At 41.9% G+C, this 144,179-nt stretch overlaps 1 protein-coding gene across 4 annotated transcripts; it reads right to left on the bottom strand.

Annotated features, from left to right (window-relative positions):
- Window positions 1-25,650: 25,650 nt before the first annotated feature.
- Window positions 25,651-109,708, bottom strand: rerea (arginine-glutamic acid dipeptide (RE) repeats a). Of its 4 annotated transcripts, none has more exons than XM_079478524.1 (22): window positions 109,244-109,708; window positions 90,783-91,254; window positions 80,816-80,886; window positions 59,092-59,197; window positions 57,858-57,954; window positions 56,888-56,992; window positions 52,870-52,918; window positions 51,805-51,929; window positions 51,614-51,713; window positions 48,533-48,631; window positions 42,930-43,010; window positions 34,902-35,064; window positions 34,470-34,562; window positions 32,822-33,021; window positions 32,548-32,709; window positions 32,347-32,460; window positions 30,199-31,574; window positions 29,332-29,548; window positions 28,544-29,246; window positions 28,205-28,342; window positions 27,934-28,114; window positions 25,651-27,822 (listed from the first exon to the last, which is right to left on the bottom strand). In XM_079478524.1, the coding sequence occupies exons 2-22, from the start codon at window positions 91,108-91,110 to the stop codon at window positions 27,789-27,791; spliced, it is 4,542 nt and encodes a 1,513-aa protein (XP_079334650.1). In that variant the 5' UTR covers window positions 91,111-91,254; window positions 109,244-109,708; the 3' UTR covers window positions 25,651-27,788. The 4 variants fall into 4 exon arrangements, with proteins under 4 accessions (XP_079334650.1, XP_079334649.1, XP_079334651.1 ...); XM_079478523.1 differs by having other exon boundaries at window positions 28,205-28,372; XM_079478525.1 differs by lacking the exons at window positions 56,888-56,992; window positions 57,858-57,954; window positions 59,092-59,197; ... (1 more) ...; window positions 90,783-91,254; window positions 109,244-109,708 and adding an exon at window positions 55,432-55,638.
- Between the last annotated feature and the right edge of the window lie 34,471 nt (window positions 109,709-144,179).

Raw genomic sequence — 144,179 nt, forward strand, 5'->3', positions numbered from 1 at the left:
AGAAAACACAGACACACACACGCACATTTATGGTACTTGTTCTATTATCATCTACATGTGTGCTTGTGGTTATGAGGTCTGAACCACCTGCGAAGAATGTTTTTGTTCATTCTGAGCACCATAAAAACGTGTCAAAAGAGCAGAATGCCTTAACATTTTATTTCTGAAAAGTTCGATTTTGTAGTGGCTAGTAGTTTTCATATCTTTTATTACACTATAAAGGATACTTAGCAGCATGTTATATACTGTAAATATGTTTGCTTTGATGTCTTTTCACATTTTTGTGTTTTTTTTTTAGATATGCCAGATAAATTATTATCAAACAAAACAAATTTACCTTTAATGTACTTTGTAACTCCAACCCCCACATGAAAATAGTGATTCTGACCTCAGAGATCTTGACCCTCCCACAGCATACAACAATTCAAATGTCCTTATAAATAATGATTGTAAAAGACACATTTAACACCTCTCTTCTCATCAGAGCATGGCGCATTTGCACTCGTTGAATGTTGCAACTACAGCCGTCATTGAGCAATCGCACTTCTGCATAAAGAGTTGCCCGGGTGATAAGCAGTGGAAAAGTGTGACCCTAGAGAACATGGGGCGTGGAATGCAAAATGTGCTCTGCACCTACACACACTCTGGAGGGAAACCCTGCAGTCTGTGGGTGCGTGTACAGACAGACACACGGACACACACACATATACACAAACAAGCTGCATGCACCATGACTGGGGCTTGTGGGTAACGAAAGTGAGAATGAAGAGGAGTAGAAGCGTAAAAGTGAAATGTCAGGAGTTTAGATATAGCACACGAGGCGGCCGCAGAAGGGCTTGCCTGCGTTGGTGGCGACGTTAAACGCCCCCGCGTATGCTTCGCGCTCTGCTTTGATCATTCAGGAGCCTGTCTGTCCGCCCCACACCTTACTGAGGCCTTCTGCTGAAGCGAGAAGCCTTTTCATCAAACATGCTGAGATCTTCACTGGCGCATGGAAAATCATATTGCAACACCTAGACTGGCACATGGTGGACAGAACGATAAAATTTAAAGGCTAAGAAATGATTCAGTTGCCGCGTAGACAACTGTCAAACTGTATGAGCACTACTAGTTAAAAGAACGATTTTAGTGTTACGTTTTTAGTAGATATTACATTAAACGTTTTAGTCACTTATTAATCCAGCCCCGGTGTTGTTCGGTTACAAACATTCTTCAAAATATCAGTTTTTGCCAGTATAGCCACAACAATTAAAATAAATCAGAAGAAAGCCAAACAGGGCCACATGAAAATGTAAGCTGGTGTTATTGAACAATTTTAAATTTGCGGCTCCAGGCCTCCAAACCTGCAGCCTAAACGACAACCATCTAAAGCCTGGCAGAAGCCCTGCACATCCACGCGGAAAGCTCAGATGCATAACCAGCCCATAACCCAAATATGACACACCAGCCATCAAGTTCACAGCATAAGCTTTGCTGCTGTTTCTCTTGCTTTTCTTCTGTTCCATACACACATCCACACCCACATGCAGAAATGGTAGTAACCCCCCTCAAGCAATGTTCATATCCTGCAGGAGCCCTCGGGTTCTAAACTGTCAATATCGCGTGGTGCGGCGGGCCACCTCGCCACCCCTTATGGGATCGGTTAACCTCCTCAATGGTTGGGACAGCACTGTACCTTCTAGTGAACATGCACATGACCTTCAGCACAATACCAAATGCTCTATGATATATTCAGAGAATACGTGTTAATTTGAAATTGCTGATCACTTTGCCAAATAGGTGACTTGATAAGTCTTGTATCCCGATTTTTTACTTGAGGCATGAAGTCTGGTCCTCACATCAGATTATTTATGTAAACCATCCACAAATCATGAACGTGATGTACCCTTCAATATATAGATTATTAATATTATTGATAAAATGGATTTCAATGGCATTAACTCTTATATAAATCCTTAGTGGAGAGCAAGCATGTGGGAATTTCATAAATGCGTGTGTTTGAGGTGATGGACGTGTGAACGTGTACAGGCACGGCACGCACAGATCCTCTTACTGCAAGACGCTGGCTGTGTATACTTATATCTCTGGTTTCTCCTGCATGCGTATGTGTGCGTGTGATGAACTATATTAAATCCCTCCCGCAGAGGAGGTGTCATGTTGCGGCTGCTGCTTTACGGCTGGTGCCGGAGCGGGCTGGCGGCGAGAAGCGACGGCATTATCTCCATGCTGAGGAATGTCTCGTACCCCACCAAGACCAGCAAACGTCAGGCACAGCAGAATTAGAAAACCCAGCAAGGTGCAGAACCACCTGGAGGCCAATTACGACTCATTACAAGGGGAGGGGGTGAATGGATGGATCAAGCTATGACCCAGGCCGGACTTAAAAATGGGACCCAGTGGGCCATAAGCTCTTATAAGTATCGAGCATGTCCACAACCCACTGCGTCACAGGTATGTACAGGATCTACAGTAAATGTTGGCAGATGAAACTCCTGCAGGTGGGTGACGGAAAACAGCTTGTGATGGCAAGACTGGCACATACGGTTAATTTATGAATGATTAACAGAGACACCTGCCACTACTGAATTATAGATCGGTCTATAAAGTCTAACATATGGGCACGCACTCCCAACGTGTTATTAATGACTGTGCGTAAAAGCTCGTAATTATTCGGTTAAGGTTCACATGCTTCAAAGTTTTTAAAATCATTGTATATGTGTAATATTAACAGAACTACATTAATTCGGACAATTTATAAAAATGTTCAATTGGAATAAATTCCAAATTGCGTTTTTTCAAGGCCCATGATACTGAGAAATATCATCATACAGATGTCTTCTCCATATTTCTAGATATAGGTTATGAGCTTATCTTCTTAATCACATAAACGAAATCCTCTGTAATGAATGATGAAAGAAGAATTGTCATGAAAATATTGGAGCTGCTTAAAGGGACAGTTCACCCCAAAATAAACATTTTATCATCATTAACTCACCCTCAAGTTCAAAATCTCTTTTCTTTTTTGATTAAGACAAAGAAAGATAGACGAGGCTCAACCTAAGCCAGGACTATGCCTTAGTTAGGCTATTTAAGTCACTTTTATAAAATGCCTCATAAAAACATATTGAGACAAAACTGTGGCACTGACACATTTTAAGATATTTGTCTTTTTTTTAAACCGAGGGTTTGTGTTCATCAGAACAAAGACATTTATACAGATTTGGAAGTTGAGGGTGAGAAATGATGACAGAACTTTCATTTTTGGTTGAACTGTTTCCTTTAAATGTGCTTATAGTACAAAGGTATAAATTCATTACTTCAGTTTCCGATGAATGTTCATTAGAAAATGATTGATAAAAACTCAGGCTCAACTATAAGCGCTTAGAAACAATAATGAAACTCAAATGTAAACATTTCTAGTTACAATTGAACAGTGATCCAAAAAACTGATTTTACTAAAATTCCATTTAAAAAAACTTTTACATTTGTTTGAAAAACATTTGTTTACATTTTAAAAGAGCAAAATCTACTTTATATACCTTTATGAATAGTCCTCCTCTCTACTTATATTAGCCCAGGTTGGCAAAACTGCCTCTATAGCATTCCTCTAAATCCTGCTCTTTTGGAGGAGAGATTGTACTTCCAGCTGAGCATGTAGAGAACAGCCTCACCAGGGACCAGTTCAATCTCAGCCTTCCTTCAGAGGATAAGCCTCTTATCAAGCTCGTAAAAGCTGCCGTAAGAACTGTCTCTAATTACTCTATCTTTAATTAAGCAAAACGTCAGCTCGGGCGCCCAGCAGCAGCGGGCCTCTCACAGATACTTCAGAACTGTGAAGTCACCGGATATATGTGAAAGTGTGTTGTTTCTGTATTAATCTGAGGACTTTAAGGTCAGCCTCTAATTCCATGTTACAGACAGGTAAGAGCAGATCTAAGAATACACCCTACGCACATACCACAACAGCAGATCTCAGAGGGAACCCTCCCACGAGCCAAACACAGTCCACACCTACTGCTTTTCCATGCTCTTGCTTACTGATGATAATCAGCTGCAATGGAAAGTGTGTGGGGGGCTTGCAGGAAACCCTTTAACTACTGTGCCAGGTAGTCTAAACCTGAAACAAACATAAAAACACAACTTACTGGATGCTCAGAAAAAAAGAGTTCATGTTCAGAAGATCTTAACTGGTGTCACTTCAGGAAACCAATTTAACATCAGACATTAAAGGTCCAATGTGTCATTTTTTGGAGGATCTATTGACAAAATGTAAATCTAATATAATATACATAACTGTGTCCAGGGGTGTATAAAGAACTTAAAAAATGAAGCGTTACGTTTTTATTACTTTAGAATGAGCTATTTCTATCTACATACACCATGGGTGCTATACGTGAAATTCACCATGTTGTTTCTACAGTAGCCCTAAAGGGACAAACTGCTCTATAGCGCGTGTTTTCGAAATATGTTATCTCATTCGGCAAAGAAGCGAAAACATGATGACATCTATGCCCTGTGCTAGCCGCCGTAGTGCTTGGAAATAGAGGGGAGAGCGGTGGAGTGAGCTGTTGGTTGCAATTCGCAACCTTACCACTAAATGCAACTAAATTTCATACACTGGACCTTTAAGACGAGGGCCCAACACTGTACCAAAATTGTGTAGTGTAGAAAAGTAAACAAGTGTACTTGAAGGGATACTCCACCCAAAAATTTGAATGCGGTCGTCATTTACTCACCCTCAAAATTTTGCTAAATTGTATTGTACATTTCTTTGATCTTTCGAACGCAAAAAAAATATATTTGGATGAATGGTTGCAACTGAGATTTCTGAGGCACCATTGAAAATTTTTACAAATGAACCAGTATTTAATTTAATCTGCCTAATTTGGTAAATCTTCTACCAAATCTTCTAATCTGTTAAATCTTCTACCAAGTAACACATCAATTTAAGGCACGACAACATTTAAAAAACATGCACGGCCTTGGGCGTCAACACCAAAAGATATGTAAATAGTTTTCTCCTTTCTTTTAAAAGTTGACTATTTTCTATCCTAATAAGTCACAAACAGTTAGCTGCATTTTAGTATATGCATTTAGCAATGTTTTTTAATCTTAACACCCCTGTAACCTACTTGTGGGTTGCGACTCACTAGTTCAGAACCACTGCTATAAAGAACATGACAGTTTAGAGCCAAAGACACAGCATTTATCTCATTAACAGAAATCAAAGCAGGCAGGTGGCAGCACGGAACGTTGGTATTTTGGTATGTTTCTGCCGAGGAAACGGGGGGAGCGGACTGCAGAGCCCTGCGGTCACACCACCCCGGTTCTCCCTGAGCCAGCCGGAGGTCGGCCCAGGCATGCATACATTAATGCCCTTCCACACTAATTGCTTCTCACTTAGACAAATCTCTGCAAATCACGGGGCGAGCCGGCAGCCCTGCTGATGCCCCCCGGGAGAGGAGACGGCAGGCAGGCGGGCGGGCAGGCAAGCGGGAGAGAGAAAAAGAGAGAGGGAAGGGGGAGGGAGGGAGGGAAGCGCCGCCAGGAACGTGTGTGGTGTGGGCGCCTATGAAAGGCAAGGGGGTGCTCCCTGGAGGTAGATGGAGAGAAACTGAGAGAATAGATACATACATAGATGGTCTAACACACACATAGTCACACACACACAGAAATTTGCTTGGAGATATTCGTCCAAGCCGGGCAGACCTTGCCAGCCTCAGCCCCCTGACCCCCTGCAAACATTCTTAGATCTCCCCTACCTTCCTCTAGCTACCTATCTCTGTGCTCAAACACCAGCCCGGGGAGGAAAAGATGAAAAAAAAGAAAATCAATAGCACAGATGGATGGCCGGATAACAGGGTCCGGCATGCTCCGGCAGTGAGGCAATCCAGAGGGTGCCCTCACAACTTCCACAAAAGCGAAAAGAAGAACAACACAAAGCCGTTAGAGAGAGACGATCTGCCCTGAGAGCCTAATCACACCCCCACACCTGTGTTTCAGCCCTCATTTATCCAGCCTTCCCACACACCCCCACCAACCAACCAAAACACTCGTTTATTTTGCCTACCTCTGTTCTCTCTTCCTGTCTTCATCAGGCCAACTTCCTCCTTTTTGCAAACCTGAAATACTAGGAAATCTCCAGAATTAACCACTGATATGGACAGCCTCATTAACAATCCCCAACATGATACTGGTATGGTTTTATGGACATACCTCGGTCACTTTCATTGTATGGAAACATTTTTCGTGATCTTTGAAAAAATCTAACAGCATTTAAATTACATGAAAGAATGATCATTTTTGATGAACTATCCCAGCTCATCATTGACATGGCCAGGATATGCACCTGTTGGACACATGATAGGAAACAATTAACTAAAGTTCTTCATCTTGATTTCTTGCATGAACGTGACAATTAACCGTAAGAGCCATAATGACTGCAGTGATGTCTTGCAAATGATCCGCTGTAATCAGTTAAATGAACTCTAACTGTTCTAATCAGAGTGAGACGAGTGCCGAGATCATTTATATGTCACATTGATGAAGAGTTCAAGATGCTGCGTGCGACTCTAGCACCACCTGGTGACAAAATATGGAAACGATTCTATCACAGGCCATGTATGGCAAGCCATTTTGTCATTTAATCCTTGACGTTTACTAGTATCTATTTATATGCTACTAGTACTTATTGTTTAGTTACTAGTAACTATTCCGTTAGATACTAGTACTATTCATTAGATACTAGTGCTTATTTATTAGATACTAGTACTTATTCATTAGATACTAGTGCTTATTCATTAGATACTAGTGCTTATTTATTAGATACTAGTACTTATTCATTAGATACTAGTACTTATTCATTAGATACTAGTACTTATTCATTAGATACTAGTGCTTATTCATTAGATACTAGTGCTTATTTATTAGATACTAGTACTTATTCATTAGATACTAGTACTTATTCATTAGATACTAGTGCTTATTTATTAGATACTAGTACTTATTCATTAGATACTAGTACTTATTCATTAGATACTAGTACTTATTCATTAGATACTAGTGCTTATTCATTAGATACTAGTGCTTATTTATTAGATACTAGTACTTATTCATTAGATACTAGTACTTATTCATTAGATACTAGTGCTTATTTATTAGATACTAGTACTTATTCATTAGATACTAGTACTTATTCATTAGATACTAGTACTTATTCAGTAGATACTAGTACTATTCATCAGATACTAGAACCTAAATATTAGATACTAGTGCTTATTCATTAGATACTAGTACTTATTCATTAGATACTAGTACTTACTCATTAGATACTAGTACCTAAATTTAGATACTAGTACTTATTTAATAGATACTAGTCCTTATTTATTTGATACTAGTACTTATTACATCAGTGACTAGTAATTATTCTATTGTTACTAGTAACACATTTCATATTTTTGCCATTGATTTCTATAGAGGTCTGTCATGTGGATATCAACTATTCAGTTCTGACTAGTGTGTCTTCTGATGTTCACTAGTACCTACTTAATAGTTACTAGTATTTATTCATAAGCTACTGGTACGTATTTATTATGTACAAGTACTTATTTTCAAGATACTAGAACCTGCCAAACAGATACCAATGCTTATTTTTTAGATACTTGCACTTATTCATTGGATAATAGTACCTATTAAATATATACTAGTATTTATTCTATTTATACTAGTATTTATTCATTAGATACTAGTATTTATTTATCAGAAACGTATAAGTGTTTATCAGGATCTAGTATTTATTAGATTTATACTAGTACCTATTCATGAGATACTAGTACTTTTTTCAATTGTGACTAGTAAGACATTTTATTTTACTAATAAGATTTGTGATTGAACTCTACAATGGCTGCTCTGACTAGTCATTACATATGACAGGAAAAAAAAACAATTGTAACCAGTAAGATGAGAAATGTTACTTGTAACAACCGTAAAAGACACTAGTGTCTTAAGTACTAGTACTTAATTAATTACTACTAGTGCCTATCAAATATTTACTAGTATACACTGAATACAAATCCAGTAGTTAATAACAAGTTCTAGCATTAAATGAATACATACTAGTAGTATTAAAAAGATACTAGTCATTTTGTAATAAGTACTAGTCAGAAATTAGTAACTGATATCAAATACAGAATAACTACTAGTAACTATTCATTTAAAGATATCTTCCGCCTCAAAAGGAACTAGTAAGAATGGGTTTGGAGATATCTTAATTCAAATAGATCATTACATAAACATGATTACCTTTCAGCCACCCAATCAGAGTTAACATGCTAATACTGTGCAAAATGACCTTGCCTTGTTAGCTTGTCCAGGTAATTGGTTAGCACGAAAACACAAAGAAGGGTTTGTTTATTATCACTATTTTTGTTTTTTAATGTGGAATATCATGTGATAAGCTTAACTTCGTTAGATGGTAGAGTTATATGGGGTCTTGCACAGCCGCTTTTACACAATCCTGCATGCTGCACAGCTGCTGCAATATTACATTTGCAATGAGCAATAATCATATCACAGTTTTAGTAAAAGTTTAAGCTCATCATGCTGCTTCTGGTCTGCTTCTGGTTTTACTTTATTTATGAATCAGGCTTATATTTTTACTATAAAGTATGTTTAAAACCTAATGCGTGTGTGGCTAGGATCGTGGTGATCTGTCAAACGGGCAGGGTGAGGTACGGAATTAAATTAGTGATGCCGGACAGGTCGGGTGGTCTTTTAATTACTATATAGGTGGGGCGGGTTCGCTTTTATCAAACAGCACCAGTGCAGGACTCTGCTTTTGATTCTATTATTGGCAGTTGATCCAGAAACTATTTAATTAATGCCAACCAGACAAACAACCTTAATACCAAGTGCTGGAATGAATAGCTATATGACAAAATATAGGCTATGTGCCTCTTATTGCTTATTGACGGCGAGATCGAGCTTTCGAAGCAAATGCACGGGGGCAGAACTTGTGGGCCATTTTAAACAATATTTTGTTGCACAGGGCATACCAAGGGTATTAATGATGACAAAACAATAACGTGTCAGTGTTAAAGAAAAACTGACTAAACTCACGGAGTGTAGTTTTTTACTGAAGGACACTGAATTAATTTAAATTACATGCCGTCATTTTACCAGCAGGGGCCACTTTCATCTATATACAGGTGCTGGTCATATAATTAGAATATCATCAAAAAGTTTATTTATTTCACTAATTCCATTCAAAAAGTGAAACTTGTTTATTATATTCATTAATTACACACAGACTGATATATTTCAAATATTTATTTCTTTTAATTTTGATGATTATAACTGACAACTGCAGGTTGTACAGGTGCAAAGTCCTGTTGGAAAATTAAATCTGCATCTCCATAAAGTTGGTCAGCAGCAGGAAGCAGGACGTGCATAAATTTGCTGTACAAATACAGAAGTGCAAAAAACAAGATCCGCAATTTGCACAAGGCTCGTTTAATAGCTGTAACGTTAAATGTTAAAATAGATTTTTCAATGTTGTAAAGTAAAATCCACAAGAAAACAATAAAGAAATGACACTGCCGTAGGCTACATACCTGAGCGAATTCGAGGGACAGTGTAAGCTTCTTCCCTCACCTCCTGCACAGACTGTCTAATAACATCTCTGAGATCTGTCAGACTACTAAAAAGATTGTCCATTGTTTCACCGGAAAGCGTGCCATCGATTCTTCTTAAATTCACTAAACACGAATGAATGGCCCTAAGCTGTGGGCTGCTGAAGTGACCATGTTGAAAAGTTCTTTCAATAAAGCTGCATTTTCTCTGTATTTGCTTGAGAACCTCCATTTTTCACCTTCTTCAATACTCTCCTGCCCGATCTCCCTTATATATTACATGTTATTTGCATACTGATCATAAACGTAAACTAGTATCTATTATGTTAAGGATATCTTTGGTCCACAAAACCACTAGTAACTGAAAGAATAAGTACTAGTATCTAATGAGTAAGTACTAGTATCTATTGAATAAGTACTAGTATCTAATAAATAAGTACTAGTATCTAATAAATAAGTACTAGTATCTACATTTAGGTACTAGTATCTAATGAATAAGCACTAGTATCTACTGAATAAGTACTAGTATCTACATTTAGGTACTAGTATCTAATAAATAAGCACTAGTATCTAATATTTAGGTACTAGTATCTAATGAATAGTACTAGTATCTAACGGAATAGTTACTAGTAACTAAACAATAAGTACTAATAGCCTATAAATAGATACTAGTAAACGTCAAGGATTAAATGACAAAATGGCTTGCCATAGGGCCATGGGTGGTAGTACAAACAAGTCTTAAGAGATTTCCAACGTGCCACGTCATCAGTTTTCTCAAATGAATCTGGACAACACCAAATGTTGGTGCTTCCTGTAGCTCAGTGATAAGAGCATTATGTAAACAACGCCAAGGTTGTGGGTTCGATCTCAGGGGATTGCAGATACCTGTGTGAAATGTATAGGATAATGCAATGTAAGTCACTCTGGATAAAAGCCTCTAAATGTAAATGTATTTTTCGGTTTTCCAAGAAATACTCACGCCACGTTTTGCATTATTTTTCTCTGCACATATAAAATAATCGTATCAATTAGTGCTGTGCTGTACTCCACATGTTAACATTTTGTTCTTGGTAAGAGTAGCAGGAGAAAGGTAAAGGTTTGAGTAAGAGAGTCAGGTCAAAGAGCATGTGAGGACACATTCAGCTGTACAGTTTGCGGTGACGAGAACTTCTGTCTGCTGTGTGGGTGTAACAGGAACAAACTAGCACGCAATGGATTGGATATGTCGTCTTCTTGTGGCTTTACTGGGACATAACACCCCCTCACAAATTAGCAATAATGACTTTATGATTATGATTACAAAATAACTTTTTAGAAAGTGAAAGAAAAGCAAAGAATTGTTTCTTACAATACAAAAAGTTTTGTATAAATCTTGTAAACGGATTACATTTATACCAGGGGTTCTCAACCTTTTCGACGCGAAGGCCACAATTGTATTTGACAATATTCGAACCTCCCCCTCACAACAAATATTTAAAAATATTTACTAAATAAAATACTTTAAAGCTTGACATTAACTGGAAAAACGCTTATTCAGTAATAAAACTGGCTAAATAAGCTTTTGTTTTATTATCTTGAGTGAAGTAAGCCTATGGTTGCAATTCACAACCTCACCGCTACTGCTGCTAAATTTCATACTCTGGACCTTTATAAAGATAAACTTGTGGTCTGTGATTCAAACACCGAATTAGTATGAATGTAGAACTCAGCTGATTACTACGCAAAGTAGTTGTTCAGTTAAATTTATGTGAAGGAAATTTCATGCACTCCAAAATATGGTGTACAATCATGGTTGTGTTTACTTTTAATCATATTTGTTTGTCCTATAATGTGTAACTTCTGCAGCTCCAAGTCACATTTATTCAATAAAAAACATCAATGGCATCGTCATTATGCACAATAATGCAAAATACCAATAAACCAAAACACACACACCATAAAACACTGCCTCTCTTCATACAAGACTTTTGTTTTCAGTTTTATTATAGTTGTATTAATAAATAAATTGATTTGTCTTTACGTTTATTTTTTGTGTTGCTATATAAGTTGAATTTGTTTTGGTTTCAGTTTTAGGAAAATATAATAATTTTGCCTCACACAGAAAGTACAATCAACCAGAACCACACAGCCTATATCTATATGGCCACATATAAATGAAATATCTCTTAATGGTGACCATAAAAACAGAAAACCCAAGTCCCTCTATATACAGGTACTGCCACCACAGCACATCTGGATGAGTGGCTGTAATAGGCACATGGAGATGGGGAGTATTTTTGCACAGCAGGACTCTATTCCTCTCCAGGTTTTGTAAGGAGTCGTGTCATCTAGGGAACCGATGGAGCCCAGGCCTCATTAGGTGCTGAGGAGACCCATCAGGAGCAGTTTTACAGGGCCGGCCCGTACCATTTTCTTGTTACAACCTCATCCTCCCTGAAGCACTCTGCTCACACAGCACAAACCCTCCGATATCAAATCAAATCAGCCAGCCGGGGAAATAACCCAGTAAAAAGACTCACGTCAAAAATATTCATACACTGCCACTGACAGACACACACAAACTGAACATAAATACAATATCTTGTGTGTGTGTTTGTCTGTGAAGAAGTATTTGAGGTGGGCAGCCCGCCTTCTCTTTTGTGTTTTATGGCACGGCTAAGCCAATTGTGTAAAATCATATTGCAATCACATAAACATCTATATATAACTACTAAACAGAACAAAATAATCTATATGTGTAATGAAATGTACAAAAACAGTTCACAGAAGACAAAGCAAACCACAAGCATGTCAAAGTAAATCATCTTTATAGCTACACTCTAGTATTCCGCCCATTCAAAATGGAGGAGACAGTTTCTTAACCTCCCACACAAAGATCGCATCTACATGATGATCGACCACACAGTACACATATCTCAACTCTGTTTGCTCAAGGTCTAGTCAACCAAGAAGCCATTATCAGTGTTTACACAAGCCGCTTTTAACTGACATATTCAGTTATGTGAAGAGCTTCCTCTTCTCCATTTATATAAACTCATCTGTCCATAATACATCACTAGCATCCCTGTTATAAGCTTGAACACAAATGCACAGTAATTTTGTTCGCAACCTTGTTGTTTGGACAGAGATTGATGAAAGGCATTGCAAGACTGAAGGAATATTTAAATATTCAATGAAGCCAAAACAATTGCAGTTTTGGTCATGCTTACTAGCTAATGTAGCCTACAAGGAGGAAACGTCTCGGTTACTTTCGTAACCTCGGTTCCCTGAGAAGCGGGAACGAGACATTGCGGAGACCGCATATGAAACTCCTCCTCTTTTTCACTTTTCCTGAAGTCCTATAGGATAACGCCAGTTAAAAAACTGGCCAATTGTCGCAAGACATGCACAGTATGCAAATACTAACGAATCTAGACAGTATAAATACAGTGCATGAGACGACAATACCTCAGAATCTACGATAGAACGCTTGACCAGAGATAAGCAGCGAACACGGCGTTCTCCGCAATGTCTCGTTCCCGCTTCTCAGGGAACCGAGGTTACGAAAGTAACCGAGACGTTCCCTTTCGAGAGCGGTCACTTCGACATTGCGGAGACCGCATATGGAACGGTAGTACAATCCCGCCGTGAGAGCTAGCAAAAACAGCCCGATAACTGGGATAACAGGTACACAGTATGCGGAGCAGACAAACCAACCATTCGCGAGGTTGCCCCAAGCGTTAACCGCTGATTGGCTGAAACCGGCCTATGAGCTGCTAGATCACTGAGCACGCCAATGAACTGCTAGATTGGTCTTTTGTCGAATTTGCATATCCAAACCCAACGAATGCAGCGGGCTGCGCTGAACAGGGCAGACACCACAGCAGTAGAACCAGCACGGAAACCCGGGCGATATAATAACGAACATAAGTACACCAAGCACAGTGTAAACAGCAATGCGGCAACAACTGTGTAGCACAATACATTACAAGGTAGAAGATAAGCTTAATCAGCACTCACCGAGAGGACTTGAGAAGCCAACGAGGACACATCCAATCTGTAGAACCTGGCGAAAGTATTCTGAGAAGACCAGCCAGCTGCACAGCATATGTCCTGAATAGATGTGCCCCTAGACCAGGCCCACGAAGAGGCGATAGCCCTAGTCGAATGAGCTCTGATACCGAAGGGGCAGTTCTGACCCTGGCTTTCGTACGCCAAGGTAATAGCGTCCACTACCCAGTGAGAGAGCCTCTGTTTTGAGACAGCCCGGCCTTTAGTACCCCCACCAAAACAAATAAAGAGCTGCTCCGACTGCCGAAACCCGGCCGTGCGATCTATGTAAGCCCGCAATACCCTTACCGGGCATACCGCTCTCTGAGCGTCAGCATCCTGTGAGTCTGACGACTCGGAAGACAAGGCGGGCAAGGAAATGACCTGAGCTCTAAAAGGGGTAGACATGGACTTTGGCACATAACCCGATTTTGGCCGGAGAGTGACGCTGCAGTCGCCTGGCCCAAAACGAATGAAATCAGCGCCGACTGAGAGCGCTTGCAAATCCCCTATGCGCTTAGCCGAAGCAAGGGCGAGAAGGAGAACGGTTTTTAGAGTGAGCTCCCTAACCGAAGCCGCGTCCAAAGGCTCAAAGGGGGGAGAAGAGAGAGCCTTCAACACCAGTGCTAAGTCCCAAGGTGGCACCGAAGGGGTTCGCGGGGGGAAAAGTCTCCTCGCTCCTCTGAGGAATCTGACCACCAGCATGTGCCTACCAATCGATTGCCCATCAACCGGGGAACGAAACGAGGCGATGGCCGCTACGTAAACCTTCAGCGTTGACGGGAGGCCGCCGCTGTCCAGCCTGTGCTGCAGGAAAGACAAAATATCAGACACGGGGCAAGACGCCGGGTCGATATTGTTGCTGCTGCACCATTTAGCAAACACCCCCCATTTTAGAGCGTATAAACGTCTGGTAGACGGCGCGCGAGACTCCGAAATAGTATCCAGCACACGCTGAGGGAGTGCAGTTAGAATCCCCGAAGCGGCCAGGCATGAAGGTTCCACAACTCCGGGCTGGGGTGCCAAATCGTGCCGTTCACTTGGGACAACAGGTCTCTCCTGAGGGGAATCCGCCACGGCGGTGCCGTCAACAACTCCCTCAGGTCCGGGAACCATGGTTGATTCGGCCAGAACGGAGCGACGAGAATCACCGACGCCGTCTCCTCTCTGACTTTGCACAGCACTAGGGGTAAAATCTTCACCGGAGGAAACGCGTAAAGCCGAACGGCCGGCCAACGCCCCGTCAGCGCGTCGCTCCCCATAGGGGAGTGGATCAGCGAGAAATACAACGGGCAGTGTGCGTTCTCGCTTGTCGCGAATAGATCCACCTCCGCTTTCCCGAAGCGTTCCCAAATTAACAGGACTGTGTCGGGATGAAGCCTCCATTCCCCGTGCTGAAGACCCTCCCTCGAAAGCATGTCCGCTCCGCGGTTCAGATGACCGGGGATATGCGCTGCTCTGATAGAGAGTATATGCCGATCCGCCCACAGTAGGAGACCCGCCGCCTGTTTGAAAAGAGCTCCGGAACGGATCCCTCCCTGGCGATTTATGTACGAAACCACGGACATGTTGTCGGTGCGAATCAGAACATGTTTCTGCTCCAGCCTCGACTGGAAAGTATGAAGAGCTAGAGACACCGCCTTTAGTTCCAAGCGATTTATGTGCCATTTCCTCAGAGACTGTGACCAAAGGCCGGATGCCGGCATGCCCTCGCACACCGCGCCCCATCCCGAGGACGATGCATCCGTCGTAACGACTGTGCGTCTCGTCACCAGCCCCAGGGGAACTCCCCGACTGAACATGCTCGGGTCGCGCCATGGACTCAGGGCGTCGAGGCAGCGGCGTGTAACCGGGACTCGCGCCTGGCCCGAGGACCATGCTCTCCATGGAACCCGAGCCTTCAGCCAGAACTGAAGCGGTCGCATGTGCAGAAGACCTAGGTGGCAGACCGCCGACGCCGATGCCATGAGACCCAAAAGCCTCTGGAACTCCCTCAGGGGAACAGACCGGCCCAGCCTGAGCAAATGTAGAGCTGAAGAGATGGACTCCGTCCTCTCTAGGGAGAGACGAGCGCGCATCTCCACTGAGTCGAAACATACCCCCAGATACGTTATAGACTGACTCGGCGTGAGTTTGCTCTTCTGCATGTTCACGCGCAGCCCCAGGGATGCCAAGTGACCAAGCAGCATCTGCGTGTGACCGATTAGCGCCTTCCGAGAGTGGGCTAAAATCAGCCAATCGTCCAGATAATTGAGAATGCGCATTCCGCTCGCTCTGAGAGGGGAAAGCGCCGCGTCCACGCACTTCGAGAATGTGCGCGGAGCTAATGCCAGCCCGAATGGGAGGACGGCAAATTGGTACGCTGAATCCTCGAATGCGAATCGCAGGAACCTTCGGTGGCGCTTGTTTATCTGAACATGGAAGTACGCATCCTTCAGATCTATGGAAACAAACCAGTCCCCGGGACGCACTTGTGCCAGGATCTGTTTTAGAGTTGTCATTCTGAACGCTCGCTTGTGAAGCGCTCGGTTGACGGGTCTCAAGTCCAGAATCGGACGCAGACCACCATCTCCCTTGGGCACTACAAAATACCGGCTGTAAAACCCGCTTTCCAGCTCGTTCGGGGGGACACGCTCGATCGCTCCCTTCGCGAGCAGGCTGCGGATTTCCTGCCTTAGCACAGGTGCGTTTTGCGCTGACGTAAGCGACGGGACCACACCGCTGAAGCGGGGAGGTCTGCGCCTGAACTGCAGGGAGTACCCGTGTTCTATCACGTTTAGCAGCCAAAGCGAGATGCCTGGGATGGCTTTCCACGCGTCCAGAAACAGACATAACGGCCGAATCTGATCGGGGGTTACCGTCATCGGACCGTTTAGGGTAGCGCGCTGGCCCAGCGAGGCTAAATGCACTGGCGGGAAAATATCTCGCGCGTGAGACTCCAGCGGTCCCTCGTCCACGGGAGCGTCCGTGGACGAGGGAATGCTGGTTATAGTTGTGACTAGCTGCGGCTTCGCGCTGCACCGTGGCAGGGCAAGGGACGCAGCATTGTGTGTGTGAGGGGGAAAAAAGCTCCTTCTGTGAACAGGTATGTGTTTTTATTGCATTCACACAAACAACACTTACAACATTGCAATAATCGCCCGCAACCGCGGGGGAAAACTGTTGCAAACAGCGGCGCTTTGGGTCCACCGGCACGCTCACAGACTCTCTCCTCCTCTTCCCAGGTCCGTCAGGACGACGGCTTGGCAGCCGATGACGCTCCGCCGTCGTGGCGTGGACCTCTCTTCGGCCCGTACCTCTTCTTTGCTGGGCCCGCCCATTGTTTAGGACGGACGTCCGGTTCGCGACCTCGACTAGCCGGTGCGGGAGCCGCGTGCTGTTTGGCGGGTCTCTGCGAGGAGTGAGGCGCGGATGAAGAGCGGGCTCTCGGAGACGGTTGGTAAGAGCGTCGAGGCAGCACGTGACTCATGGCCTTGGCGCGCTTTTGCGCCTCACCAAAACGCTCTACTACCGACTCCACGACGTCACCAAAGAGGCCGGAGGGAGTGATCGGCGCGTTGAGCAGGGACTTACGATCGGCGTCCTTTAGATCCGCCAGCGTAAGCCACAGATGACGGTGGAGGACGACCATAAACCCCATAGATCTGCCGATAGCCTGGGCGGTGCGTTTCGTAGCCATCAGCGCGAAGTCGGTCGCTGCCCCCAGATCCCGTGTAGCGTCCGTCTCCAGGCTGCCGCTATCCAGCGACTGAAGGATCTTTGCCTGGAACACCTGCAGCACCGCCATAGTGTGCAAGGCGGAGGCGGCCTCGCCAGCGGACGCGTATGCCTTACCAGCGAGATGGGCGGTAAACCTGCACGGCTTCGAGGGCAGGCCTGGGTCCGAGCCCAGCGAGGTGGCGGAAGGGCACAAATGAGCGGCGAGGGTCTCCTCGACGGGTGGCATGCGCACGTAACCGTGGGCCTCGGCCCCGACCACGTGGGCAAACATGGCCGGCGTAGCAGCGTGGACGCGCGCCGACTGAGGTGCTGACCACGTTTTCACCACGTGCTCGTGGACATCTGGGAAGAACGGCGAACTCCTTTTCGACGTGGCCTGGCGGCGACTCGCCTGAAAGTACCAGGAGTCGAGCTTACTCTTCGCCGGCATCTCAGGTGGATCCCAGGTGATGTCGAGCTCGCTTACAGCTTTTTCAAGAACCCTGACGAACTCCTCGTGGAGGTCCGGGGTGCTCTCCGGATCGGGACGATCACGCTCCGATCCTGCCCAGTCCTTGTCCGAAGCTGATATGGACATGGAGTCATCGTCCTCCTCGACGCCGAAGGAAACGGCGTCCGCGATGGAAGGCGGAGGACGAAGGACCTCGTCGACTGGGGAATGAGGTGACGGCAGAGGACGGGGGCCCGGAGCCGGGTCGTCGCCGCCACCTCGTGGAGTGGGTGGACTCACCAGCGGCTCGTTGGCGGCGGTGAGCCTCGACCCTAAGAGTCCACGAGCAATGTTCCTGCGAGTCCTCAAAACACGCGCCGGCAGGTCCGCACAGTGCGCGCAATCGGACTCGCAGAGTGCATCCTCCGCATGGGCAAGGCCCAGGCAGGCAATGCAGTGCTCGTGAGTATCCTGCGGGCCAATGGGGCCCGCGCAGAGACGACAGAAAGAAGCCATCGGATGCGGTGAAGAAGTATCCAGTTGCGTCTTCAACGATGGCAGCGTGAAAAAGAAGATTCTAAGGTATTGTCGTCTCATGCACTGTATTTATACTGTCTAGATTCGTCAGTATTTGCATACTGTGCATGTCTTGCGACAATTGGCCAGTTTTTTAACTGGCGTTATCCTATAGGACTTCAGGAAAAGTGAAAAAGAGGAGGAGTTTCATATGCGGTCTCCGCAATGTCGAAGTGACCGCTCTCGAAAGGGAACGGGCTATAGCTCTTTCACTTGTTTACAAGCTTTCCGTTCATCTAATATTGACACACTGAAAGACTGGCCAGGTGTGAGAGAGCTGGATTAATGCTTGTACAGAACAGTTTACACAAAATCAACGCTGAATAATGAAGATTAAACTCTATTCCACATCCTACAATGGCGCTTTAACTGTATTCAAGCATTAAACTGCAACGAGTGTTGATGTTAGTGGAAAGCAGAAGTTTACTGGTTTGCTCCCGTCATTACTATTGTGCCACTGAGCATATTGCTTAAGAAGAAAGTCATGTTAACATACGCATCCCTACATACGCAGCAACATTTGGCTAAATAGGTAGGCTGCTGCAATCTTACTTGGAAATGCACATTAGAGCCCAAAACGCAATTAAACCATATTACAAATGTATTGCGTCCAAATTAATCCATTTGTCGTGTGTTTTTTTATCCGCTAGAGAGCGCCAACTGTCCACTTTCAACGGAGTCACGTGACGTTGAGACGAATCCTATTTTGGCTAGTCGATGGGAACTGAAACAAGCAAAGATCACGGATTTCGTTTTAGGGTTAGAAATTAAATAAACCGCAGCATTTTCAAGATTGTGTGTCAAGATTTATGTTTTCTGTCAGAGTGGGGGATGTTGTAACATTACTCAGACGCTAAGAGCATTAACGTTAGCCACGATGAGATCAGTGTTTATGTAGCTCAATGGCGGCACCCAGAGGACGCTGAATTGAACAAGGCGTTTCTAGGGTAATAATAACAAACACGTATAAACAATATATCAACATTTGGTTTATTTGCAGTACCACAAACGTTACCTTCAGTATTAATGTCCTCGTTTTATCTGGCCGTGTTTCACCATCCATCTACTGTATACGAATACACTGACATGGGCTGGTGGAGCAGTCATGTTTGAGTTGTGGCTTGAAGGGATACAGCCACGGCCGGAAGTGATGCAAAATCTCGCCATAAAATGACAATAAATCACATTAATGCCTAGCCTACTCCCACCTCAACCCTAAACCTAACCTTACAATGATACAAAAAAATGTATTAACAGTTTCAGCGTGACAAAATGTATGCGAGATTGAAGTGCGCATGCCCAGTGGAGGTAGGGTGGGAATGGTGCGTCCTCGCAGAACTTGTACGTGAACGCGTCTGGATTTAGCACTATTACAATTATTTTCATGTTTAAAGACATTAAAACGTTACCATGGATGTGACTTTAAAGTATTTCTTCACTTTAAAAAGCGGCATTCCTGAAATTATAATAAATCTGAGTTGTCTAAAACGAAGCATCACAAATATAGTTAAGTAATAATTTCATAATATTTCAGTTTAACATTTTATATATGATTATAAAATAGTGATCTCAATAGCATGCAATTCTATTAGCATTTAACTATACAATATTAAACAAATTCTGCAAAATACCATAGCACATAGCTGTATAATTTGAATAAACCCTGTTACTTTCTTGTACGAGTTAAACTGGGCTATAATACAGATTATCCCGATTAGTGATTCTGGTCTTTTTGGTATTTCTCATTTTAAGTCTCTGCTTGGATGGATTTCAAATCTGAATCTGCTCACTCAAATGACATCCTCTACAGGGAGCACAGAGCTTACTGTTCATATCAAAAGCAGACGTCTCCTTTCTGCCATCCTCCCTCAACTCAAAATTTAAGAAAGCTGTTGAGATTTGACTCACACGTCTTCTGGGGTTTGGGGCTGTGTGGCCACGGATCAGCTACTTTTCACGGCCTCTCATCTCAAGGATTAAAAACAGCATCTGATCTCTGCAATGTAGCCATCTGTAATCGTATGATGTAGTTATTAAACTGAAATACTGTGATGCGTTATAAAGCACTTGAAGTAGTAAGTGTCGATAGTTGATTGCACACAATATTTTTTTAAGAGTGTGGAATGAGATTACTTGCCTAAGGCATATCTGAAATGTGCTGGTTAGTTTGATTCTCGGAAAATGAAATGAAGCACTTTTCATTATGTGCACGTCTCAGATGTAGTATGTGAACACAAATATTGTTTAAAAATGTCAGTAAAAATGTATTTGACACAGTCAATCACCAGATACTGCTAGCAACCCTGTCATCCTTAGGAATCTCAGGCTCCCCTCTCCGCTGGTTCCAATCTCACCTCTCCGGCAGATCATTCAAGGTGTCATGGAGGGGCTCGCTGTCCACCATATGATCACTGGGGTCCCTCAGGGATCGGTGTTTGGATCGCTGCTTTTTTCCATCTACATGGGATCCTTAGGACACATCATACGGGCACACGGTTTCTCGTATTACTGTTATGCTGATGACACCCAGATCTACATCTCGTTTCACCCAGACGATGCCACTGTAGCAGCTCGCATAACAGACATCTCAGCTTGGATAAAAGAGCATCACTTGCAGCTGAACCCAGCCAAGACAGAACTACTCGTGTTTCCGGCACACCCCACGGTACAACACGATCTCACCATCCAGCTTGGCAATTCCACTATCACTCCCTCCGAATCAGCTAGGGACCTCGGAGTCATATTTTATGAACAGCTGTCCTTCAATGATCACATTGCAAAGACAACGCGATCATGCCGATATGCCTTATTTAACATTCGCAAGGTTAGACCCTACCTCACTTAGCATGCGGCACAACTCCTTGTCCAGGCCCTGGTAATCTCAAGGTTGGACTACTGCAATGCTCTCCTTGCTGGTCTTCCTGCAAACGCTATCAACCCAGTTCAGCTGGTTCAAAACGGGCTCATGTGACACCCCTTTTCATCTCTCTCCAATGGCTACCGATTGAAGCCCGGATCAGATTCAAGTCACTGATGTTTGCCTACAGGACTATCACTGGATCTGCACCGGCATACTTCCACACACTACTACACTCCTACACCCCATCAAGCACCCTGTGTTCAGCAAACGAGCGGCGCCTTGTAATGCCTTCTCATAAGGGCATTAAATCCCTTTCCCGCTGATTCTCCTTCACAACTCCTTCCTGGTGGAACATTCTTCCCAATGCGGTCCGGTCAACCACATCTCTCAAAACCTTCAAAAAACGACTTAAAACACACCTCTTTGGCGAATAGTTGACAGACAAATGAAGAAAAAAAAGAAAAAAACTAACCCTCTTCTCTCAACAGGTAGTGGTCTAGCTTTTGTTGAAACAAGTAACTTTGTATTAGCACCTATTGTATGACATATCACTTATTGCTCCCCGAACTCTTTGTAAGTTGCTTTGGATAAAAGCGTCTGCTAAATGACTAAATGTAAATGTATATTTGTGAAAAATATATTTTGGGGAATTTTATTTCTGAAATGTTGGTACTAGTTCATTGAATAAAACAAAAGTGATAATTTTACATTAACACATATGTATAAATAGTAAATAAAAAAAAATTAGGTAAATTTTTATTGCTAATTTGATATTGCTAAAGCGCCTTTACAACTCCTTTTTGGATTCAGTCCAAATCATTTTAGATTATTTTAAAACAGCTGGTAACCTGAAACATTCGATTAGATCATCACTGATGGACCAACATGCATCTGTAGCAAGCAACAGGATGCAGTCTTGTTGCCCAAATTCTATATATCAAGACATGTATTCTCCAAGGAAACACTCCTGCATTACAAAATGAAGAAAGTCATCATTTGAAATATAACATGAAATCAAATCAAAAACGCTATAACATTTGGGAAACATATAGGCATATCAGCATTGCCTATAGCTTCTGATAGTTGATACTGTACTTACACCATATGAAGGGTGTATGTTCTTTTGTTACCATCAACGAATCAGTGCTGTCATGACGTCATTTTCTAACAGCTCAAGAGTAATTTGTCACATGGTGTTTACATCTCAATAAAACCTTTATGCAAACCTGAGCGCCCATAAGCAAAGACTGCACAGTTTAAAACACATATATCCAGAGGGTCCCGAGCCAGCCAAGCAACTGCCATAAAGACGAATAGGAATGCTAATGGATTGCTTTTTCCAGACCTCTTTGTCGGACCATTCAGACAAACAGAGCAATGTTGAAAACACTACAGAGACACAGTGTCTGCCACACTCTTTAGGGAAATTAACCTGATGTCTTGCAGTCTTAGCACGATTAACTAATGAAGTATTAAGTGTTTTATTTATAGAACAGTTGTACTGGAGGTAGGATAAAAATCACATTTGATATATGTTCACTGACAGATTATAAATAATGAAGATTATATAAATGCATATATTATGGCCCAACTAACATGACACTTCAACTTTGACTCGAACTAGTAGTTTATGAATCTTGCCTGAGGAATTGCTACTGTTTGGATTATAAGCGTTTATATATTTTGATTCATTGAAATACAATTTTGTGCGATACAAGTTTATTGCTTATATAAACTTAAAAATATTTTTAAGCCAACATTATTCTTGAAAAATAATACACTGGACTGTTTTTCTAAAATACATGGACAAACAAGCTTGGAGCTATGCATTTTAACATCATCCTTCTGATATTTCAGCAGGCCCACTGCATTTACCCCGGCGTGTGAGTTTATCACCTACCGGTCTGCTGTGCTGGAGTCAGGCATAAAGATGGACTCAGAGAAGATTAATTGCACCGTGGAGGTGCGAAGAAAAACAAAGAACACTCTATCTGTGTCTGGGAAATCGGACAGCCCCACAGAGAGGCGAGTGAGCGCATTGGCAAGGCGATCTATCACGGGGTGCTCATTACACACAAGGTCAGGGTGCTCCCTGTTTCTATGGCCCCAGAAAACATCCAGTTGCTGCATGTGGTTACACCTGAAACCTTTCGAACAACCGCAGGGCAACATCATAAAACTATGGATTAAGATCGCATTCCAGCTGTTATGATGTACATCTCATTCAGACACATTCAGATAACCTCAGCAGTAAAGGTCCACAATCTTTCTAGGAATGAGAACTAACACGCAGGTTTTAGAAAGATCAAACCTATATTGAAGGTGCACTCAGTATTTCTCTCTTAAAGGGACAGTTCACCCAAAAAGAAAGATTCTGTTTTCATTTACTCATGTCCAAATCAGTATACATGTCTTTGTTCTGATAAACACAGACAAAGATATTTGTAAGAATGCTTGTCACCCACCATTGACTACCATAGTAGGAAAAATTGCTTTATAAATGTCTTTGTTCTGTTGAAAACAAAAGAAGATATTTTGAAGAATGTAGAAAAGCAAACCACGATGGTAGTCAACGGAGGCCAAGAACTCTTTGAACTGATGACAGAATGTATTTTTATGAACTGTCGCTTTAATAAGAAAGTTTAACACCAAACATTGAAAAGCCTTTTTAAGAGATATGATTAAAAGGATGTTACTTGGTATAATACTGGGATTGACAATTTAAAAAAATGATTACTTAAATAAAAAAGTAACCAAAGATATTGGCATTACCGTGATATTTTTCAAAAGCTAATCATACATTTCTAAAACACATATGATGGTAACGTTTATAACGTACATTTGAGAGACTGTAGGTGGCCCAAGGAAACTTAAGTTATTACCAACACTATCACAAAGCAAATATTTCAGTATCTGGACACCTGCCAGAGGGGATAAGTGTGAAATGGAGATTTCATATATCTCAGAGGATAACAATGTAATCCAGAGAAGAGATTGAGCACATCAGTAAAATAGATGATGGCTAGAATGATGGCACAGGGCTGGCCAAATGTGAATCTAGTCCCGTAGAGCAGATGAGGGAATAGAGATCTGTTATGATCTGTATCTGTTATTATGAATGCAAGAGTGGGATATCATTAAACAGAGGGGAGCAGTCCTGCCGTCCACACAGAGACTTACACAACAGCTGCCTAATAAAACTCACCGACTGCACGCTTGCCTCAACAGAGAGCACCGCGCAACCACATGTGAGAAAAACACAGGCAGAGAGCAGAAATCATTACTGTCTCCGTCTCCTTTTGGATGATGAAGGTCTTCCAAGTGTTCACATCACAGATTCACTTTTCACTTCAGATTTCAAAAAGGACAATATAGTAGTAATGGCAGTGTGCAATGTTTTGAGAACACAATTTCGAGAACACACAATTTTTGAGAACACACATACAATGTATGTTTGCAATTTAAAACAAGGAAGCCCTGTGATGTCTAGTCCTACTATGTAATATATCATGACTAAACACTTACCAAAAGCCTAATTTTACCACAGTTAAGTAAAACATGGACAAACCAAACCATTGGGTTGTTTAAACTCATGGCTGGGTCAAATGTGGATGTTTCTATGTTAATTTAAATAAACTGTTGAGTGTGATTATATTTTTAGTGTGAATATATAAAATGTAAAACATACTTTTGTCCTTTTTGTCCATTATTGGAGATTGACAGGAAAACGATGGCTAGAAAAATGATCGACGCTAATCACTAGGCTATAGGTGCCGACATTGTACATACATTTTTATAAAATATACATATCTATATAGTTCATAACTATGTGTACTGTGTTAAGCAAACGGAGACCTGCTTTAATATTTTCAGTGATGTCAAATTAAAGCAATACACAACTGCAATGAAAATTTACCATTTTGTGCAAGCTTCTAGATAATCCAGACTTGTATGTTAGAGATTATGAGTCAAACTGTGTCTCTTTGCTGTATACAACCACATTTTGTAAATGTATATGCAATAGTCAAAATTTCATCTTTGATTTGGTGAATTACAAGGTAGGGTAAGAAAATGTTTTGTGTTAAGAAATGCTATAAAACATCTATTCACTTTGTGTGGTTTATGAGTCGAGTTAGAGATTAAGACATTATGTATAATATGAGAATTGTTCTTCCATTTAGTTACTTGTGGACTTTCTCTTGGAATTTACTTTGATTCCATTTCTTAGAATGACTTTTGCTTCTAAAATGGACAGCATTATTGCTTAAGAGCTATGTACTGTAAGCTTAACGGTGATGTTGTTGTGAGTATAATTTTACGATTACTCTTGTAAACCTGCTGCATTTATAAGGATGATTTCATTCAACCCAAAGACAAAAAGAAAAGACTTGAAACGGGTTTTTTGTCAGCATGAACATTTACTTTTGCCATGTCAAATAACAAAAAGTGATATTAACTAGAAATCAAGTTTTCATGTGGTGTAACTTAGTTTTATTTTAATTCCACAAAATTTTCAAAAAAATTACAAAATACTCAAATGGGGAGAACACAGGACTTACAATTTGCCTTAATTATCTCTACTTTTTGTTTACACTGTGTCATCCCATGGCGACTACTAATATATACAATAAGCTTCAAGATACCAGTATATATAAATCTTAGCAGTCAGAATGTACATTCTGCTATTGCCGCTTTGAAACAAGAAGCTAAACCATTGACAACACTCAACATCAAAGGTTTAAGACACAAAAGAGGGACGAAAGAAGAGAATGTTTAAAACAAAGAAAAATGCTGTATACACAGAGACAGAAAAAAAGACAACAGTCCAATTACAGAAAGTGATGATCAGTTTGGGCATATACTGTTAAAATATCCTTAGGGTTCAAAAAACAGGACAAAAAATAGAAATGATACTGTGAGCTTTCACTTTACTTTGAACTGTATGCTCAAAAAGGCCCAAATCCCAGCAACAATCTTACTGGAATGAAATGATTTTGTAAAACTGAAATAATATTTATTGTGATAAATCTTAAAAAACTAAAAATACTGCATGTAACAGTCAATGAGTGCTATCTACCAGCCTCAACATGATGGAGAGAAACTAGAGAGGCCTCATGCATCATGGGTAATGCAGTCTTAGGAAGGCAGAGAGAAGCTCAGATAGTTGTCTTCACTACTGTGAACACATGCACGCTCAGGTACAGACTCGAATCCAAGCTCTACATTTCTCAGTCACCATTTTCCCCCAGGCTTCACAGTGAGAATGGTTTGATGAATTTGTACAGTAGATCTGGAAAATGATTGTGTGAGCAGCTTGCAAGAGGAGTTACGGAACACAAAGTGGATATGTGGGGGCATTGCTATCTTTACCAGCACCCTTAAACAACAGTTCAATGTGTAAAGCTAAACAGAAAACAGAAAAAAAGAGCATCAAGATGTCATGTTACTTAAAACAGTACAATCGGTTTTGCTATGTATAATACTACAACCGTGGGAGTAGCTGGATTATGAACTTCACTAATACAACCGTTGCATTTCGCTTTGGTACACAAAAATAAAAATGACACAGACTTTTAAAATGTACTTGCTCATATATAAAAGCCAATTAGAGTTTAAAAACATAAACGTCTTTGAGGTTATTCAGTGCAATACTCTTTTTCCAAATGGTCAAGGCTACACAACTCTCCCCCTTCTCCACTTCAAGTGTTTCGAGTCTTCTGGGTTCAGCCATTAAAGGAAAAATAAGGTCATGAATGTTTGAGTTGCAGACTGTCAATATACAAAAACCAAATCAAACAAAACAAAAACAGGCTTCATTTGAGCATTGACCTTTAGAGGCATCTGGAGTATAATCCGGTACCATTCTCCCAGCATCCCCGGTTTAATGGACTGAACCATCTGACATGGTTACCTGCTCTACTAGTGCCACCTCCTTCCCCTCTGAAACAAGGGATGACACTTCAGGAATTATTATATCGGAGGTCTACCAACTTTGTTAGGAATCCACACTTAATAATAATTATAATAATAATAGTAATAATTATATGTATATATATATTTATATACTATTTACAGACTCGAAAAAACGCCATGCTGCAGCTTCTCTTAACATTATGAAAACTTCCTACAATGTATTAAAATAAACGTTGAATTTAAGATAGCACTTTTCAGATATAATGGCCCAGCTGTTCTGTTCCTTTTTTCCCCGTTTAGCACAGTGACAAAGTATCTGGTATCCTAGCACCTACAGAAACATCAGGGAAGATTCTCAGAGTATGTTCATGCAGGAAAGTCACGATCGGTCCTGTGGACGCTGTTACTACTTGAACAATATACAACCCCCCGCCCCCCGTCTCAAAAACAGTCAATGTCCTAACAAAAACGGTCCGTAATAGTGAAGAAAGCTGACAACAGAAAAAGGTTCCTCGGACAATCCTTGTCGCTCTGTCAAACTTAAAATGTTCCAAGGACATGCGAGTTCCTGTGTATGACTGTTCTTCTATGACCTCCTGTGTCCTGCTGAACTCTGGGAGTCCTCGGCTGATCACAGCTGTTTGTCGCTCTCTTTCTTCAACCGACTGAAACAGAAAAGAAAATAGTTTTTCATGAATGTATTGTAATTGGTGATTGTGTCACAGCATGATCTTTCATTCAAATTGCAATTTTCATATCATGCACTGTACACTGACCTGTAATAGTCCTCCTGTCCTGGCAGAGGTCCCCCGTGCATGTGGTGATGACCGTGTAGCCACTGCTGCTCCATGGCCAATCTCTGTAACTCTGCAGACTGGGCGTGCATGGCCTGCAGCTGGTGTGCTGCTGACATTTGTGGTGGTAGCCCTCCTTGCAGCTCTCTGGGGTATGGAGCACCTAGCAAACACAAAAAAGTTTGGTCTCTTATTGGCTGAACAAAGCACTAGCAAGATTGACATGTTATAAATGTACATGACGCAGTCTTACCGAACACAGGGTGCCGTAGCATCTCGTGTTCATGTGGAGGCTGTCCGAGCAGCGGGTTGGGGATGGCTCCGGGCGGGTACGGGAACCGGGCGAGGTGCGGTCCAGCTGCCAGCTGGTCTAAGGGATGTGGCCCAGAACCTGGAGGGCACACAAGACATTCACCACCACCTACTCCGTGTCAGCAGCTTTTTGTAATGGTTCACAGTCAATATTATATTGAAACACAAATACACATTATTAAGAGAATTGATATTCAAAATGAACATCAAGCTTCATGCATTAAATGTTTTAACAATAATAATCAGCACACAACATAGTACAGAGAGAGGGTTTCCTCACCTTGGTGCAATGGATCCTGTTGGTGCAGATGTAGGTGTGAATGGATGTGCGAGTGCTGATGGTGGTGCGGCGTCACGTTGTACATCTGCAGCCGCTGTATGTGGTCGTTAGCCACAGAAGCCATTCTTTCAACGTGTAGCCTCTCGGCTAGCCTATCAGGGTAGCCCATCTCCGGCCGTAACTGCGGCCCGGACAAAGCCAGACGCTCTCTCTCCAGAGGGTTCAGGCCCGGGTGGAAGGAGGCGAACGGGTGAGGGCCTGCCATATGAGGGATACCAATAGGCCCGTGCCGGGCAAAGTGCTCCATTGGGTTGGCGGAAGGATGCATGCCGTCCATTTCTGGAGGTTTGACCTCAAATCCTGGCTTCATCCTCTCCATCCTCAACTCCCTCTCCCGTAATTCCCTCTCACGCATCTCGCGCTCACGCATGCCGGGATCGTTATACAGGCCTGGCATGTGGTAGGCAAGGAGGGGGTCTGAGGGATTGAGCGAAACGAAGAAGGGATGGTTGCGGTTAGTGGGGGACATGACGTGGGGCCTGGCGTATTCCCGTAGTGTGTGCAGAGCGGGTGTGTCGGGGCCGATGTACGGGGGAACGGTGGCGATGGTGGTGGGAGGTGGATCGAAGGATGTCCGCATGTGAGCCGATCCTGTCATCTGAGGATCTCCCATGCGACCCTCATGAGAAGAACTGGATGCCTTCTGCGTGGACAAAGCAGATGTTAGAATAATGCCAAAACTCACTACAAAACAGAATTATGAACAAAATAACAAAACCAAAACTTACAGCAGATCTCTCTGCTTCCTTTTCTCGCTCCCGCTCTTTCTCTCTTTGCTTCTCCCGTTCTATCTCTTTTTCCTCTCGTGCTTTCTGTTCAGCCTCCCTCTTGGCTTTCTCCAACACCTCCTCTCTTTTCTTTGCCAGTTTCGATGAGGCAAGAGGTGTGAAGTAGAAGTCTGTTCTGGCACATGTGTTGTATCCTCTGTCCAGATGCTTGTTGAATCTGCAAACAAGATGGACAGAGAGATTGTTACTTCACCTATACAGACAGTTTGAGAATAATTTTAACCAGTGGCGCCATAATGGGGTGAGGCTAGGACGATTCTAAGGGCCCACGCACTTTTGAGGGCCCCTTCGGGATCATGCTGATTGGAACCGTAAACTAGGGGGATAAACGCACCCTAGCGGTGCCCCTGAATTTAACATGTCAGAGTCATTTGGCATTTTTAATGTAACACTGCCCAACTTGTGCAGAAATCCTCCCGAAGGCTATTCGAAAGACAATGCAATTACTTGTAACATAAATAACCTCTGGCATGTGCTCTTGTTTATTCTACGGTAAAGCCATACGATCAGTCTTTTTATTCGCCAGTGCCATAATGAGCTGCTCCTTTTGTGCATTAGTGAGCTTATTGCTATTCACTGCAAGCAAGTGTGAGACAAGGCCACAACAGCTGCACAAATACACAATCGGTTTTGATGGGAGGCTTTCGCCGCTAGGATACAGTCATTAATCTATACCCTGCTCTGTATGCTTGTTGACTGCAGAGAGGTTGAGATTACTTTGTATGCCAAGCGAACTCCGTAGTCTCCTTGGCTTCAATAGATTAAAGGCGAACTGCTAAAGAAACAGTGCAGACAAGCATAACATACCGTGCTGACTGGCTGGCGTGACTGGGAGTGTTGACGATGGTGGGCGGAGGTGAAGGACTCCTCTGAGGAGGTGGAGGACTTTCTGGTTCCTCCGTCTCATCTAGAGGCTCCTCTTTAATTTGTACAGGTGGCACAGTGGAGGGTCCCGGGCAGGGCGTGCTGACCGACGCAGGCAGAGGCATGGATATGGAGGATGGTGGTGGCTGTTGCAACGTAGACATTGAGCTCGTCACAGAAGAGGGAACGGTAGAGGGCGATAAGACGGGCGAGCTGCCTGGCATGAAGGGGTGGGGAGGGAAAGGGGGTTGAGATGGCGTTGAGTGAGATGAGGAGGAAGGAAGAGGAGGAGCCGGAGGGGGCACCTGACTTCCCGTAGCCGGCAGGTTTTGGGATTGGGTGAGTACTGGAGGCTGCACTGGAGGTGGCTGTAGTTGCTGGTTTTGCGACATGAGTTGAAGCGGAGGCGGATGGGCGGAGGGTGGGTGGTGCGTGGATAGAGAGCTGAGGGGCTTTAAGGCTGGCGGTGGGGGCAGGTTGGAAGGCATTTGTGGGAACGGAGGGTGGTTTGAATGCTTGTGTGATTGAGGGTTTGGCATCTGTGGGATAGGGGTGGTTGGCGGTGGTTTGATGTGAGGCATCGGCAATGGCGCGGGCGGTAATGGCTGCTCTCTGGGAGGCTGGTTGCCACTCTGTGAGGAGGTCTGAGATTGGGATGGGGGTGTGTGAGGTCGTTGTTGCGTCAAGGGGGAGGCCAATGTCTGACCCGAAAGGGGTGAAGGGGGCACCTGAGACTGACCCATTGGGAATGGCTGAGGGGGTAAAGCGTGAGGATGAGGCATGTGCAATGGCCCTGCCTGCAGAGGGTGCCCCATGGGCGGCATGGGGCCGTGTAGTGGAGGCTGCAGGGAATGAGGCCCTGACTGAGTGGGGGGTGGGGGCTGAGGCATGCCCTGCAGAGGGGAATGGGGCGAGGGTAGCCGCTGCACCCCTGACTGGATGAGGGCGAGTGGACCTGATGGAGGAATCTGCTGAGGTGGCATGGAGGAGGTGGGGGGGATTGAGGGGGATGGCTGTAAAGGGGTGCCTGAGGTGGGTGATGTTGATGCTGCAGCTGATGAAGGTGGGGCAGGGGGTGGAGCTCCTGTTTGACACTGGATGACCGGAGGATGTTGGCCCTGGAGGATCTGCTGCTGTGCAGAGGAGTCTGAGTCGCTTTCGTTATCACGTGGGCTGGGAATGCTAGGGGAGGAGCTACGGTTGTCCTGGTCAATATCCTTAGGATCACTGCTGCCCTCGTCATTCACGCTGCGACCATCAGAGCTCTCCCCTTCGCCTTCTCCTTCACACTCGGAGGGCGAATTTGGCCGACTCAGCTCCTGTGGGATAATGTTTGATATTTAAGAGTTCTTCCGAAAACAAACACACCGCTACACTTCAATTAATTACATTACATTAATAAATGGGACAATCACAACTAGGGTTGGGAACCAAGAACTGGCTCTTATTCAGTTATTTAAAAAGAAACGAAACCATGACCAATTTATACATTTCCGAAAAGGTTCTGGTGCAATGAGTGACCAAGCGCTGTGAGAATGGTCACAAACCAAACAGAAACGCTGCACCGTGTATTATTTGTAAAATAGGGGCTTTATGGAGTGTATGTATACATGATTATAATCATGACAGATCACTTTTTAATATTTCATTAATTTAGGGAAATGAAAGTGTCTTTGCATTCAAGGGACTATTTGGCCGACCAGTGTATTCCTGCTTGAAAAGCATAATGTTACTGTGTATAGTTAGGGTGTAAAAACATCAACTTTGAGGCACATATGATTGATGGACTAGCATTACTCAACATGACTTACTACCTTACAGCAACACTCCATTCAATTCAGATAATATAGTTAAAAAGTAATAACAGTTAATTTAACAGTTAATTGAAATGAAACCAGAACCAGGAATCATTAGGCAAAACTGAAACCGGAATCAGAAAATCTCTTACCATTCCCAACCCTAGTCACAACCAAACAAAACATTTCAAAAACCATATATCAGAATTATAACTGTAAAGGTAGTATAAAATGTAAAACAAAATCTTTCCAAGATGTTACTTGGCAATACATTTTAACACAATCCTCTGCTTACCTGCGTTTTAGATTTCTTTGCGTTTGCCCTCTCCGACTCCTCCGTGTCAGATGCTCCTTTCTCTCTCTGACGTTTGGCACTCTTCATAGGCGATGGCGCCTCTTCCTTTATCTTCTGTTATGAAATAATGTCAAATATAAGTTAGCTTTGATGCTCTAGTCTGTGCACATGTGTTGTGAGGGCTTTTGTAATGACTCATACCTTGCTGGGTTTCTTCATGGAGTCAGTCTTGCTGTCTGTGCTGGAGGTGCTGGCTGCACTAGGTGAGGTACGCCCGCTGGAGCGCAGGTCCTCATTGGTCGGTGAGGCTCTGCCATCAGGGCTGGAGGTTTGCTTCTTGCGGCCACTTCGTAGCGTTGACATCTGAACCAATCGAGACAACATCTGATGTAACAAATGGCTAACGGTGCAAAATTAACTTAGTCTCATTACAAAAACTAAAAAAAGGTTAAAATCGTTGGTGGTTTGGACTTACTGAGCCGCGGTTCCGTCGAGTCCTCATGCTATGCTTCCCACTGAGTCCATCCTCTTCCTCTTTGACGGGTTTAAACATAAACGGTGGCGGGTCTACAGGCTTCTCGATGGGGGGCAGTTCTCCGTACTTCTTAAAATGAATTCTGCAGTCCGTGCACAGCAGGATGTTCTCGCGACCCCCGTGGTGCCAGTCCTTGGAGGCTGTAAACACGATTTAGATTCGGCTGAGTTCAACTTATTAAATGTTGCACTAACACAGCAGTATGTGAACTAGGGTAAGGATATGTTTACAAAAAGAATTAAGCAAACCGACAGCACTACAGCTGAGCATTGTTGAGTGCCTCTACAATAAAGCCTCAAGTGCGTGCAAAGGTTTACTTGGTTTTTATCATATTTGTGAATGTAGCTTGAAACCGATAGCCTGAAGCCTTTCCGCTTTTTGGTTGTCGAAGTATGATGTAGTGCTTGAATAATTTGATTCACCTTGTTGACCGTAGTCCTATGTGCATCTTCAGTGAAAAGGTCATTGTTCCCTACGGACTAGTGTTAATTTTGTCAGCTTTTTTTATTTTAGTCTTAGTTTTAGTCTCACGATAAATATACTTTTTAGTTATTCTCTTATGTAGTCATCCATGTCCTGTTTTTGTTTGGTCAAGTTTAGTCGACTAAATGTCCATGCATTTTCGTCTCGTTTTAGTCAATGCAAACTTAGGTCACATTTTCGTCATGCTGTGTAATGGTTAAAATTATGAAAATAATTACTTTGCTAAAATTTATAATATAAGTGCATAGGATTCATAGACATCCAACCTCTCAGTTAAGTTCTCCTGCAAAATACTAGCGTACGGATTCACAGGTTTCTCGAGGCGGAATATCTTTATTCAGAAACCACAATCGCAAAAAAACAATGTAGTGGAAATCCCTGTTTGGGGGATCTGAACTGATGAAATCTGGCAACTGCAAACATGAACGCTCGCACAGCAGAGGCTCGAACAAAAATCTGTAATATTTATCTTGCATCAGTTTTTGTGCAAGTTTTTATTTTATAACTGCCTTTTAGTCTCATAATTTTTCACACATTTCAATGATATTGTGTGCTGATAGTCTTAGTTGTCATGTTAAGGGCTTACTTTTAGTCTCGTCATCGTCTAGTCTTCGGTGTTGACAAATATTTTCCTTTATTATTTTCGTTAATGAAATTAACACCACTATGGACACCATGTGAGCCGGATGTAACAAGGACTGAGACAAAACGTGGACGCGACCATGCATAGAGACTATTATACTATATCATATGTTTTGATTTGCAGTGTTCATCTGTTATGATATTATTGTATCAGGTTAATATCTAAAGCACAGCAGAAAAACTAATATTTATAATCTAAACAAGCCCTAAGGGTGCATGCTCCCAATTTTATATGTTTGATTATTCTGCATCTTATTCTGGCTGGTAGTCCAAGGAAACCCCTAGAGCCATTTCAGAGGAAAATTTTAAAATATTGGTGTGTCCGATCTAATGTTTAAAATCTCTGAGCTGCCATCAATTCGAAAATTGACTTTTCTTTTTCTTTCAGCTTCAGACTAGAAGAAATCATAATAACACATATATCCTCACAAAAGCTATAGGATGGAATTTTGAAAACACTCACTGGTAGTGAAACAGTGGCGGCAAGCGTAGCCCTTCAGTTCCTGCTCACTGTCCTCGCTGTCAAAGTCATCTTCACTGGCCGAACTCAAGTCCACTGGATAAGAAACATACACTGGTTATTAATGTAACATTATTCATATCTACAGCCTGTTAGACGACTATATCAGTAAGACATAACAGAAGCCTGCTACACTTATTAATACATTATCAGTATTGCTTTGAGGAGACAAGTACAGTACACATAATTAGGTTGATCCCTCCTCTGTTCTGTCTCTTATCGCATATGAGATTTCAGCTGTTTACTTTGAAGAATAACAGAGGGGGATATGTGCTCTGGAAAGCCATATTAGTCCTGGGAGTTTCAGGGAAGTCATGTTTAGCCATGAGAGTGTCTGTTCACTATCTTTAGGAAAAACGGGCAGACTGCACTTACGGAACTCGCTGGAAGGTGGGCGGGAGGGTGTGTTGACGGGGGTGGAGGCAGTTCGGGTCTTGATCCGACGGAAGACAGGCTGTCTGCGGTGCCTGCGGTGGGCTCTGCAGCTCGCAGCCTCTGGGGTTTTCTTCCAATAATAGTAAAAGGTAATCAACTCCCCCTGTGAGATAGGAAACATGAGAACATCTTTTAAGACCAGTCAAACAGTCTTCGGCTAACACAAGTATAAAGCGTTTTGGTGTTTAGTTCAACGAATCGTATCAGTAAATCGGATTAAAGTACATGACAACATTTTGTTTTGATAGTCGTACTAAATAAATACGACTTCAAATGTCAAACTGACAAGTGCAGCTACACTGAACGTTTCTCAGCAGCCGGCTGATGAAACCGGTTTAGTTTTGATGACCGATAGAGATCGAGTGGGGAGGCAGATGACTCAGCGTGGGAGCGCACGGACCCGGACAAAGACTCCATGCCGGGTTTACCAGCAAGCCAGCTTGTTGTGCTGCGGCCGTGTCTGTCCCAGGATTAGGCGGTGAAGCTCTCTGAATGTTGGGATATTAGGATCAGTACATTGGTGGCTGCCTGGGTGGCAGACGCTTGAATGGAAACAAAAGAACATGTCAGGGAGAGCTTTGGCGCTACAAATAGGGAGTGAAATGGCTCCAAGCCCCTGCGCTAGAAGAGTCAATTGAACTTTAATCAAACATTCAGATGGCGCGCTTGCCAGGGAGTACGGCATATCCCGAGCACAAAAGCCAGCCAGGAAATCAATACCCTACTGAAACATTAACACATGCAATCATGGATCAGAAGACGCTTTGCTGAGGCAGCCTGTGCAAATTAACTGTCGCTTTCCGGCCACGCTCAAAATAATACACATGCCTTAAAACTGTTGTCTGGTGGGGAAGCAGTGAACAGGACAGTCATGGGTTTTGTCAGGGTCTGTTACACTTGGGGAAAATGGGGCTCGAGGGTCTTTAATGCGTATTGACTGCTTTCTCTCTTTGCTTCACTTGTTTTTCTTGACATCAATTGGTCATTAAAACGTTGCTCTACCCAGCACATTAACAGCATTACAGCAAACACTAGAAACTATTCTTGGCAGGGACACTTAAACTTTGAATCCTATCAGACAATTCATAGACAATTTTATGACTTGAGAGAATTTTACACTAGATACATTAGTTTTAAATGCATGCATATATGACAGTATATGAAATACTTGAGCTTGAAAGAAAAGGTAGTCAAGCTGGTCTGCTAAGCTAACATGTCTGACATGGATAAACTCAGGAGATAAGTCTGGCACTTACAGCTTCTTAAAGGCTTTGCCTGCCACTTTTCACCAGCCATTTAGGTACAGCATCACTTTGCTTTAGAAGGCATACCAACCTCAATGCTTTACGCTTTAATACTTAAATCCACTGAATAGCTATAAAATATTGTTGGGGATGATATATGCTTGGAGAGATAAAGTGAAAACAGACAAAGCACACATTGCCAAAAAGCACACTTGGGCTGGCGGTAAAGGAGTTGCATAGAATTTACTAAATGCTTCCAGATGCATCCGAGTTGAATTTACTGATCAGCAGCACAACCAGCAGCTTCCACTTTAAGCAGCCCAATGGATGTACGTAGAAAGAATATCAATTATCGCAATTACATCAATTACTTGTGGGTGGTAGAAACGCTTGCCAAATGAGGAAAACAAGGCTGACAAATCACTTACGTTCAACTAAGTTTCCCAGCCACCTCGGTTTATTGGCACGATTTAAAAGCAGCATGTTATCTACTCTTATTTGAAAAAACACATAAGAGTTAATGACTTTCGATAACTATTTAGAATAATAAGCTCCTGTGAGTTATTTACGTGATATGATGAGGGGAATGTGTTACTGTGAAAGGCTGTTGGCCGGTCGTCCAGGGCGCAGGTGCAGGCCAAGGATGGCAGGCGTCATGATGTGAAATTTAATTGAAATGTGCAGATCAAAACTATTCAGCAGGACAGCAGGCTGGCTTTCTTTACAGCCTAATGACTGTTCACCGTATCCCACCCAGCCCTCCTTTACTCATAGTTGCCCCGATGCTTTTTTATTTTCCCTCTCTCCATTTGATGTGAGCTTTGAAGCATGAGACCTCAACTTAATCCTACCGGAGATAAAAAGAAAAGGTCATTTTAGCCCTCCATTTTGCTGGAGCACTTCATAGTTCTTAAACATCCTGGAAGAAAGGCTGGCAAAAATTTCATCCAGGCTCTGTGTAATAACACGGGAAAAGAATTGCAGTGGCCATTCAAAAGTAATTTAGTCCACATGCTATCAAGACAGGTGTCAAGGTTTGGGAAAAGCCGACATCCACAGGCTGACGACAACGCGGTGATGTGAAATGCAATCTGCTGGTGCAGTATGTAGAGTAGGGAACGAGGATCAAAAAAGTGATGAAATGTTTTGAGAGGATCATCTGTGATGATGACAAATTTTCCTCAGGCGATAACTGGGCGAGGGAGAGCTATAGAAAAATCCCCTTTCAGGCTTGGGGAGAGGAGATGGTGGAGGAAATATGATTTGATTAGAAGCATGGAGGGGCTGCGCTAAGTTCTTCATCCCTCACCCGTTCCAGCGCTGCCCATTCTATTTGACGAGACGAGAATGGTTTGTACACGGCAGATAAAAAAAAGCAATATGTTTCAAGGTGCTGCACGTAAACACAGGACAGGCAAGGAAGATGCTATTAGTCTTTTATATAGGGAGATGTCCTACTGTGAAGCAAAATAAAAGATGACATGTGGGGGAGGAAATGTGTCCCATGAGTTCCTGTTTTCTGAGGTCTGTGAAGCTGGATGCACATAGCGAGTCAAATGCTAAGACTGACAGCATGAATAACAAAGCCGGGGTTTGTGTGTCAAGGTAGATTTGTTGCAAGCAAAACAGGATTTTGCTCAAAACCTTCAGGCTTTAAAATGTCAGATTTTCACATTGTATTTTGTAGTACACTAAACGGATGAGTATTTTATTTCCTGTTCCCTTTGTGCTCTAAACTGTAGGACTTTCCGCTAATAAAATATTATTTGTGTTGCAAGCTAGGCATTGTTTCCACCATTTTGTGTGTTACACATGCCCTCTTAGATTTTTGTAGCACATAAAAACACTTAACTAAAACACATACATTTTCACAAATAGCTTGTCCCCCTAGAGCCAGGGTGAATGCATAAAGTACTGCGCGTGTGGAATTTCCTCCATTAGCCCTGAATCTCCAAGCAGAAAAGAAGAGCGTGTGCCAGGGAGCAAGAGATACCGACGACGTAAGCTTGAAATTATGAGACGTTTCAGTTTGCTTCTATCTGCAGTTTATTTCTGGAGGGTGGATTATCTGACAAGGAAGGGGCTTACCTCCTATCGTGGCACAGGAAAACGCTTTAGAATGCCTCAAGAACCCGTCAACAGCAAGAAATGTGGGCGTGTATGTACATGGCTGTGTAATTTCCAGCAGATTTAGCTTCTTATTATTGCGATTAGGATGTCATATCTGGACTTTCTACTTGTGTTTCTCTGTGTAGGACGGGTGCAAGGCCTAAACTCCTATATTTATACACTCATCCACACTCAGGCCTGGACTTGAACAGATGGTTTCTGTTTTTCCTGGCAGATTTGTGACGAAGCCACAAAAGGCCCCTGCTTTGACAGCGAGCCAAACAGTTAAGGCTGTAGCTGGCAAATATAGGGGAAGGATAGCGGCAGAGAATGCAAGGGAGGGCAGCGAGGGGGAGAGAGAGGGAGCGAGACAGAAAATGGAAGATAGAAATGGACGAATCAACCCTGCCTGAAGAAATCTCAAGAGCGTTTGCTTGGTTAAACAATGTTTTTAACACAAGAACATTTGGTCAGAAGGTGCAAACATGCGATGTGCAGCTGTAAACATTAATTAGAGGAGTTGGCTGGTGTGCTTTCATGGGAGCAACGGTTCCTGTGTACTTGCAGGTCGAGAGAAACCATTTTAATTTTGGGGGGAACTATCACATTAAAGTTGCAACTTCTAGAAGAACTGTTACGTACCTATCATACTACAAGCATATGCAATGGTACTATAAATCAAAAATAAAACCATTACAAACAACCAGATTGAAGAGATTTTATTCAATACCTCTATATTATTTAAATTGTCTTTATGATAAATTTTACATCAACTTAAATTCTCATAGACAGTCAAACTAAATGTTGTATTATGCAGTCTAATAAAAGCCATTTAAATCGCATTGAAAGCAGGCGTCTATTACCGTAACCTTGCCCCAAAGCCAACAAAGCCAAGTACCACGCTGCAAAACCTGCCACCATTCAACACAATTGGCCAACCTTGTGGTTAAATCAGGCAAATGGGAGAGAAATATGTGCTATAATGGCCTTGGCTGATAGAGCAGAGTGTAAAAGGATGTTAAATAGACAGCAGATCCCTGCTGCGCCGATGCTTTCTGTGGGAAAAGAAAGAACGAGCCGTGCTCTCGCAGGTCAACAAGGCACAACCAGAGGAATCAGCAGTTGTGTTTCCCTGCTGTAAGCGCTTTTAGCCATTGGAGGCGAACGTATGCCGCAGCGAGGCTTTTTGATGGGGGTCGATCTCTTTAATCCGAAAGATCAAGTTGTACAGCTACAGCTTTGTTCAGACAGCCAGACCCAAAATACAGAGAACACCACGCACGGTCTACACACACACGCAACGTTAATATATTATCGTTTGTGTATTTGCACAGCCTATTGAATGAGTCTTAACCGTAAAAAAAGGCTAAGAATGGGCAACGTTTCCGATGTTTCCATAAACACCATCATTTACCAAAACAAGCAGACCATTTTATCAAGCTTGGACAGCTGCAGGACAGTGAGCATGCCGCCAGTTTTGGCCATTTTAATTAGTGCCCGGCCCCGAATACATCTGATCACACTAGCACTTCTCTAGGGCACTGGCTGCGGGGCTAATGTCTTTGCAATGAATTCAATTTGACATTTATACAGATCGCACCAGGGCAAACATCTGCTACAGGTTTGTGCCGAGAACATTTCTATCATCTTGGCCACCTTAGCTTGAAAATTACAGGGCCCGAAGGCTAGGACTGCTCCATACACAATTGGATCTTCACCTCCCCGCAACACCGGCGATACAGCTGCTTTATGGTAACGGCTGTTTTTCCAGCGTAGCGGAAAATGTCCTCTGTAAATAAGTCCCTGCAGTACAGGCTTCTCTTTAAATATTTTATTTTCCTCTCTGTTGCGTTCTTGCAGGTGCAACTTAATCAAGCTTTGGAGTGGGACCAGCAAGTCTGCGACCCCCTGAAACAGAGGGTCTACCTGGCAAAGAGAAAATCCTTTTTTTACATTTATTTTAAATAAATAAAAAATCATATTTATTTATTTTTTGGGTGATTAGCTATCTGATAAGCAGGATAGTCAGTCGGTCATTATCACAAAATAAACTCTTCAGGATGATAAAAGACCTGATCAACATGTCAGGTTTAAAGGGTTTTTCTAGCTCAAATGTGACGTCGCCAAACAAGATTTCACTACTTTTACAGCCATCTAGAGAGAATCCTTCCAGAACACCACACGGACAGAACCGTGAGGCCATTAAAAGGTATACACCGTTATCTGTGATCTGTAGACCCGTCGCGGCGCCTTTATTTGGGAACTTTCACCGAATGATTCCATGACGCTGTCTTACAAGTGGAGGAAATGGTGGCAGCGAAAAGAGTACAGACAGTAAGACGACACACCCACTTCCCCTGCTTCCTCTTTTATTTGCCTTCATATAAAGCATTCCAGAGAGCTAGTCAGCCCTGGTGTGTTTGCACAGCAGTGGGTTCTTAGCCTTGGCACCGGCTCTTTATGAGAAACTCAGCTAATAAGAGCTGAGGGGAAAAAAATAGGGAGAGGCAGAAAGCTGCACTGTATCACACTCCACAGCTCTGGCCATGAGCCGGAGAGTTTAAAAAACAAACCGGTAACTTAACCCGCCTGACATATCAAAGAGAGCACGACCCTGAATAAACTGCACAGGAAAGCGTTTAGGTTTTCGAGTTAAAATGAAAATGGAATGAAATATAGAAATCTCCTTATTCTCCCGGTTACAAAATCTAGCACTCTAAACAAGAAAGAGCGCAGAAGGCTTGTAGAGAAAATAAATCAAGCTTTCCTTAGGGCATTGATTTGTACGGAGAGCCGGCTTCTTTGCGACTTTAATGTAAGGCAAAGTGGGGCTTTTTAGTTATATGAGAACACTCGCTTTTCATAGTGTATATTAAAATAACCCTTCAATCCGGTCCTTCAGCAAAACTGCCGTGCTTCAGGCATTCCTCTTTCCGTCCAATATTTAGAGGGCAGCCTGTAAACGTACATGAATGAATGTATATTCACTAGTCTAAATAGGCAAAATGGTTATTTAAATGGACTTGCTTATAAATATAAACACATTATTCTAAAATCTCTGCCTAGATTAGTTAACCGGCTATGCCGGATAACACAATACATTTTAGGATGTTACAGAAAAATAATGAAATTTAGTCTTTGACATAATAGAACAACTGTTATTTCTTGAAAGTCTACAAAAAAACTGGACCTTGCAACTGTGAAGAAACAAATGCGTACAGGATTTATCTACAGTAAAAAAAAAATCAAACAAGGCCAAATAAAACCTTTAAGTAACATTTGAAGACTAAATTGAAACGATCTGCTTGTCAAACAGGTATTTGGGTGTGTACACACTACAGAGTTAATGATTATTTGCCCTGAATTCCTCTTTGTTGTTTCATGTACAGGGTCATACAGTACTAATAATTAAAATGTGGTCATTTAAGTTGAAGATGATGGTAGGCAGAATACATGCTGTTCAGCATGACAGTCAAACAAAACTATTAAGTGCTGCTGTAAATTAAGGCTGACGGATCTTACCACGGCTTCTTTAATTTCTTTATTGACTAATCATTGAGTGTGGTCAATACACCATAAAACACACACTTCATAACCTTTTAACCAGAGCTTGTGCTTGAGTTTATCTGACAGAGCACTGAGGACAGCAAGCTAACATCTGACCTTTGACAAAACAATGTTTAAAACCATTACTGGTATGCAAGGCAAAGAAAAACAAAAAATTGTTAAGTGGTTTTGCTTAATTTTCAGCTTTTGTTACAGTGTGGAGGTATTTAAAGCAGACTAGTTCTTTAGCAGTATTAGGCAATAAAAAAACATTACACATTTAAAAGTACTACAGAGGTGAAGAAGCACAAGATGTAAAAAAAGGCAAAAAATACAGTAATATGCTAATTTGAATAGAGAATTCTTATTCCTAAGAAATATCTGAGATTTTTGAGTAATTGTCCTCTATATTCCTGTTGAGCTTATACTTGTGCTCAGCTGTGTGAAAGATGGCTATTTACATTAATAATCAAGTTCTGCAAACTAAATAAAAAGTACAATTAGAATGATATTTTAAAATGCAAACAAGAATTTTAAATGAAATATAATCATTTAAATATAAATGTGCTCAGTAAAAGTGAAACATTTAGCACATCGCAGAAATAACTTTTAAATTGCCTAAAAATGTGCATTTGCATAGGAAATAGGTTAACAGAAATTCAGATATGATTTAAAGCATAAAATATGTTTAGTTACATAAGTTACAAGTTTTTTTTCTAAAACACTACTGTTATGTTTGTTATTCTTGTGCCTAAGCATTTGGTAATCAGGTGTGTAGCTGTATTGCAAAATCTGCATAATGTTATATAAACAGTGATGGCTCTGTTTTGACCAAACACATCATGTCTCAGGGCCCTAATCCAAGCACCTAACATGCTTAGCTAAATCTAATATTCATGCACTCAAGTCCACATGTGAGCTATGGCTTTTAAACCCTTCTATACCTTTCCCCATTTTCAAAACTACTGAAATGCAACTTCAACCTCAATACAGACCACGGTCAAAATAAAAACTCTTAGTTTCCCAGTAAAAACCAACACAAATATTTAAAGCGCAAGAAATGACTTACCGTCTCTTTATTAGGGAGCAATTCTTTCCGAATCCGGAAAAAGTTCTTCCCGTACTGCCTTAAACCCTTTATGAACCGTTTCTGTTGGAAAACAAAACACAAATTAATTTTTTTATCAGACATTAGTCTTTCATGCATACACAGTGTCACAGTGTAAAGTACACATAAAATACAACCACAAGAAAACCATGTTTTGATTTTAATCTGAAAATCTCTGCTCGGGTTGACTACACTCCTAAGCAACAGCACAGCTTTTTACGCTGACAAAATGACAGGAAATGACAACAAATGCAGGAATAGAAGCCCGTCTGATATTTTGGTGAACGTTTTATGACATGCATTTTAGGGTCGTACAACCCTAATAAGTTCAAAGCTAAAACTTCACTAAGTTGCAAAGAATCACAACAATCGCTCTCTAACAACTGCCTCATTCCTGTGCAAAGTACGGAAAATACAAAACCTTTTGCTTGCTTACAGTAATGCAAATAAACAACTTAAGCTAACAATGTTCAAATTAAACAAGTTAATCCATCTGTAAATGATTGCTTTTTTCGAACAAACATGTACAATTATCAAACAAACCCTTCAACGATTAAAAACATGAGAAAATCACTTTAACAACCCAAAGCAAAGAGTTAACTCCTGAAATAAAATGTGTTTACACAGACCGCTGTAATACAAAAGGAGTCTGTGTAGCTCGACTGCTTTTCTCTTCCTTTAAGAGCCACAGAATGTGAGCAATAAAAAGCGGAGGCAGAAACATTCATAACCAGCGAAGCAGACAAGCAGCAGATTTACTTTCTTGTTCCAGCGCGAGCCCCGCTCCACACTCAACGCTCCTCAACAGCAAACTGTTTTAAAACCCAGCAAAAGCCCACGGCACACGATCAAAACCTCAACGTCCACTCGTAGGTTGTACGAAAAAACGAGGTGCAAATCCACAAAGTCTCCAAAGGTACGTCGTGTTTTTTACGAGCAAGAGATAGCTTGTCACTCTCTGCTCCTCCACTACAAAGGGGAAGGCTTTACATGTGATCTTTCTGCTAGAGAGCCTCTGGTCTGCGGTTGGCTTGAAAACCTGGAGTGGAGTTCAGCGCTACATGGCGGAACATCACACATGCATCTGTATGTGTGCGCGAGTGTACCACACGAGCCTGTGCTTCTCATTAGTTCAACATCAATTCCCCTCCCACCTAGGGGCTTTTACAAGGGAACTGCACCATGAATACATTTAATGAAACCGTAAACTGCAAACGTCCACACCAAGGAGACAGCGAGCTGAGGAAAGCAGGGGCGATCTTTGTGGAGCATGATTAAATGACACGAGTCGTCTTGAAAGCCAGGCATGGAGTTCCTCCAGCCAACTTCTCAGATTGATACTGTATGCAACGGTTATGTAACCGGGAACTGTTTACGCATGGCATTTAAAAGAACAATCTTTGATGAGGCAGGCAGCGAGTATTACAAAATCTGTGCCTCAAAGCGCTTCTAAAACTTGTAAGGAGATGTTTGAGCATAATGAAAACCTGAGTTGTGCAAATTGAGACTAGATGCTTTTTAAACATCACTTCCATGAGTCCCGCGTAAATTAAAACATCACATGGGTCAAGATGCTTGAATATAACTGGAAGGCATTGGAAAAACCTACCACAGATGGCACGTTTCATCTGCTTTGATAAAGAGGCGGATGATTAACCAGTAGGTGGTGCAATGTACAAAAAGAGTGTAAGCTGGTCTTTAAATAGACATGTGACCACACTTTTAGTGTTGAATTAGACAAGTCACATGTTCTGAATATTACAAATATTTTACTTAATGTTTTTTTATTGTTGTATTTTGTGCAGTACCTAAAAAGACAAATTGGAAATATATGAAAATAGTCATTAAAAGCATGTATGTTTCCACCAAAGGGCACATGGCATTGTGGGTCAAGGGTGACAACAACCACCAGTCAACAAGACCACACAGAACAAACGACCTCTTACACAGATAATGTGTTAATGAATCTTCAGCCCAATGACCACAGGTCTAAGGTCCACACCCGTGCATATTTTATTTAACACATTAACTTGCGTCGGGGTCATAGCCTGCCTTCATTATCTGAGGTCTGCAAATCCAACCGGCAGGACAAAAATCAATTACACATGCCAGGGCGGCCTGATTATGTCACTCTAATTATGTTTCCGCTACTATAATATTTACAGTGCACGGCGGGCAGGCGGCTTCGTGCATGGCCGTCTGGTTCTCGCTCCGCTCCGCTCCGCTCCGCATGTTGGCTCCACTTTAAGGCTCCATTTCAGCTGCCTGGGCTCACTGCTTTCTCAGCGCGACTAATAAATCATCCACCAATCTGCTGCCTGAATTGCTCTGCCTCGGCTACGATTGCTCCGGCCCTCCGTTGCTAGGCAACAGGGCAGACGAGGGAGGGACGGAAGGGGGGAGAGCGAGGGGCGAGTGGAGGAGGGGTGAGAGGGGGAGGCGAGCGCTACCAAGTCACCAGCCGCCCGCTCTACCGAAACAACAGGCTTCTTTTCTGTCAAAAATTGTTCCAGCACGCTGGTTTTGCTCTCTCTTTCTTTCTCTTGACAGTACGCCATTGTAATCGAGAGAGGGGAGAAGGGAATAAAGCTGAAAAGGCTATTGTGACGTGTGCGGACTTCCTGCTTAAATCATAATTGTTAAAAGCTGTAAAACTGGTTAACATCATTGAAGCATGTACAAACAGATGGTGTCAGGCCACTCCGCACAAAACACACTAAGCGTGTCCAACACAAACGCACACACAGGCATTCAGAGAACTGGCAGTCTTAAAATACCAAGAATGCCTAACATTTAACTCTGGTACAAACACACGGGGGTCTTATGAAATCAGTGTGCTTGGCCTTTTGCCGTGGCCAACCCGCTATGAGCAAAATGGAGGAGAGTATAAAATTACAGTCTGTGATATGTACACAAATATGATTTGACATGAAGGCAACGATTGTGACACACTCGCACACAAAGTAACCACAAAAAGAGATGAGAGCCAGCCCACATCCTGTCCATTTAAGCCTTACATAACATCGAAACCACAACAGAAAAAATAACTATCAAAAGGCAGGACATAAGTCATATTAATATGAGCGCATGCTCAAAAATCTTTCTATATCAGGCCGTCGCCGCCACTTAGACATTTGCTAAGCGCTTCAAGCTATAAATATGCATCGATTCAACGAAACCACAGCTTTTCTTGTGCTCCGAGTAAAACCAAAGGTGACAGGAAATCTCCCACACACCCTTCCTGCCTGCTCGACTCGCACGACTATAAAGTCTTGTTAATCTAGGCACCGATGACTAAACTTTGCGAACAATAAACCTGAAATAGCCCAGCAATGGGGAACATATAACAAGCGAGTTATTTTCAGGGTGGGCTGCCGGTTGCGCCGTCCGCAGGAAAAGAGTCTGGCTCTATACTATGGGAGGTGTTATACATTCTTCTTTGCCCCACCGGCCTTTTTTTCAATGCACTGGGATAAATAGTAAAGAGCGGGAGGTATTTGGCTGAAGATAACTTGCAGGGTTCTTTGCTCGCCACTGGGGGGCCGCAGTCTTGCCAGGTCGCTCAGCTATCAGGAGCTTTACATGTCATTCGTCAACCTGTGACGCACTGAAATACAACACTTATGTTCTCTCTTTCTCTCTTTGGCTATGTCTGAAAACCTTTTGAGTACCCTGCCTAGACAGCATTTTTGGACAATATAAGCTTGCTCAAAGACTGACTGTTAAAGTTAAAAGAATTCTCCATCAAAAATGAGTACTGCATGTCTCAGTCGTCTTTTAAGATTAAAGCATGACACGTATTTATAGGGATAGTTCACCCAAAAATTTAAATTCTGTCATCATTTACTTACCCTCAAGTTGTAAACCTTTATAAATGATTTTGTTCTGCTGGACACAAAGGAAGATATTTGGAAGAATGTTAGCAGTTTTCAGTTCAGGGGTCCCATTGACTACCATAGTTGGAAATTACAATGGCTGTCAAAGGTGCCCCAGAACAGTTTGCTTTCCTAAATTCTTCAAAATATCTTCTTTTGTGTTCAACAGAACAAAAAAATTTACAATCAGTTTGTTTCTATGGAGATAACAATTTTCCATGTATCGTTCTGTGTGTTCAACAGAACAAAGACATTTGTACAAGTTTGGAACTTAAGGGTAAGAAAATAGTGACAGAATATATGCCTTTATTTTACAACATTTACTTAGTTTTACAAACTAAATCACAGACTGAGCTCTAAAACGGGTAAAGAAATAGAATGGCACGCTCGCTCTTTCTGCAGCTCAAACAGCTGCAGGCTACTTGAGGAAAGAGGCACTGAAGAGTGGTGAGCATCCGAGGGAGACGGGTGACAAGTGACCCTGAACTGAGGATGATTCTGTCATTTCTGTGGCAGTGGCTGTCACTTTTATTCACATTTCAAAAAGGAGCGTCGGAAAAAGTGCAGGAATAATGAGGCGGCCGACCTGAGGGCCGAGTGAGCGGTTGGAAGAAAGATAGAAAGCGAGAGATGAAAAATAAATGAGGAGCAGCGGGGCCGGTGTGGGCATCCAAGGTCAGGGGTACATTTACACCTGTCCCTCAAGGCTTCTGGGCTGTGTAAGCACAACTTGAAATCAGATCGTGGGGAGTGGTGTCCTTGATGGTGCTGCGGTGCCCTGGCCGGGTTACAGACGGGGAGGGGCGGCACCTTAAAACTACTTCCTTAGGGGTGCATGCACATCACAGAGAAAAATACAAACAGCGGTGTAATGGAGACCCGTTCTCATTTGGTATCTATTCAGCGTGTCTATTATTCTTTATAGACACTCTTCAATTTTCAATTGTGTTTCTCAGCATGTTACAAAACAACAGTGCACTCGGGTTAAACTCGCCACTGCGAATCAATACTCAATCTAACTGATCTTTAACAGTTTGCTGATACCATTATGACAACCCTTATTTTCACAATTCTGCTGATAGACAATCTGTAGACGATATATATACACCGGCAAACATACCACAGGGACCTACATACCACAGCCTAGAAAATATTTGGGTATCTCCAACTTTTTGAATATTTATGAGTTTTGCAGCAAGCTCTTAAAAGTCAAAATGCAGGTTGAGAAACATAGTTCATTTAAGGACACTGGGCGTGGGCTGTGAAAACATGTAAAAATATCTTGCGCAATTAAATGTTTGCCCAGGGCTTTTAAACTGGACTTCATGGCTTTACATCAATTCCTTTGAAGATTCAAGGTAAGCGTACAAGTCACTTTTCAGGCAGTTATCGACGCTGTAAATCTTTAAAACTATTGTTTGCAACACACAGCTTTCTGCCTCCAAGATGAAATTTTATTCCTAACGCTAGCACAAGCCGACCAAGACTTTGTTTCCCGTCCTTTGCTTGTTCGTTCCGTCTCTACCTCAAAGAGAAGATTTATCCCTGAGGCCATAAACAGGATGCAGCTGCCCGGTTCTGCTGGATGGGTTGGAACTCTAGTGCTTTTTCACTGGACATTAAAGAACCAGAAACGAGAGGGATTATGGGCTCTTTCTTCACAAAGACAAAGTTAACTCCTTCACTCACCACTTCATCTTCTGACCAGCACTTCTCGATGAGCTTTGGCACTGGTTTCTTCACCAGCCGCTGCAAGGCTTTTCCGGCATCATAGCTGCTCTCGTGAAGCTGTGCAAAACAAGAGGGAAAAATTTCATCAAAATCAGTCATGAAATTCATCATCAAAGGACTTCGAAAATGATTTACAAAAAAGGAATCAGTGATATAACTCACCCAAGCAAACTCTTTAGATCAAACAGAGTCTTACAAATTTATATATTTTATATTCAATGCAATGCTATTTTGATCAGCACAAATGTGCAAACAACGTGCCACATTTTGCTATGCTACATCAGTACTGGTTACTATTGAAAAATGTAGTTAAGTTTTATAAAAAAAATCAATGTTGGAAAATAACGGTGGGATGACTTTACAAAGCATTGTGGGCTAATTTTTCCCTAGTGTAAAGACAGCTTGAATATCTCCCCATAAATGTGTCAAATAGGGTGAGTTTGGACAGCTGGGCTGGAAACCTGAAAGCAATTAAGTATTGAGCAGGCAGTGTGAACTGAAATAACCTCAAATGATACCCTGCCAAAAAAACAGCCACGCAAACATCCAGATGAAGACACCAAAACACCAGCTCCTCATCCAGACAAGCTCCTTATTTGACTAGCACTCAACAGTGAGCTATTCTGTCACAAACTAACGTCAATCACCATTCAAAGGCATCACATTTCCCAGATGAGTTTTGTTTATGTAAAAATGTGAATACAGAACTTATTCATTCATCTTTAATATCCACAACATCTGGCTGAAAGTGAAGCATTAAATCATTTTCATTCCACTGGAGACATATCAGGTCTGGTTTCTAATTGGATGCTTAACGCACAACTCAACATCAACAGTCATTGTTAACAGGGCTACAACAAAGCAGCTTGTCAAAGGCAAGCAGGTACCTGACTGAGGCACGAGTCAGTCTAAACACATTGGAATTGCAGATGAGTTGAAAAAGGTCAGGAAACGTTGAACCGCCGATCGCATTAATTCTCGGCATATCCCTTCTCAGAATGGAAATGTCATGTTTACTGCATTTCAGGTTCATTTGTCGAACGTGTTTGCTGATTTTTCTTCCTTTCTATGCTTTTTGTAAGGTTAGCGAAGACAAAGGGAAGAACCTGTTTGATAACTCGCAGGCTGTCTGCCTCTCTAGGGTGGCATTAGCATATCTAGCTGTTCCTCAAACCATTGGTATATTGTACTCTAACTTGACCGCCAGCTTTGCACAACAGCTCAGCTATCAAAGTCTGCCACGGATTAATAAAGCTGTGAATTACACCCCTCGTGTTCAGACATCTCCCACCTCAGACATTACCGAGGAGCTCTTCAACACCAGTTTACAAGCATGTTTTGAGTGTCGTTCATGGAGCCGCAGCCTGTGGTGCACACTGAGAATGTGAAGAACTGGGAGGGTAAAAACGTTATTTTTATCATTGACAATTACCCATGAAGCCTGCCTGGAACATCTTTCTCTGTGTCTCTTTGGCAATACACGCTTAATTGGCCAGGACAAATTGGGTTTTACTAGCAGTACTAAGATGTTGGAGTAGAAGTAAATGTGCCGAAAGTATTGATGTGAGCTAAAATGATAGCTGGTACGGTCACTGACGTATTGTGCACTTGGGGAACACAAGTCACTTTCAATGTCACGAAAGACCATACAGTGAAGACCAAAGAGAAAATAACTAATGGAAGATATTCAAGCCACAAAATCCTCCTTTTAATCTCAGTTTGAACACAGAGTTCTGCTAAACCTATTTCCTCAAGAGCTTCACTGCCCAAAGATTAGTTCTAGAAAATGGCTCTTCCTGAAGCCAGTGGTTTTTCTGTTAAAGTGCTCCGCTGCCTGAGCTCTGCCTGGATCTTTTTATGGCTTGGACATATTCAACGCTTTATGGTTTCTGTAATAGTGACTAATGTGCCTGGTAAAAACGATCTGCGTTTTTACTGAATAACTACAGTTAAACAACAATAAATATTGATAATAGCAAAACAAAAATGCACAAGGACTGAATTATCTCAGTTTATAAAAGGGGCTGATCAGAAATGTCTTCAGCAGCTGCGTTTTATTGTGAGGATTAGAATGAGTCATATGATACTGCTTGAGATGAGACTGCTTCTCCAATTTAACAATGACTTTCTAAAGCTACACTGCTGAGTATTTTTAACTCGTATTCTGATCCTATAGGTAACTGAAGGACATAAAACATGATTTGTACAACTTATAATGGTTTTAACATGTAACAGAGATACAGCTCCTTCTTTAATACTAGATTTAAACAGTGGTGCTCTGTAATAAGCATCATTTGAAAGCTTGTGATGTCATCAGGAAATTTAGCTATAATAACATACATGACAAATGTAACACTTTCAGAATACTTTGATAAAAAAATACTTTCATATTGCTATGTTGATCGAATTTATGGCATTGTCAGTGCACACTGTGAATCAATAATGCTGAGCACTGAGCAGTTTTGTAGCTATTTCAAAGAATCCAATCTGCTTAAAGCAATTACCAATAAATCCCAGTTTGAGACATTGGCAAAGTCAAAAATGTATTATTAAAATAAACAGCTGAAACGCACTGCAAGTAAAGTTATAAGTTTAAAATGTATGTTTTTTCATGGAAGCCAATCACCTTTCTCATAAACAAATCATAGCTGTCCATCCAAAACCTTGGATGTCCAATGTTTTTCAGAAAAAGGAAATACAAATATTTATATAGTGTACTGCGTACATAGTTGTCACAGTGCTTTTTACTTATTATTGGTTTGTTATTATCAAAACCCAGAGACAAACAACTTGTGAATAAAAATCATGATTTTTGGCAACAAAAGAATACTGAAATATGGAGATACAAGGTTTCAGAAGGAGAGCAGCGAAATGTTAGATTAGCTCTTTAAGGAAGCATGTATTTTTCATCTTCGCTATTCTCAGTTCTGTTTATTACCACTACTAATAGTCCTTATTAAAAAAATGAAATACAGCCGCTGGAGTAAAGTTCAGTTGTGGTCTTGTGAGGCATAGTGCAGGCAGTGCTTGTAAACTTACAGTGTTTAATGCGTTAAGTGTAGTGTCGTCCCGCGAGGCGGCGAGGCAACCGTCCTCCGTTGACCCCCCATCACACATCCCCGCAAATGCAGCCATGCTCCTGACAACCAGAAGATTGAGAAAGTTAACACTGGCAACTACACGTAGCGCACAACTTGAATTGTGAGAGACATGATGTATGTGGGGCTTACCTGGCTGCCCGCAGGTACATGAGCAGGTCGCAGTCGTTGACCCCAGGCATCCAAACCAGCTCCTCATTCTCTGTCACTGTTTGACCTCCAGGAGAGGGAAAGGGTTGGAGCTCTGGCAGCTTGGCCTAATTTGGCATAGATGAGAGAGTCAGCTGCTGTCACAACCAAAATAGCACCAGCAGTGAGTGCTAAATATCAATTTTCAAATTCATTTAATCTCTCTGATGTATCAGGGTGAAGGAGGGGTGCGAACAATCATGAGTGATTAATATCCTAAAAGACCTCGCTTGTATAAATGAGGTGGTGACAAAATGTTATTCAGCTTCGCCTAATGTGTACAGGCCACATATTTAAACTCACAGTTAAGATGCTAGGTTAACAAGACGATTTGTGCGATCAAGTCAATCATTCGGACTGAAATGAAAGAGCAAACCACAAGTAATTTTCTAACATATAACTAACTCTCAGTTCTCTAGATCTTCCATCTTGGGTTGGATCAATATCTGTGGTGGCCAGCCTGTAATGCTCGGCTCTGTGGAGCTTTATCACCACAAACTTCATCTAAAGTCATTTTAAGTAACCCTGGGCAGAGGTCCTGCTGCTGGTTCCTCTCCACATGATAACTCTTAACAGATCTTTGGGACGATATACACTATAAATAATCTGACATTAATAGCTGGTGGTGCTTGGTTTTTTCACCATGTGCCATCTTCTTCAGCGACCTTCCTTCAATTTCAGACCACTGTGACCATTCCTTATTCCCATAAAACACTGCTTAATGTGTCTAATAAATCCCACACCCTCAGAGCAGCCAATTTCCAAACACACTATTCCATACGGGCCCTGAAAAATCATTAACCACCAACAATCTGTTGGAATGGACTTAAGGTCCCGGTTTAGGTGGAACGTCCAGCCGACCAAAGTACAGCAGTCATTGCGCTTGTCAATAAACATTTTCCTAATATAAGTTTAAGGTACGCACAACAAGCTTTTAATAAGCATGGTTGTAAACAGCGGGAGAAGGTTTCAGATATCATGGTGAGTATTGGTAGAGTGAAGACATACCTGGTGACTGGGGCCAACTCGAATCTCCCCTTGCGTACTGTTTAATCGCCTGAGAGAGAAAGAAAATACTGAGTCATGTAACTGATGAGCAAGTTTTTCCATCATGAATGGTGTATTGCTGTTTTCTGTTCACGTAAGGAACACCACATGCAACTACGGTTGAATTCCTTGCTTCATACGAGAGATCTGCGGTTACTTTTAGCTAAATCTGTATTAGCATTAAAAGCCCAGATTTTCTATTCTTGCACTACAACATCCCTTTAATTTACAGATTCTACAGTGTCTAAAAACATTAACGCCCTGACCGTGCTTTTAGTGCATTATACATCTCTACCAAAATAATAAAATATTCATTAATGCAAAAGACACATGAAAACTCAATAGAGCCAGCGGAAATGGTGTGAATTTAAACCAACAGATCCGACAGAAGCACAAAAGGTGGGGAGTTGATGTTTCTCATTGTTTCTGTTGAGGTGCACTACAAAAGCCCCCAAAAGGCCAGATGATAAGGGGGGAGAGGAGCTCTGAAATGGCTTCTGCTACAAACCCATGGCAGTAACCATGGCAACTACAATTTAATAATAGTGTTCCGATCTCCAGCTGCAATGGATTAAAGAAAATGACAAGATGTTCCCTTTGAAAAGCCTTCCCCGCTCTGTTTCCATGGCAACAGCGCGATTTTCATATAGCAAGAGAGCAGGGCCCAGAAACTGTCACTATGATTTGCGTCCAGAGCAGCTCTCACTCCACCGCCGGGCTGGCTGCCCAAACCTGGCTGCAAAGTGAGGAGAGGTGAGGGCCTCAAATCACATCCCCCTCTTCTGGGTACATTTCATAAATAACCGCTCTCTCCCTCGTGCACGATCCGCTCAACTCTGACCAAAAAACACAAGATCTGTCAATGGAGGAAATTCCATACTGAAACAAATATGGCAGACAGACCCAGGCTGAAAGAGGCTTTTAATGCAGGCTTTTTAATGGGACCTTCAGGATGAAAGACATCCACGTCAAATAAATAGCCGGGCAAGCAATATTGCATCTTGACTGAAACTGAATCTGCTGTGAGATGATAGTGGAGGGGGAGAAATCTCTCGGCCAGGTTCCTAAACATTCTGCAGGCTCTGCATTTATTTAAAGGGTCTGAATAAGGCAGCACAACACATAAGAGCTGAAGGGAATGATCAGAGGACTGCTGCCACAGCCGGAGTTAAACCGCATACCTGCATCCAGACAAAAACTATTTCACCTACTTCCAGAATATAGAGACAAATATGAAACTATACTTTTCAGATGCATTTAAATAAAACCCTGTAAACTATTACACATTGCTATAATAAAAAACTGAAATAACTAGAACCAGAATAAAAAAAACTGGTTTATTGGTTATTTTCAGAGTAAAACATAACTTCTTATAAAAATCCTTTTTAGGAGAGCATTTTAGACAAGGCGTCTCCCTCATAAGTCTTACCTGTTACATGTTAATTTACATACAATATAAACGTTTTTGACCTACATAAAAATGTTGGATATACATACATACGGTTTGCCCAGATTATGAAGTGACACATTTATCTAAAGCAAAGTATAATTCAGCATTTTATCTCGAGGTGAGTCTGGCTTAACATACAAGTAAAACAGCAACATGTGCAAACATTTATCACACAAGCAACTTTCCTGGCTTGACATCCTTTGAACCACAAGTTCAGAAAATCGCACTGGACGGACAAATAAAAAATATCAGCATGATCCTGAGTTATGATGTGTGTTACAATGTCTAAGATCGCACAAAGATATCCTTGTGGAAATTCGTTGTGGTTCCTAAACACAAAGCCATAAAAACAACATAAAAACCGATATTCTATTATGGTAGGCACAGCATTATGGTAATAAATTGATGCGTACTGACAGAACTTTGGATATAATGAATAGTTTTATTAAAGACTGTGTTAATTACAATAGCACCTCCAGCACATGTCAACATCAACACAACATCCTGCCCCGACCACGCGTACAGCAATCAAGCCTGGCCCCGCCCCACCATCAGTATTATCCAATCACTGCGCTGCTCTTCGACGGTCATAACAGTGGCTAAATACAACGACTGGACTGCCCCAACTTTATTCACACACCCACTAAAATAACCACAACGGATCTCTGCATTCAGTGTCTAAAAGTGCGTCCAAAGGCTTCTCCCTGCGCAATGTCATCACTTTTGCTTACGTCAAACACACAAAAAAACCGTTTAATAAACGAAGTCACGACAGCCTCTCTCGTGTTGATCTGTCTAGACCGTTACAACAAAGTCAAATCACTAGACATAACGGACATGTCGCGCGACTACAGATGTTGTTGTTTCTGCATGAATCCGCGTATTTATACAAGCACACACTGAACCCCGCATTAGCACAGTCGGCTAACGCTACTGACAGCAACACACACACACCGGTCAGCAGTGTCAGCGCGATATAATGCACGGACAGATTTGATACAAACATAAACGCACATCTAACATGTCAGCTCACACGCGACTCGCTCAGTACGAAGACTAGCATGCAAACGTACCTGCGCGGACTGAACAGGTCGTCCATACCTCAGCCAGAGCTGCCGTTTTGTTTTGACAGTATGAGGAATAAAGTCTCTCGCACCTATTTTTGTAGGTACTCAAAATGGAGGCTCGTGCATTCAGACGGGCATATTTTACACTGAGCTTGTGCCGTGACCTCAGCTCTCCCGTACCGACAGACAGCACTGAGCATGTGCCGCGACCTCCGTGAGCGCGCGCGCGCGCAAAGGAATCACAGCCCATTACTCCCACTCTCACACACCGTGCTGCTGCGCACCAAACAAGCGGGAGGAGGGAGTCGAGAGGGCGATAGACTGGGGGACACATGAAGGGGGCTTCCAACCGGCAACCGTGGAGCATTGCTCCCTGTGTATCAGCCACAGCATCTTCCATCCCCCCAAACTCACCCTGTCCTCTCGACAGGCACCTAATGCACATTATTACTGCCGTATCACATGACTGCGGTAATGATTCCTACTGTAATCCTGCTTTTTGTCTGACACCGGGAATACAGGCGGTGATTCTAATACACAAAGGAACAGGAGGTTTTCCTAGTCATTATCATTTTGTACGGACATCTATCCGATGTGTCGCACAACAATACTGGTGCTGATTTTGTTCTCCTCCGATATATAAATAAATGTATTTAATTATAATATAATATGCAAACATTACCGATAGAACCTGATATGAATACACAAACTCCTTTGCACCTGCCTTTGATATTTACAAGGCATGTAGAATCGAACAAATCTATTCCAGTATAACACATTTGAATATTAAAGGCACAACCAAACCTTTGCATATGGTTTGATATATATTTATGTTTGCACTATTTTTTTTAATGCAGAAATTTCTAGGGGTAAATAAGCAACAAATATTGTGCAGAATGAATGCATTGTTAATTTGTATTTAAACATTGTAATGTCAAATAATAGCGCTTTAATATAGTATCGTTTTTTATTTCTTGTGAAATTTAGATGTATCTATACTTTTATCCCTTTCTGAAAATGATTGGGCTTCATTCTGGAAAAACAGTCCATTAACAATAAAAAGATAAACAGAGACGTATAATCTTCCAATAAAATGTCAACAATAAAGCCATCAAATATTCATCTGACATTCTGAACAACAGCTGGATAATTGCTTCACTTAGTAGATTGGTGTCTCTTTATGCTTTACTGTTGATTTTGTATTTACAATGTAACGTCAAAAAAATTGAATAATTTTCCAAAGGCAGGAAGTGGAGTGCTATTGTAAACAAACAAAATCAATATTCAAAGTTCCTTCATCCCCTACTGGACTATTTGAAGTAAATAAAACAAATCCTTCAACTGCAACCCTGAAATGGTTTTCATAAGAGTTCTATTTGTACACTATTTGCAACATGCAGAGATCTTAGAACAGCATTTGCCTGAGGAGAAGGAATTATTATTGATGTCAGCGTCGGCTCACCTGGTTTCTGGGTTATATCCTAAGATGTAGAAGAAAGAGTCGATTCGTGCTTTGAACTCCCTGGCAGCAAATATGTCAGAGAAGTGTGAAATGTTACATTTCCCCCTGCAAAGCAAAATCAAGCAAAGGGTCTCATTTCAAGGTGCAAATGCATTTCCACATGTACTGAAAGCATCTGAAACACCATTATAGTGTTTGTTTCTTTAAAAAACCCTAGTACTGCTATATATTCATAACATTTAATGTCCCTTTCCTTCATTGCGTTAGACAAACAAAATGTGGCGGTTGACATGGGTGCCATCCCTCAACACAAATATTGACATTCTTTTATATTCTCCCCCTTTTCAGCACTTTACACTTCAACATCAGGGCATATAAAAAGAATAGGCATCACTGTTTGTACTTTTCAAGGTGGCTCAATGGTGTCCTAATTAGATGAAAAGAACATGAGGTTTGGAGCAGGCATTACGACATGCTGGAGGAATTCACAGAGTTTATCTAAAGCCCTGTAATAAGTCAAATCAAAGGATTTTCTGTGCAGCAGAAGTTGCAGCTAATTTGCCCTGAAATCAGTGGTTCAGCGATGTGGCTTAGTGTGCTGCCTCCAGATGGTTTCAGTTAAGAGAGAGTGAAGGAAAGGGGGAAAAAAATGCATCACATGGGTAAAGACAGACCTAGCGGATCTGGTTTCTTGACAATAAGCATGCCTGTCCTCTTTTTCCTGAGCCTCATCGCAAAATAACATATGACTGCAGAATCGCTGTAAAATGGAAGCCTGTTCTGAGATGGCCACTTGTGTTGTAAACATCTTAACAGCTATATCCTATAGCGTCTTTAGATCAGGTTTTTTGTACATGACTATAATGTGTATGGGCGGCTATAATTAATAACTGTAAATCAGTACGGGTACATTCATTCATTCCTGATCACAGTTCGATGTAATGCATGTTCAACTTTTTGTGTCCGTTACCTGAGGGCAGCAGCATGATAGGTGTCCACGTAGTCGGAGATAAAGAGCTCTCTGCTCTTAACCACGGGATCCGTAATAACCAGCTCTCGACCAGAGTCTGGAGAGAGAGAGAGAGAAAACAGACACAGAGCATGAGAGGCATCCAGACTCTCCGTAATAAAAATGTGCACACACTATAACTGCAGGCGAGACACAAAAGAAACCAGACAGATGCACACAGTCCTACAAAGCTATGAAACCGCATTACTGCTGAAGTGTCAAATTGTCATCATTTACTCACCATTTTGTCATTTCAAAACTGTATTACTTTCTTCTGCAGAACACAAAAGAAGATATTTTGAAAAATGTTGTTAACTGGACCCCATTCACTTGCATTGGTTTAGTGTCTTTACAATAGAAGTAAATGGTGCCTAGTGGTGTTCGGTTACCAAATTGTTTAACACATCTTATTTTGTGTTCTGTTGAAGAAAGTCATAAAGGTTTGAAATGCCCAGAGGGTGAGTAAATGATGACAGAATCTTCGTTATCACGTTAAAATGGACATCAATTTGGCAAGTTGTGTAATTATCTATATTTTACAGTATACAAGGCAGAAAATGTATTGTTGTGGTATTGATGATTGCATAATGTCACTGGTATTGCAATTTCAGTGTTGCGACAGTCCTGGTTGCATATTGTGGGATCAATTACTTTGACTTATCATACATATTCCTGAAAAATCGACTAAAAGCATTCTTAGATCCCAAAAGATGAGCATCCATCTCTGTCTAAAGCAGGGACATCTTCTGGTCACTGATGCAGCAGGTGGTGGCTGCTCCTCTCCGGCTGGCCGGCAAGTATGCCAGCCTTCTTCAATGCTTTATTAGAGTGCCGTGTAAATCAAAGTGCCAAAGCCTCTGCCCAGAGGAGCCCCTAGCCTGTTATTACTCCCTGATGTGTGTATCAAGCTCAGATTTGCTGCTGATAGTCGGGAGAATGAGTGCTCCGAGGGCACATTACACTGAAAGTTATTTGCACTTCACGGCCCCGCTGTCGCTCTTGAGGGAGCGTTACCAGGGAAACAAGGGCAGAAGGGTTGCATTTTTCCTGAATCCTCATTTACGAGAGATGCCGTTTTCTATGAAACTTTACAAACCAATAACCAGAGGTGGTTACACAAATGATGGGGTGAGAGAGACTCTTAAAAGAAGTTCTTGATGGATTTTCTGCCAGACGCGCACATGAGCTTTCTTACCGTTTTCATTGTTTCGGTCCTGCACCAGGTGCTGGTAAACAGAGTCAGGTACCTCAGACTGACGGTAATACCATTTCACATTCATTAACAGATGGTCCCGTTTACTCTGGAAGAAAAATAAACATTTGATAAAATAAACTGACGTCGTTTGTTTGTTAATAGCATCACAAATTGGCCCCTGGCAAACACGGGGCTGGATTTATAGTTCCACCCGTTCTATGCCAAAAGCCCAGGGTGGAACAAAGTCAATTAAAAGGGGATTGAAAGCATTTCATTCTTTAATGAATTAAACAGCTCGATGATCATGTGTGGGTAGGAGGTGAGTAAACATGGAGTGTGTAAATGTAGGCAGCTAGGTTGTTCTCTTATTGTTTAAAACGCATGATAAGTACAAGTTTTATTAACGCCTTGAAAATAACAGGCCAGCATTGTCTAAACAGCAAATGAAGCTCAGATCTCTTACAGCTGCACTTTGAAATGCCACCCGCTGTCCGATCAGGGGACTGCATGCAGTGCCTAGTCTCTGCAATACCCCAAAATGCCCAGCAAGTGGCAGCACTGAGATGCATCCAGACCTCCCCAAGGCACTTCTAAGAGGGGCAGGGGAGAAGAAAAGGGCAAAATACTGTTTTTTTTATTCCCTGACATGAAATATTTATTATCCCCTCACACAGACCCAACTGGCCATTCAAATGTTTAAAAGGACATTAAAGAAACCACAGTTCAGCAGACGCTGGCGACAAGATCCCCGGAGCTACGGCCAGAAATCACAGTCATCTTTAACATGACTTCAGATTACCACATTGCCCATAACGACTTAGTGTGCCAAAGTGCCAGCCTAGTGCAAAAAACATCCTGGGTGGATCAGAAAGCCAATTGCATGTTTGTATTTGATGCAGAGCTCCGGGTTGTCAAAGACGGGGTGGGCTTGCAGTGAGCTCATTGTTAAACAATTCCAAGACTTCTGCTACCTTCACTGAGGTCAGCGGAAACCACTGGGAGCGTGCGAGCGTACACGTGTGTTGTGCTAGCCTATCCACAAAGGAATTTGCAAACAGGCAGCGGCTTTTCCGTCTTGCCACAAAAGTCAAAGGGGTTCAAATGTTTGGATTTCAAAAAGCGAGAGTGAAAAAGATCTAAACAAAACATGTGCTGCTGTTACGATCTGCATGGATGAAATGCAACCCATTCGAATGAGACTAAAAAGCATCTCTCCACTGGTCTGCCTCTAACTGTGTGTCAACAGAGGTGTTGTCATTGCCCGTTACGCTACAAATGAGAGACAACCTGTGTTCCCTCTAGGCGTTTCAGAGCTTTCACTGTCCTGGTTAAGCTGAATTCACCATTATCTCTGAAGATGGAAAGCAGAACACGAAGGAGTGTATCAGCACTCCCACCTTCATTTAGAGAAATGAACACAAACCCTAAAAAAACACTGATTCCAAGAAAAAGAAAATGATCTAAAGAGCACAGATGTTTTTATAAAGAGGTTAACGTGAAGCAATAATGCATCTAAAGGCTTCACAGACTTACACTATATGAGATATTTGTGACATCCAAGCAGATCCATATTTGCTAAAAACTGCAACGAGTGTATGCGGCATGCAGAATCTTGCGACCTTTCCTTTTACTGCTCTAGAGCTGGAAATGACTCTTTCATTATCAGACCCTAATTATGTTTGCATGTTACACTGAGCAGATCACCACGCAGAATCAAATTATCAAGATAAGCAGTCTGAGGCAGAGAGAGGCAGCCGAGCTGAGGCACAGGCGAGGAGCACATTACAATTACAATGCTGAATTGATTAGTGACATTCCACATATCATTCCCTCCCTCCCCGAGTCTCTCCGCATCCGGCTGATCTCAGCACAGCTCAAACCCACCTATAGATATAGATATAAACATATACGTGTAGTGTGCATATATAACCAAAATTCTGTACGGAGGACGCAATCACAGCCTGAAGAGGGCAGAATAGAGAAGAGAGGGAATCGGTAGAAACACGGGAGAAGAAACAGGGCGAGACGAACACACTGGGCATCACTAATTACAGCGCAGTCAGTGTGCAGGTCCAGTGAGAATGCTAAAAGAGGCTGAAGCTGGACTTTACGAGTCTGGTCGGGACTGCAGTGCCAGAGGGCGAACGGGGAGGGTGGAGTCTCTTCCAGGGGTGTTACACAGCTCCAACAGCTGGGGTTTCTACAGGGAGCCGCCAGGCTAATAATAACCTCATGTGTGGCACACATCACAGAGTAAAGAGTGCGAGGACTATTCATTAGTGATGTGAGAATTAAAGAGGTGCGCACAGAAGCGGACTCTTGAGCCATGCTTGGACGAAGAACCGAGGCGGTAATGAGAGGACAATTACACGAGCTGAATGCTTGCGCACACAGCATTTGAATTAGTCACGGTTTATTACGTGCTATTGCTGAAGGTACCAACATGGAGACCAAACCTCCCACCTCTGAGGCCCGATGCTACATGCTATTGGCTAGTCTCTTTCGGTTTGGCATAATCATTAAATATGGTGACTGTCACAAAAGCTGTTAACAAGAGCAGCATGATGTGGTCACGTGGTTTTCAGGTAAAAAAAGAAACAGTTCTCACATGCTATTCTCATATAACCAACCCACAGCAAAGCAAAACCAGACCCCTCAGCTATTCACCTAGCGCACATTAACAGGAAATGTGTGTTTATTTTTTAATTATTATGTTGTGTTTTCTGTCATGTTGCACCGGAACCTATTGGGTTTCCTATGAAAAGCTCCTCCGAAGCTCAGGGATTGAAGAAAAGCAGAGATTCAGCTTCCTGGAGAAAGTGGCAATGTGGAAGTGGTTTCCTAAACTTGGCAATGGGATGGAATTTAGGCTTCGAATTAAGGCTTGGATTGCAGTTCAGGCATGTGAAAAATCTGACCGGAGTGCTTAAATTCACAGCGAAGCGGTCGGTTTCAATCTCAACAGCCTGGAGGAAATGTCTCATAAGTAAAAAAACACCCACAAATCTCAATTTCTGACAGCAAATATTGCGTCTTACAAAACCAGGACACTTCTAACACTCTCTTTTTTCTCTGTCTAGATGTTTTTGTGTTTGTGACATTGAAGGGACAGAGCTACGAGCTAATCTTCTCTTCAAACATGATATGATTAGTGAGGAGCAGGCAGGCAGGAAGAGCTCACTCTTCTCTTGCATGATGGATGTGCCTGAGACAGTTCCGCCCAATGCTCTCTAGCTCTCTCTTTAACTGCCTCTCAGACACAGACCAGACACTGCCCTCTCCTTACACACACAAGCACTTCCATCTGGACCACGGCTCACATCTGTATGTGCGTGAACGACAAAGAAAAACACATCCCTATAAGCCTTTAAACAGCTCCGTTGAACAAAAACGTCTCGTGTGAGGAAAAACACGTAGCCTTCTGTGTGGGTGTTCTTTTTAAGAAAAAGAAAAGATGTCTTTATGAAGCTAACAAATAAACAGCAGCAGAAGCATGACAGAGGAACATATTAAAGCAATTAGAAAGCACTGCAAATGCTCTTAAGATGTAAGGGTGCACCAGACTGACATCTTTGACCAATTTACATTTACGCATTTAGCAGACGCTTTTAAGCGACTTGCGTTGTATTTTACTATACATTTGTATAGTAAATTAGTGCAAAAAGCAATTTTACTAATGTTTCTCTATAGCAACCACATTTGTAGTAAATAAACATGCCAACTGTAGTATAATCATGTTTTTGATGCAGAATTTCTATAAACTCAAGAATGTGTGCGTCTCATCCAGTTCGCAGTTCAATCCTCCCTCTGGCGTAAGCTTTTTTTTTAAGGAGAGCAATGGCGCTGCCCTGCCACTGTCAGACTGAAACTAATAATGGTAAACAAGTGCTGATGACATGTTTCTCCCCTGCAAAAGCCTGTGTACAGATTACTCCTCCGCCTGTCTACAAGAACAAATGGAGGGAGGGAGGTGGGAGAAGCGGGCGGGAGTCACAGCTGTGATGCCAGCACAGTCAGGACCTTTATGCTGCTAAACACCGGGCGCCTCTCTCTCTCTCCCTCTGCTGTTTAGATATTAAATCTCGACTCACTTTGAACAAAGTCTGCCCATCTGTCAGCCGCTCTCTGTATTGGATTCGATGAGCATTAAGCGGTTCAAAGGGGGAGATTTTTAGTGTAACAAAACCAAGATAAAACTGCACCCCCCATCATGAGAGACAAATCCAAACAAGCAGGCTGCGTTTCAAAACTTTGTGTGCTGCCTACCTACCAGAATTTGAAAGCATCGCTGTGTGTTTCAAAAGCAGATATACATTACGCAGTCATCAAAGATACTAAAGCGTATCAATAATAAGAGCGGAGAGAAATATTGAATATTAATTGACTATTTATTCAACCCGACTGGAATCGTCTGTGTACTATTTTAAGGCTCAGAGTTACCAACTATAATGGGTCACTTGTGGCCGTTTATTTTTAAGCATTTGGCTTTAAAGGCTATGTAAGCAGCAGACATTATGATTTGTAACGGGAGCTTTAAACAACCCTATATATTCTTAGCATTCATTTAGACCTGCAGACGTACATCGCCAGGTGACGCACACCGTGCAAGGTGTACAAATAATGCTACTTGAGATCTCCCTGCTTCTGCCGCCGGATCCACTAGACCTGTAGCTCGAATCGCACTCGAAAACAAAGCACTTTAAAACACTCGACTGGCGGCTGTTCACATAATCTCCGTGTCTATTTCCTCGCCCAGATTCTTGATCTCGCAGGCTATTTCCTGTAGTTGGACGTTGGGGGATATCACATCAGGTGTGTTTGATATGAGGAGGCAGTGGCTGTGATGTGTATCACAGCGTGTGTTGGGTTGCTACACACAGCAGGTGTAACTGCCTCATTTCCCCTCCTCCATTTCCCTCCTTCAGAACCGTTCCCCCCATTGACTAAAATGCTAGGGGCTGGACATGAAGGAAGGGGGTAGACATGCTACATGATTGACAGCAGTCTCCAGGCAAGAATGGGTGGAAGTGTTAGTGTTTAAATGGTTGTTATTGTAACAATTGAGGGAAATAATATTTTGTTGATGCTTGCATAATAAGGAAATAATGTAAAGACAGAAATCTCTTACATGAGCAGAATGATAAAAGTGTAGTCTATAAAAAGCACAAATGGAGTATTTTCCAAGTGCTCTTGCAGTTTCAGAGTAATCCAGACAATAGAAGGAAATAAACAGTTATAAATACAACTTTCAATAACACTGAATTACAAAGCCCCACACAAAAAGCTTTCAAAGCTGGTGTTTACTATACCACTGCTAAATTAAATTAAAGAACAACAAGTAGTTTTAACAGAATCTAAATCGAATGTGATGACATAAACATGGGATACTATGAAATAACACTGAGGCAACAAACAAACAAACATCACAGCCATCCTACAATCCTTTTACTGTAGCTGCTGAATCCACTGCTGACTTAAGATGTTACCCAAGATGAAGGATCGGGTTTAATCTAATCTAAAACCTGCCTGTGCCAACCCTAAATGTCTGCTGACAGTGTAGATTTATAGACTGAGGCACGTCGACTGAGAAAGGAAAATGCCTGTGAGCTCTTGGGACGCCAGATCTGTGTTCCTGACCTCCACGGTCACAGTCACAGTATAGAGTTACTCCATAATTCTACAACTGCCCTGACACAACCTTGTCACACGGCCGGTAAGATAATGTACTACACGAGCACAAGGCTGCTGGAACAGCCTCCCAGAAATGTGAAACATCTCCAAACATTTGAGCACAAAGGCAAAACACATGAGCTGGTGAGCTTATCCAGTCTTGAATCTGTAGAGAGTGCGATGGCGGATCAGTCGCATAAGCACCAGGCTCGGTTTAGCCTTGAGTCGCTGCTCATGTCTCTGCGCTTCCTGAATGAAAGGAGAGAGAGAGACAATGTGCTGCCTTGTTAGTGTGGTCTAATGACTGGGTCGTTTCACTCGCCGGGGAGGGGAGCAGCCATGCATTCATAGATAAACACAGACAGGATCATGGTGAGGTGAAAAGGGCTGATCCACAGGCAATGGTTGCACCGTGGCATTTAATTTTGTTGTATGTTCATTTTGTTAAATAAACAATTCGCTAAATGTTCGCATTTAAACAAACCGTATGGTACATTGACATCTACCGGTTCAGATTGGTATCGGAGTCTAAATTAAAAATATTGGATGTGCATGCGCAGTAACGTTTGGTTGTTGTTAAGATGAAACCGTCGATACTAGATATTTCAATTTCTTGAAGTTTTTCTAACGGTGTCACAATGCATTATGAGATTGCCTTCACCTTTAAAAGAGTCTGAAGCACGCCTATAAAACACTGGATTTGTAGACAGCTCACTACATTTCGGAACAGAGCGCGTGTTTACAAGACTGATGTATAAACTAAACAAGCTGTAGGGCCTTTAAGGTACAATACAGAATACACAGAGAAAAATGGGGTGCGCGCGTGTTTAAATGTGAACCAGGCCTGGTTGGCTGGTTAATTCCAGCATCAAGGCTACGGCATGGGCCGCTGAGTAGTGCCGGGTGTGATGGAGCACAGTAATGGAAGGCAGGAAATGAGAAGTCTTGGTAAAGCCACGGCTAATCGATCAGTGTGCTCGGGCTGGAGCGAGCCAAAGCTGATGCAGGGAAAGCGGCTTGTGGTGGCAGACGCTGCGCAAACCCTTCGTCTTACACAATGGTCTTTGTTCCTGTGTGCTCAAGCTCTAATTGCACTGGTGACTAACTTGAGTCCTGATTATTTGATTGGGCTGATTACAGCGCTCACCTTTCATTGGCTAGTGTACATGTGGCACAGCAGTCTTGGATTTGGTACAGGAACTTTTTTTTAAAAGTAGGTTTAGGTGAGACAGAGATCTGATTTAACAGATCCAAGTCAAATCAACCGAGAAGAAATCAGCAGCTGATGGGAATATTTATGAACGCTAGCTCTGTTCCAGATCCTAGTGAGTTGCCTACATAGGCAGCTTTGTAAGGTATTGCAAGCACACAGCTGGTTATAAAAGTATGTAGAAAACATCCTGGTACATTTTATATAAACTTCTAAGCCAGGCAGCAGATAACAAGGCAGCTTACTAGGTTTTGAAACCGAGTGGTTGTTATATTCAAGACCGAGAAAGAGATAACTAAAAGGCACAGAGGAAGAAACAGACATGCTGTTCCTTATAATGCCACTCTACAGGAAGTGGTAATCACCAAATACATTTGAGTGGACAAAAACAGTAAGTCAAGAAAACAGCTACCCATACGTCTGATACCACACACACACACGACTCTTTCAAACATCAACCTCTGCAAATATTTAGTTTGTAATATCTCCCACATAAAGGAGCCAAAGCATTTGACTGATCCAGATCACGCATACTAAGACGTGGGCAAACATTCAACAATCTACAAGAAACTGGAGTGTGGGGATCTTTGGATGATTCAGAGCGCTTGTGCCTGGGCAGACGGTAAACTAACCGGCCTGTGACATGCCAGCTGGAGCCCCGCCTTCTGGCTCTACTGCGGTTACGGCATCCGTGGCGATTACCAGCGACGCGAGTTCATACAAACACGCACAAGATTATGCAGACTCAACTATACATCTCAAGTCACTATCCTTCCGCAGACCGACAGGCACACACGTACTCTTTCCGTATACGTTTGGATTTTAATGAGCGTGTGTACGCAGCTGAAACAGCCCCCTACGTGGCGGAGGGGGAGAAATAAAGAGGAGCGCCACGGGGAGCTGCTTGTCTGTGTTCCAGACTGTCAATCTGCCAGAGGAGCCGTGCACTACAGGCATGAGGAGAGATCATCTGCCTCCTCCAATCCCTCTCTGTTCTCTTTAATTACACCCGCACAGCACATACAACTATTCACGCGCACCGAATTAACATCGACGGAGAGGAAACGAAGCAGACCTCCTTTTTTGACGCGTGTATGAGAGACGGCTCAGACGGGGAGTTACTGGCCTCAGCTCTGTGTCAAGGAGAAGAGGAGATAAGCATCTCTCTGTGGAGGAGAGGACAGAGGAGAAGAGGAGGAGACTGGCAGCTGGAGTTCAAGGGTCACGGCGAACTCTCTGGCTCTGGTTTCTATCCCAGCATGCCATCTTTCAGCAGTTTTTCAATCCGTACACACATACAACAGCAACCAACTCTGTTCTTTGTTATCCAGTGCCTACACAGTCCTGCCAGATAAGAGCTCAGGTCAATCTAATGAGATTTAATGGGTTGTTACACGCGCACACACACAGGTTAGAGGGAGTCGTACAGTCACATTGAAAATTTCTCGTGCTTAGTTCTACAGAAAAACGAGAGCATGTGTTCGAGGGAGGGCTGCGAAGACATCAGCTATTTGACATGTTTATCAAGTACCATAGTACATTTGGAGTAAACTGATATCTAAATTGTCCGAATGCGGTACTGGCCTCCTCCGCTAAGCTTAACATCGATTCAAGCTGGCACAGAAAGCGCACCAGGCTCGCCACATCACACTAGATTAAAATGAAAACAAGAAACGAAGCGTCTGCATGCATTAATGTCCGCTGGGATGAAGGACGAAGCAAAGTGGGGGTGACAGCTCAATGTGGTCCTCTGCCTATGCGCGTGTGCACGAGAAAGGGGGTGTGGTTATTGATCGCCCCTGGCTCGGAGATGATGCTCGGCATCATTAGTGCAGCGGTCTGTAGATGATCCCTTTTCTTTTTTACACTTTGGTCACCCACTTGCAACGTGACGACCAATCAACATCCAGCTGGCTGACTGACAGCCTTGCACAGCCAGTGATTGAATGGCAGGGAGCGGTGGAGAGGTGATAATCCACTATCAGAGGTGTCTGTGTATGATGACAGAAAAGAACTGTTTGTTTGCAAGCCTGCTGAGAATTACAACCATTTGAACTGCCCCTCCCTGCATTTGTTTTTCTTTCTTGCTGTATTTTTTCGTCTCTCTCTCTCTCTCTCTCTCTCTCGTATTGATTGCACAGCCTCCCCTGATTGCAGCCCTGATGTATTGACCATCCGGCTCTCCGAGATGCAAACAAACACGCATGCATGACACACAAAGTGTGTGTGTTTGTGTGAGTGATAACACGCTGTCAAGACCCACATGCAAATGCTATACATGGAGGGTGTAAAAGCCCACAGCTCCTGCTCTTTTGCACACTGGGGTCCATCGGTCATTGTCAGTCGGCGTGCACATGTCCCCTTGCTTTTCTTATTTTCTTATCTTACTTTTGCAAACAATTTTACACTTCACATACACAAACACTTCTTCTGGCTCAGGAAAAGTGGCACTAAGAAATGTTTTGATCACTGTCATTTGCTTCAGCTCGCAGACTCTTCACAATGGGTTTGATCTAACTGCTCACACTCCACCCTAATGTACCGCCACAGCCATTACCCACAATTCCACCATAGTGCTCGGATGCTCTCTAATTACACCTGCATCTATGTGCAATTTCAACACACACAAAGTTCTCACAATCTCATAATGGTGGTTGACACGCTTTAGTACACTTATTGTGTATTTTCAAAACATGAATATAGAAAACATGATTTTTTGAGAAAATGGGTAGTTGACAAATAAACCATAAATGTCTCCTACAGTGCTACAATTTATAAAACGAACCGATAATATTATTACTTTATATTATTAATATTTGTAGTATAGTATTCATATAATTGTTTTACCATGTCACACCATAGGACACATTTACGGTTTATTTGTTAAGTACTCAAATATACAGCCCGCAGTAAATGCTGTGGACAAATATTTGGCCAGAAAAATAGGCACCATGATCTGACACAATATTTAAACTTATAATTAAATGAAAATAGACTATTTACAAATGTCTTGCCTCATAGTGCCTAATTGTTAAATTGGTCACAAATACCATTTAATATGTATTGAGTTAAAATATAAATAATTTTCTTAAAAATTTAGTTGTTCTTTCAAACCAGAAAAAAGAAAAGTCCCTGTAGGACATCATAACGCCACATGTTTTGCTTCAGATCGCCTTCAACTACTTGAAACATAAAATGCGCCATTAAATACAATGACATGCATGCTTTCCATGCCACAACTTATAAATCAATCACACTGCAAACAGAAGACAACACTGGCCAGGAGTATATCCAACAGTATGACATCATTCTCATGCCTTGTCTACATTTTCATTTTTTTAAATGTCAGCCTCCCACATACGGTAAAGAGCCGCTGTTCTCTAATGGCTGCCGGTGACAGCAGTTTGACAGCTCTGGCACAGATCGGTACGATGTGTCGATGCTCTTCGACTCACTCCTCTCAGTTTTTTTACTCTTCCGTAAACCTTTATGTAAACCCTTACCATCCATTCAACCGTAGTGCTAAGAAAAGAAAGATAGTACAAGAAAAAAGGCCAGGTTGAAGCCATAAACCCTTGATATTATGCCTGCTCTGGCTACCACTTGGCATTTAAATGCCATTTGTGGCAGCAAACAGTTCACACTTAATTACAGCGGGCAGGCAGCTGTAGCGGCCTGCCTTTCCACGCAGAGGCAAGCTGAGCCGCCAGCACCAGCCCTTTCAACTTCCCATGCCGCTAAAAGAGAGCTCACCTTTTAAATACAAAATTGGATCGCTGCTCAGAACATCTCAGCGAGGGTTTCCCGACTTCTGAGATGTTGGCTAGTGCCTCCGTTCTTCAAACACTCCACCATCAGCCTGTCCTGCTGCCCCAGCGGTGGATATAATCAATTGGCCTTTATACAGCACCATGAGATCTGCCTTTGTGTGTATGGGTGGGTGTGTGTGTGGGACACTGAAGCATAGATAGAAGCCTCCTCTGAGCTGTGAACCTGCTTGGATGATGTGCGGTACAGAGACATTACAAAGGTTTCTCTGCCACTATCACTCTGAACTGACCTTGGCACAGTAAAGGAAAAGGCCATATTTTGAGTTAAAATAACAGCAGTTTACAACTGCCTGTGTCATGCGATGAACAAATATCAGCTCCGGACATACACACCAACTCCATCAAACATTATCATAAAACACTTTCCCATTTATAACTACACAATTTTCCCTTATTTCATAAGCTCATTTTATATTTCTTGTATATTTCTTGTTATTTCTTAACTAAATAACACCAATTCATATTTACTGCTTAAAGGGATTATTCTGTCTTCATTTACTCTTTGTTTTTCATTAAATTATTTGTAATCTAATCTGTAATGGACAAGGCATTATTGTATTTTCACAGCCCTAGTAAGAAAACAAGCTGAACTAAAACATTAGCTAAATTCTTGTTTCTCAATAGTGATTTAGTGAGAACAGAATCATCTTATCTGCCTGAATGTGCAAACCATGCCAAAAGAGGCTGGACTCTATCTGTCCCACATCAATCTGTGAGCGAAATCCATCACATCCCAATTTATTACGTTTTATTTGGAAACCACCAAGGTAATGTCACCTGATAAGGGGTTCATGTTTGTTGATAAAAGGCAGCTGCTTAGTAATAATGCCCATCTTATTCAGCCTAACACACACCACTACCCTGACTTCTCCCCCGGTTTTTTTCTCTATATCAAATACTAATCCAGGTCTTATAATGTGCTTGGCATTTCCTAACATGCAGCCAACCTCAGCCGACTCACTCCTAAACCATCAGTCCGAAGCCAACCATATTCTGCTTCAGTATCACGCATCTATGCGCCCGCTTGTTTTTGAGTGGCACTGGAGATGTCGGGGAGCATATGTGTCACAGCAGACAAAAACGCACACAGACGTACTCTGGGTTTAATCTGTCTCAGCTAGCGCAGCACACACCCAGACACAAACTCCATATCACCTTCTAGGCAGGTCTACACATTAAATCGGGCCATTTCATCTTCAGCAGCAGGGAAGAGCGGCATGCATCTCCTCAGCAACACAGATCTGCCCCGGACATGTGTGTCCACTGCATTACAAATGGAGACCATCACCTCATCTTCCAACATGCCCACAGGCAGACATTTATCAACACCACCAGGCAGCGGCAGAGGCTTTCGAAAACAAACGTTGCCAACACGTAAGCGTGCAGAAAATTATCTGGTGTTCTATCTTTCTATCGCATTACTTTTTCTTCAAGCTACAAAGAGCTATTCTGCTACAAATGGCTGAGGCATAACTGCAATCTATAAATGGGATGTTAAGTTCAATAGCCCAAGGTTAGAATTGGAAAGAGCCCGAGCACCTCAATGCCCTCCGCATTATTCTTGTCACATAGTCAGCTCGCAGTATCATAATTTGTTTATGAACATGAAAGAAATGAAAACGAATAAAACATCTATCCTTGACAAAAAAATCCTGGCAACTTTGCAGCCTTGTGCTAGAACTGATTGTGAAATCATTCTACAAATTTGTTTCTACAAATAATTTGCATAAAAAAAGCCCACCAGCCTTTTAAAAGGGTTCATAAAAGTCAATTAAAATGTGTACCTCAAATTACTATTGGATGCTTGCCCTGACATCATCGCTGCAAGGCGCTCACACAACAGGAGAACTTGCAAACAAAAAAATGTGTTGCACGTAAACGCGCTCCAAAATAAGACACCAATATTACCTTTCAGACTAAGTGGAAGCCAAGTAATTCATGTGAGCACATCCCTTACAAACCACAAATGTGTTGGATATACGATGACGAATGCACAGGGGGAAAAAAGAAGAAAGCCCAAGAGGAAGGAACAACCTGAGAGGCGTGAGGATGTAGGGCTATGGAATTTTCTAGCGCCTTATATTTCCTATCCTCCCCAGGCCAGAGGCCCATCCCACTCCCTCTAGTGTTTTATCTTTTATGAGAGCTAATTTGCAACATGTGTTCTTTAATGGAGAGAGCCACCCGATAGAAGCATGTGAACCCGATAGCGCTGTAAATCTGCACTTCCACAGCTTTTTTTATTGGCATGTCACACTTTGGACAAGCTGGAAATTACACCAGGTGAACTGAGAAGCAGCCCTGAGACACTCTAGAATAGCGCCGAAGAAAGGAAGAGAGAAAGAGACAGATGAGAAAGAAATGGTGTAAGGTGCTGCGAGCCGGAGAGAGGGAGAAAAAAGAGAGAGGGAGAGACAGGAGAGAGAAAGGGAGGATCCAATTACAAGCCAGTCAGGCCAAGCACATGTATTTGGAGAACCGGATTGTTGCAATAAATATTGGCCGCGCAAAGACTGTGTAAGGCACTTGGCTATACACAGCAATAACCAAATTTCTGTATTACTTTGGGGCAAATATCAATTACAGTGTTTTAGTTAACAAGAACAGGAAATCCAGCTGGGGAATAAAAACGACACCGGTGTTTGGGTGGGGGTTCGGAAACACAATTTATCCGTGTTAAGAAAAACCCTTTCAATTTCATTCGCCCTATAATCTTTGTGGGTGAAAAAAAAATCAATTCCAAGACATCAAGTCACGTTTTCAATAATAATTAAAATGCTGAGGATTACATCAATGCGCTTGTTGTTTTATTACACTGTGATTGTCAAAGTGTAAACATTCCCTTTGTGTTGGTATCTGAATTTTTTTTCTCTTTGACATCAAAGCGTACAAAAGATAGAGCAGCTTGCCTTTCCTTTTTCCCAGATGAAACAGTCGGGTTGAATGCCAGGACTCAGCGTTCCCGGCTTCAGAAGCTAGTGAAGACATCAGAAGAGGGAATTTGCCTGTGATGTGCCAAAAACCGCCATTGTGTCTCTGAGGCGAATTCCACCGATTCGAAACAAGGAAAGTGAAATTAACATAGACGCTCCTCCGAGACCCAAATGATTTCTAATGCATAAAAATACTTGACAAATACCAACCCCACCACCAGCGCGGTGGTCCGGGAAGGGAAAGCCGTGATAATGAAATGTGTCTAGAAAGGCTCGGTTTAATAATTTAGTCTCGCCGTCAAGGAGCTGCTATTGATTGTGCTTTCAGGTATCTTATGAAAATGTTATCTCCAGCCTAGCATTCTCGCAAGCTCCATCTGGCAATGTAATCACCACCCGTACCCCATTGTTGACCCCACACGCCTCCATTTTGAGTTTACCTCTTGTTCTCCTTTATACCTTTTCCCCTCTGCCACACAGCTGGTTACCATAGTAGCGTTTACTGAAAGCACAGAGCTGTTAAATGGATAAGGGAAAGAGAGGATGAGTGTGTATGTGTGTGAGAGAAAAATAAATAAGGAAAGATAGAAATAAAAGGAGATTGTGAAAAAGAAAAAATACAAAGGTTTGTGATCTTTTTTTGATTGGATGATACTACAATTCGTATTCTTTCTCTGCGTCTTCTGTTAATGGGTTACCGTTGTTACAAAGTATACATGCTTTATACATTTTCTGGTGTGTCTACAATTACCATCTGCATAAACGCACTATTATGGAGATGAACAAGAAAGTGTTTTTTAGAACTGCACCAAAAGACAAAACGACCCAAACAGAGCTTCAATTGGTTTTGGAGAGATGCCCATTTAGAAGTAGCGACAGGCAGGGCTGTGTATTTTGCACAGTGCTAAGTACCTAATGTCATTACCACCAGCAGCATTAATGCTTCCTTTAGTGGCATTTCAAGTGTACTGGAGGGAGGGAGAGAAAACCGGCCCTGCACTTCATTCAAGAACATTAATCAAAACGGCCATTAAGTTGCAGCATTTCACATAAGATTTACTTAGTGTCTCAATGCGTTGGGGATTTACGGTCATGTTTCGCAGAAATAAACTGGAGCGATTAATAATTTGAGAGGAAGAGTAACATCAAAACAATGAAAAGTCAAGTCAGAAAAATAAAAATGGAGGGAGGGGGCATGTAGTGCTCACACAAAAAACGGAATACCATTGGTCTCTCGAATTACTTCAAAAGGCCATTGGGGAAAAGTGCATGTTTTAGCATGTTTAGCCATGCTGCTGAATTTAGAAGTGTGTGTGATGTCATCCTGCTTGCTTGACAAAAAGCAACACAGAATACTGCTGGTTCTCTAGATGATGGCGAAGCCCTCCGCCGGAGGCACGGTTGTAGAAGGATCGAGGAGCCACACATACTAACTGCACAACAAAAACCTGGGGGCCACTTGTGAGCAATGCACTTTTACATATTAATGCATGCAAATTCACCCGCTCGTTTTCATCAGCTGAGCGGGCAGAGGAGTGATGGGGGGTGGGCGGCGAACACATCAAGTGTAACACTAGCATGAGAGAAATAGAGAGAGCGAGAGAGATAGAGAACGCAAAACCACCTATGTCCACGAAGCCCCTCTTAATGACTGCAGGCTCCCTGATGTAAAGATGGCAGCTTCGCTCAATAAATATTAACAAGAGCTGCGGCTGATGGTGCTGCTCACTGATCCATAATTGCATTTCAAAATGCTGGAGCTCAGGAGAGAGGGGGAGAGAGAAGGAGATCCTGTTAAGGGAGAAATACGTCTGCAAAGTTGAGGCTCTTGGACTGATGAGGCTACCTACATATCCCACCCACCCTTGGCCAAATGGGGATTTAATCAGAGCTGCGACGGGCATTTAATATAGACGCTAGCCATTATTACACTTTAATGTTATACAGGCCCTTTAATTTCTTCTCCCGTTTACATGGATGGAGGGGTGACGGATGCATTTGCGCACAACTGTATATCTACATTAGCGGTAATGCTCTTATTTGTGGCCATCGGTGCTGCTGGCTTACGGGTTGGAGAAATACCCACGGGCGCCATTGTGCAGGGCGTACGTGCATCTTTTCGTAAACCCACTTTTAAGATGGTTGACGCGTGCATGTACATATATTTGCATCTTCATGAAGGCGCTTTAATTAAGGCTTTGAATCATTAGCTTTTGAGGGCTCTGAGATAAGCGCGGAACCTATCAGGAGTGAATTACGCAGGGAGAGAATTTGCATCCCACGAACGCAGGATCTAATGCCTTTTATTTAGCTTCAGGAGTGCTGGCACCGGGCTTATCAAACACTTAAACGACACACCCTAATCAACAATATCCGCACTGCCAATAATCAATAGCCTGTGCTAATTGACATTTTAAAGCAGGACCACTAAAGCAAGGGTCAATGCGGGGACAGTTCAAATTGCAGTGTCCTTGCCATCCACTGGGCTATTGTTTCAAGTGAATCCTTAGGGACCTATGTATAGCTCGGCGAGCGAACAGCAGGGGTAAAAACCTGCATCAACAGGCCAAAGCAAAAATATTTAAATAACATTTAGGAAAAATATATAAATAAATTGGAAAATACAATTAAGATTAAAACTAATGAATTAATAAAATGTAATAAAAATAAATAAAATAAAATACATAATTTAAGTAATTGATTCAAATAAAAACAATTAATTGTATCCGCGTAATATATTAATTTAAGTACATTAATTTAAAAAATGACTAATATTAAAGGTCTAGTATGTAAATTTTGGAGTGATATTTTTATAGAAATGCATTATAATATACATAGCTATGTCTTCAGAGGTGTTGTACACAATTAAGTGTTATGTTTTATTACCTTAGTATGAGCAATTTCTATCTACATACACTGCGAGTCCCCTTGCATGTAATTAACCATGTTCTGTCAGCCATCGTAATGTTTCGAAAGGGAGGGGGAGGGGTGGAGTGAGCTGTTTGTTGCAATTCGCAACCTTGCCGCTAGATATTCATGACTGGACCTTTAATAAAAGTTATATTAAAATTACACATGCATAAGTAATGAATGGATTTAACAGTTCATCACAATGGTGAGAAAAATGTATATAAATGTAACTTAGCCGAACATGAAAATTCTGCTTTCGCAGAAGACACATGGCTTTTAAATTAACGAAGGAAGGGGGTCCATCACCCGAGGATAACACACTTTGGGGTCCGTGCCATCTAAAAGGATAAAAACCTGTGGACGTTTGATGCTCAAGACACCTGCAGATGTGCGGCATCCATGCGCATTAGCCGCATCACTCCATGTCAACACTGCCACAACCCAACAGGAACTCCAACCTTAAGACCTTTTTTTAAAAAGCCTGTTTGTGATTTCATGCATTAACAATACTTCACTCCGCCCCGTCGTTGTGCTTCATTGGAAATCACAAGTTCCTTCTCATAATTGTATTGTACATCACACCTAATTAAATGTCCATAAGCACCAATACAGCAAGAAGAGCAGGGCATTTCTGCCCGCGGCCGAGCCCCCAGAGGCGAGCAGCAATCACTCCATTAGAGCCAGCGCTGTGCTGCAGCTGAGCTGGCCAATATCAGCAAATTAGTTTAGCCACGGGGATGGGGGAAGGGTGCCACGGCAACACACCGACAACAAGACTGTCAGTCATCAGGCATATGCAGCCAGCCCAAATTAACAGGAGGAACAAGTGAGAGAGGCAGGCGGAGACAAAGAGGCAGGACATTGAGACCGAGATTGACTCGAGGAGAAAAACCTGTGCTGTTTATGATCGATTTGGTGGTGAATTGTCTTTGTGTCTGAGCAACCCCTCAGAGATCCTTCTCCCTCTCTTTCTCTCTCCCTGCCTCTCTCTTTCTTCCCAATGTCTCAAGGCTCTATTTTCATCCAATCGAGTGTCAACACGACTCTTTTGATTCGCGCACGCTGTTTTGATTCACGCACGCTGAATCACTATATAACACAATACCCGTTTCCCTATTAGCAACAGATACTTAAGTGAACGTGTTGTTCTCATCACGTTAAAACGCTGAACGTGTTACGTGCTGCACTGATGGAATGAGGCTGAAAAATAAACACGCTGAGGTTGTCAGCGTCCTTGAAATCAGTATGCAACGCTAGACTCGAGGAACAAAATGGTGCTGGGTTAACAGCGGTCCATTATCGAACATGAAATGAATGCAACTAGTCATTCTGATCACAGTAATGACTTCGTATATGGTACAAACCTGCAATATCCGTATTTTGACAGCCAAAACTATACATTTGATTATTAAAAATATATTATTGTATCTACCCCAATGAGCATCAAGAGCAGATGCAGGAGTCTTTAAATGCAACTGCAGTGTAATGCATGTATTGCAGAGGCAAAATGATGAAGAACAGTTTTATTTTATTTAACAAAACCAAAATGTACTTGCATTGAGAGCTTGGCGACCGTTACATATTTTATACAAGCTGCTTGATTGAGGTTACAAGCTAGTGCCACCCTAAACAATCCTGATGCATTTCCCCGGCCCCTTGAGTCTCTCCATTATTCTTTCTTTACCAAACTGTTTACACGAGCGGAGAGGAGCTCAGTCATCTGCGTCTTAATCACAGTGTGTGTGCTCAGAAACAAGGGTGGAGGCATCTGTCCTTGTACATCTTTAAACCCTTTTAAGCATCGAGAGGCGAGCAAGATATGAATGTGAGCGCAGTGGAACAAAATGAAAAGGTTGAGTGAAAAGCGCGTCGATTAATGGTGTGATTTTGACTGAGTGAAGGTTGGAAACATTTCTGTGACGGTGTACAGATCTGCTCCACACACACAGGGCACAAAAAGATTCAGAGTAGGCGGAGGGATTGATTGTAGTATGCAGGTTTGGTCTCCGGTGCTAACTGGATTCCCAGGTCATTAGATAAAGTACATGGGGTGACGTTGTTCAACCCTTAAGACTAGAGGAGAACCGTATTAATGAGGTTGTTTTGTCAGAAGCGAGGCAATTTCCACGGATCGTGGCAGAAGAGGGTCACCGGGATCGGCTGCTGAGAGCTAGGCTCACGTGACACAACAGAAGCTCTCCGACGCAAGCTAGCAAAAACACAGCTGAAGCCGAGTGTGCTACAAGTATTTAATACCGCAGGAGAAACCCATCCTCCAGAGAGCCATGATCATCACGCATGTAATGAATTGACTTTATTATGTAGAAGCACTCTGTAAATCTGCTAATGCTGGAACCTGCCGATACCCTCATTTAGTATTATGGCCTCTCCTGTTTTCAGAGATCTCAAATGCTCTATACAAGTGGATGAATTAAATCCTGGGATGAATTAAGGCTGAGAAAGAGAGAGAATGCAGGAGCGGGGATGTCAATGAGGGGGGTGAGGTGGGGTCAGGGCAATCGACCTAAAGGCTTTTCTACCATTTTAGTGGACAGATGCTCGTGTCCCAGTTAAGAACAGAGGGGTGACAAAAGCGGTGAGGGTCTAACTTATTTTCGACTGACATCACATGGGCTATAAAATGAATTTCATCCAAGATTATTTTGGGGAAATAAAAATATCAAGAACACACAACAACAAAAAACGAATTATTTAAAAACAAATAGGTCAAAATAGAAGTACAACACGTGTGAAATTGTATTAAACATTAATTCTACTAAACAAAATGACAAAAATTTGACTCAACAGGCTACATCTGTGTAATAATGGTTTAATATCAACAGTTTTTTTCTTAACACTAACACACACAACCAAAAGCACTTAAAAATAATTAAGTTGAAAATAAAAAGTAAAAAATTGGTGCTGTCTAAAAATAATTAGTTAAAGCATGCAATGTTTTTTATCCAGATTAACGCATTAAAATATTTAATGCAATTAACTCGGCATCCGTTTTTCTGTCGTGCTTTGGCTAGCGTTATATTATATGATCACTCTCTTACTCCTGCAAAGGCTTTTAAACCATTTAAGCAAGATTTTACTTTGATGCGTCCAGTACAGTCAGGCAGCTTCTAGCTGTGCAGTGCAAAAATATCTCTGTCAGACAGCTCTCCAGAATGAAGTTCTTTCGTGCTTTAATCAAATAACGCACAAGATTATGCCTTTAAGCACATTTGTTTGGAAAAAATCACGATTAATTTCCCAAAAATTGTGTTTAATAAAGATTTTTAATCGATTGACAGCACTATTAAAAAACAAGAACCGATGTGCAAAATACTAAACACAACAGTCAACCAAACGACTGATCTAAAAACAGTCCACATCAATAAAACGATAATTATATGCATCAACGATAGACCTTTATAAGTAACGATAGAACGATGCATCCATGCAGCGCAACACACATTCACATCCACTATTTAACGACGTATCTATCTCTTTTACAGATATTGCAGTTATTCATCATCACGAAGGTTTATTATTCGTAATAAACCTTAAGCTGTCTCAGTTATAATAAGACAATTTATTACCAAAACACTTTGCAGTAATACAGTTAAAATTGGGAAAATGTGAATAATACAGTGGTTAATTTCAATCCACCATTTTCAACTGGTCTTAATAAAGGCTATTAAAATGTAATCAATAATTATCAATATCAAACAATATGAAACATTCTATCGTTGATACATTTTCACAAAAAAAAGCCACTTTTAACAACTTATCCTTCAAAAAATAAATAATGCATAAATGACTCCTCTAATCGATCACGCATGCACATTCCTAGCACTTACAGGTCAAACCGTGATCCAATCTATTTTACAAGCAACAACACGGATGATCATTGATTAATGTGATGGATAAAGTAGTTGAAGAGAAAGAAAAAGAAAAGAGTAAGGAGGGCCACTGGCGTCCTCGTCTTCCCTCTTGACATTTACTGCCATCAGACAAAGACCTCATGATCTCCACTTAATCAAGCTAAAGATAATCACAAAACATACTATATGTTATTCTTGGCAAGAGCAGACTTCTGCTGCCCTCAGCACTCTTCCCAGCAATCCGATTACAGGCTGCTCGGATGCCAGGGGTCTGGCACGCACTCTATCTCCCCCATCTTTTTCACTCAGCTCTGCACCCCATCCTCCCCCATTCAGCTCCCCGTGGCTGTCATAGCCTGCCCTGCATCCAACCCCCCACCATCACCACCTTAGCCGTTCAGTGCTATTAACAAAGCCTCCTGGGGCACCTCCACACACTCCACGGGGGAGGCGGACAGGCAAGCTGAGGGACCTCTGGGCTAATTGCCTCCTGCTGTGGGGAAGTAGCCATCAGAACGTTCGTAATGTGCTTATTTGCTTGTGAAGCAACGTTATCTCAACGCTGAGATCGTGAAATCTGGTGTGGACGCTTTTGGCACCTCTTCAGGGAAAGAGGGGGGAAATGATTTAGGAATTTCATTGGCCAAATAAATAAGATTAAATCCAAGAGGGTTTTGCTGTACCATCAACACGTCTTTTAGAGACTAGCTTTTTAAGCAGCTGATTAATAATCTATACAAAAAGTGGCAGAGCGTACTGTGATCCTCGACTAGTTTCTGCCTCGCTCTCGCCTTTTTTAATTGATCAATTATCGGCATGTAAAACCAAGCTGGCGCTATGACGTAAACATGTGCGAGCTAGACGGGGCTTTGTAGAAAATATCTGGTGCTGTGTTTCACACGGCCTAATTAAACTTGTAAATCTCTGTGTTGGAGGCTGGTTTTCCTATTGAGCAAAAAGAGTGAACAACTCCAGGCATTAAAATTAAAATCGCCAACTGTCAGCACATTTCACTTCCAAAAAACCTCAATCACAAACATGGTTAAACAAGCATGAGCTAGAAGGACTACGGTAAAATCTAAAGCACTCAACACCAGTATTACTTCTGAACAAGTGCTGGCGTACAAACCTATAGGGAAATGAATGCAGGCAATTATCCACATCAAACCTCCCGTTTGATCTTGCTTTCGACGTACAGAAAGAAATAACAAATAAAACACAATAGCGTGAGATGAGGGCATGTAGAGAGGGGGCTGTGATCTGGACAGCAGGGAGGAAGGAAAAGCCGACTCGACTCACCAGCTTAAAATCCTGAATGCTACAGATGAAGTAGGGCGTGTTCGGTCGTCGGCTCTCTATGTACACACAATCTGTGAACGAAAATACAGAGAGAGCGTTATCAGAATCATCTGCACAGACCAAATGCAAAAACATGATCTCTATAATATTCATAATCCCAAAATCAAACCTGCATAAAATCCAGTTTTCCTTTGTAAAATAAACGTGGAATGTGAGAAATAGGATTAAAATGCTGTTGGAAGCAGGACAGTCTGCTCTTTCCAGAACAAACATCAAGGGGAATCCGAGAATAAAGGCCAGTAATGTTCCGACCCAATTATCCGATGTAAGGGGTGTTTGTGGAATAAAGAGTCGAGACACAAAAAAACCATGTGGTTGACCATGCAAAATGCATCCACAAACTATGAAATCCAAACAGTGCTTAATTACATAACTTATCCAGTCTGCTGCTCTTAACAGAAGCTGAGTGGAGGGGCTATGTGCTTAAATTGAATGTGACTGGTGGTATGGTCAGGTCATGAACCTTCATCTCCTTAACAAAAACATTCACACTGCACAACCCCAACAAGAGAAAGCAGTTTTAGCTGAGCGACACACACACACACATGCACTCACGCAAACATACTTCCTTCCTCTGCGGTCAATCTGCCAAACATTTGTAGAGTGCGGGGGATGAAAAGATCACCCTCTTGTTTCCACCCGCTTTGCCACAGAGAGACAATCTGAGCCTCTCTTGAAATGGAAAAATACTTCTGTGCCGCGGTGTAGCGACATCAAAATTGTGATTTATGGAAAAAAACTACAACTGTTTGAAAGGGAGGGAGTGTTTGCTAGATAAGAATCTTATTTACACGGAAGAATGAGCCTACAGTTTGAAGACAAGCATACTTTGATAGTTCAAATGTGTTAGGAACACAAAGAGGGCTGTGCTTGGCTGCTTGGATCACCCTCTGTCAGACTCTGAGGTGCCAGCCATTGCTCCATTCAAAACATTCATTACATTACACTGCTATTTCACACTACATATCCATTTAATGTTGGCGCCTGAGTTGGTATTCGTGTTAGCCCGCCTGCTCGAGTTGAGATGTGGGTTGCTGTGGTTTCAAGTTAAGACAACAAAATAGTTGGCCCTATTTACTCTTAATATACTTTCCTGTTCTCACCATTTACAATTCATCACTGTCTTATTCTAGAAGTCAAAATGAAATAACTAGCCGCACCTCTAAAATGAGACTTCTGTTGATGTCACCAAGGCTGCAAATGCTATTGGATAGTGTTAAAGGGACAGTTCACCCAAAAATGAAAATTGTGTCATCGTGTAATCTTGTCATTTCATACTAGTACGACTTTCTTCTGGAGAACACAAAAGGAGATATTTTGAAGAATGTTGGAAACTGAACGATGGCGGTACACATTCACATCTAATGTATGAACACAAAAGCAATGGAAGTCAATAGGTTCCGCCGTTCTTTGGTTGTCAACATTCTTTTGGGTAAACTACCCTATATAACTCTGATATTGTTTTACATTTAAGGTCTGTCTCAATTCTGGTATAATCACCCACTTTCCGCCAATTCCTGAGGGATAAAATCCTGTACTACATTTTTTCATGTTAAATATCCTGTTTCAAACAGCTTCATGCCGTAACATTTTCTGCAAACATTGATTTTGAAACCCCACCTTTATACTTTTGTATTTTCTTCATGGCTCACAGCACAGTTATCTACTGGCTTGCCAAAATGCAAGGAATCTTTTTTCTCTACATTAATCCACCAACCGTGTTAAAACACTATAAGCAGCAATTCTCAAAGGTAAATCCTTTAACACGACGCAAGACGTTAAGAAATATGTCATCGTTCAGATTCATCTTTTGTTCTCTCTCTGCCCCTCCCCTCCTTGTCTGAAGGTGGCGGCACAGGTCAGTCACAGCGCTGATGGATATATTCACTTACATTATCTTGTAAATAAGAAGATGAGTGAGAGCAGAAAAAGACGACAGAGCCCAGACTACCTCACCAACCCATAAAGCCTCAGAAAACCTTGTTCAGACCGGCTATGATAACAAGCATGCGACTCAAAATGGCCCCTTCTGCATTCCTGACACCCCCTCCCACCCCCAACAGTTTACATTGAGCACAGCCTATTAAATATCTTTATTCTGCCTGCTGCATTGAACAGATAAACGCAACGAGATCAATAACACCACCGAGCCAAACAAATAAATAAAAGATGATGTGCACTAACAGAGCTGGAAAGGAATGGCTTTTCTTTTGTTAGTAGTTGCTTTTAGCCACCTCAGCCTACGCCGTGCAAATTCATCCCTGGAATAAGTGTTGAGATAATATTTATATCCATGTGGTTTTAACATCACAAAGACTTTAGCATCTCATGATCTGTGCTTAAAGTGGTCTCACACACACACAGGCGCGATCTGCCGTCCTCGCTGGTGTGCGAAAGTGTGTTTGTGTCACGCTCCAGGAGATGTGTGTTCAGGCTGCTGGGTAACGGTGAGCCTCAACCCCGTCAACAACACACGATTGTTGGTTACTGAATTAGTGAGCCGGTGACAAAATGGAGTCGCCGCTGTGGTTTGTTAATCTACATGTTTTACTGAGCTGTATGGCCTTTGTTTATGAGCCAAGAAGTGTGAATAAATGATGTGCTCAGCATAAGGGCATGGAGATATCTCAGCAGAGTGATTATCTGGTATATGACTCTCAACTTTGGCACTCAGATAAGCCACATTTACTTCCCCCTTTACATTTGATTTTAATTGTGAAACAAATATTTGAATTTCAAACGTCCTTCTACTTCCATGTTGTTGGAAGAATAGACCATTGGAAACAAGAGCACCCGACCACAAACATCACAAGTGGTCCCTTAAGCAATTCAAGTTCATTAAAGGGATAACTCGACAAAAATGAAAATTCATCGTTTACTCGCTCTCATGTCATTTCCAATCTGTATGACTTTCTTTCATGTGCAGAACACAAAAGTAGATATTGTGAAGAATGTTGGTAACTAAACAACATTAGACCCCATTGACTTTCATTGTCTGAACACAAAACCACGAAAACATCTCAAAATATCTTCTTTGGTGTTCGACAGAAGAAAGAGTCATTTACAGGGTAAACAGTGACACGAATCGATCATTTTGGGTGAAGCATCCCTTTAACTAAATGAACAAAACAACATTTGACTGTAACCACTGGGGATGGGTTGGAAGAACAGCAGACACTGTATATAAAAACCGAGCCAGAACCTATTTATTTGCAAAAACAATGCCTAAAAACATACTTGGCTGTTGGTTAACGTGAACCAGTATCCAGCGAGGCCCATGTGGTTTCAGTGTAAAAAGGATAGTCATTTAATATTAAGTTTTTGTTCACGACTGCCAAGGCGATTTTTCACTTTGAAATAACGTTCACAATAAAACCAGGGAACACGATCAAATCCAACCAGCGTTCCCATGTGTTTTTCAAACATTTAATCCGAACGGTACTTTTCTCAACCATCTGTGAAACTCTTTTCCAAACAAAAAGGTCCTCATGAACTAAATTGCGTTTAATATTTACAATAATGACGGCCCTTGCTGGAGAGTTGTGAGACTGTAATTTTCTATGTGCTTTTCGAGAGCGGACCTTTAAGACTCCGATCTGTTCAGCTGCGTTCCAGCCATTTTGTGCTTTTAGAGAAGCCCCTCTCCATCAGAGAATGAGCAAGCAGAGAAAAAGAAAAAAGAGAGAGAGAAAAGAGAAGGGGCGTCTGGGGGAGGGGTGTATGGGATTTGAGGGGCTGAAGTACAGGGATGTGTGCTGTTCTAGGGGCTTTGTGGACTCCCAAAAGCCTCCCAAAGGCCACAGGTCCCAGCTCTCTCCCTTTCTCAATCTCTTTACCTGTCTCTCTCCCTCTCCCTTTTAGTGGCCTGAAGAGAACAGAAGGGTGGGGGCTTTGCAAACACCACAGATCCATTATCGACCACTCCGCTAGAGCAGCCTGGCTTCATCCTTAGATTGAGATTTATTGAGCTGAAGAAATAGTCCATCACACACAGTGAAGCGCACGTGCACTCACACCCATGCTTAAAGAAAATGACAGTACGTTCGAAGTTGATCTGTTTGCAGCTATTATTTCTTAATGTATCGTTCCTGTCACTTAGCAACATGAATATTCATGAGGGAAGAGGGGCAGTGCTTCACCAATCCTCCTCCTCCTCACTGAGGCTTATTGTTCACCAAGCAATTCTTCTCCACAAATGAAGCGTGCCTAATTTATAACACACCTATACCAATGAACCAGACCTGCCCTGCTTTCCCTGTCAACCTAGTTGCCGTTTTAATCCAATTCACCTCAAGGCAGAGGAGCAGGAGTCCTAACCAACACGGAAACCCTGGAGATGGTTCGGTGATGTCAAAGCTAGACGCATTGGGTGCTTGACTACTTAACCATTGTTAAACCGACATCTCAGTGGGCCGTTGTGGTCACGCTCACCTTAATTTTAAAGTGCAGGAGGAATGCAATAATGCGATGACAGGGGGTCCAGGGCAGGCACTGACTGCACATTCCATGTGTCGCATTCACACCCTTCACTTCCTAGACCTCAACCTGCCTCTTGTCTCATCGTGCTGTGAAGTGCTTTGGCGCAGGTGCTTCAGTTGGCACCGGTGCCCCCGTGTTAAGAAGAACAGGTCTGTCCTAACCTTGTTCATCCAATTTACACTGGCACTCATTTCCTTTGCCTTGAGACATGCTCCTTCAAACACACACACACACACACACACTTTCCATATCAACCCTGTCTAGCTTGCAAGTTTTTGGCCCATCTCAGAGCAGGAGATTAATACCTTCGGCCCGAATGATATCAAACCTTGTATGCCGTGCCCTGAGAGAAGCAGGCAGGTAAGCAGACTCCCCCGGGCCGGGAACAGAAGCGGTCTGACGAGTACAGCACACTTAGTGTGTAGCAGCTTTCTAATTTGTAATTGGCAGGTGGTTCGATTTCACAAAGCCTTCTCCAGTCTCCCTGTCATACAATGCTGCACAGAGGGAAATTTCTAAATAGATATGGCTCTTTTATTTCCAGCTATCGACTTGCTACGGATTTCTCAGCCCACTGCATTGTTCTAAAAGGAAAATGTATCTTGGCGACACTTAACCTTTTTTTTGGGGTATAAAAATGTGATGCTGGCAGATCACACAGATTCATGTACATAAACATGTTAAGTTTGTCAACGTGAAACAGCATTTGCCTAATTTACTTATAAAATAAACATTTCATATAAACTTAATTAGAATTCTGGGCAAAAGAAATCTTAAAAAAAGAAAGTTCTCCCAAAAATAAAAATTCTATCATCATATAGGTTTGGAATCACATGAGGGTGTCTAAATGACTTCCTTCTGCAAAACACAATCATATATTTTGAAGAACGCTGGTCACCAAAACAACAATGACTTCAATTGTATAGACAAAAAAACAAAGACATTTCTTTTGTGTTCCACTGAATAAAAAATAACTTTTTTCAGCGATCTACCTGAAGCAAACAACATAATGCTACACAAGTCCTTTAATGGAACCAGTTGATAATGATTTGATTTCAGACAGCAGAGCTTCCTTTTAATCCATAGGAGATGGCGTCCTCGACTGCCGCTCTACCCACTCCTGCTTGTCTTCCTCCATCTCTGGCTCTATCTGTCTAAACCATAAGACAGCTGAAAGTATAGAGGAAGACATGCCTGGAAAAGTTCTCCCTACGCGGGGTGATACCGTGGCTGTCTCTTCAAAAGAGCAACAGGAAGATGAAGACTGCCGCTTGATGACTCACTCAGGTGGTCAAATGCTGTTAGTCTCACCTCGCTGAATAATACATGACTCTGGGCAAAAAGAGAGCCGGCTTTTCTCCATGGACAACAAACGCGGAGGCGCAGAACTTCACTTGACCGACGGACTGAACTCTTTTTGCGAAGGTGGTGTCTGTTCCTTTTCACCCAGCAAAGTGTACTGTGTGTTTAGCTAGTGTTAACCCTAAAAACTGTATCCACTGACTAACATGAAACGCACACTGAGCTAATCCTAATCGTGCAAACTGTGAGCGGACAAAAAGGCGGTTTTGAAATGACATTAGCAGGTTGACGAGGAACTGCAAAGCTCTGAGCGGAGGTGAGGACGACGTGTTGAAGCACACGGTGGAGATTTCAGCCTCGCTGAAAGGACTGTGGGCTTTGGGTGGCTACGTAATTAGATGACAGCTGTCCAGACACCAAGAGGCGGGCGGGAGAAAAAGAGAGAAAAAATACAGAGAGAAAAAAAAAAATACTTTGGGGTTGTAAATGAGGTGGAGGTCTGGTTGTAGAAAATGCCAAACACCTACAGACATATCTAGCCTACATAAGCCCCCAAAGCTGTGCCCCCAACCCCGCACACACAATATTGAAACCTGTTCTTAGGCATTGAAGAGAATACATTTAAAACTAGCATCTTATCTTTTCGGCCATCTTGAATCATTTTCAATGCATTCTGGGATTGCCTTTGCCATGAAGAACACATGTGACACTGCCCTACCATTTATCATTAGGATGGCTGAAAAGGTAGGCAGTTCTATAGGTTTTGGAACACAGCTATAATAATCTCCATAAAGTCCACCCCAACCTCAGCAGAGCTCACGGTGTACATCCACCTCTCTTTACTGTCGGTTTTCTCATCACACTAGTGGAAGTGGCCTTTCCTGCTTGATGAGTTCTCCATTTTAAAAGCGAAACGGCAGCCGAGGAGACAAATTGCCGTCACAGTACAAGGACATTGGTGTGGCTCTGTGTTGCAAAGACGGACTGCGGACCGCCACGGTCCAGGCTTGAGTATTGATCTCATGTGTGTATAATCTCCCGGCTGGATCCATAAGCTGCCTGTGTGTAGCGAATATCCGCAAAGCTACAGGGAGCCTGGACACGAGAACGCCACTCAAAGGCCTGATCGATTCAGCCGCTACACTCTTCTCCTACATCCGAGCAGCCCTGCCTGCAATACAAATACCTCTCTCTCGTCTTCTCTTTTGAGCCCTCTCCTTCCTCCCTCTATCTCAGTCACTCAAGCACACTCGATTTCTCAAACGACACTGCCGTGTATCCTTCCTCGTGAATCTTTTCATTTTTTCTCCAACATCCTAATCAATGCACACTAAGCTTGCTATAAAAACGTCGGTGGACAAAGAGTGCGAGGGGGGAAAGAGGATCTCTATGTCTGCTTTTAATATTACTCCATCTTATCTAGTGTCCGACGTGCGGTTGACTCTCTCCGGCCACAAGGCAATTTGCGTCTTGTTTCAGTTTCTCCCTTTCTCTCTGCTTTGGTCACTCGCTCTCATTTTACACGGCATATTTAATACCCACTCCAAGGGTGGCCAGTTTTACATATTGTGTGTCGCTAGACAAATATAAAAGGATTTAACATTTAGCAGGGCTTAATCCAGCACAAGCTTTGTGTCTACTTAAGCCTCTCGAATCAAATCTGATTGCAATAAGTCTGCAGCAACTGACCGCCAACAGAACGCAGTACTAAATGTGGCCACAAATGCACATTAACATAAAATGCATCTACATGAAGGCGTGCAAAACAAATGATATCCACATCAAAAGACTTTCACATCAAGTGTGCTAGCCATTCTATATAGGATATTAAAGTAATTGCAAGACTTGCTTTACAAAGAAAGGATATGCATCAGTGCTGGGCGGTATACTGGTTCGTACAGAATACCGTACGGTGTGTATTTTGTTAATATACACATTTTTAACATACCATATTACCAGTGTATGTAGCTTAAACAATGTGCGGAACATTCGGTAAACGGACTAATTTGGATGTTCGCATGCATCTCGCACATCAGCAGTAACGTTACATATTCCGTTCATGTCGCAATAGGAGCGTGCACCGCTCAACAGCAGATGAATGTAACATATTAAATTCACTCACGAGCAAACATCTTCAAAAAACGTACGTGTTCCCCTTATACCTGCTCAATATAAGCATATAACACGATGTGTTTCTAGTTTTACCTGTTTCTCTCGTGATGTGATGGATTTCCTCTCACATATCTAATTGAAGCCTTTGTTTTATGATTTAAAAATATGATTTCACGAAGCTATATGACTATGTAAACACAGCAGACATCATATGCATGTTTTAATTGTAAAATTGTTACTATTTTCTATTCAACTATTCAGACAGATGGTATTCATTTTCGGCTGGGTGCATAATATATTGAAGTCGGGAGCACCAGTGCTACCCATAGATATGGTGCTGCCAAGGAAAAAGTTAATTTCTAGCTTTTTTTTCTTTATTTGCTTAAATAATGTATGCAAGTTACCTTTGCATGCTATTCAGTTGTTAAAGAAATCAACATTTTGCTGTTATAATAGGGGCAGGGGATTGTTTACATTGTGTAGTTACAAGTTGTTTGCAAAATTTGCACAATTAAAAGGTTCTGTATTTTGACTGCAACTGTAATGCATCCCGATTCCTTCACTTCATCATGAATGCCACCTTTTTATAAACAGCATCATTTTGTGGAACTTGCTAACCTATATAGCACTAGTGTGGCATGTTAGTTAAATATTCACTCACCCTATGACAGTATAAAAGGGCATTTCAAGTCAATAAACTGCAGTATTTCCTCTCTCAATCGGTTTAAAATGTGGTAAAAAATACCGTCATGTACCGGAACCGGTATAAATCTGGAAAATACAGTTTTATAAATTTCTGGTCATACCACCCAACACTAATGTATCCCATAAAACAAAATATTTTGCAGGATGTTCCTTATTGTGTTTGAATGACAAAGCTAGAAAGCTTCACAGCTGTCTCCTAAAACACATTGACTTCACATCTATACACCTTTATATTCTCCTCACCGACACTGACACACATCGAACAACATGCCTCAGATATGTCCGATTAAATTCTCTCTTATCTTAAAGAGAGCGGGAGCGCTCTCCAAGCCAGAGCAAGGGCGGCTTGGCAGGGTTAGTACAGAGAGAGCTTCAGTTGGAGCAACTGTGTTTTCAAGGACCTTCAGCAGATAATGCCTCCAACTCGATTCCACAGGGGCAACGGCTGGAGGAGGAGGGCAGCAACCATCAGCACATTCTCCTCTCTACCCTTCGAAGCAAACACTAGGAGGAGACTGGAAATAACACATTGACTATAATTTTCACTGTCTTCCCATTAAATAACTAAGCATTGGCAGCAGGCTACTGCTTGACCTTTCTGTTGCTGCTAAATAAATCAAAGATATGGCAGGGAGGATTTAGAACTACATACGCTTGGCAGCTGTGTTACGCAGACGTGCTTTACCCGACGCTGGAGTGTTGACATTTCCCCCTGGTCTCATGTACAACCAATTTCTAAACAGCAGGTGAAAAAGAGGCCATGTTTACAGCGCAGGCAAAGGTTATTGCTCTGGTCTAGGCTCAATCTTAACGCCTAATAAAGACCTAATATAGACCAATTTACTTTTTGTTGCCCTGCACAGCGAAGACCGAGAAGACTGTCATGTGTGTTTTGGCAGGCCAAGGATAAAAATGAAAAATAAGCTTTTGCACGACGATTCCTGTGTCATTTCATCAAGACGCAGTAAATGAACATAGCCAAGCCAAGCATGCGCAGATCCATGCACCCCTGACTGGAGCAGAACACGGAACTACAGACTGAAAGAAGGTCAAAGAAGGTATTATTTGTTCATTTGTTATGGGTGAATTAATTCACACGTTTTTTCATCATAGCTTGTAGAGTGCAGTGTTGACCAAACCTACTTATTTACATTCTGCGCAATACACGGAATTGAAAAATCTCTTACATTTTATTCCGTGGTAACTCCCTTTTCCGTCATTCCGCTCAGCCCTACTTCATGATACATTATGAAGAGCGAGACAAAGCGAATCGTAACACAATTGCAAGAACTTTACAAACGAAACTTACCGCCAGGTCTGTAAACAATGTCATCCTCCGTAATGAAGGAAGTGATCTCCCCGTTCTCCATTCGCTCGTATCGCGACTTCTTTTTAGGCAACTTCTTCTTGCCTTTCTTACTGGCCTCCTCGGCGTTAGCGCCCCCAGGCGTCTCGTTGTCGTCGTCCTCGCTGTGTTCGCTCTCTGCATAGTTCTTAGCCCCACCCTCCAGCGTGCAGCTGCGCCGGGGCCGTGAGCTCTCGCTCTCTCTCATTTTGTCCCGCTTCTCGCGGTCTCTGTCCCGATCACGGTCGCGCTCCCTCTCCCTCTCCTTGTCCTTCTCTTTATCGGCAGTCATGATTCGCCACGTGCCTTCTTCTGTCCTCTCACGGCTGGGCCTCCGTGAAAGGTAGACTGTGAGCCTGGGCTTCAGTCTTCTGAATTTACCAATCAAATCCAGGGAAAATTTGGCCACACCAACAACCCCAGTGTTTCAGGAGAGCTTAAGGGAGAAAAAGGAAACGACAGTGTTAGAGGGGTAAATGTAACAACCTAAACAATGGAGAATATCTGAATATGCAAATACACGATCATACATTTGGGGCGGGGCTAATTGCTGAACAAATGAAAAAATGGGTGTTCTGGTGATGCTTGCGGTGCACATATTACACGTAATCTCTAATGCCATCCTAGAAAGACATGCCAATTTCAGGCCATGAGAGATATTTGAAAGAGGGGCCTGTTGATATACATGCAATCAGTTGAATCAATCACGGCTCTCGAGCAGCGCTGTGACGCCACGCGCCAAAAGGAACATCAATCGGCAGTCTTCTTTGCAGCAGTGGCGCATGTCCTCGGGAGAGCTCTGAGCACAGTTATATCAAAAGAGCACTAACTTCAAGCCGCCCGCTGCTTGGCGATAAAAAGCACCACTATGTTTCCCCACACAGTGACCTAAACAGGATTCCCCACTGCATTATCAAATAGGCTCAGCTGCACGTTTTACAGGGAATTAGGCTTATACTAACCCTCGCACGACTACCCATTTCAAGCGGTCGAGAATTTCTTTCCTGCACAATGCAAGTCTTTTCCTGTGAAGATCCCTCAGGGCTCGAGCGTTTGACAGTTGTGTATGCTGGTCAGGCTAACCACAGCCTGGCCAGAGGCGGCTCTACCTCAGCTAGCGCAACCATCAGCAGTGGAAATCAGAGCAGACAGGCACGGAGAAGCAAACCTGGCAACAAACTCTGTTCTGGATTAAATCTTGTTTTTACAATGCTCACCGCTACCCTCTTAAGTCAACGCTCATGAAAATAAAGATCAATCTTCTAAAGCAAAATAACAAAATGAGGAGTCTAACATGGAAGCGTGAAATGGCTGTGTAACAACAGAGGGCTCTGCACTTGAAAGGTTTCGCACCGCATCCCCCTTTTCAGATAAACCGGAAAGTAAAGATTGCAGCCTCTGGTGCAGCTAAACATGACAATTGTGAGAAAGAGCTACAGTGAGTGAATTTGGAAATGCGGGGAGCCTGCGGGAGGAGAACAGCGGGCTGTTTGTCAGTGGTAAAAGGTGTGTTTATGGAGCAGGTATCAAAATTAAGAGAAATGGCCTGTCGTCTATAAAGGCGATGTCATGGAGCTGCTCTCCTCGCCACGTCATGGCTCGAATAGTTGTCACATGATGAGTTCCGCGCTAAACGCTAAAGGTCTAATCTGTAATATTTTGGAGGGTCTATTGACAGAAATGCAATACAATATCCATAACTATGTCTTCAGAGGCGTTTAAAGTCCTTACATAATAAGACTTTATGCTTTTATTACATTAGAATGAGCTATTTCCATCTACATACGGGTACCCTTACATGGAATTTGTTGTGTTTCTACAGTAGCTTTAAATGGACTAACTGCTCTACAGAGCACGTTGTGAGAATACGCTGTCTTCGGCAAATAAGCGAAAACGTGACTACATCTTAGTCCTGTGTCCGCCACCGTAATGTTTCGAAAGGGAGGGGATTGCCGTTGGTTGCAATTCGCAACCTCACCGCAAGATGCCGCCAAATTTCGTTCACTGGACCGTTAAACGTGCACATTCATAGGCTCTAAAACCATAAGTTGCATCAAGGCCATAGTTGCAAGACAGCATGCCAGCTAACTTTTGAAATTCGCTATTGTGACACGACTAATGCATGGGTGTGATAAATGGCTTGTCTTTGTTTTCATTTGTAAGCTGCTCTGAATAAAAGCATCTGCTAAATTATTTAAATGCTAATGTACACTAGTCTTGAAGAAAATTTGCAAATATAGCAGTAGGGGAAAGTGGGGTGATTGATATTTTACATCACAATAATGTATTAATATACTCACAACATAAAAATGTCATGTAAATTCAGTGTAATGAAAGTGTATTGTCCAATGAGGATGAGAGAAACAATTTATGTAAAGGATTTCAATACGTCACGGTTTCAATAAGTAAACGCCAAAAAGAAAAGCAAAACGTTATATTACACCCCAGGCACCCACAACTTAAGGGTAGTATCATTTGTCAGAACAAAATAAAGCAATACAAATAACTAAATATACAATACAATACCAAAAGTTCATCTGAATCATGCTTTAATCAAACTAATCGGGCGAAATAACTATTAGTTAATGTTCCTTTATATATAAAATAAACAATTCTTTACATACAGTAAAGCAACATAGCTAAACTATCATGACAACCCTACTGCCTACATGAGACAAGCATTCCACAGTCACACGACACACAATAAATAACCTGCTACCGCAGCAAGGTCAGCAATCCACACCTTCCGAAGACACCTGCAAAGAGCGCCTCATTTATACCAACAGGAGAATAACCAGGCAACAGGAACAGACAAACAGCTCCATGTTCTCCACTGCAGGGCGGTTCATAGCACCGACCAGCGAAAATGCAGCAGTTCATGTGGCTTCTGAATAGTGACCGGGACCAATTAAGCAGTGGCAAGTTCTCCTCTCAACAGTACCCACAGATGAATAACACGCTGTGGGGCAGGTGAGGCTTGAAGCCATTACACATCAATCACCAGAGCAGGACCTTTTGAAAGATACCAGCTGTCTTAATGGAAAAGGGAGGGAGAAAAAAGGTAGGGAGGGAGAGAAATCAGCCATTTGTGAAAGCTGGTTTTAAAAAAGAAAGAACCTTCAGGGGTCTCGGCCAACATCACCTATTTTACCATTTCCATTACAGCAATGAAGTCAAGGGGTGTGAGCCAGGAGGTTTTAAATAAAAATACATTTCTCCTTCAGCGGGCGGATAAATTAGACCTCCTCACCCCTCCAACCACAGTTGCTCTCCCACTATTAACACATCACCTCACAATGGGCACGCAGCAGGACTCCATTACAAAACACACTCCTTTTTCAACATTATTCTTTCATGCTCCATGTTTTATTCATCCTAAATCACTCTCCTATAACACCAATAGGACGACGCATTCATCTCTGTGATTTGAGGCGAAAGCCAATGAAAGGACATGCAAACACAAACGCCATTTTAGGAAGCGAAACCGCCAGGTGATTCATTTCTGAGATCGTTTTGGAAACGCTAAGTCAGCGATGAATGAGTAGACAATAGAGCGCTCTTTCTACAGTGGAGAAAAAAAGCACACAGGAAAAAATTAATGTGTGTACATTTTATGGAGATCCCAGATGCGATGAATTCGTTTTCATTATGAAACGGTAGAAATTTGCCTGCTGAGGATTACCGGAGGCTTTCCGAAAGGACGGAAAACTTGTGAAATACGTGTCTTGTATGATTGTTTTCTGCGAGGGAGATTAGCCTCGGAACGTATCAAACAAAACATTATCTGCAATATGAGCAACTCAGAATTTCAGACAAACGTCTGTTTAAATCTTATCCAACAGAGGTACTCTGAAAACCGCTTTGCTGAAATCAATCTATTATGCTACGGCGCAAAGCTCGATAAATAAATAAATTCAATGACAGACTTCTGAAGCAGAGGTCCAACACAACAGAAACAACAAAAAAACACCAGTAGCGGAGAGTAATCAAAACAGATTTCTGCTACAGCTGCTGATGAAAGCAGCGCACAGACTGAGCCAACACTAAATTGTGTCAAATTAGAACTTGGAGCGGTTCAACTGCAAAAGTTGTACATGATGAAACATCACAACTGCGTATAAATCCCTACTGTAAGCAGGGATTCATAACATCATTTGTCCGATCGTACATGTTGATACTGAAAACATTGTATTGAATAAATCACATCCTACTCTAAAGCATAACAGCCACTACTGACTATTTCCAACAATTACCCAATGCTTCACAATAAATAACAACACAGCAACTGTTTTTATCGAGTTCTAAATTGCATTCATACGCTGATGGATCGTTACGCATTACCACCGATGTCTGATCCATTAAGTGAAATAAAGTAAGAAAAAGCGATCAAAAACTTATTCTCAGCAGACTCATTTCTGTCTAGCTCACATTATGCACAGGCTACTATCTGTGCGTACTGTTCTGGTACTGAAGCCTTGCATTAGTAGACGATCATGCCAATATTCCTCACTTCTTTTAAGCTCTTTTAACAATAACATCTGGAGTTACAGATGGTCACAGACAAGTTTGACCATTTAAAACTTTCGTTTTGAAAATGTACTTTGTACATGTATAGCACTAGAAAGCCTAGAACAGATGCATCTGGAAGGATTATTCTGTATAAACAAATTGTATTTGTTCCTTTGGTTTCTGCTTATTTACCTTTTTGACTATTAGAGCCTCAGCAAGTGCAAATCATAAACATTTGTAAAATACTTGAAACCAGTCTCGTTATTCTTTATAAACAAATCTTTAAAAAAAAATATGTAAAAGAGGAGCTAAACCCCAGAGACATCATATGAGAACAATATTGTTTTCATTTATGTGCTGAATAGGTTTCAGATGGAAAACAGAATATACTCTCCTCTGCATATTATACAACAAACATAGCACTTTAATCCATCATCAAATAAATGCACTCACTAAATAAATTCAGCGCACCTCCATAGATTAAGCTTGTAAGTAACCACATTGTAAGTTGTGCAAGCTATCATGGTACCCATACAACATGAACTACAATGCAAATACTATGGTGCGTATGAAGAGTTTGGTACGAAAAGTAGATCACTTTTTTAAAATGTTCAAAAATCATGTTGTTTTATTGTGCATTCCAATTAATATCGATGAAACTGCAGTTGGTTTGTTTTGATTTAAGCCATTATAACAAAATAAATACAGCAAACTAACACAATAAATCAACAAAACATGATTTTGGAAGAAAAAAAACGGTTCTCCTTTTGGAGCCGAACTCTTCATATTAACCATAGTACTAAAACGATTCACTCGACATTTAATGTAATGTGGTGGCAACACTGTGCTTTTAGAGGTATGCAGATGTTGATGCGTTATATACAGAATTCAAGGTTTGAGTCAAGGGGCTAATCTAGCGCCGGTCGAGTCTGTAAACCCGAGGCTGAAGGCTAAGCTCCAAGCAATCCGAGTATACACACAGTAAGTGGCTGTGTATGCGTACGTGTATTCCCACTGCGGTTTTCCCGGAGGGGCCAGCTCCCCATCAGCACTCGTGTCTATTATCTGCATCAGGCCTGAGAGTAACTTCATTTCACACTGGAAGACACAAAAACACTGCAAACCACACTGAGAACACTCAGACTATTTTGTCTGTATTTTGGTGGGGGGGGTGGGCTATTCCAGCACTGTGCTTTTAGGGTTGTGCAGCAAACAAGCACATCCAAATGTAATATCACCAGAGGAATCGTTCGAGTGGGCATGTGATAAAACAAGTGTGGAGAACGCCATCCATGTGTGCTAAACATACCATTTCGGCCACATTTAGAAACTATACAGCGATTGCTGGTGAATATCAAAAGAGCAATGTCTTCTAATGTAATAAAAAAGGAAGTCGGTGAAGGCGTGTATAATAAACTACCGTAAAGAAAAAAGTATTTAAGGAGAAAACGTCATATTAATTGTTGATCCCACATCCTGCAGCAGATGCTCTCATGGCTCGTCCTCCCCAAGCAAACCGGATCAATGACCAAATCAATGGCAGATAAACGCACACGTCACATTCTAAATCCATCCTAGATACAGAGGATATTACGTTACACTTTTCTCACCTCCCCATATCCACAATACAATGAATGTGACGTGAATGCGCCATTTACAAAAGCCTATTCACCGTTTCAATGGGTTGAGATTATGTAGCAGCGCCTGTGCATACCCCCTCAATCAAAATACAATCAACATAATGGCTGATGCAGAGGAAGACTGTTAGCATGGTGACGGCTGAAAAACACAGAATAACAAATAATTTGATAATGTGTGTTAAAGAATACGTAAAGCAGATTTAAGAGTAGCCAGTTGATCAAGAGCACAGGGGCGGCTCAGCTTGAGCTGTTTTCACAGGGAGTTCAGGGAGGTCTCCGTGACTGTCTGTCAGGGCCAGTGCTCCACCAAGGGTGAGGATGGGAGGGGGATGGGGGGGCAGCTCTGCGTCACCCACCTCCCCCCATCATCACATGAAACACAAGGCCTGGAGGAGAGATCTCTGCTCAGGCTCATTGTTCAGGAGCTCATCTTCTCTCTCTGCGATGTTATTCCGCACACGTCTTTGAGAACATAAGGTTAAAGATGATGAGGCTGCAGCGCTGATGCCATTAGGTCAACGCGTCAAATCGCTTTCAGACTAAATTATTTAGTTATCTGGTGGCGCTCTCCACCAGTCTTGGCAAACCGGCGGCAGATGGTCCGGTGAACAAGCAGGGCATTGAAAAACACGCGTAACAACCCCGCCAAATGCACCTCCACCCCAGATACCACAGGACGGTATTACCTCTAATTAGGAGCGGCTTTTGTTTCTGGCTCGGCCACCTCTCCTGCGCGATCTAAAACCGCAAGCCGACTGTCTTTGAGAAGCTCTAGTCTGCTGTGAACAACACCCTTTTTGTTACTCCACCTCTCCATTTAAAGCAACTCGGCTTAAATATAAATATACATTTTAGAGGCCGAAAGCGCTGCAGTGCTATTTCCAACGCAGGCCACACAAAACACGCAGTCGCTGTTTGTTTACTTTTCGGCAAGTCTGGAGCAAACTATGGCACCTACGGTGTTGACTAGTGTCAAATCTCAGTCCTCAACATCTTAAAGCACAGAACCATCAGATTGCATCCCTGAATTACCTCTATACTGGAGTGAAAACATGATTTGAGATTGTTTCCGTGCCTTGGAGCAGGAGGTAGGAGGGGAAGTGACTGAAGTGAAATGAAAACACTGCTGAAACAAGCAGGATCAGAGCTTCTCTCTCTCCTCTCCGGACAGCTCATAAAACATGCATTGACTAGAACTGTTACCATTCTGCCGTTTTACTGCACTGTGCATGCTCTCAGGAAGAGAGCGTGCTTATCAACCCATACACAAACCAGACCCTGTTTTATTTAAAGGCGTACTGTGACGTAAGAGCATCTGTTTAGAAAAAAAGATAAATAAACGGCAGGCACCTAAACAATGGGTTCAGGGTCGTGTTTAAGGCAGTGTACAGTGGCAGCCGGCAGATTAACTCGTAACGCATTCATGTGTGAAATAGAGACTTTATCCTCTCACAGATAGCGTGTGGGGCTTCCAGAAAGCACAGCCACGGTCATTTTTCATCATTTTGTAAAACAACTGTAATATATTAGATTACCGCTCGCAGCCTTTGGTGCGCTCGCACAATGTAGACTCTGAAAATACCCCGGTGTTTTACAACAAAGCACGGTGGGAGGTGGGCGTGGGGGTCTGGCTTCTCATGCAACGTGGCTTTTCTAGCCAAGCGACCACATTTAAAGACAAACCGTTTTACAAAGGCACCGGGTTAAACCGTTTGACTGCGAAAACTTAACCAGCCTGAGAAAATAAAAGCTTTAATTAAGAGTAAATAAAGTAATTTCACATTTAATTTGCATTTCTTTCTAAATCAGGAGAATGAAAATTCCTCCATTTCTCAAGGGAGCTAAATCAGAGATAAATCATCATGCACTGGATTTAAAACAAAACATTTTACCACTGTATTATTTAGCAGCACGTACACCAGCCCAAAGCATTTTCTGCAATGGCAATGGATGAACCTCTAGGGGCAGGTTTGTGTGCATCCAAGTTAGAATAGTTTGGAAATGCATAGGTAAGCTCATAAACACAGCGAGCATGTTCAGCACAGAGCCACATTCATCCAAGTGTATACACATGTGTCAATCTAAATGAGTAGTCCATTGACTGCTGAGCAACTGTATTTTCTCTAAACTGCACACCGTGCAGAGCTAATAAAAAGCTTGGCTGAAATGAAATGTGGCCTGACCTTTTCGGATCTTTCTTTTAGCGGTTACTCTACGTAGATTTCCAGCACCCCTCATGTATCATGCTGTTAAATAGGGCTCTTCTCTCTCGCGCAAACTGTGTCCCCTAAAGAGGGAGCGGGCACATTTCAGATGTGCTAATAGCATGACTGAGAACCCAGCGACTACAGGATAAGCCCACTCTTAATGAAAGACTACAGAGGCTGGGTTGGAACCCAGAAGACTTTGGCTGCAAACCGGAAACCCATTACAAAAACGAGAGGAAATCCCTTTCAAACTGCTTTTGTCGCTTTGCTAATAATTAATAAGTAGCTCCAAAGCCTTACGTGGCAATTTCTGATCGCATTTCGTCCCGTTATCTCTCAAAAACATGATCTGATGAAGATTTACAGTCTTTGTTACTAACAGGAACATCATAATGAGCCACTCGCTCCACAGAGCCACCGAATCTCTAACCCTGCGTGGCAACAGCAGATCAAAAATTCAATAATGAATGTGGATTCGCTGTAATTAATGTTTGTGAGAATCCAAGCGCTCTGAGAAACACACAAACATCAGTGATTCATTTTATGTAGAAATAATCTCCGATCAGCATTACCAAGTGGGTCCAAAAACGAATTAGATTTGAGCTAAGAGCTCCATTGATCAGCTATCATCTAAACTGGCTATGAAAAGGGGCTGGTAATCCAATCCGCCCGTTCGGAAGTGCCGGGGAGAGTTGCGTCTCCACAATGGAAACATTCTGTCCACAATGTAATCCATTGTGTTCATTCAGCTAACAGAGCACACAGCGTTTTGGAACCTGTTCGATTACACTAAAACGGCCCAAATCATCGCGAGTCTAAACAAGGCGAGAGGGAACGTGGGGAGGATCCGTTTTCAGCTTGGCTCAAGAACGAGGCGGGAGAGGCCTGAGGTCCCGAGTCAACGGCTGTGAATAAGAGTGCCACTCCAGGTCCAATGACATCAGACTGACCCGTAGAAATAGTGACGCACATCTGTCAAAACACAGCCGCTCTCCAAAACATTCCACACAATTCTATGCGTCAGCTGAAAACTCACATTATGCTAGATTTATTTAATACGGGCGAATATTTAATGGCCGTCCGCTGTAACTTTTGTGGATCCCTGGTGGCTAGTGCAATGCCTGCAAAACAAAAACCTACATAACGTCAGCTCAGTAAAAACAGATGCCAACAGCCATGTTCATTAGCAACACTATACAAGCCATCGAGAGTGTGAGATTATACATTCACTGCATAATAATACTCAAGACTGTAGCCTTAGACAACTGGATCAATACGAAAAAGAATCAATAAGGAAACGGCTCAAAATAGATTATTTCAATCCAAACAGATATTTAAACAACCTTGCTTCAAGCTTAGGGCAGTTTATATGAAAGCCGTCATTTATACAAGACAACTTTACCTTTTCCGAGAAAGTCAAACATGCACGAGAATCAACAGCACCTACACTAATAACCTTGGGCTGTCTAACCATTCCATGACTTTATGGAACTGTATAGCATATAAATAGCAGATCCATTTCAACCCAGTCTGCCAGGGCTCTATTTCAGCTTCCCCATCATTAAATATTTATCCTTGCAGAGTGGCGGATTGTACAGAGGTGATAAGCATTCAGAAATCCAAATTTTCAACCATCCCCCAGCCCACCCATTTCCCATGTCTGTAACCCTCTATTTTGCCCCAACGTGCAACAGAGAGGTTTATTCGAACGGATTACCTACAAGTGTTCCTTTAATCGGCGCGAGCCAGTGCCCACATTCCCCGAGTAAACGCTTTCTGCTGGTCTTATCAGAGAAATCTTCTTAAATACCAAACGAATGAAATAACCTTTTTTATAAGGAAGACACCCTGCTTTCTAGAGAAAGTCAGACTGGGGGAATTTACAGTATCGAATTCAACATCTTCAAGCCCCTTTGTACCCATAACACGCCAAATTATGATCTAAACAGCCTGGGTTGAAACAAAATAAGAGATCTGCCCTCGCCAAATAAGGAAAAGATCTTCATTGTGAATCGCACATAAATTGAAGTAGGGCCGCTGCTTGTTGCTGCTTGTGTGAGCGTTTGGCTCGAGTTGAATTTGGCATCTTAGAGCGTATAATGATGAAAAGATTTCATGCCTCAGCCTTGTGGGTGGTTGCTGTTGGGTGCGAATGCATCTCCAGCGGACCCCGCGTGCTTCAAAAGCTCCTCGGGCCGACCTACGGTACTTCACAGGTATTCTTGGACGGACAACAAAAACATATTTTTAAAGCTCAATGGGGAACGGCCTGCCAGAGGACTGAAAGCTCAAAGCGAACAGGCTGAATTCCAAAAGGAGTCTCTATATACCGGCTGGGAACTCTCTACAAGACAAGAAAGATCTTATAAACGTTTACTGAATAGCCAAGATATTCAGCGGCAGGCGGCGCTTCCTTCTTCGCAGAACACGAAAACAAAACAGGCCCACTTCATTTAGATTTATTTATACAGAAATGCTTTTGAAAGAAATTACATAAAATGTTTTCCATACAATTTTGGCCGTTCAACGTTCTTTCACGATTAATTGTATCCAGAATAAATGTTCGTGTTTTCATAATATATGTCAGTGTACTGTGAATTTGTCTTTATAATCACATACACGTACATATACATATAAAAATATACATGCAAATATTTCCTAAATATATATATCAACATATACAAATACATCTTTACACATGATTTAAATGATATTTTTCTTAAATGTACACATGTATGTATATGATTTTATAAATCCAATGCACAGTACACAGACATATGTTAACACAAACCCTTATTCTGGATGCAATTAATTGTTTAACAGCCCTACATTACATAAATACAAACACACACCTCACAATTCCCAGAACTGCGCACTATCTAGAAGCACATAATTATCTTTTGTGTGTTAAACAATACAAATAATCATTACAATATTGTTAACTGCTTTGATTGTTCATGTTAATTCAGAGAAACGTCTGTAATTCACTATAGAGCAGTCTGACCTGTGTTTTAAATGAACGGCGAGATCATGATGTGTGTTTAACCGATGCGTCACACAGCTGAGTAACACAAGCCCGACAACGAACCATAACCTGACCCCATGGCAGCCATGTTTCCGCATGACCCTGTGGCATTGGCACGCAATACTTCCTTAGAAAAAATACAGAAGCAAAATGTACAGAAATCTGACAAGGCCACTTTGTCAAACAAACAAACAAACAAGTACATATTTCACCTCACATGAACACAGCCGATTGAGATTTGATAAGAATAAACCAAGAGCTTCCAAATGGATGTCTCCACACATTAGCCCTGACACAAAGTGGTGATGACAAGTGGGAAAGCAAATATTCAATAGCTCTGCGATGCTTAGTGGCGACTGGAGTGGGATTGTGGTGTATTGCAACAATAGAGTATAATTTCCCTCCCGCTCTGATGGAGCCACTTCACTCTGATGAAGAACACGACTATTGAGCTGATTCTATGACCACAGTTTCTGTTTCAACCCCCAGCTTTTCTCTTTGTCCTCTCAATGAAACACCTACCCCCTTCTCAAACGCACAACATGCTTGTCATTTTCAAATGTTGCCATTCAAGACTCATCGATTTATTGTAATCAAACATAATGCAAAAGGCCAAGATAAACACACGGCTCGCTCGACAAGGGTAAATAAACAGCAAAGGTCTTGGTGCGCAAACCTTGCGTTCATTAAAGCGGCGTTAATAGCCGGTTACGGCCACTGGAGCCGTAGCAGCGAAATCAATTACCTCAGCAAGTATCGATATGTCTCGCAGCCTGTTTACAATTTAATCTCTAACTTGTCAGAGCCATTATTTTCCTAATCACAACTCTCGCTCTTCTGCGCCTTTGTCTCTGGCTCATGTTTAAGGGAACAAAAAGGTCACAGGCTCGAGCTCTCCCCAGGGCACAGCCTGCCACCGCTGTAATTATTCCCTAGCAAGAGATGACAAATGAAGTGGATCAAATCAAAGGTGTCAGTAGCTCTTATGACACCGGCCCAGTCGCGCAGGTTAAAACGGAGGTCAAGCTAAAAGGGAAAACTAGTTAATGCCTCCCCCGAATAATTATGTGCGGACCTCTTTAAGTGACTGTTTGGTAGGTGATCATAATTCCAGTCTTCTCGCTCTGCCTCACTACAATAACCTGAAGAAAATCCATACGCAAGCAATCGACTGATGGGGTCATTCAACTGCAATAGATAAAAACAACGCAATGATGTGTTTATTACTCAAAGCGCGTCACAACGGTGCCAAAAAATATCTTGAAGTGACACAGAAAACAGCGCTGACATTAAACCAGTTATAACATCAACAAGGATATCAGCAAACGCGCTGTTTGTCTCCTGGCCAGTAATCATTGAGAAATGGAGGCTGATGTATTATTTACTGGCTAATGTATAATTCAGAGGCAACAGCAGATTTAATGCATAAATAAAGCTGTGATACACTCACATTAAATGTTTACTCACCAAAATAAGATCTGAAAGTACAAGCATGTCAGCACGACGCCTTTGAAAGTTTCAAAACTGTCACACGTTTTCTTTCCATCTTAGCGGCTCGTGCTAAATGTGAAAATGGTTTGCAGGTGGCGAGACCCACAACCCCCTTTGTTCACCTCCGTAAAACATCAGAGATGAGAAACTGCTAGGCAAAGGATCTTAATTAGTAGCATGTTTCTCTTTGTCAAACACAAACACTGTGACATAAGGAAGTTCATGTTCCAGTTAAAAGGTTTCTGTTACTTGACTCTTTCTTTGCTGATCTGTTCACATGAAGATATTTAGCCAAAAACTAAACGTTATTTTGAAAAAACAATCGCACTTTCAAAACACAGCATGTCGAATTTCTGAGGAAAGTTTGCCAAACAAATTATGAATACAAAACAAGCCGAATTAATTCTTGTAAAAAGGTTAATTAGGCAGATTCGGAGAACAATCTTTGACGGCAAACATGTCAGCCACAATTCCCTAAAGGCAGCGCTATTGACCCCGGCGCTGAGGTTGGCCTAGTTAAAGAAAAACGTCTGCTGTGGGGTGACTCTTGTTCAGGTTTGTGATGAAAGACAGACCGTTTTCTCACTGCAATGTGTAAATATAAAATAGCCTGCAGGGAAAGCGAATCAAAAACAAACTTGACCAACACGATAATAATCTTCCTATTAAAGTAAATATTGATCCTTTTTTGCTCTCCCTGTGCAGACTTGAAAAGCATATTCACATGTACATATTTTTGGCATCTGTTTTAGAAGTCATCGAATTGACAAATAACTTGACTTGAAATAAATTAACACAAACTCGCCAGACTTGAAATAAATTGACACCAACGCGCTACAGTTTCTACAAGGACAGTTTCACTGCAGATAACAAGTACCTTTTCTCACGGGCAAAATATTCATAACGTTGCAGAGCAAATTTCCTGCTCATAGATCACCCATGTGGTTTGAACCTAGAACATCTGGGTTACCAGAACAGAGCTTCAATCTCTGCACCGCCACTCCAGACATACAGACTGAGTTTCTACACCGATGGAAGTTCTTGAAGGAAAAGTAAAGAAACTTCCTTGGGCCAAGCAGAGACATCTTAAAGCCATTGTTGTCTTGTCAGGCAGGCACAAAGCTTAGAAATGTTATAAAACTGTCATACTCTACACCGCTGGGACATCGTGGCGTGCCACTAGCCCTGCTCTCACAAGTTCACACCTCAACCACCCTGACAGCTGCATTCAATACAATGTTCCAGCCTTGGACCATTGCAAAGGTATGTGTGAGGTTGAGGGAAGCTGCCCAAAACATTGTCAAACCCATGCAGGGCACAAAGCTTGGGACGACCTAAACTCATACAGTTCTGCTTAGTCAATACTTGTTAAGGAAAACCACTGACACAAAAAAACAGAACGCTAGCCTTGAATAGGATCAGTCAACCGTATATGAGCGCATGACTTCCATCAGATGTTCTTTCATTAAATATGGTTACGCTTATAACCTGCTTTTCACTTCTGAATTCATATTGCTCTAGATGAGGTTATTTTAACAGCCACAAATGTTTCGAGGCACTTACATTTAAATAGCCTGCATTCACCTACTTCATAAACTAATTTTTACATTATTAGGATGAGAAAAGGTCTAATGCCATTTCTTCTGCCAGCCAAGACTGCACAACAGATTTATTTGATAACAGAGATATATCAACTGTGCCATTGTTCAATAACAGCCGGCCTAGTTTGTTCAGAACAATGTGTACAGTGTCACAAAAAGATCACCACCTAAAAAAAAAAATCACCTGCCTGAGAAGAGCCGATCTAGCTAAGTAATCAGTACCTGCCTTAAAATGAACAATTCTTCTGAAAGAAAATAAACACATGCCTCCCTTCTGCATACAGATGACCCATCTTGGGTTATTGCGTCTCTTTAGCTAACAAAGCCTGTTTCCTTTCTGTTTTAGCCCCGTTTGTGTCAATTGACCCTTGTTAACATAACGTAGCGTGACTGTAATGTAGTGATCTTGATGAACGCTTGTCCACCCACCAGTACTAATCACAAATTAGATTCTGCATTTGAGTGTCATATCAATCAGCTTTAAGCTGGATAAAGTTTAAAAAAAACATTACGTTTATAAAGCTTGTTTCTCCATCTGAGTCTCAATGATAAGAACAGAGTAAATACAAGGAGGGGTGTGCAGGCAGAAACGCATAAAGACTCCATCTGACATCCCTAACAGAGCAGGAAAACAGTGGGGCCTGTGGGACCCCAACCTCACTTTATGACCATGTGCTGAATTAACAGGTCCAGATGTCCCCTCTCACTTAACGTGTGCGAGACATCTCGAGCAAGGGCTCAGCTGCTTTAGGGCTTATTAAAAAAATATCAGTTTCAATTATACCCATTAACTTCTCTCACTCCTCGCGTTTATATTTATTTGACATCAACAAGCCTCTTTTCCACAAAGATATATGTTTAACGCATAAATGAGCCGATTCGGTCCTGGAGGTATGCTAACTGCTAAAGGTTGATCGGGTTAAACTCATCATGGAAAGAAAAGAAAGAGAAACAAATAAGTCACGGGGAATGTTGCTGAAACACTGTATCGTGTACCCGTGAAGCCTGAGGAATGACTCGAACAAAGACGAGCCTATTACCAGACCGATATCAATCTGCCGCTAGTACTTGCTGCTGCAGAAGCATTCAGACGACTCAGCTGCTTGGGCTGTTTATAGTTTGACAGTGTCAGGTCTCTTTGTCACCAGGGCTTGGAGCAGGCGCCTGTGGTTACTGTATCTATTATCAAGGGGAAAGTGCCAACACATTCTTGCAAACAAAGGAGAGTCTACCTGCAAGAGACAAAGCCCAACCTGAAAACTCTGGGGGCGACTAATGGTAACGATCGTTCTGGACTATCTTCCTGAAACAAATGTAAACGAATAGGCTTTTTGTCGATCAAGCCGTTACCGACGCACCTTGGATAAAGGTTTCCTGAGGTTTTGACTGCGATAACCACAGCGTTCTGACAACACAACAAGGCAACAGGAATGACATTAATCACCTTTGCCCTTTCTCCAATTCATTAAGCATAACATTACTCTGCCCTGCCTCTCACAACTGAGCTTAAAGATGCGACACCATTAGAGAGGAGATGTGCAGCGTAATACCAGCCAGTTCCATCATGCGAGCAGCTTAAATAACATGCCTGCCCAAGCCCTGTCAAACATTCAGCATGCGCCGCGCATCAACTGATCCGCTACAACACATTTCTGTAAAGAAACCCTCCGTCAGCCCCGCCACATGGCCTTTGAACCAGCTATCGGCCGTTTGATGCTTTTAAAGGTGGGGGGGGGGATCACACAGAGGCAAATCCATGTGCAGAATGCTTAAGAGACACTCGCTGACAAAATTGTATCTCTGCTCAAAACAAAAACACAACCCAAGATGATTCGATTCAATTAAGCGCCAAACACCAAATCCTTATTTTTTTTCTTGTGCGTGTTCTGCTTTGAAAACACACAGGCTAAATGTTATTGTGCGCTTAGGCATTAAACATTTAGCAGCCATTCTCGGCTGCTCAAGCAAAGAGCCAAGCAGTTATTAAGGGAGAAGGATGACACAGTTAATCATACACCCACACACTGCAAATGAAGGCCCGGCACCCAGATGTATCATAATGAGAACATTAAAATATACAGCGCTCACGTTGTTAGAAAGAAGTCATTTAAAAAGAGAGTAAGAAAGAGAGCCATCTACTAAAGATGACAGAAACCTCACACAAGGACGTTTAAAAACACCAAACGCTACCTTATTTACAATTCTTTATTTTAATCAAAACCGGCTACTGCTTAGCTTACAAATCACAAATGCTTTCAAAGCACGCGCCACTACAAACGTGGACGATTTCAATTAACACAACGTTGAATTTAAATATTAAACACGCAGCCCGTGTATTTGGACGTAATCTAGCTCAAACAGGTTTCCCTGAGTGTAACAAAAGACAATGAAAACATTCTGCTCCTCGCTGTACTCTTTAGCTCCTCTGCAGGAGACGCTTCACTAAATGTTTGATTTCTTTCACCTCAGGCTACCCTCAAAGCCATGGCATGTGTAACAGGGTTTTATAAAAGCTTTTCTTCCGTCCTCTCCATTTTCTATAAACCGAAGGATTAGGACAGACACTCTATACATAGTGTTATGATTGGAGATTAATGATGTCGATATGTCTATATACCGGTCAATTTCATCTTTTGGTAACATTTAATCTTTATCCTTGTGATTAAACCGAGACCGCTGTGACCACACAAGTCTGTGACCCTGGGTTTATCAGCAACCCCCTAAACTAAACTAACAGTTCAGTTCCCACAACGTGATCCAGATACATCAAAGCTCAGATTCAACAATTACCATCTTGTTGCTTGGTATTAAAATGATAAACAACTGAAAAGGAAAAATGCATGCTTGTGTGGGGGATGGGTTGATCACTTTGGGCACAAAAGAGTAGGCCTTCTCTATTATAAGTAGCTAGATCTCTCGTACGTGCTAGTAACCAAATATGTTGGCCTATGTACAAGTTACCCTTAGGAAATTAACAAATTCTAAAGTCACATGAATTTAAAGTATGACCACTTAACCGAAGAGGGAATACAAGCTGCTTCCTCCACATGCACAGCATGGAGAACAAGATCAGATAAGGCAGGCAGTGAAACAAAAACTGTTTCAGACAAGTCTTTTCAACCACCACCCAAGTTACCCCCCAGTAACAGACGAGGCCGTTTGGGCTTAAGCACCAACGTAACACTGCAAGTTCGAACAACCGTATTTGTTGTCATCGGTTGTGTTTCAGTTAACAAAGATCCCGTCCCACGCCACGCACCAACTGGTCAGGCAAGTCTATGAAAAGCTCTCCTAGGGTTTTTAGTAAACAAAAGGTCTTAACTCATCACTTCCAACCTCTAAAGGAAAGCAAAGAGGGTTGGTGCGGGTTCATTCCAGACACACTGCTGTGATTACGTTGTAGATCACTTTGTAAGTCTGGGTGCCAATAAAGATGGTGTTTGATAATGCTAAAGACTTGAGATAAACAGCATGCTTAATGTATCGATGATTCACAGCAAAAGCACCTCCACGTCTAAATGCACCATTTATGCAGCCACCCGAGCATTAATAATTCACTTAATGCATACCAGCTCCTCGCTTACTAAAAGAGAAAATGGTCACAAACTTTTTAAGAGTTGAAAAAGCTGAGGATGGTTTTAAAACCGCTTTAGGTTGGGCCAATCCGAAAGAAAGACAAAAGCCTGAAACAACAATGTATCCAACTTGATAGACTGCTCACTAGAAGTCATAAAGCATCCTTAAAATATAACACACCGCTTGTCTTTCAACGAGGAATCAAAAGCGAAACGTGCGATAAAAAAAACAGGCTGCTTTCAACTTCTAAGCCTCCAGCAATTGCCAACATTCCAGCTCTATCCCCCCCATTTACCTTCCCACCCACTCGAGCCCTCTATCTTTCTCTTTTCTCTCTCTCTCTCCACATAGTCAATGTCGCCGAGGCGCTACTCACCCGCCAGTATGATGATCTAAGTTCCGATCGGACCGCTGCAAACAACTTCAAACACGATTCCGCGTCTGATTCCTCCAAGTCGACCCCGCGAACTTCTCGGCCTGGGCCAAAATCCAAGAACCCGAGGGCTGATACTCTATCCCGAGAGAGCCGATGTCCATACACACGAGAAACCGGGCAAATGCCTCAACAAAAGACGACCTCGCTTTACTAATTTATGCGCGTTCACACCGCCAGGGGACTCTTTTCTGAGCGCGCGCGGTTCCCCCTCCTTCAGCCGCGCGATAACTCCGAAAGCTTTTACGCTTTCGGAGAAGTAAAGCTTGATACGGTGCGGTAGTTTGTGGAGGGTAAATCACTGAGTTCGCCGTTTACAGACTCCGCTTCCTTTTCACACACACACACACATACACATACGCACGCGCGTTCGCTCACACTCTCACGCGCGCGCGCTCTCTCTCTCTCTCTCTCTCTCTCTCTTCCCCCTCGCGCTTTCTTTCATATGCACACACACCACGTTCTCTATCTCTCTTCTGTATAACCCCTCCTCCTCCTCTTCAGCTGTTCAACAGACGCATCCACATGGCTGACCTAGTCTTTCTTTATCCAGGCACTAGTGGAGGAGAATTACCCCTCCCCTCCACCGCACACCACTTCTAAAAAGCGAAGAAAACAAAAACACGGACTGGATTCAAATGAACGTCGGAGACAAATGAGTGTACGGGAACGTGATCGATCGCGAGCCGTGGGGATGTGGCCGGTAAAGAAAGTGCATCGGTAAGCAAGATGTTGAATCCGGTGTAACCGCGCGCGTTCACACGAACGCTGGGAGGAATATTAACGTCACGGGCGACTTCACGTCCACCCTTCCAGATGATCAGAAATAAACACACCCCGAGTAGCGGCATCCTACCGTTTAAACAAACCACAGATTCCTCTATTGATTTTTGGTGTGTCCAATAATGGACGCCCTGTTTTTTATTGCCGCGTTGTAAAAAGCCAAGCGATTGGGACTCGAGAACAAAACAACCGGTGCGGATCATGCGCTGGGTTTTCGATCTCATTTGCATATTCACATAATGAATTAATTACTTGTTTTTTCGACGATGTATCAGATCCACGTAGGCCTATTCACAGTTGTGCATTTGAACAAAGATGAGCGTGCATTCATTGTTGTTGGTTTAGGAAGCACAGCTGATTTATTTTATGTTTGCATTCAGAACAAACACTGTACAGCATTAGCACGTTGTAACAATCTACCAACACACAGACACAGAAAAGAGAAGGATATTCTCCCCCCACCCAACATCAACGTTATATATTTGCAGAGGCAGCTAAAGATCAATAGGAACCGAGTTTGGTGTACTGCGGGCCCTTTATTGTGCTGCAAACCATGTAGCCTGTCAGCTTCTCAAAAGGAGGAGGCGTCCCTAGTGATCCCAGTGCTAGCAAACGTTTTCCAGCTCCAGGGAAGCCACAGACAGTGTAACTTCTGTTTCTCCTGACAATCCTTAGCTCTGCCTTGCACCCACACGCACGCACGCGCTCACACCCCAGCAGGCTTCCTCCGCCCCTCCTGGAAAGCGTTTGAGATTCACATTCAGGCGTATTTATTACATTTACTCAAGTGCATCCATATTTATCTCCCCGAGCCGCCCTGATAGCACTTACAATGTGCCCAACAGGAAACCTGAGTCACTTGCTTATGCGAGATCCTGGCTGTGCAAGAGTAAGATATTTAGAGAATGCAGTTTTCAAAGAGATACCAATCGTTGCTATCGGCTAATGCAAGATCAGCCAGTGGCTCGTGAGAAAAATACACAACAATGCATTTGTGGCAGAGAGTTAATTACGTCTCACAAATGAGTCACGACGTAGGGTGCTCGTTCCAGAGGAAAGCTGAACGATGTATAGATCGTGCTTATTTGGTGGATATTTAATCTTTGGGATGTTATTTACAAACAAAAACACCGTCTGGACGACTGACTTTCGTTATTACATCGCTAAACTGAGGGCATAGACGTTCGATTGCTATTTCTCAAAATGCAGTGGTAACATAATCGCCCTGATGGCTCTAATAAATTTTCAACTAATGCGTGCTGTAAAACACCTACCGTTTCGACGGATTTATCGAGCAGCACGCACAACACGAGCAGGGCGTTATGGAGAAATGTAAGCCATTCAAGTTGGTTTATGAGAACCAAAATTATTTCAAGGCTGAATGCTTTGCATTTCATGCACTCAGATGGCTGTTCCACACGCATTCGCAACAGCAGATGAGATCCCATTATCAGGCAGACGAGAACTCCACCTCCAGGATTTCACAGCTCCTCTGTTTATCACATGGCCCTGTCAAGTTGGGCACCATTAACCGATAATGAAAGGAGACAACCGGTGCTGTTACAAGCAAAGCATTCTGCATTCTACAGGCCTAAGCATGCATCTAGGAAGCTGACTGTGTCTATTCAGTTCTGTCCTGCATTCAATACGGCATCACAATGCCTCACCTACTGTACTCTGACCCCCTCGCACCAGTGGTTTAGCTTGAGATGACAATCCGATAAATAAAAGAACCACTGCCAGAGTGAATGACTTATAAATGGTTATTTTAATAGTAAAAATCTTTTGTGATGACGAAAAACTAAAGGTAACAGCCCTGAGAAAGTTCTTTGTTACAACCGTCTTTACTGATCTAATTTTAATAACAGAACGAGGCTTCATCGCATTAGCTGTAGATGACTGATTTATTACGCTTCCTCTTGTTTGATTGTCTTTCAATAGGTATTTGAAGACTATAGAAAAACCCTGACTTTAAATGCAGTGCCATAGTAATAAGTCAGCCAGTAGCTGGAACAACAAAAAAGGAGAAAGAAAAGATGACATGGTTGAGTGAGCCAAGCTTCTGAGCGCTTGGCAAGCCTGGGAGGCCCTGGCCCCTTAAGCACTCATATCTAGTAACTTCATTTAATGCATTCACCGGGGATCATCAGACAAGTGGAAGGGAAACCAAAAAAAGAAAAACATTCAAAGTAACGTTCCCGGAATAAGGTTCAGCGAGTTATCGAGCAGCAAAAACAGCATGAAGATATTAAACTTAATCTTTCACACTATTTTAGGGATAGACAGGATTTATTCCCCCACTCATAAAACGTGTGTCTTTGAGGAAACTACACTGCCTACAACAGACAAATTCAAAGTGGTACAAAATAACAGTGGTCCGGAGTGCCTGAAAGTGGAGGGTGAGCTCAGCAAGCACCGTTGTCTTTCCTTTTCTCGCCCACTTTTTTCACCAGAGGTCATATTCACACTCTGATGCCTGCCATCAAGAACAAACACTTGTGCTTCCCTTCAACAGACACAAGCCACTTCCACCCCCATTTTACTTTTTCCTTTCAAACACATGCAGGTTCTCGCGCTTCATCTGCTGACAGCCTCTCTCCTAGAAACTCGAGAGACAATTTTGACTTCAATTCATCAGGTGCCATTTTGGCGCTATTAGGATGAGACCGTTGTACAAGTTTTGAAGCTTGTGGGAGGGGTAATGGGGCTAATGGGGTAAAAACGTAACAACCTGATCTCACGAGAATTCGTAAATATTTTACGACATTTACATTTAGTCTTTTAGCGGACGCTTTTATCCAAAGCGACTTACAAAGAGTTCAGTGAGCGATAAAAGCATAATAAAGCAATAGTACGATAGGTACTAATACAAAGTTACTAGTTTGTCAGGCATTTACAAGGTGGCTGATTTGTATGAATTCCGATGATGTTAATTTGTACTAAAACTTACAATTATTTAAAAAAAGCTATATGGAAGCCCCTCCCCTAAACCTAACGTCACTGGTGTGAAAGCGAAACATACCAAAACGTACAAATAAGATTGTACAAATTCATACGAATTAGCCACCTTGTCCGGACAGGACAGTAAAACTTTTTATATTTTAACATTTAAAAGCATGTATTTTACAGGATAAAGGCTGTGTAGCTTCTACATCATAAAGGAGACCTAACTGGTTTTAATCTCAATGGAATCTGTTAACGTATTGTTAAGATAGATGTCTGGATCAGTTTAAAGAAATGTGTTTCTTGGCACATAAACATTTTCTCAAACTGTCTCATCAAAGGGATTTTGAGATACTCTGCACTTACTGACAAATATTTTAAAGAAGCAAAATACCAAACATTACAGCCTCTTTTAAACAGTAGTTAAAGAGATAACTGCCTTCCAACCCATTATTTACCATCATAAACGCAACAAAGAGCAAAGCAAACCTCCTTTGATGCTAGGCAGGAACACACAATTTCATTGAGAGATTACCCTGTGGCAAGCCCTACATAGTTATATTGTTTACTTTGTCCATATTTGGCAGGCTCACGAAACCTCAAGCCCTGTGACACTTCAGCGAAGTTTATTTATCATATTGCCAAGCTACACAAACTCATAAAAATTCCTCTTTCAAGGCTCAGATTGATTGAAAAACCATCAAATTCGGAAAACGCAATATACGCGTTTACAATTCCAGATCACACGCAAACAAATCATATCAGGACATGAAGGCGAGGTTTTTGTGTCTCTTTTCAAGTAATTACACAGTACAGACCTTGCTGAGAAGACGAGTGACGAAATGCCTGACAGGAGGACTAGTTTTCAGCCTCGTGCATGAACTCGTACTCAAATCCAAAAGAGCGGTTACTTCTGAAAATAAACACTCCCCGAAATTCATACGAGGGCTCGCGCTGGTTTTTAAGTGGCTGTGAAGCTTCTGTTTGGATGCCTTAATTTTCTTTGTTTGCCGGTGGTAAATAGCCCATCTGGGCATCGACCCCTCCTTCTTCTACTCTCTTTACTTCGCTCACAAGACAGAGACAACACACACACACAAGCTTCCCCAGGTGCTACTTACTCAGCCCCTGATTCCACATGTATTCAGAGCATGCTGTTTCATAGGAAGAACTGCGGTACATCTGACACAGTTAAAAATAAAATTAAGCTTCTCAAAAACATTCAATGTGACCTGTGTGTGTTACTGTTCATTATCAAACATATTTAACCTGCCAAAGATTTTGTTAAATATTTACATTAATAACTAAAACAAAATAAATAACACAAGAAAAAAATGTTTTCTTAAATAAATGTCTAAGTATATATGTAGATAAAAATGTTCTATTGATTCATATTAATACTAAATACTTAAAATTATTATTTTATTAATTAGTTTAGCAGTAACACTTAACAGATACAAACTTATTGTAAACTAACAATGAACAATTATTCTACAGTATTCACGTATTTTAATGTTAACTTCAGCATTTACTAATACAATTTGAATATCAAAACTTATAACTTTTCACATAAATTAATGCAAACAAACATAATTGTACTGGCATTAACTAACATTAATAAATGCTGAAAAATAAAAATGGCTAGTTCATATTAGCTAATCACTTTAGAGTGATATTACACCCAAAAATGTTAAAATGTGAACTTTATCATTTACTCACCCTCATGACATTTCAAACCTGGATGACTTTCTTTCTTCTGCAGTACACAAAAGAAGATATTTTGAAAAATGTTGTTAACCGGCACCCATTGACCTGCATTGGTTTTGTGTCCATACAATAGAAGTGAATGAGTGTCAGCCCTGTTCGTTCACCGTCTTTGTTTATAATTATAATTTATTTTGTGTTCTTCAGAACAAAGCCATATAGGTTTGGAATGACAAGAGTGTGAGTAAATGAGTAAACATATTGGTGGCGAACTATCACTTTGACTTACTGCAAACCAATACAATAATATTTTTTGTAAAATGTTAAAATTTTAGCTATAATGATCAGCCCTTGTAAAATATCCAAGATACAGTGCAAATTTGGTTTGATGCATTTAAAATGCTTTACAAATTCAACCTTTAGTGTTTTGTGTATGCCACCACTGGGATGCCATTCATTTTAAAGGCTAAAAAGAAAAAGGAAGCGAATGGAGGACATCGCTTTAAGCTGATGTCCAGACCCATCAGATCACACTGCCGTTGTCTGCTATGTGTGAGAAACACATTAAAAGTCTCTAACTCTGCCACCCGATGGACAGAATGTGGAATCACACCACAGCCTGAAAAACACAAAGACACAAAAATCTCCCCGAGGTTGTAAAAACCATTCTGTGTGTTCACGTCGAGCTTGAATGTGGAGTTTGATGACTTTTACAGCAGTGGTAAATTCAGAGGCTGCTGTTGGTGATTGATTGTTTACATCTCGCTCTAGATACACGTGCCAAGTTTCTACCATCAACCACATCCATAGCAAAACAAGACATTTGTGTGACTAATAAACCACATTTAACTCTAAGATACTATACTCGGCCCCAGATGACGGAAACTTTCAATAGATTACCAAGCAATTAACAGTGTTAATGTTCTCAAGGAATATAAATATTTGCTGTTTTGCTGGAAATACGAAAACGAAGGGAGCTAAGAAACAAGTGACACAATCCGCTGCTGTATTAACATCTTGAAGCAAAAGAGCTTAAAGCGGAGCGTTAAGGCTATTGTCAAACAGTAAATGCTCTCAGCAGTATTTCACACTGTTGTTTCAGCGCTCATCATACCCTAGACTGAGCCTACCAGCTGGAAAACCATTGAAATGCAGATGAGATCATACTCAACTGGCAAGGTGCGGGGTTTCACACTTCTGTTGCCCTGTCCTAAGATTTCAGATTTTCACCACCCTGACCCAAACGGAGGGTCGGGCTGATTTCGCTGGCGCATGACGAGGAATGCTAACAAAATGATTGAAACGCTCACAGGAAGTACAGAGCGAGCATTGTTCTCCCTCACTGCAGGTACATTCCTCCAGACAGTGAAAAACAAACCCCGCAATACCATCTACACAAGCCTAGCTGAGTGTAAAAGTGTCACAGTGACTCCGCTGGGGCTCTGAATCATGCTGAATGCCGACATCTTTCCAGAGATGTTTTTAACACCGGAGTCAGCGTGTATTTAGGACAGGCATGTGTGTGGGCTCGTGAGCGATTGCGACAATCTCGAGCAAAGACATCATGACAGTTGTCTTCGTAGCCTGTCTTCATTTCAGAAGGCATTCCTCACTTATCTGCGTGCTATCGCTTTATAAAATTGCATGTGATGGTGATGTGAGAGATGACACGGAGTGGCTGTCGATGTGAACTGGCGTTCGCAAGTCATTTTTGTGTGGGGGTAAATAACGAGAAAGCCAGACTTATTCTGTCAATTGGATCATGGAAATTTGATGCTAAGAAAGTAAATATGGTCATTTCTGATTTTATGTTGAATTGTATGGATGTGCATAGTGGTCATTGTGAATGCTTAGGACCATATGTCACGTACACGATACGGTACCGTAAATCAAGTATTCAGGAATGTTGAGCCTCTTTACACATATATGGCTTTTGCATTGCATCTTGTTGGTTTTTAGCATCTCAAGCCACGAGTGTTAGGTTTCCAAGGTGGTGTGTCAAGGTAAAAATAACCCAAAACTGCATGCCTTTGTTCTACTCCATTCAGCTATGCTTCGACTAGCTGCTTACTTTTGAACAAAATTTGTGGGCTACACCTCTCTCCATATAGTTCTGAATGGTTCTGCTTACACAAACAGAAAAAAATCACTTTGTACCAACTGGACCACCCAAAGTGCCACTGTAACAGTCGCAAAATTAAACATGAAGTCCTATTTTGTCACGTTACGGAGTTAAGAAAGTGAGTCGTCATTGTGCATTCAAGATCAATCGTTCCCGTCACTTCAGAGTACTGCCGATCCCTGGAATAAAGGGCAGAAAAAGAGGCGGCGAAGGGAAACACAGAGACAAAGAGAGAGAAAGGAAGACACAGCCAACGGAAAGCCAATTATCAAACTCATTAAGTAAGCGACTCTGGTGCTTTAAGAGGTGCTGCCTCCATATCATTGCTGGATTTATTACCACAATTTGCACCCCTGATTCAGTCTGGGACTTTATCTAGATCACCAGAGGGGTCACATGCACCCGTCACACATGCTGGTCGGCATGCAATGTGGTCATGTGTTGATGCTAAATAAATTGTGCGGGGCTTAATATGATCACAAGCACATTCACGTTAAAATGATGCATCCAAAGTGACATTTGGTGCTTTTAAGGTTTATGCATTTGATGTCTTTTATTTGTATCCAAAGCACCATGCTCTACTACAGAAACGGTCATTATTAACAGGTTATGGTTCAATAGATCTTTTAGAAAAGAGCATGTAGCAATAGAGTCAAACAGATTGTTGGAAGACTAACAAAGGGGGTTTCTGGAAAACATCAAGAGGTGGAAAAGAAGGAGATGTTAGGACAGGAGCAGCTGGATTTACAGTTGTAATGCTGTTACTAACCTCGACTGCCTTTACCTCTACGTCTCCTAGGACCCGCAGCCCTCTTTACAAGCATTCACACTACCACACTCTGGGGAAAGCAAAAAAAAAGCAAGTTCAAAGAAAAGAAAGGAAGGAAATAAATCAAGAATGCATGAGAGAATAAGTGAGTAAATGCAGGCAATAAATGAAGAAACAGCATCCAGCCATTTCGGCTCTATGCACACGAGGAAATAAACGCAAGATTAATGAGTCACCTGGAATTACACTGATGATTTATTTCAAAACGTCTATTCCTGTCAAAAACAATGTGGCGAGGGGAAAAAGGAGGAAAGAATGGCCGCTTTCACATTCGCTTGGTTCTGCACTTTAGAAATGAATCCAAACATGAACTCCCTTTAAAGACGCGGTTTTCCCCAACCCCGAAAAAACGACACACACACACTGTGTTCTAGCCCTCCTACAAGCCTTTAACTCCTATCCAGCTCCCCGAGCAGCCCGTTCTGTCTTTGCCTCCCTGCCAGAGCTGTGCAAATAAAAACATCAGGACCTCGCCTCGCAGCACCTGTTCGAAAACAGTGACATTTTACATTCAGAGGCGTCTGTTAGCGGAGCATCACAGCAGTCATTAGCCTTACAGAGAGAAACCAGAAAGCACCTGGAAGGCTTGATTTATGAGGTCTGAAACAAACTAACTGCTAATCCTTAACATTTCACATAGGAGAGACTGTTCCCTTCATCTATGTGTGTGTGTGTGTTTTCATTGTGGAAATGTAGAAAAACCAAGCTTTCATTCAGCAGTACGGCTTCACAGAATAAATACGTACTACAATCAAAATAGACCTGTAACTGCATGAGATCTATTACAAACGTTTGTCAATGTTCGTTTAAGTAAATATTTTTTTTATATATGTGTAAGTGGGGCTGCTCGATTATGCCAAAAATTATAAATACAATTGTTTTGGCATAATGTTGAGATTATTTTCATGATTATTTAACGCAATTGATCATTGACTTTGGAAACAATGAATAATAGTTATTATTAATAAATAAATAACACTGGACTTATAATAACAAATAAGAGTTCATTTGCAAAAACATCATGTTTTTTATTGTGCATTCCAAGTAATATCAATTAAAACGGCAGTTGTTTTAATTAAGTAATAATAACTCATAAAATACAGCTAACTAACACAATTAAAACAATTAAAACATGATAACGCAATAAAAACATGTTTTTTTCAATAATAAAAACAGCATCATTATGTATAGCACCATCTCTGTTTAAAACATTAAACTGCATGTTAATTTACAAACAGACATATAAAGTCAAATTAACTCAAATTATAAATTCATATTCTTAGCTTACAGTTGCGAAAAAGAGGTAAAGAGACAGTTTTGAACATTGATGTTTTATGTACTTGCTCAGTAACTGATTTTGTGAATTATAAATTGTTGACATTTATTTATTAAATTATCTGTTGACGATTTCATCTGTCTGTTGCTAAAAATATTGATTTAGTATCGATAATGAGGTACCGGCGGATTGTTTCATGCCAAAGCCGACAGTTTGGTATTGATCCAAATCAGAAGCGCTGCAGAGAGTGTGAGGAAAACAACATTTGCTGTTTGCTTAACCTATGAATCCATTGCATGTACAAACATATGGTCTGCTTTGACTTAATATTTTAAAAAACATTAAGAATTGTTTCCCTGACACCCGACATGTCCGCCGATCTGGTGAACCTTTTCTGAGCCTTTGGGACATCTGTTCCACAGAATAAGAGCATTTAGCCCTCTGCAATTACTCCAGATAAAGGTTATTAACTCTTAGGATTAGATCACTGTATTAAAACATTGGGCTTTCTTCACATAAACAGCTGCAGGTTTATAGCTCCCTGTGTCTACACGCATGTTTCTCTCTCAGTGAGTAGGGAACCAACAAACTTCACAGCAACATGGCTGTCGAGCACAAACATGATCATGAAAAGAAGGACATAGCCTGATAGAGACAAATGAGTTGTTTCAAGTGGCATGAAAAAGAGGTAAAATCCTGGTTTGAAGACAACGTGCATACATATAAAAGGCACTTAAAGGGTTCACCCAAAAAGGAAAATTCAGTCATCATTTATTTACCCTCAGGTCGTTTCAAACCTGTATAAATGGCTTTGTTCTGCTAAACACAAAGGAAGATATTTGGAAGAATGTCAGTAACCAAACATATCTCATCAGCGGTCCCGTTACCTGAAAATTCTCAGTGGTTGACTGCTTTTTTTACCAGTGACAGAAAAATCATTTTGACGGATTAAATATGTTATTCCCCGTTTTATCATTTCCTTTCATCAGAACGTGATCGTGAATGGACTGAACGTGATTGTGAGCGGCAGAAGGTAGGCTACATCCCCTGTCCTGAACGCTATCGCAAAGGGTTGTGTGTTTCGCACTCATTAGCTTACTTACATGTATGCCTGGTCTGTCAGCAGAGATTTACGGTGCAGATGCATATGTCTCTCAAACCACCCCCCGCATACAAACACAGGTTTTTTCCCCAGCAATCCGACTAGCATCTTTTTAGATAAAAATTAGCTTTCAGTGAGTGGAAAAATGTCTCTCTAGCCGTCTTCTCTGTTCAGTGAACAGCTGAAGCAGCACATTCATGACCAAACCGCTGCTTAGGTGAGTGAGTGAAAAACACCTTTTACAGGCACCTGTCATTTTTACTTACTGGACATATGAACATAAACATTTGTCTGTAATTATTATTTTATTTCTGACAACAGAAACATATATAAACAGCTTTATTGGGCATTCGGTTTTATTAAAATATAATAAATTCAGAGTGTAAACGAAAGTACAGCATGATCATGTCACGAACATGCTAATTAGCATGTAACACCACCTTGGACCATAGTGACCAAGGTTCCAAAATATTTTCCTCTGTAAAAATAGATTATGATGGATTTTATACGAGCCTTAAAAAAGTCTAGCACAACCTCTGGATCTCATCCCCCATTGAGTCCCATAGTATTTATTTTCCCTTCTATGGCAGTAAATCGGGATGAGATTTTCTCCCAAATATCTTCCGTTGTGTTTAGTAGAACAAATACATTTATACAGGTTTGAAACAACTTGAGGGTGAGTACATGATGACAGAATTTTCATTTTTGGGCGAACTATCCCTTTAAATAAATCAAATTTTTAATGAATCTCATTTTATCTAAAGAGAAATTGTTACTTGCGAGTCACGTTTGAGGCTCAAAGAGACCGAGGACGTCATTAAAAAAGTCAATTATGATTTCATGTCAAAGAGAGCAATCCAGGATACTGTAGGCACAAACAGCACAATGAATTAAACTGCATCTTGGTTCACAAAGTGCAGAGATAAATGAGTGTGATTGACTAAAAACGACAGTCTGATTCTCATTATGCAACTCATCTCTCCCTCTCTTTCTAACTCCTTTTCGCTTCCTCTTCAGAATCAGCGTTAGAAATTCTTCACTTCCCGCCTGCCGCGGCCCCCGAGTCTCTGGCTGATTTGAAACTCTACTGACAGCTCTCATGACTAAGGCTCTCATGTCAAACACCATTATATCAGTCATCCATTCATTCCCTAAACACTGCTTTAGTGACATTTTCAAGCACTTAGCTGTGCTGTAGTACTGTCTATGTTACCTCTTACATCAACTCGGCAGCCGTCAGAAAACGTGCATTATTCAAAAATGCAATCTAGATTGTACAAAAAAAAGCTTGGTTCTTTTTTCCAGGCTGGCGGCTGAGATTAGAGGTTTAAATGCTCCTGTTTTAACAAGATCAGGGCAATTTAATGCTAACGCTCTTGTACAAAAGCTGCCGGCTGCTTTTCTGGACCACAACCAGTGCACTCCATTTCCCTACAGGTTGTCGAGCATCTCGGGGGAACGGTCGGCTCGATAGAAATGTAGTTTCCATGCTTGGGGAAAAACTAGAAACAGCCAAACCAAAAAATAAAAACAAACCTGCCTGCACCTCACTCTCCACTTGACCCAACATCCTGACGCTCTAGTCACAAAGGCAAAAGCCTGGAAAATAAGAAATCATGATCCCTGCTTCCCTTACGCGAGATGTGTACGGCGGTCACTGCTGACCTGGGAAATCTAACAGGATCTAACAGAAAGAAAACAGATTACCTGCTGATTAGCCTGCATTATAGACCAGCGCTAACCTTTGTGAAATGGACTGCCTGTTCTGTGCTTAGCCAAGCATGGCGCTCATCTTCTCCAGCCGATAGAGAAAAATGCAGTGACAAGCCTACCGCTCCCTATTAAGTAAGTGAGCTGAGCAGACAGCTCTGCACATCCATCAGCGAGCAACGACACACAGTCCTGCCATCTGCACAGGCTTGCCTTTAGTGTCTCTCTATAAAAACAGAGGTGCTGTGTTCATTTAGCTCTTCTTTGTGAGATGGTAACTTAATATTATTCAGAATGCTAAGTGGTTGCGACTGGAAAGGCTGTGAGATGATAATCAACACTGGATACAAATAAGCCCTGTTGACAGACACAACTGCAGTGAGGTGAACGCCTGATGATATTTAAAACCAAAACGTATGCAAATAATAAATGATTTGCTGGCTATTCACAACGCAAAAATAAAGGACTCTCAACAAACAACTCAAATGGTCTTTAGAAATCAGACGCACACACCAGGACTGAAGTTACCTTCTGGATTTGGTTATCGGTCTGGGTAGTGGCTAGTTATACATTTAATATTTAGTTTATACTAATAAAAATTCATGATACATCTATTAAATGAAAAAAAAAACTTCTTAACCGTTATTCATTTTTTGCGGTGGGCAATCGGGAGTTAAGTTTGGGCCACACAACGTTTGTTTATGCTGTCTACATAATACAAACTAGCTACATTTTTACATTATAAGATACACTAGAAAATGTAAGTGGTGCTGTTCCACACAAAATGTCATGCTGCTGTGTTGAGGGAGGTTTCCAGGGTGTTGCTTTGTGGTTGCTAAGGCATTCGTTTCCAAACCTTTGTCCAAATTTGCACTATTCCTCCTAAATAGTATTCAAAATTTGAATTAGCAGGTCCCAAATCATAGTAAATTGAAATGAGTACTATCAAAGTGTTCAGGTCGCCTGCTATGACTGGTGAAAATTTGAAGTGTAGATCCATGAACACTCAAATGGCTGATATTACCCATAACTCAGTGAGAGGGAGAAGTTTAGTGATGCTCCAGTGTAATAGACCACTTTGAAAGAAGTCAACAAGGCTTGTCCAACGCTAATCCCGTTTCATTTTTTTAACGCTGCACAAACGTCTGAACAACATAATATGCATAGAACAACTATAACCAAATCAAAATTGTAAGTTATTATCTTTGAGATTTAATTATATATGTAAGAATAAAAAAGAAACGAAGTGCTCCTGGACGAGTGCATGCATCTTACAAAATGGTCTATAATAGAATGATAATAGAAAGTGATGCATCATTGAATAAATACATGTAAGTGTACAAGTAAACATTACATAAGAAATAATGAATGAAGAGATTGCTTCCTAAACAAAAGGAAGAGCTTTATATATTAATGATCACAATGTCGTCTAGGCAACAGTCACTTCCTTTTCATGTTAGTATATCCAAATTCGTGCATACTGTTATGCAATGCAATTAAATGTAGATAATTTTCCATCACAGAAACAATACAGTACATAGTATCATATGGGCGAACTGGGATGGTGTATTAGCATTTTTGCATGTTGCTAAGGTGTTCTGTGTGGTTGCTAGGTGGATGCTTACTGGCCCATTTTAAAAGACCCCAACCCCAGAGCTACAATATCCTGGTACCCTGATAAAGCTGAGCTCCTTTTTTGAAGTCTGCGTGGTTTAATTGCCTGTTTTATTGTCTGCCAGATGAAAATGTTAATTCTAAGAAAATTAATAGCCCCCTTCTTCTCTATCTCAAGTATAATTCATATGGGAAGTACAAGCAGTGGCTTAATAGGTATTAAAATGTAATACTTTAAGGTTAGGGGTCTGAACAAACACCTGACCTCAAATATAAGCAATAGTCATAGCATTTGCAGGCACCACTAATAAACAAAATTGATCTGTGATAAACATATAATTATGCTAAGCAGCGCTAAAAAGGAAGGCCTTTATGAGCAATATATATGCCAAAATGCCATCAAATTCAAATAAATTCCTTTCTATTACACACGAGGAACAGAACGGAGTGCACTTACGTTGACAGACTTGTTCCTTTTATTTAATATGGCTACGACAGATGGCGGCCAAATTTTCATTTGACAGTTACAAATAGCCCTTAAAGATACATACACAAAAGAGTAGATAGAAAAGATCCGCTCAAGTCATTCAAATCATATTCCCACAGAGCTTGACCCGCTCCTTCAGCACGGCCCTCTGCAAATAAATTCAAATCATCGTTCGGCCATCGCTTATTCAATTCAGGCTAATATCGGTGCGCTACCAAACCGGGCAAACGGCTGACATTTAACATTCCGCGGCAGTAGATACAGAAGGAGGGGGGTGGAATGAACCCGCTTATGCTCCTTGACACGGTGCCCTCTGCAGGAAAATAAAAACACGGCTTTCACTTACTGCCAGACGGTGAGCTGAGCCTATACATCACCTCGGCTACAGAGGAGACTGATCCAAGGTCAGCTCCATTTCCTCGCTGTGCTATTCTCTATCACAATCGCTGAGCGAGGGCCGGAACAGAGATGCTAACGCAATAATCTGTGTGACGGTGCAGACTGCGAACCACTCCAGGCTCTTTTATGAGAGCAATTGACTCGGCTACGTAAATGAAGATGGGGTTAGCATGAAAACTAATGGACAGGGAGTATGAAACCCGCTACATACTTTTTAAACAGAATAAAAGTACGCAGTCAAGGTTAAAAAACAATGCAGACTGAGCATGCAGTTATCCCGAAATGGGAAATAACTAAATGACTTTTTTTCCAAAGTTAAGTAAAACGAGGCAGTACTCGGCTCAAATCTCACAAGCAAACAGCATTAATGCTGAGCGGTGTGCTTGCTGATTGCCTGGTTGAGCAGTTGCTGTGTTTGAATGTGTGTGCGGGACTCTGGAGTCATCAAGAGTACTTCACGCTAGGTTAACACTCAAAGTGCCCTGGGAAATAACATTTAGGCTACATAACGCTTACTTAACATAACTTCAGTTACACATAGCAAACCCAATTTTTCTAACTGCAGTCTTTTGAAGACTAAAACAAACACACAACAATGCAAAACTCATGCCTGATCATCATAATGCATTAATCTGTGTTGAGAACAGAAAGGGTTTTGTGGTAGGCAGTAAAGCTTGCAGTGAAGGGCAACAGGAGAGGATGTGGGGAGGAGGAAGAAATATCATGCACGATGAAGAGCAGTATAAGGGCTTTAAAGGGATGGTTCACCCCAAAATGAAAATTCTTTCACAATTGACTCACCCTCATGTCATTTCAAACTAGGGCTGCTCGATTGTGACAAATATCATAATCCCTGTTACTTTGAGCTCAATATTGAGATCCCGATTATTTAAAAAGATTACACGATTCACTTTAAAACGACATAGACACATTTTAAAACTTGGATTTTAAACTGTGAATTCAACTGAAACATACATGTTCAGAAATAACCAATGCATGTCAATGTGTACCGCCGTTGTTTGGTTACCAACATTCTTAAAAATATCTTCTTTTGTGTACCGCAGAAGACAGAAAGAATTTTCATTTTTGGGTGAAACTATCCCTTTAACAACACCCCTCCGCAAGTGTCTTCCTGCTGTACATTCACCAAACTAATCAAACCAAAAAAGAGAGTGAGAGCACCCTTATGTGAAGCATAAGATGGTTGCCCTGAGGGTTTGGATGAGACCGGCCACAAGCACAGATGCTCTTCATCCTCTTGATGAAGGCGCAGGATGGCTCTTTTAATCTCGCTTCCCTGATTCTTCGCACGACTCATTGACCTCTCCTCGGAAGCGTCGGAGAGAGCTCCACAAAACATCTACAGAAACACTTCCTCCCATTCAAACGCCCCTACCCTGTCGGTTCTTTCTCTCTCTATCTGTCACTCTCTTTTTACTTTACAGCTCTGGCCCTTGTACACCCCCCTCCCCCCTTTTTCTCTTGTAGGCAGGAGACATACACTTCCTCCTCACCCCCCCCTGCCCACCCGCCAGTGATGTTTAAAGGTGAAGCACAGTGGCAGATGGGGAACATACTGCAGCCGGCTAATTAAAGGAACCTGAAACTTCAATGAAATATCCAAAACACCGGACCTGTCACCTCTGTGGAATTCTTTATTAATGCAGGCAATGACATCGTTTTACGTAAATCCGTCCGCCGTAATCTAGGCATGGTGATAAGATTGGCAGACAGTGAGAGAGATTATGTATGAAATTGCTCTGAATGCAGAGAGGAATTATTCGCCGTGACCTTGGCCCTCTGAAGAGAATTCCTCCATAAATTAAACACAAACCGCAATCTCGTACCATATGCCTTGAACTATTCTTTTTTTTCTTGCAGATCTTTATGAAAAGTGTTGTTAACAAATAAGATTTTTCTATTGTATAATGAAAACTAAGTGGTGCTTATCAAAAGCTGTTGTGGATGTTTGCTTCAATCAAAGTGTTCTGTATAAAACTTGGGTCCCTCAAGCAAATCTTGTGTTTATATTTTTGATGTTTTCTATAATAATAACATAATCATTCATAATTATAATAATTATAACACAATAATCATCATAAATAATAATGAATTAAGTTGCTAAGTAATAAGGAATGGCACATCACTTCTCAATAGGATGCACAAATGTATTCAGGTTTATAGTTTAAGCTATAATAAAAAATCTGTCATCATTTATTCAGCTTTTCTTTCAAAACCCATATATGACTCTTTTATCTGTGCAACAAAAATGAAAATATATTGAGAAATGTCTCAGTGGTTTTGATTCCATACAACAGAGGTCAATGGGGGCCTGCGTTGTTTGGTTACCAACATATTTCAAAATATCTTCTGTGTTCTGCAGAAGAAAGGCATACAGGTTTGGAATAACAGGAGGGTGAGTAAATGATGACAGAATTGAACTATTCCTTTTACACTTGAGGTTTAGGGAAAATGCTACATTAATGCAATACTAAAGCTTTTAACATTACGTGGATATAAATCAACGCTTAATTATCAGCTTATCGAACCGGTTGACAAAATAGCTTCGCCTTACATCTCTATGTGCAATAGGGACCGATACAAAGAATAAAATACAGCATGTGTATTTACCCTTTTCTCAGGGGTTAACCACATGATCGCATCAATCCCGTGATCGCTTGTGCTCTCTCATCAGTGCCACACTATCCTTGCAACTGACATCTAATCTAGCACTCTCCAGAGGGATGCCGGGATAGCCGCGGCCTGAGGCCGGCACTCGCGGGTCCCGCTTGATTAAAAAACAGCAGTAGGAGCGTTGAAGGAGATCGCAGCGCCTTTTAAGACACATCCCATCATCACTCACTTGATATAATTATTGGAAGGGAAGCCAATCATATTTTTATATCCATCAGATCAATATTGACAAAACAAAAGGAAAGGAGCACCGAGCCTGACATCAATAATTTCAAAATGACTAGGAGGTTTGTTCAGATATCAGACTGGAGCTGGAGACAAATATGGAAGGCGAGATCACCGCATGGACCAATGAGAGCTCTGCCCCTTCCTACCCTAGACTCCACTCTCTGTTTTCCTACCTTCCACCTAAACAATGAGTGTCAAAACCTTCTGCCCGCTGTCCTCCTCCATCGCCTTCCGCCCTCTCTCTCTGCTTTCAGATGTTTGCTGTCTCTCTCTCTGATAACTGCACATCTATTTCAGAGCGGCTCCAGGGTTTGGTTTTCAGACAAAATCCATCTCCGGTCAGGTAAAAATTATAAAGAAAACATCTTTATTTCGATCGGTCCTTTCTGGCCTCCTTTCAGTAGCTTTATTTTTGTCAGGAAAAACAAAAAGAGCGCTGGGCTGAGGCCGTGTCGGGGGAGTTTACCCTCAATTAAGCACAGGTAAAGTAATGCCTGTTTTGGGGGTGATTGTGAATACATCCCAACCTTTTGTCACTCTGCAAAGCAATGCGTTGCATATTTGATGGAAGGGCGTTTTTTCTTGTTAGAACCGCAGGTGCAAAATGATACATCTACCGACTGCTGTGCTTTAAAATGGCGGCGAGTGATTTTTCTCCATTAAGCTTGAGGACGAAGCCAAATGCCGTCCCTGAATTCTCCAACGACCTACTGAAATTACAGGTTCATCTGTGCCACTATTCCAGAGCAATTATTACTTTCTCTCAATGGACAAATAAAGTACTTCAAGTGTTTAACCTTTCTTTACCTCCCTTACAGCAATCGTGGAGTTGTTTTCTAACTCTGTTTAAAGTGAAACCGCGTAGGGCAGGGCGATATATATCACGATGCACACTTTTTATACATGTCCATAACCATTCTGAAACCGGCTCTGTGTTTTATGCACAGCTCTTCTGGGAACTACTCTTTGATCAGTAGGAAGTACTGCTCATGCTCAATCTAAAATCACTACGAGATTGAGTCGTTTATAACGTGCAAATGAAAAAGCAACACTCCTCAAACATCATCATAATAAATATACTTTCTTTCTTTAAAAAACCTGAAAATGTATGAAGAACAGCGATAGAATATGACCATGGGCATTTCCTGGTCCTAATTGACATACTATGCATTATGCACTCAAACTATGCACTATGCACTTAACACTTATGCATGTAATGTATGGATTTTAGAAGGGTTGTATCGTCCCAAATGGAAAACGAAACGTTTTTACTAACCGGAAGTATATCGGTTTTCCAGACAACACAAAGGATGTCAATCGCATGGAACGGTAAAAATCAACTTGTACATTGTACATTTAATGTAGTTTTCATCTGTTTTGCCAAGTATTACTTCAGTCATCATCAGATTGAAGCGTTATCACTGTGCAGGAGATAGGCTCGAGCGGCATCTGAGAGCCCCGCCACCCTTTCGCTACGCTACGTAAGCAAGCGACACTGCGACCGATAAGTGTGTGAAGTGTCCACAGTTTCACACTTCATATTTTCGGTTGAAAAAGTGCATCATCTGTGTACTTTAAGTGCCCTACTTCTTTTGAGCATTTTCAATGTGAACACACTTCTCACACGATATATACTACAAAATGGCGTTGAATAAGTGCGCGATTAAGGATGCACCTTCTATGTTTGTGTGTGGAAATCGTTCTTCTTCTGTTCCACATTTTGAGTTTCTGCACGAGAGCGCCCTCTGGCATTCGGATGTTTCGGCTTTTAACCTTAACTCATTGAGGAAACTGCGCATATAAATTGCACGATATATCGTCCCAGACCTAGAACAGCTCGGATGCAACTCGATTCAGGAAGCAAGAAATGGTAACAGGTGGCTTCTGTACCACTCCAACGAGAGTGACTGTTTAGGTAAACATACTCCGTACAGGATGCAAGGATAATTAAATGATTAATCTACGATGAGCACTTCACTCCGATGAAGGGCCACGCTCACAATTTTGTCTGTTTTGATCTGATCAAAGGGTATCAAATACTCTCTGCGCTTCATATGAGTCATTCACTCCTCCTTCGTCAATATGAATCCAGGAGAGATGGAGATGTCCTGCCCTCTGCTCAAACTCTTTGTCTCACGCCCCCTCGTCTCTCTTTTCCCTTGCAGTGCACAGTATGACAGACGAGTAAACACAGATGCTGAGCAGCAAACTGGAGGAAATCGTTTTATAAGAGATGACAGTTCTTGCCACGGCAAGAAAAATCAAACATTCAGCACGCGCAACTAGTGATGCAGCAAAATAAAATCTAGACTCATTGGGCAAAACACACGTGCCCTGGTTATTTAAAGGTGCTGTGTGCAGTTTTTTGCAATATAATATACATAACTATGTCTTCAGAGGTGTAAAAAAAACCTTACATAATGAAGCCTTATGTTTTCATTACCTTCAAATTATCTCTTTCTATCTACATACACCATGAGTCCCCTTACATGGAATTCGCCATGTTGTTTCTACAGTAGCCCCAAACTGACAAACTGCTCTACAGAGTTTCATAAATACGTTATGTCCTTCGGCGAAGAAGCGAGAACGTGACGACATGTTAGCCCTGTGTCAACCACTATAGTGCTCAGAAAGAGAGGAGTGGAGTAAGCCGTTGGTTGCAATTTGCAACCTCACCGCTAGTTACCGCTAAATTTCATACACTGGGCCTTTAATAACTGTTAATACTGTACTGTACTTTAAGGTGATTTCACTATGATCTTCCTTTGTCTTGTATGTATTTACTATGCTGCACCTTTGTGCAAAATGTTTTTAATGGTCTGTAATATGCTTTTGACTTCTCTACATCAGTCTCATTATGCAGAGATGCGAGCTCATTTCTGTTAATATATTATCCATCATCAGCCGACATTTACATTAAATCCAATTAAATCCGGATCAGCTGACACTCATGGTGCTTTATCTCCTTGTCAAAGTTGCTGGTAATGATAAAAATATATCTTAAGATAACTGCTCCTGTTACGATTTCCATTCTGCAGTTTTCCTTTATTTTTGGCAGTTAAGATGGTTCACATAAGAATTTGGCTTTAATTAATCTGACAGGGAAGAACGAACAGACAACAGTGAAACAGACGTACTCAAGAGAGCCAACGCCTCCAGACAGTATTACGATGCTTAAAAACAACATCACTGCACCTACTAGATGTCAGAGCCAATTACATACAGGGAGGCTGCAGACCGCCCCGCCCAGGACGCCATGTCACCAGGCTGCCCCCAGACACCTCACCACGTCCTGTCCAATGCCATCAAAGCCAATTAATTACCTCTTAATATCTCTGATTAAGATAAAGAGATAAATAAATGCATCAATCGCAGAACCCCAAGAGGATCCTCATCTGAACAACGTTGTGACAGCTGAAAAGCCCCCACGACCCCCCGTGCTACCGATGTGACACTTTGCGCGAAAAGAAAGGGGGTAGGGCACATGCTGTGGCAAACAAGGCAGCTTTTTGTTCTGAGCCCCCACAGCTGTCACTTGCAGTCTAGTCCAGTCACATTTCTGTATGTAACCATCTCACCACCCACCCACAACAAACACACACACAAATGTAATTCAAACACAGAGGTAAGACACCTCGACCACTGCCCCTCAGGGCTGCGCTGCATTCAGGACCACATGACGTGGGCAGAAAGGCAGGATGGGTCACTGCACCTGGTCAAAAGCTTATTTTCATGAGTAGGCTATGTTTGCCAAAAAACACATCAGAATCAATTACGTATGTTCACCTCTAAAGTCAGCTAATCCACTTGTGTGCCATAAGCTTCCATGTAAATCCACTTTTATACGGCGTAGACCGTGCCCCCATTAATCACCGCTGGCATGGTCAGAAACGGGCGGTCTAATGGGACAGCCTTGGAAATATCAGAGAGGAAGAGGTCACGACTAAGGCTGTTGACACTATTGTGAAAATGCTACGGCAAAACAAAAAACAAAATGGCAACATCAGTTTGTTAATTTGAGATCAGGCAGGATTATTATACGAATAATTTGGATGTGTGGGACATCTGTTTTTGTTTAGCTTTTTCATGCAAAACTACCCAAATGCAGATATTATACTTTCAACTAATTGTTCAAATTACAGTTGTTTTTCCGGAGGCACCCGAATGCCAAGCTACAGAAAATTGTTTCATGTGAGCTACTTCAAATGAGAGGTTCTGTTAAAGGGACAGATAACCCAAAAATATAAATAAATGTCTTAATTTTCTCACACCTGAGTTTTTCCAAATCTGTGTAAATATATTTGCTCTGAAGAACACAGAGAATGATATTAGGGAGAATGCTTGTAACCAAACAGTTCTTGGCCACCATTGACTAGCATACTAGGAAAAATGACAATGGAAGTCAAAAGTGCCCCAGAACGGTTTGCTTTCCTACATTCTTCAAAATATCTTCTTTTGTGTTCAACGGAACAAACTAATTATAAAGCAGTTTTTTAACGCCGCGGTCACACTTGACTTTTCCCTCCATTGACTTCCATTCATACGCAAGGCCGTCCGAATATATTTCGCATTTTGCTGCTTAGCAAATTCAAGTTTGGTGAATTCTGACCTGCGAATTCACGTCACGTGAGTGAGATCAAAATAAGATCAAAACCTCACAGAGTGACTTCTCCCAGCCCATTTTTCCAAGCTCAAGTCTAATCCGACCGTGGCATAACGCTTTCAAAACAGCTATGTGATTTAGGGCTTTTCTCTTACATTGCCAAACAATTGTAAGCACATTCTAATAGATACAAAAATAAATCTGACAGGGTCTAAATCTCTATTTTACTTATCTCCTATAGATCAATTACTCGCAACAACACATCATACCACGCTTTCTGAATCTCTTATCAATGCAATCCGATTTTGAAAGTTAAACAGCACGAGACAGTGTCAGCCACAGACATGCATTAATAAATGATAAAATAGCTCATCTAATCCCCTTGTGCAGAGCCAAGTACTTTTTCCTCATCAGTGAGTATGATATTTGCACAGAGACTGAAGCGAGACAGGAGAGAGAACTTGAGCGAGTTAGAAAGAGAAGTGCGTTAGGTATTTGCTATGGTATTAACAATCTGCTGCCTTATAAAGAGATGCTTATTTGTTTCCGTTGCAGCTTGTGAAAACACCGCCGTGAGCATCTGCTAATTATATTCTCCCACACCGGCTTCCTCTTTTCTCATTTCTTTCTCCCTGTGCTCCCTTAGTGACAGATGTAAAAAAGCGTCATTGACCTAAATCACTCTTTTCCAGCACATTAACCTCAAACACCTTCCAGAAACACACCTCCGCAAGAGAGGCGCGCTGCTGCCGCCACCATTTTAAACTCAGCCCGTCTCTCACCTGCGCTAATTGTTAAAATGTCCTCTCATTAAATGTGGGCGGGCGATGATGGAGGCTGCCAACGCGGCTACTGAACGCAAAATGAAGCCATGATAGACCGAACTAATTGATTAAATGAGAAGAAGCGGGATGGGAGGGGTTGTCAATCAAACCCGGCGGGCGACTGAATGAGGGGTTGGGAAAAGGCGAAAAACGACTGAGATACAATCGAGCTCAGCACCGATCAATACGATTTGAATTTTTCAAAGCTCGGTATATGATATGCTATAATCTCTCATTAAAAATGAGTGTGGCTTGTGTAAATGATTCATGGTTTGATATCCATACTGTGTACCGGGCTCCTCTAGGTGCGGCTGCTCTGTAGTGTGAAAAATCCTACACAAAAGAAAAAAGAGCTTGTGGCAAAAATAGTGACACACATGTTTAACGTTTGCTTGGAACAAAACCTGAAAATATTTCTTTACCTTTTTTCGTTAAACACAAGGACGCACAGACTACCCAAGCTCATCTAACGCCGGATAATTTACTATCTCTCCTCCAGTCACCATTTTTTCCATCCTCTCTTCCTCCCTCCGTTTTTCTCCACACAGCACCGACTCCCAGTGATAAAATGAAGAGATTAACGCTGTAGCATGTGCCTGGCTTTGATTTAGGGGAAACTGGCTAATCATAACATAGACAGTTTAGTGCAATCTTGCATAATGAAACGCTCGGTACTAACCACCTAATGCATACTAATTTGAAACAATCCACTCCTGGGACTGGCAGAGCATGAAGGGACCGGCCGAAAGAACCGAGATGCTAACATCCAGGGACATCGACACACACACAAACAAACAAATGAATTATTTGGCCTCAGACCACATGCACGGATCTAGATTTGCTGTAGGCTGAAGAGCAAGAGGGCTGTGTGAATGAACGAAGGCAAACTTAAATAGAAAGGTCAAGCATCATTATCATAGGACTAAATAAACAGCCGTTTGCAACGGTCGTGATGTTTTGGCTGGTGCTGCTGTTACTGTTGTGATTCCGTCCACCCAAATCCTTTATCTTTCTCTATCTCTCGGGCTCAGACATCACATTAAGACTGTCATATCCTGTATTGATCCTTATCCAGACAGGGCTTTATTGCTCCTCTTCTACCTTGTCGCGGGGATAAAGCTATGCTAGCATTCTTCAGTTCAGAGTGCATTAATAATAACTGCAGCCATAGACACTGGAAAAGCACGCAGAGAGAGAGACAGAGAAAGAGAGAGACAGAGAGAGAGAATCTTTCATTAGCATAGTGGCAGGTGGGAGGGTGGATTGTGCATCCATTATAAACTAAGTGTTGGGAATTGACTACACCTAATCTTTAAGTTAATTACCTTTAGTCAAGGCCAATACCCTCACCCACCAACGTCCTCGGAAAACTACAGTGCATGTGTGATGGAGTGCAGAGAAAGGCCACAACACCAATAAAACCGTGTTCTTAAAAACCATCCGAGGAATTAACAGCTTGGCCTTGTTTTCAATCGGCTCCTAAACGCATTCCATATTCTTCCGCAATGATGTTTTAAACAATGCTACGATGTGGCACGCCTGATCAAATTGTAAATAATTGTCAAGGAGCGACCCTTACTTCTCCACCATTGCGGAAACACATTTCTAGCCTAGCGCTGACTCCTGTGCCAATCGACACCTTTTAGCCATTGCATTCGCCTCCGCTAGGAATCGCGGGCAGCTACGGGCATGTGCACTTGACGGCTATATCGCTCCCCTCGCCCCCTTCTCCTCCTCTCACTCGATTTTTGCTTTTTTATCAGCGACTGAGAGAAAACTGACAGCATATTTAACATTGCAGTTTTGCAGTACATTTGTGCTCCTCTGGCCGATTTCCCCCCAGACTCATCAATGCCGCATTACCAAGTCAAATCAGGTGGTGCTGCAGAGCTCGCCTCACACCAACACAAAACAGTCAGATCTGTGAGCATCACCATCACAGCCTGGGAGAGAATATAAAACACTTGCCCCCCTCTGCAGCTCTGATTTCTCTGCAGCCTGAGATTATAATCTCACAGGCCAACTGTTACCCTGTTATTGTTTCTCATTTCCAGTGTCTGATACAATTAAAGGCGCAGCCATTGTAACAATACTCTTACCTCTTTCTCTGACACGGGCTGTTAAGAATTAAATACTAGCTCAGAATATAAAATGATCTACTATGCATAGTGTTTTGAAAACTGGTTAGTATAGAATAAGATTTACTAACACCATAAAACAGCTATGTTATTTGTCATATGACCGCATCACAGTGCACAGTGCACTAACAGAGTTAGTGTTTAATCAACTATTTTTTACTACACTTGTGTATTTCAAATTCTTTTTTCTTCCGTGGAAAAATGTCTTGGAGGGTTTTGTTCGCACAATGGAAGTCAATGGGGGCCAATGTTCTTTGGCTCCCATGTTCTTCAAAATATCTCCGCTGTGCTTCAAAAACCTTGTGTGTTCAAATTCACTGTTTTTCAGAAATCTTTGTCAAAATTGACAAGCACTTTTTATTGGTTGGATATTTGTAAAACCCAGTGAGAAAAATGTAAAGGTTTCAGAAAGACAGCAGAAATATCTTCTGTTGTGTCTTACACAACAAAGAATAACGTCATACAGGTTATTATTAATCACATGAGGTTGTGTAAATGATTTGTTTTCTGTGAACAATCCCTTCAACATCTTGCAGAGAAAGACTTAGAAATGTTACAAGTCGTTCTCATATCACTACCAGTTCATCCATCACACCGCAAATGATAGTCTGAAGTGCATTGCATTGTGGGATACAGCATTTCACACAGTACAGTACATTGCTCATTTTGTCAAATGTAGTAGGTCGTCCGGGTATTTCATTTATACAGAACACCGCACCGTATACATAATATATCCCATACGGGTAGTGTGTTATTCTGAACATTTTCTTGCCCTCTCTCCTCCTCTCCATTTCTCGCTTATGACCATCGTTCTTTTGGAGGTAAGGTCACACTTACTGCCCCCTTTCATCATTCTTATCGCCACGCTGCCATTTACAAGGCAGACGAGCTCTCCTCTGGCATGAGCTCAAGAAAGCAGGTTAGAAGGGACGTTGAAAGAAATCTGCCATTTATTTTCCCCCGCTTTTTTGTTGCCGTTTCCACGGCTGCAGAGGCAAGACAAAAAGCTCTCGGGAGGAGGAAGAGAGAGCGAGAGTGATTGTGTTTGTGCGAGCAAGAGAAAGCATTGTGTATTGTTTACTCTGTAATTCACAGCGCATGCCGTTGATTAGCAAAGCACACTGCGACACCGAGTCTGGGTGAGGCACAGGAACTATCTCTCTCGCTCTCTTTTCTTTACTCTGGGGCACACTGTGAAGTGACTGATGGCTGCAATGTGAAAAAGCTGCCTGGGTGAGGAGTGAAATTTAAACTGCTGCTGTCAGGAGCATTATTTGGCTTTCATTACGACGTGCTGCTCCGGTTGCCTGAGACAAGCCGATCTCTAAGTGAGGCAAACGAGGCAGAGGCATCTCGCCTCCCTTTTATTAATTCATGTTCGCAATGAGCTCGTACATGATAATTACTGACAGAAAGCCTTCTTTGTGTACTGACAGTCGACACAGAGGTGAGAGATGAGAACGCGGACTAAACCTTTAAACATGGATGTCTAATAATATCACATCTGATGTTATAGGCAGCGCAGAAAAACAAACAAATACACGATGGCGGCAAACAGAGAATCTTGGGCAATGATGATCGTCTAGTCATCCAACTAGGTTGACTAGTTTATTCCTATTTAGAAAGGTTCGTTCTTTTTGAAGGGACAGTTTACCCCAAATTTTGAATTCTGTCAGAATCTTCGTTTGTAAATTAAAAGCACATACAGTATATGAGGATATATCTCTACCTATACAGATATACTTTATATATACATTAAATATACCACAGTGAAAAAGGCATTTCTAAGTAAATGGGGAGCGCCATTAAGATCCCTCAAGATGCCCTCTGCATTTTGTACCTTTCTATTATGCTTCATCCAGCTGTTTTTGAAAACACCTTATTGTAAACAGACATCTGATCATTGTCACGGTCAACCTAGTCTATAAACACATGGTTTTATTCATTTCTAATATGTTATAACAGCAGCTATAGCAGAACAGCCAAAACATGGAGCATCACTGCATTTCTAAAGCTCAATAACAGATTAGCTGTACTATAAAGCACTTCCTAGAGGATTTCTGTTTTTTAACCAAAAAACTGATCGTGCTGGAGAATACACAGACCTCCTGCTGTTCGGTGTAGATGAATGAGACTGGGAGAAATTTAATTCCCTGCTAATTAGCATTCCGCTCAGAGGAGCATGTGGTCTCTCTGTGGGTTACGCCCAGGTCAGGTGACACCGGGCGACTCAGCAGCAGCCGCCGTGCTGGCAGTAGCGAGCGCTCTCGGGGGAAACTAAGTGGCAGAGCCCCTCTTCTGCTCTTCAGTCTGGATGTCCCCTAGAGCTACTTCAGTCTTTCACAAAACAAAGAGCGATGCTGCTAGTGGGGAGGTGCTGGGCTCATCTCCTTCACCACAGGCAGATAAAAACAGGATTACAGGTAAATACCAAGAGAAGAGGCAGGCGGGGAAACTCGCCGTCTAAAAACCCCAGCAAACCCTTCTCCGAAACTCAAGAAGAACAGCCCCTCCGAATCAAATGCCACTCATTGGCAAAGCGCAAACATGTGGCCCATGTGTAATTTGCTTTAGAAGTGAGAAATGATTGCCTGCGACTAGACAATAATTAATTTCGCAACGGAGAGAAAAAAGGTTACGTTGCCGCTTCAATTACGAGATGATTCCGCCTTTGCTAACAGATGGGGTTGGATTCAAAGAACTCTTGGTGATGACAAAAAGGAGAGACAACTCTGGTCTCATCAGAAATAGGCAGCGATGTGGGAAATCAATGGAGAGATCAATGGCGCGCCTGCCTCCCTCTCTAGAACAGAGGGGGAACTGAGCTCTTTACATAAGCACTGATAACCATCAGGGAGGCTGGCTTTTGCTCGCTGATTTACTGCGCCGGACCCCCGAGACACCTTCAGGTGGCAGAGCCGCTCTTATTCGCTATCACTGTAACCTTCTCAAAAGCATCTTCAAAAGATACTCAGTCTGAGGGAATTTTAATCATGCATTTACTCTACTTAAGCAATAAAGTGCAAGAAACTGTTGAGAGTATATTTGCTGTATTGCGAATATAGTCACAGGTAAAGCAAAAAAAAGGGGTCTATTAGACGAACGCGTTTTTTGCTGTTAATATTTTGCTGTAATAATCGTCAACGTTTAAGTCCTTGTGACTAAACAAAGGCCGCCAACGTGGGTGTGCATACTGACGCAAAAAACAGCAGGTGTAAAATAAAGCAATAAGCCCCAAGAAGAAACAAAAGGTTTGGTTCCTCTTTTCAAAGAGTCAACCAAAAGAGCAGTGCAGCGCGTTTTCGAACATAAAAAGCGTGGTCTAGGTGATCGCCCCGCTAACGCATAATTTTTTATTAAAGAAATAGTTCACCCATTTATTCACCCGTACGTATTATGTTTACAGTATGTCTTTTGTTTTGTAGAACACGAAAGAAGACATTTGAAAAATGTCTGGGTTTTGTGTCCATAGTCCATACAATGGAAATCAGTGGGGGCCAATGTTGTTTGGCTTCCATCATTCTTCAAAATATCATCATTTGTGTTCTGCAGAATTCAGGTTTAAAATTGATGAGGGCAAGTAAATGATGAAAGAATTTTCATTTTTGGGTGAACTATCTCTTATATAAATGTATTTCAGGACAATTCAAATGCAATGAGCTTGATACCTGTTTACACATCCCTAAAAATTAACGTGGGACCAGTTGGTTTTAAAAGCAATAACAAACGTGGCTAAGAAACTAAAGCTGAGCTTTATAGTCTGTGCAAAGAAATTCATTCATTTTTAAATGTCTAAAAGTGTCTTACATTTCTGGGCCCACCGTGTAAAAAAAAACTAACAGTAATCAGAGATGGGAAACAATTAGAACGTGGATGGAAGAGAAGGTGCAATAGCAGTCTGGCTGGGGTGTCTTCATTAGAGCTGCCTGCTGAGAACACGCCGGGTGCTTTCGGCCGATCGGTTAATTAGGATTTTTGCTGCTTGGTTTTGCATGAGAGAGGCGGGAAGTGGAAGGTTGATTGCCTTTTATTATCAGCCAAGCAGCTTCTGCGTTCCCTCCTTCTTTATTGCAGATCGTACAGATGCGGAGCGTCTCGGCAAACATCAATTCCAATAATTACAAGAAAGTGCAAGCGAGAGCACGAGCCATCGCTCATCCGCGATCACCCGCGGCCGTTCGTACCGCCGCGTTTCCCTTGATGCCAACATGCGAAAGAAACGTTTAAAAAGCGCACGAGGATCCGCCAGTCGTTCCTCAAATTGGAGGATGAATGGAGAAGAGAGGTGCTTTCGAAGTAAAGAGGAACGCCGTAATAACTGCAATAAGCGAAGGGAGGTGTGTAAATAAGATAAGAGGGCTCGAGAGTTTATGTTGTGAAAAATAAAGCCAAAAATATGTGAGAGCGCAACGTGTGAATGTTACACCTCAGTGCAAACCATGCATCTGTCTGAATGGAGTGCTACTCACTCGACAGTTACATTTGGCTAAGGCTCAAATTACACTGCCTAAAAATCACAAAATGCTTAGCTTAATAGCATTGCTTCGCTGCTTTTGCGAAACAAAAAAGAACAAATCAAGTAGTCATGCTATAATAATCCACTTGCTTAACACAGGGAAATCTGATACGAGTAGCATGTAGCCTTTCTAATTCACACCTATTTTTTATATCCTTGTCAGAATTCATTTTTCTGTCTCCACTTGTTCTTTTTATTCACAAAAGTCCAGCATCAATCACCAATATCCTTCACAGGAAATGTTATGGTTTTAAAACCATGTGAAGGCTACAACTAAAACCTTTAGTAGCAACAACGCTCTTGTTCGTACCGAGAGATCTACAGATGCTGGCGTAACTGACCCTCTGACTCGTTTCCACTTGTTACCGAGACTAATGCAGCCATTTGAATAAAATCAATACTTCTGTTGACTTAGACTTTAAAGCGTTTCTCGTCTAATTTCGCCCGTTAATGTTTTTTTCATGAGAAAGCGCCCTGTGACACATGAAATCCCTGGAGTATCCGATAAAACGGTGGGTGTCGAATGAGCTTGTCATCGCTCTCAAAACAACCACTGTCGCCACTTACGCTCTTCTATTATATGAAGAAATATTACGGCTACATCTCCAGCACTAAATTTTGAGTAGACGCCATCAATTTTATGGCGAAGCTTTTCAGTATAATAAAAACAGATAGCATGCTAGTTCACTCTTGAAATACAGAATGACGACTGAAATCATTACAGCCGTTTGAAGCGACGGACAATTTAAATCAATCTATATTCAACATGTGTGTATGCATTTGTTATTTAACTGCGTCTCATCTGTCCGGTCCAATTAAAGCCCCCCAGTGCAAAAGATGTAAACAGAGAAGAAAAAGGAGAGGGCTGCAGAGAATGAGAGCGAGGCAGGATGAGGGAGTGTGAGAGAGCTCCAGGGTAACGCTTCAATGATAAAAGCAAGAGAGAAAATCTTGTTTTGATAAGTGAATTACTGGCCTTCACTACATTTCCCTGCATTCCAGAACCAGTGGGTTCATTAAATGCATTGATATATCTGTCAACCTCGTCTGAGCTGCCTTCCTCGGGGCAGAGAAATGCAGTCACCTTTGCAGTGTTGAATCTCTCAACAGCTCGAGGCAACAGTTTTATTACAAATTGATCCATTAGATAGCGCTGCCGTGGTTTATTGTTTACGCCGTACCTCTCTCCCTGCTCGTCTTCTCTCGTAATAAGCGGGAAAACTACAGGTGCAAAGCAATCGTCACGCACAGCTCAATACAAAGCAAATGAAAATAAAGCTAAATATCTAAGAAAAAGGTGCTGTCTAACTGACACCGATATGCCTTGAGCGGTCACGTCGTGAAGAGGAAGTGGTTGTCGCAAGGGTAAATGAAGGGCAGGGGAAAGGAGAATCTTGACGCGGCGCTCTCTGATGAGTCAGGACTGATTAGAGAGCACAAAGACAGCAGGCCACCCCCCCTTTCTCAAGCACATAATTCACACCTTCAGATCCTCACACATTCGCCATTAAAACATCAGACAAGACTTGATCATTGCTCTGCGGGCGCAGCAGTAAAAACTCAGCTCCGGTCTGCTAATATAAATGACTATCAGACCTGCTTTACGGCAGAGTCATGAACAATGCCAGGCTTTTATGTCGCCATCTGACGTTAGGCTCTTCCCAAAGATCTAAGAGGTTAAAATGAAGCTCAGTAGGAAGGCACCGTGTTCCATAATAAACTGAGCTCAACATGCATCTCTCAGCAACCACAGAGAAGACACATTTGGATTTGGAATACTATCATATGGAATACACAGATCTCCATTGAACCAATGTGACCTACACATGTATATGTATGCTATCCGCGCACACTTTATTTTCATCCATCACTACCTATAGGACCAGTCGATTGTGTATACAGCCTGACTCAATAGTACAAGGAGGTCAGCCACAACCAATAACTGATGAATATTGATTTTGCTTTCCTTGAGATGTCTTGGTGGAAAATGAAAACAAAGTTAGTGTCATGTAACTAATGAAAAAAAGAAAAAAGCTAACTCGTTCTCACAATAAAGCAAGAATCCTCTGCCATACATTATTTTAGCTAACAGCTGTAGCAGGATGCATTTTTACTATAGTTTTTACACAAAGTGGTATTTTCATCTTACATTCCTGGAATTCCAGTTCCAGTGTTTTTGAACAAATTAACTGTTCAACATGTAATGGCTTTTATTTGAATACTCATAATACAAACGTAGGCCAAAAAAAATATATATATATATGTGTATAAAGATATATACTGCATGTACACATACACACGTAGTTGACAAATATTCTGTACTATAAGTAAGTGATAAAAAAAATAATTAAACAAACTGTTAGTAATAAATTATATTACATAATTAATATTTATAATACAGCATAAGACTACATATAAGACTAAATAGATTACATATATACGTACACATATCTGTATCCGCCGATAAATGGTCATTTTTAATATTATCGTATCGGCCGGTAATAACATTTTTTCCGATATATTATAGCCGATAAATCATAAATAATTTCCTCTGGTTAAACTTCTTTAGCTGCACGCTGTTCACAGTTAAAATACTGTACAGTACAGTACAGTCTTTCTGTCATGATCATTCACTTACTGCTATTAGCAAAACATTGATGTAGGTACAGTATGTAGATACAGTATTTATGAATGTGTAAATTATAGGAACAAAAGCATATTGTTTGAATCAGACTGCTGTCTGAATGCTTTCGGTCTGTTAGACTTGTGGCTATTAAGAACATGTTTCTGGGTTGCTCGGGAAGAAAATCTATAATTTGTTTGTTAAATTAAAAATATACTAGAAAAGTTTGAAGGTTAAATCATCTTTAACTAGTGTAAATTAGGCTTGTTACATGATTTTCAGGGGGGAAAAAAGAGAACTAACGGTTACCTTGTTTTGTGCAGTGAATGTTTTCATATAAAAGCAGTTGTCCACACTTTGCCTTTTGTTTCAGTCTTAGGAAATGTTATATTAATATCTAGAGACTGTATATCAGCCAATATATCGGTTATCGGCTTCCAATGTTAAAGAATCACCGGTTATTATTTAACGGCCAAAATGTACATATCTGTGCATCCCTAGTATATAGTAAATATTTAGTTTACCGTGGTCCTTTAAGCTTTGCATTATGCGCTTAAGGTGATCCAGACACTTATGTCTTGCTGAACAAATTGGTTCAATATTTAAAAGCGCTGGTTAATGGGCCAGCAGGTTTATAAGGGATGTTACTAAAAGGCACATGTCAAACACAGTGCAGAAGCCCGATTTCTCCTCCCCCGGTCCGTGCTGTTGCGGCTAATGCATCAGAGAAAATTGTATGGCTTTGCTAATACATCCTCTCCTCCCCGCCTCTCTCATTCCTCACACTAATGCACTTACAAATGGACAAACCAGACTGGAACCAGACTCCGAGCGACTATGTGTATGTGTATACTGTGGGGGTGTGTGTACACTTTGCTCTTGTAGATGACTGCTCTGAAAAAAGGGCATTACCAAAATATGTGTAATATTCCAGGAGGCGCTCCATAATCCGCTCATAGCACATACAGTACCCAGGCAATAAAGCACAGGTATAAAGTGTGTTAGGTCCATGTCGCATCATTACAGCGACCAATCTTTTTTCTAATTAGCAGTGTCAGTCTCCAGTCAGCAGGGACAAACCAATAAGGCTTCATTCTTTTACAAGACACCATCTTAGTTTCCCTCTTTACTAACAGCAGCCAAGCGGCCATGAGGTTCACTGTTAAAACATAAACAGCAGTTTGCTATTACCCTCCCTTGTGCTCTCTCCATACGTCATGGAAGCCTATAGTAATGCTTTGGTTCTTTCATTCCTTAACATCTGCTTTGGCACAGCTCTGATCTGGGAGGACATCTTGGAGAAATCTGGATAAGGGACCTATAATTCTTAAACATGTTGCTTCAAGCTGACGGGGGGTTCATGAGCAGTGCTGTGAAACAGTGTCTCGTCTCAACTACATGTCAAAATGCAGCCATAAAACCAAATCAAATGTCATTCTGTTACATGTGAACCATATTTGTTCATGTGCTGATTAAAACTGTACTATGAGCTTTTTCATTATTGTGTGAATAATGAGGGAACTAGTCTGTTTTATATAAATATCTAGAATCACATAATATTCACCAAAGGTTGAATGTTTGGCATGGTCCTATAAGCCCCTGCTGGTGAAAGCTGGAACTACACATGGTTCCAAAATGTATTTGCCAAATCTATTCTGTATTAAAATAAAAAATGTTTTGCAAGCAACATATACATATACATAACTAACAGTTCATGACAGTATAGTAGACATGGGATAGGTAAAGCTCACAGATATTTCTAAAGGTACAAATTTCTTTAATATCCACTTAGGGCTGCCCCAATATCAGGTTTTCACTTTACGATTACCGTGACCAGAGCAATATACTATAGCTATATATTCACAGTTTCTATTACTTTTATTATGGACCAATAATGCTAGCAGTCAAATTAATCGTCAATGTGTTGTTTATTTTGTGTTTCTTTCTTTACAGCCAAACAAATCACACTTAACATTCTAGTGGGTCAGAGAGTTTACAAACATTCTGCCTCTTAAGACAAAACTTTAAACGGGTGCTAACTTATCTGCAATATTTTCATATGTGTAGAAGTAACACAATATTGATAACAATTATAATTGAATCAATTCAAGGTTATTGTCAGTACCAGCAGTGAATTGTAGCCCCCTATATTTAATGTGCAATCAAATCTTTGCATCCGCTACATATTGTAAATATACAACAAGAATCTGTTACACAGTTTACCTCATAATCTCACCAGGTCTTGCTACTTGTTTGTCTTTTCTCTTACATACAAGAAAAATGA

This window comes from Barbatula barbatula (genome assembly GCF_947034865.1).
Source record: "Barbatula barbatula genome assembly, chromosome: 17".
Classification (NCBI taxonomy): domain Eukaryota; kingdom Metazoa; phylum Chordata; class Actinopteri; order Cypriniformes; family Nemacheilidae; genus Barbatula; species Barbatula barbatula.

Bases quoted from the DNA above. Each gene is read 5' to 3' on its own strand.
- rerea (XM_079478523.1), bottom strand. From the start codon at position 91,110: ATGACTGCCGATAAAGAGAAGGACAAGGAGAGGGAGAGGGAGCGCGAC. The intron at 56,993-57,857 runs GTAACGGACACA...TTTGCTTTGCAG, and splicing joins TATCATGCTGCTGCCCTCAG to GGGGAAATGTAACATTTCAC. The intron at 52,919-56,887 runs GTGAGCCGACGC...TTTCTCTCTCAG, and splicing joins GGATATAACCCAGAAACCAG to GCGATTAAACAGTACGCAAG.